This window comes from Mustela nivalis (assembly GCF_964662115.1).
Source record: "Mustela nivalis genome assembly, chromosome: 3".
Taxonomy (NCBI): Eukaryota; Metazoa; Chordata; class Mammalia; order Carnivora; family Mustelidae; genus Mustela; species Mustela nivalis.
This window is the reverse complement of record NC_139022.1, coordinates 167,748,337-167,892,515: the sequence shown is the minus strand read 5'-3', so window position 1 is coordinate 167,892,515 and position 144,179 is coordinate 167,748,337. Positions and strand designations below refer to the sequence as shown.

Below are 144,179 nucleotides of genomic sequence, written 5' to 3'. Positions count from 1 at the left end.
CAAAGGCTATGGTGGTAGAAGTTTAGAGTTTTATTGAGGAATACCCATATAGTATTTCTTTCTAAAACAAAACGAAACCATTATCACAAAGGTTTGCTTCTGCAGGCAGCCACAGCTGTATACAATATGTAAGTTTGGCTCTTGGGCTCAAAAACCACATTAAAATAAAGTTAAGGGCCTGGCTTACATCCATCAAAGTTTGGGTAATTTCAAGGTTATGCCAAGTCTTCCAGCCACAGAACACACTGTGTAACGCCAAGGCTCCTCCACTCATCTGGTTCTTTATATTGGGCTGTTTGATCGCTAGTCATTTTGAATCCCTCCAAGGAGAAGTTCTGGAAAGCAGAGAGTAGGGTTGAAAATTCCACTAGGGTTTCATTTTCTTGTCCCTTGCACTAAGTGGTAAGTCCAGGAATGGGCCACCCTGCTTTCCAGGTCTTCATCTTGAAAGGAATTGTCCTTCTAATGAGTTTGGAGGGTGAAAAATCTGAATGAACCATGATGGTATTCACCGCTGCACCTTGGTGGGAACTAAGAGGGAGATAAGATCAGAACAAAGAAAATCCAGAGTATAACATGATGGGATCCCTGTCCTCGGGCTGTGGATTTGGAACGAAGGGAAGCCTTCAGTTACATCTAAGCAAATTCTGTCTTTGAAAGGGACTTAGAGGTTTTCCTCTAATAAAGAGTGAGAAACATTTTGCTATGGAATTGTGTGTGAATAGCGCGGCTGATGGAGACTTCAAATTTGAACTAAGAAAATAACAATTACACACTGATTATGTAAATACTCTCCAGCTGAGTTTATCATGTGCCTTTCCACATATATGAGGTATGTGCAAGTGGCAGGAAACATCGTCTGTGCTGACAGATCTTTTAACTGAAGGAACGTGACTGCATAATGAATTGAGACATCACAGCTTAAATCCCCCATGGTGATAAATATTTAATACGTATCCACATACTTTACTGTGTTGGGTGTCAGCCGTACCTCTGCTTCACACCTGCATTGTGACCTTGGGGAAGTAATACTTTTCCTTCCTGTACTTCTTTCTGCCAGTTGCATAAAAATAATTACTAGAAAAAGTTATACAATTATGTTTTAGTTCTTCAAGCTCTTTGGGAGCCATTGGTATCCATATGCCAATCAATGTGTTCTATAATAAGAAAGAAAAAGAAACATCTCCTTATAGTCACTAAACTTTCAAAAATACATATTGATCAGTTTCCATATCCTGATAACTCATGTGATACCTCTCATCACTGACTAAACTGCCATCTGGTTAATCCTGCCACTCTAACCTCTTCTAGAAGTTTCTATATTCTACTTCTGACTTCAAAAAACTTGAAGTCCAATTATGAACTATGGAGCATATCAAAAATATAAGGCTGTGAATACAATAAGGAATCCTGATACAGGCCCATGTAAGGATACTTGTTAAAGTTTAAAAGGGTAATTGTTAAAGTTGACACACAAGTACAAGATAATTGTTTTTATACTAGCCAATATAATAAAGCTTATTTATAGCACTCTTCAAAGAATGAAGAAATGAATCTTTATCAAATGGAATAACTGCATGTGTATATTCTTGGGGTCTTGGGTACATTCTTCCTTTCCTTGGACCTCTCTTTCCTTACCTGTAAAATGGGGGCAATAATAGTACCTAATTCATAGTTTTGCTGTGAGGATTGGGTGAGATAGTGGGCATCAAGAATTTAGGAGACCCTAAACCATGAGTGCTATTATGAGCTCAACAGTATGGAAGCCCTAGTACCCCAGAATGTGACAATATTTAGGAATAGGGACTTTTAAAGAGGTAATGAAGTTAAAATGAGGCTGTTAGTGTGGACCCTAGTTTAATATGACTGATGTCCTTATAAGAAGAGATTAGGACACACAGAGACACCAGGGGTGCGTGTGCAAGAGGGATGGCCACCTGTCAGCCACGAAGGGGATTTGGAACAGATCCTTCCCTCATGACCTTCAGAGGAAACAACCCAGTTGGCAGCCCAGTTTTAAACTCTTAGCCTCTAGAACTTCAAGAAAATTAAATTTTGGTGTCTAAGCTGCCCAGTCTGTAGTATTTTGTTATAGCAGCCTGCGCGGACTAATAAAAGGGCTCAGTATGTAGTTGCTCTACAGAGAGGAGAAGGGCAGAGGGCGGGAATGAATGGGTGCAGGGGGCACTGTGGAAGAACGGATGTGATTACTTTCCACTTCTGCCTTGTGTTGAACCCCGAATGACCTCAAGGAGCCCTGTCTTTCCGGCACCGGAGCAGTCTCATTGGATTGTGTTCTCCAGTCAGTGAGGAAGTTCTGGGAAGAATTGCAGCTGCTTGCAGACAGAGAAAAAGCAGAGCCTCCTCATCAATATCACTTTATAGATTCATTTGGAAGGAGACTAGGCTTCAAATCATACCAAAGTAACACACCAAACAAAAGGAGCTCCCATTCCCCCAAGACTATTGACCATTTGCAAGTAGGAACCAACAATGCATTTTTAAAATGCTTTGTTTCTTTTATGGACGTCTTAATTTCTCAAGGCCAGAGACTCTTAGAGTACAAGATAAAATAAAATAAGCCAGGACAATATGCATCAGCGTCTGCTCATAGGGACCTAATCGGTGCAATCATTAAACAATATGTTCTTGGCAAGTCAGTGGGGTAATGTATGCAAATATGTAATTCCTTAGTATAGACCCAGCGTGCTAATATATGTCATTCTGCAGTGAGGTCCAGGAGGCTAGGGGAAATTAGGCTCCGAGCTCTATTTCTTTGCCGTGTCATCTCAACAACAACCCAAATTCCACAGAGATCTAATACTGTGTTGTTGCCAATATCTGGATCTTTTTATTGCTAAGTGTTCTCTTTCTCCTTTGCTTGTGGCATGGTTTTAAAATCATGTAGTGCTGTGAGAGACCAGATGATATCTCTGTATCCTGAGGTCAGACCCCAACAGCCCATCAGTTAGCACTTGACTGCTGTGGGCTAGGCATGGGACGTTTTAAGAACTTCATTAGTCTGGGGCCATGCTCCCTGGGGCGTCCATCTAACAAAGGGTATTATGGGCGCTTTCCAAATATTCAGTTGTTTTCAATCCTTGTTATTAAATGTAGGCAGGCCATGGAAGGAAGAGAAGCCTAGGATTTTACATGGTACCTTAAATTATTCTAGTCCAGGGGTGGTAAATAAATATTATTTCAATTGTGAACTCTTATCAAGTGATTGTGGCTTCCCAGAGGGTGATGTTGAGACTGTGCCAAAGCCACGTATGGGTTCAGCAGGAGGTAATACCAAGGTTGATGCTGATGTCCATTGTAGGCACAAGACTGGGGACTTGTAGAAAGACATACTAAGTATTTTCTGTCTCTCAGTCGAATCCTTTCTTCTTATAGGTAAGGAAACTGAGCTCCAAAAACATTAAATGGTATTCTCAAGATCACGTAATTAGTTAGCAAAAAAGCCAAAGTCAGAATCAATACATCTGGACTCCCTTCTTACCACATCAATAAAAAAAATCCCAATTGCCTGAATATAACTTTATTCTCTCCTTCAGGTGATAATACTGGTATTCATTCTCTAATGAAACCATAATCAAGATAGAAGTATTAAAAACTCCCCCTCCCTCACACACACATATCCCTTCTTCCCTCAAGGACATATTTACTCTGCATTTACTTACACACATTTTTCTTCTGAGCCCCTTTTCACGTTAGAAATAGGAGATAAAGTGGCTCCTGGGTGGTGGCTCAGTTGGTTAAGCAACAGCCTTTGGCTCAGGTCATAATCACAGAGTCCTGGGATCGAGCCCTGCATCCGACTCCCTGCTCCTCCAGAAGCCTGCTTCTCCCTCTTCCTCTGCCTGCCACTCCTCTTGCTTGTGCTCTATCTCTCTGTGTCAAATAAATAAATAAAATCTTTAAAAACTAAAAAAAAAAAAAAAAAAGAAAGAAAGAAATAGGAGATAAAGCTTGTTTCTAGGTACTATTTACTCATCTGTGAATTGGGAAGCGTGATATGCAAAGTCTGAATTCTGCATGTTAAATTTAAGCTAGTAAAGCGCTTTGAGTTCTTTAGAAAAAAAAATTCAAAAACAGAAATTTCTTTTGTTTTCAATATGCCAAACATAGGTAAGAACATACGAATCCGGATATGGAAACACCAAATGTTCTGCATGTGAACTGAGCTAATTACAAGGGGAAAGGAAGTTGTGCAAAGGGTAAATATAAATGCTGGTGAACCTTTTGAAGGAATGAGCCAGGAGTTCAATTCTAATTCTTCGTAGCAATTATTTTTCCCCTTGGGAAAGGACATTAAGAACTTTTGCGCTGCGATGCCATCTATTTTTTATTGCGCCAATGAACAAGTAAGTACATCTTTCCAAACTGCCACTATTCATCACTTTTAAATAAGAATAGATGAGTTTGAAAAGATATGAAGATTCATTAGTCCCAGCTCTAAATATTGCAGGTGAAATTATTTCCATCCGCTGTGGCCTACTGCAGACTCAGAGAAGTATCTCATAATATCCTTGAAAATTATGCTTCTGAACAATATGCCCCTTTTTCGGACAAATGCAAAGGCCACAAGGCTCTGTGTTGGCTACCCCAGCCTATCCTGTAGACCGCTGGTCTAGCATAACATTCCATCTCGTTGGAAGGAGTCCTTTCTATAGATTGAGACCAACCAAAAAGCATGGGGGGGGGGGAGTTTGAAATCGATATGACATTTTAATGAAGTTGGAAAAGTTTTATTAACATCCACTCCCTTCCAACCACATCAACCTCCAGAAGCCAATAACTGAGGCAGTATTTACTCCTGAGGAAAAGCTGAGTTCTCCTGAGCTCTTACCTACCCAGCATTGTGTTTGGAGATTGACGTTCATTCCCATATTCATCATCACAGTGCTCCAAAAAAGTGGATATAATCTGCACATGGAGACAGAGATACGGAGGGCATAAGTGGGTTGAAGTAGGTTAGTGCTCTGGAAGCAGGACTAGAACTGTCCCTTGACTCCTTTCTACTAGGCCAGCCTTAAGGCTGTTCTACACCATACTTGGTGACCCAGCACTATCCCTCTGCATCCTAATCCCTTTGAAGGTCTTCCTTCAAAACAACCAAACCTCAGGGGTGCCTGGTGGCCCAGTTGATTAAGCGTCCGACTCTTAATTTGGGCTCAAGTCATGATCTTAGGGTCATGAGATGGAGCCCTGTGTTGCTCCACGATGGGCGTGGAGCCTGCTTAAGATTCTCTCTCTCTCTCTCCCTCTGCTCCCTCACCCCCCAAAATAAAACTAAACAAAACAACCAAACCTCTACCCTAGCAGTGCCATTTGGTTGACTGCTACATGCCCAGGCCCTAACTGGGAATACCTAACTCTCCCATACATAGGAAGGGCTAGTTCTATATACTTTCTTGTATGTAGTCCTACATACATTTCTTGCAGTGGTGTTTTGAGCTGGCCACAAAGAATAAGACGTGACTGGGGAGGGGTTACCCTACCTCATATATGACCTCTGTTTCATCTTGTACTTCACTGGGCTTTTGTTACTTGGGTGACAGAGGGCAAGAATCTCTCATGCAGCCTGACTCCCCGACGGTACCTACTCCTGTGCCTTTTACACAGCAGGTGTTCGATACTTATGAGAAGACTGACTGACTAATTGAATGAATTAATGGGGGTGATAAAAGCTCATACTGGAGTGTCCTCAGCGGCCAATCTGTTTCTCCCCTTTCACTCACCGTCTATCCCCTGGGCCACTTCACAGACAAAAATGCAACCTCTTTCCCTCTCCTGAGCTCACCCGATGTGCCCTCCACTGTGTCACCTTCCACTGACTTGCCACAATGTAATGAGGGCCTCAGGAGAATGACTCAGCTCAGTGTTGCATCTCGATGTCCCATGATCTTTTCTTCTTCATCGTTTGCTCATTGCCAGTGTGAGGGACTCAGCTGTTTGCTTTAATGGAAGGGGAGATTATCTAATATGGACTACACCATATCTATGTCTATGCCAATAATTTATATACCTATAAATAATATACTTTTATATGCAAATTAAATAAATAATATATATATACACATATATATATACATGTTTTCTAGATTCATACTTAAATTCCTGTACATATAAAAGATTTTTAAAACTCTCCCACAACCACTATCTCATTTGCTTGACCCAGCACCCCGGGGAACCAGCAGGACAGGCCTCGCGAGCCTTATCTTACAAGAAGTAAAGGAGAGGTAAGCCAGGTCATAGGCCTAGTTAAGCCGGAGCTGGCAGATGCTTGTCCCACACTCTTTTCACCATGCCACCCACGTCTTCGGTTGTTGGCTGACTTGTTTCCACTCTCAGGGGAAAGGTCCAACACCCATGACTCAGTTTCAGCCTAGCACAATAGGTGTGATTGAACTTGACAGGAGCATCTACAAGTGTATCCCAGCAGATTTTTAGCTCACTGGCCTTGAACAGGAAAATTACCTGAAATATTTAGCATCTTGGAAAATCCCACCTCGCTGAAGTCTCGTCAGAATTGGACACTCCCCGTTCGTTCATGTGTGAGAACTTGGGGGGATGGAGGTAGCATAAGAAGCAAATGTCATGGAAGATTCCAGAGGTCTTCTGCCCTAGTGAAGGCCACTGTTGAATATGGCCTGAGAACAACCCCACAGCCAACATGGCTGGGGCATGGGTCGAGAGCTGATGGGCCAGGTGCTCTGTTTTGAGAGAGAAGGAAGTTCATCCAGGAGAGGGTGGGGACTGAACGCGTGGTTAGCGGAAGACAGAAAGGACAGGTGTGGCAGAGACCTGGCTGAACCATGTGGCATTGCTAGGTCCAACTGCGATGTGCATCTGGGGACCATTTTGATCCTCAAAACACGCATGTAGGCCTTGTTTTTATTTAATTTAGTTTTCTAACTTTTTTAAAATTATTTTTTTCATGAATCCATTTTCCTGTGTGTTAAAGAGAGACAAACTTACTACTTAACCATGGACACTGAGAAAAAGTTTTAATTTCTCTAAGCCTCCTATTTCCTCTTTTGGGAAATAGAAAGACTAAGCTTCCTGAGCACTGTTGTGGGGACAAAATGAGATGATCTAAGTGAGGCCTCTGGGAACAGTTCTTAACACAGAGCAGTTGCTTTGTTATCTGTTTTCTGGGTGAGTTTTAATGTGCTTCTGTCCTTCATACTCAACAGACACATTCACAACAGTCTTGATTCCCAAAGTCCAGATCTCCTGGAAACACTGATAGTCATCTCTTCAGTCTAGAGACTAGACAGATGATAGGCAGCAAAGGGGAGGTGGGTATAGAGAGGTGGAGAAAGAGACAGATGGAGAAATTATTTTTTCTTTTTTTTTTTATTTCTTTTCAGTGTTCCAGAATTCACTGTTTATGCACCACACCCAGTGCTCCATGCAATACGTGCCCTCCTTAATACCCACCACCAGGCTCACCCAACCCCCATGCCCCTCCCCTCCAAAACCCTCAGTTTGTTTCTCAGAGTCCACAGTCTCTCGTGGTTCATCTCCCCCTCCAGTTTCCCCCAACTCACTTCTCCTCTCCGTCTCCCCATGTCCTCCGTGTTATTTCTTGTGCTCCACAAGTAAGTGAAACCCTATGATAACTGACTTTCTCTGCTTGGCTTATTTCACTCAGCATAATCTCTTCCAGTCCCATCCGTGTTGACACAAAGGTTGGGTATTCATCCTTTCTGAAGGAGGCATAATACTCCATTGTATATATGGACCATATCTTCTTTATCCATTCGTCCGTTGAAGGGCATCTTGGTTCTTTCCATAGTTTGGTGACTATGGCCATTGCTTCTATGAACATCGGGGTACAGATGGCACTTCTTTTCACTGTATCTGTATCTTTGAGGTAAATACCCAGGAGTGCAATTGCAGGGTCATAGGGAAGCTCTGTTTTTAATTTCTTAAGGAATCTTCACACTGTTTTCCAAAGTGGCCACACCAACTTGCATTCCCACCAACAGTGTAAGAGGGTTCCCCTTTCTCCACATCCTCTCCAACACATGTTGTATGCTGTCTTGTTAATTTTGGCCACTCTAGCTGGTGTAAGGTCGTATCTCAATATGGTTTTGATTTGAATCTCCCTGATGGCTAATGATGATGAACATTTTTTCATGTGTCTGTTAGCCATTTGCATGTCTTCTTTGGAGAAGTGTCATGAGAGAATTTCAAACAGTCTCTCTGTTGAGCCCAGAGCTCAAGACGGGGCTTGATCTCATGACCCTGAGATCATGACCTGAGCCAAAATCAAGAACCAGACGTTTACCGGAGTGCACCACCTAGACACACCCCCTCCCGAGCTCGTGAAGAAATTAAAGTGAGAGAGGGGAAGAAGGAGGGAGAGAGATGGGAGGTAGACGGAGATTGACAGATAGGGAATTGAAAAAACGGTTCTTGACTGACCCCCACCTCTAAGACACTACCCTGGAATCCCTCTAAATCCAAAGCCTGGGAAATTGCAAATGTCATTGGGATGTGGGAGACTTTGCTGCAGATCCGGGCGATTTCTATTTCTTTCTTGTTACTGAGTAATGAGATATTGCAGGAAAATGGAGGCCCTAAGTAAGGAAGAAAAAATTTTAAACCTACTCAGATAAAATGGGCCCAAATGAAAACTGGAGAACAAAGAGTTTGTATTTTCCCCAGTCTAACTGTATGTTTTCAATCCTCTATCTCCATTATGACTTTAATAAAGGCCTCCTCCCCTATTCCTGCACCTCCTCTCCCCTGCCCCTTGTGTGTTTATGTGTAGCTGGGAGGTAACTAAAATTCATGTTTATGTTTATGTGGAAACCAGGAGTGCTAAGGTTCACACAGGGGGAGTGGGATAGAGTCTGCTAGTCATAGGTTCTTGGAAGAAAGAGCTGGGTAGAGCAAAGTCCATCGAGACTGGATACCCTGAAATAATTGGCGTCTCCCCTACACCTGGAGAAGGAAAGAGTCTCAGGAAACAGTGTCCTCATTGGCCTTTATCAATGTACAGAGGGAATGTGCAAGAAATGGACATGACAAGTTTGAACCCGACAAGTGACTCAACATGTTGCTGACTTGGGACTGGTGACAACAGTTTATAGAATTTATGCCAAATGATGGCAACTGGCTCCATTTCCCCCAGCCAGTTCCCTGGGGAAAGTTTCATTCCCAAACTTTTCCAGTTATTATAAACCCATTTTTTTTTTAAGATTTTATTTATTTATTTATTTATTTGACAGAGAGAGAGATTACAAGTAAGCAACAATGCAGGCAGAGAGAGGAGGAAGCAGGCTCCCTGCTGAGCAGAGAGCCCGATGCGGGGCTCAATCCCAGGGCTCTGAGATCATGACCTGAGCCAAAGGCAGAGGCTTTACCCACTGAGCCACCCAGGCGCCCTAGAAACTCATTTTTAACCACAAAGTATTTCATGCCCAACTCCATGATTATAACTGTAGCTAACATTTTATCATGTGCCAAGCCTTGCTTATGTGCTTTCTGTGTATTGATTCTGTTAATGTTCATTCCATCCTTATGAGGAAAATAGTATCATGGCATTTTCCAGAGGAGAAAGCCAAGGTAAGGGGAAGTTAAAGAGCTTGCCCAAAGTCATGGCACAGGTAAAGGGGTCCCGAGTTATGGCCCATTTGTACAGTCCCTGCTCTTAATAGCTATGCTACACTTTCTCCTAATTGTAGGTGAACTTTCACTGCAAAGCAGAAGGACAGAAGTCACATGAGGACAAGAAGATTCCATATACATCCAGCAAAGCTTTAAAATTAATCCTATGCTCCTGAAAAGATAATATACTGGAGGTATTATGTATTTGATCCATAAACAACACTTGAAACAGCACATAGCGGTGTAGACTTCTTCTGATATCAGTCCTTGCCCTGTCAAGGCATGGTCCGACTACCACCATGCCCACATGGCCCCAAGGCTTGCTGTTCCAAGACCCTATCATATTCCCTGGGACCTTGGCTATATATTGGTCATATCCTTGGGGTCAGATTGTCTTCTATGTAATTGTAATTTATGAACTCATCACTTCTTGCCCATAATAGGTGCTCAGTAAATATTTTTGGAGTGAATGAATGCATAGTTCTGCGTCTAGCTCCTGCCTCTTCCCACTGAGTGTATTTGCAAGTACAGATGGTTTGCAAACAACTAGCTTACAAGGGGTAACCAATGATCATACTAGATCTTTTAAGAGGGTGAGCTAGAGTGCCTGGCTGGCTCAGTCGTTCTGGCATCCAGCTTTTGATGTTGGCTTAGGTCATGGTCTCAGGGTCATGAGATTGGGCTCCACATCCCACTCTGCACCAAACTTGGAGGCTGCTTGTCTCCCCTCTCCCTCTGCTCCTCCCCCTCCCCCAACTTGTCCTCTCTCTTTCAAATAAGTAAAATCTTTTAAAAAAATTATTTAATAAACGAGTTTACCTTAAATAGAGAGAGTACCTGGGAGTGTGCAGCAGCGCCCCCTAGAGGGACCAGTATAAAAAGCATGGCACAAGGTGGGTCCCTGGAGCCCTTTTCCTGGGCCTCTAGTAAGGCAGCTTTTTGGGGATGGTAATGGACATTATGGTCTCTGAGTGGTCAATGTCAGCAAATACCTTCAGTGAAGATGGCAAGTTCTTTGGCCAGGCCCGGTCCGAGGGTGCTGAGGTCATGAGTTTCATGTGCAACCTAGGACAGAGTAGGAAACACCTTCCTCAAACCATGAGAATCACGTTGGCTATTCTAGAAGGATGACTTGAGGGGCGCCTGGGTGGCTCAGTGGATTAAGCCGCTGCCTTCGGCTCAGGTCATGATCTCAGTGTCCTGGGATCGAGCCCCACATCGGGCTCTCTGCTCAGCGGGGAGCCTGCTTCCCCCTCTGTCTCTGCCTGCCTCTCTGCCTACTTGTGATCTCTCTCTCTGTCAAATAAAATAAATAAAATCTTTAAAAAAAAAAAAAAGAAGGCTGACTTGAGGTGGTCAAGTTGCCTAGGCGTCTGATCTGACTGGCTGTGTAATAGAGTTTTCAGCTTCAGGTCAAATTCTGGCCAACCCAGAGGGAATCTTTCCCTCCCGGTCTTCTTCCGAGGGCATAATGCCAGGTGGGTTTTACCCATCACTAATTACAATAAATAACACTGGGAGATTTCATCTTGTATTACGGGTGTGACACCAGACACTGTGGGGTCATGGGAGCCTTGGGGGACGCACTGGAGAGACCAGTGCATGTCTGTGTTCACAGCTCTTGGGTCTGCCCCCTGGGAGGGTGTTTGGGGCTTTGAAGTTGCCTCCTCTTACTCTAAGAAACAGCTAAGAAGCCCCAGGGAGCCCAGCCTGAGCCCAGGATGGGATAAATAAGAGTTCTCCAAAGAGAGCAGGGTCTGGGTTATATTATTATTATTTTTTAATTTTTTAAAAAGATTTTATTTATTTATTTGACAGACGGAGATCACAAGCAGGCAGAGAGAGAGGAAGGGAAGCAGGCTCCCCACTGAGCAGAAAGCCCAATGCTGGGCTCGTTCCCAGGACTCTGAGATCATGATCTGAGCTGAAGGCAGAGGCTTTAACCCACTGAGCCACCCGGGTGTCCCTGGGTTATATTATTAAAAATGATCCAGTGGGTTACGCCTCTGTCTCCAGCTCAGATCGTGATCTCAGGGTCCTAGGATCGAGCCCCACATCTGGGCTCTCCACTCAGTGGAGAGACTGCCATCCCCCCTCTCTCTCTGCCTGCTGCTCTGCCTACCTGTGATCTCTCTCTCTCTCTCTCTGTCAAATAAATAAACAAAAATCTTTTTAAAAATCCATGAAAATTGGATAGCAAATCACTGATGTTTTTTGATCTGGAATTTGATTACATGGTCAGACCCCATTTATTGTTCTTCACATCCTAGTATGAGTGTCCCAGCTACAGAGGGCCAATGCAACACAGAGAAAGGGATACAGAGAACGTGCCCAAGAAGTATCCCATTATAGCAGCCTTATATCAGAAAGGACTGAGCTTAAATCCTTGCTCAGAAAGCCCATTCTCAGCTGGCAATGTCCTTGTCCTTCTCTGTGATCTGACATTCCACTCACCTTTACGCCACCACTTGTGACCTTGGGATAGCTTTACCTTACCAAACGAGTTCCAGTGACCAGCCTGTGCACTCAGCAGAGCAGCACCAATTAGTCATTGCCTATTAAAACTTTAAACTTCTCAAAAATGAGAAGCAGAGAAAACCAGCATTGTTGTCGTGTGTCGGATATACACACAGAATCAACTGTTTGATTTCTAGTAGAAATAAATCAAAAGCAGACAATTCCCTTGACCAGAGATGAGGCGGTGTCTGGAGCCAGAGAGCGGCAGGTTGCTGAGTCTAAAGTGCACATAAAATCCAATTGTGAGTTGGCTGACCACAGAACAGGACTGGATTCACTTACTGCTAATTAGGATGAATAAAAAGAGACACTAGGCGATGTGAAGCTTGGGATTATGGGTAGTGAAAGCCACTTGATGGGAGGAAACCAATTTTTCCTGGTGTTTTGGAAAATCACTTCGTACAGAGTCTGGTCCGTTATTTATGTCCTGAAATGTGCACGCAAGAAGGACAAAACGTATTCTGATAAAACTACACCCCAGGAAGCCCAATCTGAAGGAGTCTTAAGGGTCCAAGCTGGGAAGGGTGAGTGGGTTTGGCTTTCTATTAAAGAATGGATCTTCTGTTCCTGGCCTGTCTAGAAAGACATTTTTCCTTCTGCCCCAAGCGATAAAATGCATGCCATGGAACAACACTCTGGATATCGTCAGTGGAGACGGCAGTGATGGCCAGATGGCCCACTTGGTTATTGATCATTTTATTTGTACCTCCTGGTGCTAAGTTCTCTTTCTTAGGGTGATTTCACTATCCCTCTACTCTCTTTAGAAAGGAAATGAACTGCCAGGCTCATGTAAGCTAGGAGTGGCGGTCGGGAGGTGTGAGGCCAGAAGAAAGCAGCTAGACGGACTGCTGGTTAATACCATACAGGAATCTTTACGTGGGAATCCTTACTCCATTATGTTGGCACATCCCTTTCCCCCACTTTCTGGCCAGCAGTGATATGGGAGAGTTATTTTAATCTTAACTCTATTTGGAGGATTGGAGTGTTCCAAAGAGAAGGAGAGTTTTGCCGAGTATTTTAAACAATTGATTCCAGATGGATCCTCTTTGTATCATTTTTAGAATTATCTTCTCTAAATGAGTTCTAAAGATAGAAGGTACATATTCACCAAAGATTGAAGGATGCTGACATATTCAGCAACGAGGGTGGTAAATGTTGCTGTATTCAGGTGTCACTTTAGGTAAATTTTTTCAGTTCTCATTTTTGTTTTGTTTTGTTTTTCCTGGTGCTTCTATGACATGTTTTTCCTGGGACTTCCATGACACATCAGAGACAGCAATCCTCACAGGGTAGGGATTACAGGATAAATTTGCAGGATGACTTATCCACATCACTGCCCAAGTACATACTTGGAAAATATTGTGCAATGATAATAAATGATTTTTATTTCAAATTAGTTTTAGGAGTAATTTTTTAATTTGAATTCAATTAGCCAACATATAGTACATCATTACTTTCAGCTGTAGTGTTCAGTGATTCATTTGTTGTGTATAACACCCAGTGCCCATCACATCACGTGCCCTCCTCAATGCCCATCACCCAGTTACCCCATCGCCCCACCGCCTCCCCTTCTACAACTCTCACTTTGTTTCCCAGAGATAAGAGTCTCTCATGGTTTGTCTCCCTCTCTGATTTCTTCCCATTCCTTTTCCCCTCCCTTCCCCTATGGTCCTCTGTGCTGTTTCTTATATTCCTCATATGAGAGAAACCATATGAAATTGTCTTTCTCTAATTGATTTATTTCACTTAGCATAATACCCTCCAGTTCCATCAATTTTAATGAGAAATGTGTGTGTGTGTGTGTGTGTGTGTCTGTTTGTGTGTGAGGAAGAGAAAAAGAGAAAGAGAAATAGAGACAGAGAGAGAAGAAAGACCCACAGAGATTGTGAGCAGAGAGAGATTCTAGTGAAGAAGCCAAGATTTAAAACCAAGGTCTGGCAACCATAAAAAACCCTAAATCTTGCCATTTGCAACAACATGAATGGAACTGAGGGTATTATGCTAAGCGAAATAAGTCATTCAAAGAAAGACAATTACCATGTGATTGCTCTGTTATGAGGAAGGGCAGGGGTTCATGGAAGGAGGGGAGGCAAAAATGAAACAAGATGGGACCCGGGAGGGAGACAAACCATAAGAGACTCATAATCTCGGAAAACAAACTGAGGGCTGCTGCAGGGGTTAGGGAGGGATAGAGTGGGTGGCTGATGGACATTGGGGAGCTTATGTGCTATGTGAATTGTTTAAGACTGAGGATTCACAGACCTGTACCCCAAAACAAATAACACATTATATGTTAATAAAACAAATAAATAAATAAAACTAAACCCAAGGTCTGATTCCCACTCATGTTCTTCTGCACAGCGCCCCTTTCTTTTAAATGGTTATCATCAAATAATCACCTGCAAAGGTGGGAGTCAAAACAAAGGGAAGAGCACCAACCTGCTCAAATAGAATGAACGCCAGTCATAAACTTCCGGCATGGCTGTAACTGCAGAGGGAGGACCACCAGTCATCAGTTGAAGCTCCTGAAACTCTGCATCCTTGCTCTGCCTGTGGTCAGAGTGGAATTGAATGTGTTGTCCTGCTTTGTGCCATCAGACATGGATATCTTGGCCACGATGGATTGAACCAGAGATTGGCTCCTCAACTAAAACCCACATGACATAGGTGATAGCCCAGTAGCTCACAAGATGGTCAAGGACCAGATGAATGTGTTTCTGTTTGGGTGAAGATTAGTGAACCCAATGAGGGACCCTCTTTCTGGAAGAACTGAATGAGTAATACAAGAACTAAAAGGGGCGCCTGTGTGGCTCAGTGGGTTAGGGTCTACCTTTGGCTCAGATCATGATGCCAGGGGGATTACCTCAGGAGGTAGTCTGTTTCTCCTTCTCCCCCATCCCTGCTCGTGCTCTGTCTTGCTATCTCTAATAAAATCTTAAAAAGAAATACAAGAGATAGGAGGAAGAAATAGAGACAGGGCAGCAATGGAGGAAACCCAAGAGTAGAGAGAGAAGCAGCGAGAGTACTTCAGCGTTGAGAATGGAGAACTCACAGGAGTAGGTCTCAGTGCTGTTGACAGAAAGGGCAAGAGGATACCGGAGCTCCTGAGGATCAGGAATCATGCTTCCATTCCTTGTAGCATCTACTGTGGGAGAGCAAAGGTAGTTTTCTGACCCTTCCTCACCTCCCTCAAGTGTTCCCTGCTAATTTTCCATTCACTTGGGGTTTTTCGAGGCTGTCTGTCCTCCTTGTGACCTAAAAGAATTCAATGGTAATAACTGTAATAATTAAATACTTACTATACATTAAATAATTAAGCAGATTGTATTAGTTAATCATTTCAAAAACACTATGAGGGGTGCCTGGTGGCTTAGTCAGTTAAGTTGCCAACTCTTGGTTTTAGCTCAGATCATATCTCATGACCTTGGCTCAGGTCCTGGGATCCAGCCCCGTGATGGGTTCTGTGCTCAGCAAGGAGTCTGCTTGAGGATTCTCTCTCTCCCTCTGCCCCTCTCCCTGCTTGTGCTCTCTCTCTCTCTCCCTCACTCTCTCAAATAAATAAATAAATTAGTCTTTAAAAAAAACACTATGAAATAAATAAGTATCATGATGATGACACTCATTTTGTAGATGAGTAAGCTGGGGCAAACGGGGGTCAAGTCAACTGCAGCTTTATACTGAATTCAGTAAGTCCCAGGAATTAATCAGTTAACTGGAAATTGAAACAGAGAATTGTTAAAAACAGGTACGTGCATACCTTAAACATTTTATTTTTTTAAATGCGTAATGTACGTCAATCTGACAAAGGCTTTTCTTTTGGTAGAAGTTGCTAATGGAATTCAGGGCTGTTTTTCTGGCAGAAACCACACATATAATATATGCTTAACAATTTCTGGTTTCAGTTTCTCGATGCAAAATAAACCTAGAGACATGTGAAATAATTCGACACAGAATCTTTCTCGATTTCTTTTCTGCTTTCTATAATCTTCTACAGATATTTTTCCAACATCCAACTTGCATGGCTCACTCTTGTCTGGTCCTTCCAAAGCATTCGGCCTAATGTTCACCAAGAGAAAAAAGGCACCCACCTTTTTTCATACTCCATTTCACCATTAGTTACATTTGTTTAAATTATGTGATGATATTGGTATTAAGAGATGTAAGAACTGGGGCGCCTGGGTGGCTCAGTGGATTAAAGCCTCTACCTTCAGCTCAGGTCATGATCCCACGGTCCTGGGATTGAGCCCTGCATCGGGCTTCCTGCTCAGTGGGGAGCCTGCTTCCTCCTCTCTCTCTGCCTGCCTCTCTGCCTACTTGTGATCTCTCTCTCTCTCTCAAATAAATAAATTAAATCTTTAAAAAGAGAGAGAGAGAGAGAGAGATGTAAAAACTAATTCTTAGAAACTCATCTGGTAAAAGCAGAAAAAACAGAGGATTCTATTTCCAATATGGCGGCAACTAGATGTACCACCTTGGTTGCTCCTGTAGAATCTATGGCCCCTCCTCATGAACCTGGAGGAGAATTGGTAACTTTCTTGGCAGAGTATTTGCAAAAATGAGGCTTTGTGACTTCCAAACGTAGCTCCTGAAAATGCCATGCACATCTACCTTGTTCTGCACCCTGCAGAGATACAACATGGGAAGGAGCCAAGGCCCTGAGTGAACCTCCAGCTGATGCCAGCACCAGCTTGCCAGCCATGTGAATGAGCTCTACTGAAAGCAGATCTCGCAGGCCCAGACAAGCCGCTCTTCTACCTTACACCATGTGTGGAGAGAGGAGCCCTCTCTGCCGAGTACTTTCCAATTACAGATTAGTGAACTACATAAAAGACCATTATTGGAAGCTGGCCGGTTTAAGTAGTTTGCTGTGCCGCAGTAGATCACTCCAATGAGTGTTTTGGGTATCATTAGTATGTTTTGCAGAGGGAATGGAGGACATAGATCAACTAGTGGGTCTGCTCAGTAAACGTCCTATGTAACTCTTCCATGATTAAGAGCTAAAGCCGAGCTTTGAACCCAGCAGTCTGAATTCAGAATTATATTACTATATTCTCCCCCCCAAAAAGGTAAAAGTCCTTACTAAACCATGTAGCAGTTGATGATTCATAATAATTTGTTTTGATTTTTTAACTCCATGCTTGTAGACAAGCTCTTAATATTTACAGGGTTCAAAGCAGGAATACAAATACCAGAGGTCTAATCTTTAAAAGTTAAAAATGAAGTTAAAAACTCTCAAACAAGTCTTATCCTCTTAACCTGAAATCTAAATTTCTGGTTGAGTTCGTGGATGCCATGGCTATCTATACCCCTTTTCTTTTTACCCCTGGATTCTCTCCTTACCACAAGGGCTTTGGTCACAGGTGGTGACCTCCAGCTCATACACCCTGGCTTCATTCACACATCCTCCTGTTCTCTCAGCCACCTCTTGGCCAAGCCCAGGTCCTAGGGATGGTCCTGCGGGAGGACAGTCAGCCCTAGAAGAATATACCCAGGAAAGAGGTCTAGGCGAGCTCAGGTAGTAGATATGTGCAATTCGGGTAGAAACTTCTGGGATGTTAGTGCTTAGAGTGGATTCTAAATTGAGAAGCGGACTCTGGCTGGACTCTGGGTGGACATGCACCCTTGGCTGAGTCTCCCTGTGCCATGCGAAGGGGTGCAGCTAGAGGGGACTGCTAGTGAGGGACACATGACAGAAATGCCTCTTCGCAGCTCTAAGGACAGGACTAACTCCACCTCCAAACCCTCTCCCCCACCGTCTTTCGTCTTTCACCATGTCTGGCTCCTGATTGAGGATCAATAAATATTTACCAGATAGAAGTAACCTTGTTCCCAAAGGCAAATTTTACCTTTCTAGTCTTGGATGCTGCTGGGATTTAAGACTGTCAGCCCTGAGTGAGGTCATAAAGCTGGGACAGGAGCCAGACTCCCATTCATCTCTGAGCACAGCTAAAATTGATTCTAAGTGACTCCAAGAGCAGGCATGGTGGGTGAGAATTAGATTGGGCTCCATGAATGGTGACACAAACAAGCACCAGACACCTGGGAATGAAACCCTGAGCACTGACTGTCCCAACCTCTTGTCCTGATGGTGAATTTTCCACTGACACTGACAAATGGCCCTCGTCTCCCCCACACCCATGCCCACCTCCCTCCCCAAGCAGACATACTCTTCTGGTAATGACAACCAAGTAGCAAGGAAATGACTGGAGCTAAGGATGTAAAATGTAGCACTTAAGCATTTAGGATATTTATTTAAATAGGTCTACTGGGCCTATTTCTTCAGAGTAGCCTCTGTAGAACAGTCTTCCAGGACGCCACCCACCCCCCGGCCTTAGTAATGGCAATGGTGCACAGTCACCTCCCAGACCTTCTAAACGTGTTTATGTCATAGACATAAACCCTCCTACTCTGTCTGAGAGCCATTTCAAAGTGCATTCTCCACTACGTCCAGAAAAATCACCACTCATGGACATAGTTGCTTTAATTCATTGGAGCTAGGGTTTTTAATACCATTTTAGTCCAAATACAAAGGACTCGAGTCATAAAGTCTTATAAAAAAAAAAATAGTTTGCCTGCCTTTTTGATGAAATCTCATTCTACAAGCCTCAGGAAAAAAAAAAAAAAAGACCAAAGTAAGTTTTACCCTAGGGTATTTTAAGTAAAAGTGGGGAAAAGAAATAAAAGAACATTTTCAGTCCAAAGTTCTGTCAATAAATTTATTTGGCTTTTATTTGGAAAGGTGTTAATGCAAATTCTTCATAAATATGGCTAGGTAAAGGTTTCTAATGGAATAGAACTTGCTCCGGCATAATTCCCAAAGGCTGTAATTCAAACTGTGCTCTCTGAATTCTGTTTCCTGTAAGGCTATCTGGTCTGAGGCAAACAGCAAAGATTAAATCTGTGAGAAATAAATGTCACACTCTCTTCCTGAATAGTCTTCTGACATTTAAGATGTCCATCCACTTCAGGAAACCCGTCTCTGCCTGGTGCTTTGGGCATAGATGTCAACAAAGAATTATATAAATTGATGTTTTATTTATTTTCTTTTTAAAGATTTTATATATTCATTTACTTGAGAGAGAGAGAGAGAGAGAGAGAGAGAGAGAGAGAATAAAGGGCAGAGGGGGAGAGGGAAAGGGAGGGTAAAGAATCTCAAGCGGACTCCTCACTGACCACAGACCAATGCAGGGTTCAGTCCCTGAGCCAAAACCAGGAGTCAGAGGCTTAACTGACTAAACCACCCAGGTGCCCCTAGAAATTGATGTTCTAAAAGGTACTTTCCTCTTCAGAGATTTTGAGAGAGTTTCATGAATTCCAGGAAAAGCATAAGCCATAGAGAGGTAATTTATTAATTATTAACTATTAGTTAATTGTTCTCTGCCATATGTCCATACAAAGCTAAAATGTAAGAGAATGATTCTTATTCCCTCATTCCCAACGTTATGTTTGCCACTTTTTCCTGCTGTGAACAGTTTTTTTGTTTTATTTTAATTTTTTTCTTCCATTATTATTATTATTATTTAATTATAACTCTTCTAAAGGAGAACAATACTTGGTCCTGGAAGTGAAGGGAGGTGAGAGATACAGGAAAAGAAAGAATGGTCCTCCAAACGTGTCCAAATTTGAATCCTTGCAACAGGGGACTGTGTCGCTTTATATGGCAAAGGAGATAAACATAAACATTTTCAGCTATATCCTGTTTTCAAGAGATGAAATCTGAGTATAGATACACAAATAATTTATTTTTAAAGATTTTATTTTTTATTTGACCGACAGAGAGAAAGCACAAGCAGGGCGAGGGGCAGAGGGAGAGGGAGAAGCAGGCTCTCTATTGAACAGAGAGCCCGATGTGGGCTCCATCCCAGCACCCTGGGATCATGACCTGAGCTGAAGATAGATGCTTAATGACTGAGCCACCCAGGTGCCTCAAAACACAAATAATTTAAAAGTAAAAGGAGGAGGGGCACCTGGGTGACTCAGTCAGTTAAGTGTCTGACTCTTGGTTTTGGTTCAGGCCATGATCTCAGGGTGCTGATATCAAGCCCCATGCCGGGCCCTGTGCTCAGCAGGGAGTCTGCTTCTCTCCCTTTGCCTCTGCCCCCACCCCCACTCATGTTCTCTTGTACTTTCTCTCTCTCTCTACCTCTCCAATAAATAAATAAATAAATAGAGGAGAAAATGTGTACCATTGTAAATAAAAAAACTATAAGAAAACTGGTTTGGCAAAATTAACATTGACCAGGTTAACTCCCATACCAGAGATAAAGAGCATTTCATGTTGAAGAAAAGGTCAAGACACAATAAACATATATATATATATATATATACACACACACACACACACACACACACAGAAGCAGAGCTTTAAAACACATGAAACAAAAACTTACAAGCTAAGCAGCGAAATAGAGAAATCCACAATCATAAGGAAGTAATTGATAATAACATGTAAATTTTTGAAAAATATGTAAGGATATAGATTTGAAAACTATTGACCAGTTTGTCATAATGGAAATCTATAGGATATCATGCCCAGCAATTGTAAGATCATGTATTTTTTCAAGAGTTCATGGAAACTTCATGAAATGCAATACATTAAATGCAACCACAAATGAATTGTCCCTCCTCTCATTAAAAGGTAGAACTCATTTTCCCACTTTTTAAATCTGAACCAGTCTTACTATCTGCTTTGACCAATGAAGTATGGCCGAACTGATGTTACACTACTTAGGAGTCAAGGCCTCAGAGGCCTTGACCCTTTGTCCCCACACTTTTGCAATGCTGCTACAAGGGAGCCAGGGCTAACTTCTGAAGTTGAAAGAGAAGCCCAACCCCACCAGGGTCCCAACTGTGCCCAGCCCTAGCGAACTCTCCAACTGAATGCAGTCTCAGAGTGAGATCAAAAGAAATTAGCATGAGGCTCACCCAGCCAACTAACAGAATCATGAAATAATAAATTACTGTTTTTATACCAGTAAGTTTTGAGGTAGCTTGTTTTTTGGGGTAGCTTGTTATAAAGCAATAGATCTGTGATACTCTTAAGAAAGACCATATACTTGACCATAAAAGCATCTCAATAAATTTCAGTGGATTTAAATTATACAAAGTATTTTCTTGACCTCAGTGAGTTAAATTATAAATATTATATATTAAGAATGAAAAGATAGCTAGGATATTTACAGATTTTTTAAGTTAAGCACATCATTCTAAGTAATTTATGGATCAAAGAAGAAAGCACTAGGGAAATTATGAAGTATTTTAAACCGGATGATAGGGAAAACAGTAGTCAAGATGTATAGAATGCAATTAAAACAGCACGTAGAGGGAAATTCATATTTTCATGGGCTTATATTAGCCAAGAAGAAAGCTTTTAATTCCATTGATCTAAAACCACACCTTAAAAAGCTAGACAAAGAAGAAAAAAATGAAACCCAAATCTCAAAGAATGAAGGAAAAATACAGTCATAATTGACAGATATGGATCTGACTGTGTATGTAGAGAACACCAGGACTATAACAACAACAAAAACCTTGGAGAATAATGAGAGAACTTAGTGAAGTCTCAGGATACAAGGTCTACATAGAAAGATCAATATATTTCCACCTACTAGCAATAGACAGATAAAATTAAAACATCATTCACAAAAACATAAAAATATGAAATACTTAGAATAGCTTTAACAAGAAAAGTGAAGGAACTCCACCCTTTAAACTGTAAGATGAGATTGAGATAAATCAATGAAATCCTAAATAAATGTCTAAATAAATGTCTATGCATTGAAAGATTCAATCTTGTTACACATATTTGCCCCTAATTTCACATTTACCTCTGGTAGAATTTTAAGCAAGAGACCAGCATGCTGTCCAAAGCAGTCTATCTTGGTCTGTGTGGGGCTGGGGGGTGCTTCAGCCTCATCCCATATTCTAGGATTCTCTCAGGGGTGTCTTCTTCTTCAATAGTTGTTAGTTGTTCTTCTTGTAAGGAGAGCAAAGTTGGGAGAAACCTCTGTCGCCATCTTGGTTATCTTCTTTAGGAAACTCTCTCTGAACACTCAGTTTGGGTCGTCTGTTCCTTTCTATGCAGTCTTTTAATGGCATCAAAGTGCTTAAACCACTTCATTGAACTGCCAATTTACTTGACATCATCCTCCCCAAGATCATAAACTTTGTGAAATCAACCGCTTATCCCCTGTACCCAGGCAGCCTTCCTTCATTATCACCTCTCAAGCAACCCCTTGGGTTTGCTGCCACTGTGCCACACTTTTTCTTGTCCCTCCATTATGACTGCCTCTTCTGAATTCTTCCTTATCTCATTATGGGTGGCAGCCTCCCCAGCCCATCTGGGGAGCTGGTGCTTCTTGATATACCCAACTGCAGCAGCCAGGGACCTCATTGCATGTCTGGGTCACAGGACTTTAAAAAATGGCATAAGGGTGATCATGCCCCTTTGTGGTCTTAAACCAAGAATAATGAATAAGGAGGGAGAGGAAGAGAAGTAAGTTTCTTGGGAACTGCAGCTAACAAAACCAATCACATGGTGAAGGGCATCGTTAAATGGAATTACTTTTTCTTCTCCTGGTCTCTGAATCTATGCTTTGGCTCTTTCTTCTTAATAAATCTTGACAGTCCCAAGAGTATCATGGAAAGTGTGCCCTGTAGAGAATTCCCAGCTTCCCTCCACATAGTTCTTGTCATCATAGCAGCTTCTGGGCAGATGTCTTGTGTTCCCAAAGCCCTTGTACAGCTGTGATGAGGCTCTAGAATTACCTCTTATACAGACGTTTCTCCCTATGGTTCTACTCACCCACAGCTGATGCCCCTCCCGTGGTTCAACAGCTCAGTTAAAAATTCCTGCCTCATAGCTCCATAGGGCAGGATTTGAAAACATCCAGGTCACCATGATCTACCTACAAGCATTAGGCTCCATTCCCTATGCATCTTGGAGCAAACCTCTTTTTTCTACTTGCAGCTCTAGAAAAAGATAATTTTCCCCTGAAAGGCCATGTTGCATATAGAAAAACTTCTCGGAAACTTGAAAAAGTTACAAGAAAATTAAGTGACCACTAACTTGTTTTGGAAAATCAGTAAAAATGCTTTGAGGTATAGTTTGTGATGGTTTTAAAAAAATCACCAAAATTTTACAGGAAATCAAGCATAACTTTCATTCTCCCACTGCCTCCCAGAGTCTCTACTTCCTAAGGGGAACATCCCTTGAAATAACTTTGAAGTCTTTGACTAATTTACTAGATAAATCCACTGTGTGTAAAATGGCATCTTTACGAGATAATGAATTAATATCTACGTTCCACTGGGGCCTAGAACTTTGAGCTTTGCTGTAAATTATGACACCAGCTGCAATTCTGTATCACACACACACGCGCGCGATGGGAACATTTTTTCTGAAGTGATTAACTGGGTCTGAACTAACTGCCTCAAGTATCAACTTAAGGTTTTAAACCAATTATTTCTTAATATGCTAAGTATCAAATTATGTTTATGTTAGGTCATTTATACAAATATAAATTGAAAATTAAAAAAAAGAAACTTTGCCACTGAATTTGGATAAAGGATGAACTTGGAAAGAAAAATTTTATGGATCAGATATTGGTAACCTACTATCATTAAAATGTGCAAGTCAAAAAAAAAATTAAGCTACAAAGAAAAATACAAATTATGACCTCTGTTTAAAATGACACATCAGTTGTTAGATGATGGCTGATCTGATCTAATTCTGGATTAGTAAAGATGCATTCATTTTGCTATTTCACTCCATCGATAAGGGAGGGTTGATTAGCACATCATCAAAAATATTAGGCTATGCTAACAGTGTGGGGAAAAAACAAGAAGAATAGCAGTCCCAGTCCAAAACAGAAGCAACACAGAGAGCTTGCTTAATTTTGGCATATATTTAGTTAATGAGACATATAGAATAAAAAAATAATTAATCATGTTTAAGAGCAATCGGATGATAATCTTTATCCTGGGAAGCGTTTAGGAGTATTTTCAGTAATGGAGATGCTGTCTTCTACCTCACAAGATTTACAATGTGCTTTCCTCTTCAGAATTACGCATTTTGCTCTCTTCTGGGAGAGGGAGGAAAGGCCATTCCCTGCCCCCATATTTCTACTGCGTTATCTAACTTAGAGCAGTAGATTTCTGTCTGGTCTCTGCCTACTACTTCATTTCGTAGGATTTCTCCAAACTCTTTTGAGGGTATGACCACAATCCATCATATTTTAGTTCCATCTTGAGAAGTGAGTGCTGCCCTTAGGTATGGGCCTAAAGGACATTTATTCTCCCAAAAATGACTTTGCCAGTGTTACCAGTTGCATGGTTCCCTGTGGAGTTTAGTCCCAGCTACCTAGTCAACCCCGTAGAAATGGATTGTGTCTTCACATGTATCCTCTGCTCCACAACGTGAAATCTCTCATCATTACTGAAACCTGCCTATCTTCTACCCACAAGGAGCTATTCCCAGAATGTTCTTCTCTATTTGTTCCATTGGCAAACTTCTACTCATGCTTCAACACCCAAGTAATGCCAGCTCCTCTGTGATGCCTTCCCCAGCTACCCCAGGGAAATCTGCTTCTCTGGCCTGCCACTGCCTTTTGCTCACCTCTGTCCCAACACATACGCTGCAGTGCAGCATGGCCCCACAGTCTCCCTGAGAACCTGAGCTATCCTGTGGCCCACTGCTCACAGCCTCTGGCACACAGGAAGTACTCTGTAAATGTCTGTCCCTCAGATGAGTGATTGAAAAGAGACAGAGGGCCTATGGGTCTACATTTTTACAATATTGATAAATATTTTTAAAATAATGAAAATATTTCCAACTCTTTCCTTAACATAAATATTTTTGGATATTTAAGGCTGCTCAAGCTTGAATTACAGCATTTATAGCTGAAAGTTAATTGTTTATATAACTCATATTGTCTATTAAAATTTTAATTGTTAAGCAGTGAATTCAGTTCTTTAACTGCATGTCCCCTCCCCATCTGGAGCACGTCTTTGAGTGTAATTATTTCACTGATGGTACATTTCATTGAGTGGTAGTTCTACCAGATCCTATTTGAACCTTGACTCGGTCCCATGTGGGCACGTGACTCTGTGTGGGTGTGTTAGGAGGTGGGGTTTGTGAAGGTGAAGAGGAGAAATGGCAGGTGTAGACAAAACGTACATCCAAAGGGCAAGGTGCTGGAAAGCAGGAGAGCCTAGGGGTGCATACTCCTTCCAGGTTGACAAACCCACTCTGCACTCTCGAAGTGACCTCTCCACTTCCTGCACCTACCTGATGCTACAGCGAGGGGTTTCTCATCCATTCCCCTTTTTGTTTCTAGTGAGTTGATGTGAATACAAAAGTGCACGCTAATTAGGAAGGCAGACTTGCTAAATACAGAGCAGTGATCGTCTAGTCTGTGTCTAAGTCTCCTTGTCTAGTATTTTTAATGAGAGGCTCTGAGCAGTGCCTACAATGATTCTCCATTAAACGTGGTGTTGTCGAAGACTCCTCTTGGTGATTGAACAGTCCAGGACAAACACGAACACGTGTGGGGTCCAAATAATGGACTGCTTCTTTGAAAACAGATTCGCATTCCTGGTGTCTCTATTCCATGATCTGCTCTGATCGCAGGTGGCCACATTCTGAAAGACAGGGACCAAATTTATACCCAGTGACTCACCCAGGGTTGTGGTCATTAATATCGGTTAAAACAAATGACACAGAGGGGCGCCTGGGTGGCTCAGTAGGTTAAGCCTCTGGCTCCTGGTTTCCACTGAGGTCATGATCTCATGGGTCGTGGGATAGAGCCCCGTCTTGGGCTCTGCCCAAGACTGGTGGGGAGTCTGCTTGAAGATTCTTTCCTTCTATCCCTCCCCCACTCATGCATTGTCTCTCTCTAAAATAAATAAATCTTAAAAAGAAAAACCACAAACAACATAAAGAATGAGCATGTGTAACACTCTTCCTACGTCTGCCCCTAAACAGTAGTTGTTTTCTTTCTTCTGTGACTTCTGGATTCCTTCCCATTTCTGCAAAATGATCACATCCTTAACTCCTTTGTGACAGTTTAACTGGGAAAATATTATTTCAAGTACTGGTGGGATTTGTTATGTTGGAATCACAGTGCTACCTATTCACATTAACTGTTCTATCATTAATCATTCAGAGGTCATTTTTAGAGAATAGGATGTAAAGCATTTTATTTCGTATGCTTTAAAATCTAATCATCAATTACTTCAAATGACTTACGTGTTCCACTCCTGTTTCTAAGGAAAGCATGACTGCCTGCCTCTTCATTTATCCTGTCATTGCTCATTAAACTGTGCCATTTCCCTCCATTAGGAGGATTAAAAGGTGGAAAATCTCCAGGTGCCACTAGTTAGCAAACTGTTCCTGGCAAATCAATAGCCTCATTTTTCTTTTCCTCTTTTCATTTAAAAATACTTATCTAGCGAAAGAGAAACATTTCTCGCTGCTGGTGAATATATTTCCAGGGACTTCATTAAACCAAGTAATAGAATCAGTGTTTAAATGATTAAGTAGGTATATAAGCTTTTACAAAAAGAAAATCTAATTAAGATAGGGCTCACAGAAATCAAGACACCAATAATTAACCCAAGTGACTATGATCGGTCTGTAAGAGGTTATGTAAATGTGAGGCAGTGTTACTATTATGCATGAGCAATGATGCAATGTGTTGGTGGGTTTTAGGGCTCGGAGTATCCAAAGTGCCTGCCTCCTTGTATGTAACACAGTACGTCATACATACAGGAGTAAAACTATTTTTTTTCCATTCATCTTTAACTTTTTATAAGCTCTCTGGGCTGTTTCAGAAGCTAGAAAACAGGCCAACATTCCTAGAACTTGTATTTCTGGTGACAGATTATTTCAACCCAGCAAAAAAGTCCCGCTCACAGAGGGCCAGTACACAGCATCACGTCGCCTGTTGGCGCTTTCGCACCTGCCCACAGAGTTCCAAACTCTTTCCCGTCAGTAGCATGCCTGAAAAACTACACAGGGAGCAAAAAGTTTGACAAAAATATATTTAAAACAAGCAAGAAAAAATAGTTTCAGCCTTAAGGATAACTTTCATCATTCTTTTAACCAAGTAGAGTTAAATTATACGTAAAATGATTTCAAGTACCAACTTATAAAAGATGGGATAAGTCAGAAAACAAAGAACCAGAGTACTCTTTTTTTTTTTTTTCAGAAAAATGTATTTGCAATTCAAATGTTCATATAAAAAGCATAAATTTTAAAAAGTTCATAGATGTGTGTTTTTAGAAGTGCTATGGTTTTGCCATTCATTGCAATTACATTCCAAAATGTGCAGGGTGGTCTGCGCCACGCCGTCTTACACTGTGTCACACAGAAGTCACTCTCATCACAACCTCCCCTGAGCTATTGTCCTCTGACAAATCTTCATGGGGCCTCATCCGATTGAACAGATGCAGCAACACGTAGCCACACTGGAACCTCGGGGAGGTTAACTGCGTTGGGTGGACCAAGTTCCTGTTCCGCAGAGCCGTCAACGGCAGCCATAAAGTCCTGCTTGTGGAAGACTCTCCCCGGCTACTTTCTTCGATGTCTGTGGCTTTATCGTAATTTAATACATCCCAGTGTAAGTTAACAGCTCTCCAGCGCTTAAATACTCTGTAAACTGCAGCTCCTTCATGGACAATGAGACCTGAAATTCATGGAAAAATAAAAAAGGCCCGTCATGATCAAAAAAGTTAAGAATGTTGTTTTATACACAGGTAAGGGATTGAAAAAAAATAGTCAATTCTCTGTTACTCGTCATCGTCAAAAAACACAGTATCCTAACTTCTCAAATATTATGGCTAATGGTAAGCTACTTTCCAGATTACACAGGAATAATCAGTCTCCAAAGAATAAGGACACTAACAAGCACAGAGCAAAGTTCTCATGAATATAATTAACTTGCCTCATTACGGCTGAGAACATACCTTGGGCACGTACATTGCCGTAAGAGAATCATTAGGATTACTGATTCATTCATCATCTCTGACTGCCCACTGTGGGCCAAGAAACGTACTGGGGACTTTAGAAAGAAATACATATTCAAGTCATTACCATCTTCCCAGTTCCTAAAACAATGTCTGACACACAGGAGGTATGACACACGTTTTTTTTATTTTTATTGTCTTCAGTAATTCAACAAAAATGTATGTAGCACCGACTTGAGAGTTTCCGGTATATTACACTTCAGTGAGTTTTCACCATGAGCCCACCCCCCATTTTACAAACAAGGAAGGAGCTCCAGAGCAGACAACGAGTAGCCGTGGACGAGGGTTTCAAACCCAGCCAGGCTCGCTCTAGAGTCCTTGCTCTTTGTTGCCATACAGTAAACGGGATGATTACACATTTCTGAGACAGACTCTCGGGAAAATAAACAAGGTCAGGGATCGTAAACTGGCAGCCTGTAACTGGGACACCAGGCTCCATCTCTACCATCCTGCCTAGATGCCACCACACCCTGCATTTTTCAGTTACATTCAGCCTGGTCCAAGAGCTTTTGAACTGGTGACCCCTCACAAAAAGAAATTCCTCGGGGAGGTCCCTTCATTTGAGAGGCGAGAAGGAACTCTACTTTATGAGACTCAAATTCCACTGAAAGTCAGTGGAGAGATCAGTAAGCGTCTTTTCTTAGATGGAAGATGGCACGTAAATACGGCACATCAGGAGCGCCCGAGTGGCTCAGTGGGTTAAGCCTCTGCCTTCGGCTCAGGTCATGATCTCAGGGTCATGATCTCAGGATCCTGGGATCGAGCCCCACGGCGGGATCTCTGCTCAGCAGGGAGCCTGCTTCCCTCTCTCCCTCTGCCTGCTTCTCTGCCTGCTTGTGATCTCTGTCTATCAAATAAATAAATAAACTCTTAAAAAAAAAATACAGCTCTTCAGTTGGCTACAGGCACTGTTTAATTGAAAGTGAGCAGATCTACCTCCCAGTATTTAGATCTTCGAGTGCAGAGCCTAGAGAAACGCTCACAAATGAGAACAAGGAAGTGTGCTAAAAATGTTTACTATGTAGGGGCGCCTGGGTGGCTCAGTCGGTTAAGTGACTGATTCTTCGTTTCAGCTCAAGTCCTGATCTCAGGGTCATGAGATTGAGCCCTGCATCAGGCTCTGTGCTCGGACAGGGCACTGGGGCGGGGGGTGGCGGGGAAGAGTGGGAGTGGATCCGCTTGAGATTCTCTCTTGCCTCTCCCTCTGCCCCTACCCCCTTCTTTTTCTCTCTCTCTCAAAAAATTAAATCTTTTAAAAAATGCTTATTCCATAATCATTCGCATTTGAGGGGGAAAATCCCAAACAATCTCAAAGTGCCTTCTAAGAAGAGTGGATCAACTGTGTTGTGTGGCTCATTGGATCACAGCCACACAAGTGAAGGGAACAAGGTCACAGGCACGAAGATGGAGAAATCTTAAAACACTGAGCAGAAATCTCAAAGTCACATTAACAAAAACAAAAACTGAAAGTTTCAGAAAGAAATGATGGGGTTAGTAAATCATTGTTAATTAAAAAGCCAATAGTGAATCTAAAGTATACTTGAGATTTAGTATACTTTATACTTTTATAAAGCATACTTTGGTATGCTTTATAAAAGTATAAAAACATGTATAAAAATAATAACCATGAAAGACATGATGGTGGGGAGCTAAGAAAAGAAATAAGGTCCAGGAGAGGCTTCAAATAGGCTTTCTAGTCTCTAATGTCACTTTTTTTTAAATTTTGGGGATGGAGATGTGGTTGCTCAACATATTCTGTATACTTTTCTCTGCCTGAATAATTCATAGGTTAAAAAATTCAGAGAACTTATTAGGAAAATTTACCCAAGATGTACTGAGGGACAGACAACTACAGTAGTGGCGACAAATAGGGAGGTTAGCACATTGCACAGGGAGAGCAGAGTGGAAACAGTAAGGAAAATCTAGAGGGACAAAGTAATACACTTGCCAGATTTTTAAAAAATTGATAGAAATAGTAATGTGAGAAGCAGGAAGAACCAGAGGCTCACATTTTTAAGGCTGCAAAAATGGGCGATTAAAAGGATGATAGTTATCTTCCCATAGCTACAATAAGTAAGGGTTTTGAACATGGGTTTTTTTGAGAGGATTACTTCATTTTTTTGTCAGTTGAAACAATGACAGGTAAGTGATGGAGATACCCAGTTTTTGTTTTTGTTTTTAAATCACAACTGTCTAATGCCAGAATTTAAGTTTTATATCACTCCCTTCCCAGGAGATAAGCTTCTGACACATGTGGCTTTAAAGTATTCTAAGGATGTGAACATAGGCCACTAAAACAAGCATGTGGTCCAATAAATAAAAATAGATAATTGCAGAATATCACCAAAATAATGAGAAGGAATGGAAACTTCTGTTAATCATACCAATTGCAAAAATTGTGCTTTGGTCAGCTTCATTTCCTAAGGAATGATTGACAAAACTGATCAGATATTTTTTGGGAAACAGCCAGAATTAGAAGAAAGACTACCAGATATTAATTGATGATTCTATTATTAGCCTTCTGAAATCTCTGTGGGCCATGATTTAACGTTTCTGGCTCCATGTTTCCTCATTAAAACACAATCAGAGTACCTAATCTATACTTTCAGCAGGATAGTATGAATATAAATTGAAATTCATCAATTATAAAGCACTCAAATTTCCTCGAGATGGTGGCTCTATAAACACAAGACATTATTATTAACTAAAAAGTCAATAGTGAATCTATGTGGTGAGAAACATTCAGTCACACGAATCACAAAACCATTACAGCTTGCAACAGGTCCATTCTGGGGGATGGCTTCACCCCAGGAAACCACTCATTTCACAGGACCCTATTCTTCTTTTATCGATTTCCTTTAAGGGGCCACAAATCAGATCATTTACTAGAGCGTACAGTCATTTTCTGGGAATACATTCCTGGTAGCCCTTTCCTAAATACATAAATGTACCCAATGTGCACAAATAAATGCCACAGGTCTTTATAGGACATTTTGAACGGAACTGAGAGAGTTACTTGAAGTTTTCACGAAGCCATAGGACTCTTGAATTTCCATAGGACTCTTGAAATGCTGCTTCTTAATTGCATTTCAAGTTATGAATGATGCTTAGATTTTGTTTTATTCCCCCATGAGCGTTTGGAATTATTCCTTGCCCTTTAGGAGCTTAAAGTTTCCTGAAACAGGAGAATGCACTCCACCCCCAAGTTGTCTTCTGGAAGGTACATTTCCCCCTTTCTTCTCTGAATCTTCTAGAATCACAGCAAATGCCTTTTGTACTTGTAATGAGAACATATGGCTACTCCCATCACTGAAATTCAAGAGTAAGGATTCATTTGACTTTAGCTCACAGGCTGAAAATCCAACAATTAAAAATCATGCTGCCATACTTCCTTACCGACGATCTTATCTCCTCTTGTTTCACAACTCACTTCTTCTAGTTGCTTCACTATCTGAGCAACACCTCAAATTAAGTTTTAAATGAACTTGTCACCTTGATATTTCAGGTCATATAAGAATAGGCTTAGATTTATTCTTAGATTTATATTTTTCATCTGAGCCACCAGACGTGAAAGGAAAAGCAATGATAATTTCTGTAAAATGTAAATATTAAATATTTTAGGATGCTTGCTACAGTATTAATAGCATGGATGTCCACAAGGTAGGATTCATAGGAATTTGGGGTTTTGAGAGTTCAGTAATTGTGTGTGTGTGTGTGTGTGTGTGTGTGTGTGTGGTTATCATTTCCCTGCCAGTAACATTTAACTAGAGCACCATTTTATTGATGTGCAAAAGAAACACTTTTGTTAGGGAATAATCTTCTTTAAAAAGAGCAAGTTTAAATGTTTCTGGTTTCACTGAAATTAAAGCACAGTAGTCGTGTATAGGTAAAATATCTCCCCAATTTGTAAGTGGTGTGTTGGTTGAAATTCTTATATAGTAGTAGAAAATGAATTACCCAAAGAAATGATGGGGGAGACTATCCAGGCACAGATATGCTCATACACGTGCGCACACACACACACACACCACTTGTTCGTGTCTATTTCAATACAAACAAGTGATGTGTTATAATGAACAGAGACTTGCCAAATTTATAGTCAAAAACAAATTTTGATATTAACAACCAAACTACCGATCAAAACATTTCATTTCTTGTGTTACCTGTATCAGCTTTTGTTCAAATAAGTTTGGTTGTTCTTCAAGACTTTAATTTTCATCAAGGATCTGTTTTGTGCCAAGCACTGTTCTAAGTGCTTTATTTGCATGATTTTCACTTAATCTTGACATCGACTCTACAAATAGACCGTGATTGAACAATTTCATGGTTGAGGAAATTGAGACATGGAGAGATTTAATAACTGTTGAAGCCCTAATCCTTCATGTGATGGTATTTCGAGGTGGGACCTTTGGGAGACTTATTAGAGCTATTTTAAGTCATGAGGGGAGGCTTTCATGATAGGATTAATGCCTTTCTGTAACATGAAAGAGAACCAAGAAAAGGCCATGTGAGGACACATGAGTATGACAACCATCCTCAAACCAAAATGAGAGACCCGACTGAACACTGAACATGCTGCCATCCTGACCTTGGACTTCCCAGCCTTCAGAACTGTAAAAAAATAAAAGTCCTCTGTTTCAGCCATCCAGTCTGTGGTATTTTGCTATAAAGGCTTGAACAGACAAAGACAGACCATGTAGAGCTACATCACCCTCATTTAAAATATGAATAAATTAAGCCTTGGAGACTGTGATTTGGGCGAAGTTATATAATTAGCTGCCATTTTTAATATCCTTGTGTGTCACTGACACTGTTATATCTCTAAGAGGCCCAATGAAATAGCCCTTTTCTCCTCTCCCTACCCACGGGAAGAAAGTTGTTGAGGGCAACACTACGTTGGTGAGAGCCTCATCTGGGAAGCTGCATCCACCCTGAGCTTTCCCAAGAAGTACAAGGTCCACAAAGGGATATAAAGGCTAAAGCCCTGTGTGCTGTTCTGTCAAAACGACCTTTGCGAGAGCTGAAGAATTTGCAACACACAGCAGATATTTGGCCAGAAAAGGCTCTTGACTGTGAAAATTCCAAGATTTCTAGATTAAATTTCACCACTGTCCACTGCCAAGATTTCTTTCAGTCTCTCTCCCTCTCTCCCCACCTCCCACAGTGAAATTTACACATACTCTACAAAATACAATCGGTGTCATCCTGAGAAGTCAGTGTGCACCAGAAGCAGACCAGGGACTTTGGGTCCCATTTAATCCCACTTAAGAACAATTTAGAGTCAATCTCATAAAGTAGACCCATGTTTGACCCCTTAATTTCCATTACTCGAAGACCAGAGCATGGTTGTTCAAAGAGTATTAACTAAATAATACTGTGGTCAAAGATACCCTTTGTTGCATGATCTTTGCTAGAGTGTCATAAAATACATTGATCTTCCTGGTGTATTTTCCCAACCTACCCCAAATTTAAATGCTCAACAGTTATGGAGACTTAGATGTGACTATAGAGGCAAACACTTTAAAAGTCACTCCCCCATGGGGCACCTAAGTGGCTCAGTTGGTTAAGTGTCTATCTTAGGCTCAGGTCATGATCTCAGGGTCCTGGGATCAAGCCTCAAGTTGGTGGGAGGTGGTGTGGGGGGGTGGTCTCCCTGCTCAGCGGGGAATCTGCTTCTCCCTCTGCTACTTCCCCACTTGTTCTGGCTCTCTTTCAAATAAATAAAATCTTTAAAAAAAAAAGTCATTCTGCCATTGTTAAATCTTGTTAATATGAACTTTGAAGAAATAATCATGAGTGATTCTTTCTTTGTACACTGAATGCTTTTTTTTTTAAACTGAACTATATGCACAGCTTAAAGAAAAAAACAGAAGTGCAAAAATATAAAACTTACAGAGATGAAGACTGAAAGACGATATAATAGATACCGTCCCTGAAGTCCCTAGATTCACAACACAAGGCCATCATAAACTGATATCTTAAAAGTCAAGTCTCTGGGACCTACAATGTCCTGATTATATATGGGGATTTTTGTGAAAATGTATTTCCGGTGCTGCCCATATCAGAACAAATAATGTTAAGAAATAGCCCACATAAAATGCACTTACAACTAAAAAAGATGAGTTGATTTTTCCATTGTTGAATATAAATTTTATATGTATATGTCATTCTGAGAATATGTTAATTCATAGATTTAAATTGAGAATGCCAGGCTCATCATGAGAGCATAAAGTCCAGGGACTTAAGCACTCAAACTATTGGTAAAATCTTCTGTGCAAGAAATGTAATAAGAATAAGAATTATTCACAAACTTCCCACAGCACAAAAACTCTTGCAACTAGAGGCTGGCTAATTTCCAAATACTGATGACCTGACCCACCCAGCCCCAAAGCAGAGTACGCAAGAGTATCCATGGGGAAAAGATTATTACAATAGTGAAGACCCTGAGTGATTGCTCCTCTCGGAGTTCACAAAAGAAAACTGATGGTGTCTGTCCTATGACCCTGTCACTCTCCCTGTCCTCCTGTCTGCTCAGTGAAGTCCAGTCCTCAGGCTGGATGCAAAGAGCACACGGGCACTAGATCTTCCGTGTTGATGATGTCACCGCCTGGCGACTGAACCAGATGGCAAAGCCAAATTTTAATAAGGAAGATAATAGTTTACTAACTGGCAGGGAATGAAGTACACTCTTTTCCAAGAGGTCCCGACAAGGGTTGAATTTGTTTCCTTTTTGTTGTTGTTGTTTATTTATTTATTTATTGTTTCTTGACCTGCTATTCCTATTTCAGTTACTGACCATCCCCCAAGTCAGTTAGGCTAAAACCCTGGAATCACTTAGGCTCCTCAATCCTCTTGCACTAAATTCTGTTCATTCTATCTTCTGAGCAAATCTGTGATAAAGCTGTAAGAGACTTCCCTGGAATGATCCACTCTCCTACATTTTCACCATGAATTATTATTAAACATCTTCAAGGTCCAAATTCTCTCATAATTTCTTCTCTGGCCCACTCAAAATTAATCCTTCTCTCCTACCTTCTACCTCACCACAAAGGAAATACCTGCACTGTTTTCCTTATTACCTGCACTGGAATAATTTTTTTCTATGCCCATGACCTCAATCAGCCAGGTGCTCCCTGAGGACAGGAGCCCAACTCCCACTTCAATGTTTGAAACACAGCAGAAACTCAAAAATCTTCACTGAATGAGAAGGAATGAGAAAGAGAAGAGTAGCCATCACTGGGATTTAAGGGGTGACAAGGGTCAACTTCAGTCTAGTCATGATGGTGCCATGAACACAAAATTAAAGTATTGTTCTTTAAAATTGTGAAGTACTACCTTAAGATATCAAACTAAGACACTGGGATATGCGACATGCACTCCAAGACTAGAGATGAAAAAGGCTTAGGAATCGAGGCCCATGTTTCATACATAGATAAGTGCATGTATGCCTACACGCACACACACACACACACACACACAAACACACACACACGCGGCCTGGCAGGGGCTAGAAGAGCTCAAATCCTTTGCAAGGACTTATTTTCAGTCCCAGTAAACTGTAGCCAACCCCTCCATGGTGTTGTTCCCTTGTCATCAAATGTCTCCCCACATCCAGCAGTCACAAACCCAGCTAGTCACAAAAGGACTACACTCGGGCCTAAGGCATAAGAGGTCAATGTGGATTCTTCTCTGCTATGTCCATGCAAAACAGGGAGCATAAGAGATTGTCCATTCATTTGACTATCTGCTGTTCTAAGAAGCCAATCCGTCAATCAATCATTTTAATTATTTCTTTTCTTAGTAGATGGGAGATTCCCGATCTTTCAATGGCTAGTCCTGCCTCTCAAATCTACCTCTGGCACAGTCACAGAACATTCCTCAAAAGCTGCAGATTTTGTTACATGTTACAAAACACATGATATGTTCATTTTCTAAAGGATTAAGAGAATTCACAGGAGAGAAGAATTGTTATATCATCTAAGTTTCTACCCAAAAGTGTCTGTGAAAAAAAGTCACCTATGGACATGATTGTTTCAATAAAAGAAATGAAGGAATAAGCCCATTGCCCTAAGAGATGACAAAGATATCCTAGAGTCCTCCTATATCTGGGAGCATGGAATAGAACTAGTTTAATTTCTGCTGAATACAACTTCAAATCTGTCCTTCAAGTCATGAGCAGATGAAACACCTTGCAGCAACAGGATGATGTCATCTATCACAGCAATCAGCAGTGGACGTAGTCACTGAATTTCAAAATTAGAAAATACTGGGTATGATTTCATCTAATCCCTTTGTTTGGGGGCATGAGGACTCTGAGGCCCAGAGAAGTGACATGGCTTGCCCAAGGGTCCATAGTTAGTGCTAGAGCCCAGGATCAGAGCCAGACCTTTGATGCCTAGTCCAGTGTGCTTTATACTCTGCAAGGTCTCAGACCTCAAGAGCCATCCTTGGCCAAAGTCAGTCCACATTAGTGTCTCCTTGGCCCAGGAGATATTATATCATGAAGGAGATAGAATCACAGTCTCTTCAGGAACACCCAAAGCTGGGATGAATGGTAAGTTCTGCTCTGGTCTTTATCTTAAAGAGTATACTGTAGCACTGGGAAGGATTACAGTGACCCTCACAATTTATAGAAGTAACTCTGCAAACCTCAGCAGAGCAGTATGGGGTTAAAACCCTATCAATGTCCATTTTATGTTTTAATTAAAGGTTTTAGAATTGGGGATCTACTTTGGTAGATTTCCAGTTCTTTCCCCCACATTCTAGTATATGGACTGAACACAGATCTTTTGTTTTTCTTAAGTAGGCTCCAAACTGAGATCGAGAGACAGAGCCTGAAAGGACTGAGCCACACAGGTGCCCCCGAGCAAACACAATTCTTAGGAGACTGTTAGTGGGCTTTTCCTAGTAGCACGTAGAAACCCAGCTAATTTAATTTGCCTTCTTCTCCAATGGACAAACCGTCTACTGCAAACTCAAAAAACATGATTTTATTCATCTCTAGAGCAAAGCATGTATGTATTAGCTGTTCTATTTTTCAGGACTAGAACAATACTTAAAAAGATCTAAACTAAAATATCCAGAGCCTGTTTATCTTTAGGACTGTAATGGGCTACTTCATCTTTGTTGGCTTTGTTTTTCATTTCTTTTAAATCGTACAGGCGGTGGGTAAAAATTCCGAACAGAAACAACCACCTAAACATAAATAAAATTTCTAACGCTTTGATTTCATTCATGCAACCTCAGTAAGGTTTTTTTAATCAAAAGTATTAGTGGATTTTTTAACCTGAATATTAAAGTGCTCAGACCTCAGCTTTCCCTAATATTCTATTCTGTGACCTAGCAACAAAATTCAAGGTTTCGATGTGATTCTTTACATATGTAATTCTTATTTGGAAATTGTCTCACTCAGATCAGTGGAAAGTGATTGCTCTTGGAATGCTGTATTAAGTCTTTCTTATTCTCTACTAGTATTTCTGTATGTTCTGTATGGCTCTACTGATTTAGAATACACGAGTAAAGGTTTCACAAAATGGCTACATTACTTTGGGTTTGGGAGGAAATTTTTTTCCCCATTCCTGATCGAAATTCAGCTCCCCCCTCCCTCAAAAAGGTATTTATTCCCACTGTTAGCCTCAGGTGTTTGAGACACCAACTGATGGTGGTTTCACTTCCTGAATAAACAATATCATCTTGCAAATGAACCATTCAAGCTCAGCATACATGAAGGGGTATTTACTAAATAATAAATAGAATTAACTGAATCACATAAATATTTTGACACAGGCTCTGGAGGACAAGGTCTGGATTCCAGTCTCAGAGCCCTCTTCCACTCTGTGTGACCTTGGGTGGGGGTGGTGAGGGTGTCCTCCTTAATGGTGCCTCGAGTGCTTTCATCTCGGGAGACAGGAACAGCAACAGCACTTACACCTGGCAGGAGAGTGTCGTGAAGATGAAATGGGAAATCTAAGGAAAATCCTTTTGTATAGTACTCGGGTTAGAAAATAAAATCTGAGCCATTATTACAGTGTGGTCTTTAAAACCTTGTTCCTGCATACTGGCCCCAGGCCCCCAGCCTCTGCGCTGCGCAGGGACGCAGCATCAGAGGAGGGATCATATTCACATTTTCTTTGGTGAATAAAGCTCTTGGCTGCAGAACAGCCTGGGGCCAGGAGATCCAGAGAGAGGCAGGTTCGGAAGACCCATCTCCAGGATTTTAGGCTCAGGAGCTGCCTCTTCATATCATGGTCCCCTCTGCCACACAATGGACTCTGATCTCTCCTCCCAGGAGAACTTCTGGTTCTGAGCCGGGGGCCTCAATACCAACCCTGTCTCCCACAGGCCTAGGGACATGCTTGGATCCCTCAAAGGTTGTTTGGCTGTGCAGGAGCCTCACGCATTTAAATTCCCACAGCTCTTCTTCCAGAAAGCAGTAAAGCCACGCAAAAGAAGGGGTAAAGTTGCACAAAACACGTGTGACCACGTGAGCACACAGGGTAGCCACGAAGGCAGCCCCTCCTGGCCCCTTGACCACTCTCAACCATCCCCGGTGCTCTGTCCCCTGGTTCCCGGGCCCCTCGGCCCTCTTGACACACACGACTTGGTGTTTCAGGCTGTTGTGGATGACCCGACCACGACCTGAGGTGCAGGACCTTCGCCCTCCGCTGTGCACCTTTCACTCCAGCCTGGGCCCTTCCCTTCCAGAAACCGCTCCAGCTGCAAGCTTCGGGACTCTCCCACTGGGTGCCAACAGCCACTGCCTCCCGGGCTTCTTAACCACTTTCTTAATCTCTGCGCGCCCTCCTCCACCTTCTGAAGGCCAGGCCCCTGGACAGCACATTCCTTCCCCATCGGCCACTTCTTTCTGGCTTTGGTTCCTTCCCCAGCACCAAGAAGACACCGCCTCCCCCAGACCCCGACCCCCGAATCACTCTCCCAGCCCTGGAGATGAAAGTCAAGACTGCCAGCAATACTCGGCTCTCTGCAACTCTACACAAACCCCATCTCAGCCCAGCCTCCAAGTTCACCTCTCTCCACTTACTCCTTGTCCCCAGTGAGTGAAAAATAGAGCCACTAGGCCTTGCAAGTCACGGCCACCCTCATTCCAGCCTCCAGGGGGCGCTCTATCTTGCCCAGGGCAGGGACCAAACCCCTCACCCAGCATTGATTTTCATTTCTAATGTTCCCCTCAGATGCTTTCCCACACTGTGCCTTGACCCTACTACCAACTTGACTGAGAACGGGGGTCTTCTGCCAGGAAGCCCTTCAACTTGTTCTCCAGGAGCAGTACAGTCAGCCACGCCCCGCCATGCCACCTCTCTGCCTTCTAGCCCTTCTCAGGGGCACCACGCCCCTCCTGAGCAAGGTCAACCCCTCCCCTGAGGGCTGGGGGCCAGTTCTGCGTTCACATAGGCATCAAGCTGTTCATTCTTCAATCTTTCTCTGGTTTCTTCTGGATCTTTCTTCTCAGCATTTGTCCCCGCCTGGCTCTACCATTAAAACAAATAAACAGGAACTTCTCTCAATTCCACACCCAACTCCAGGTTCTGCCCTCATTTGACTGTGTCCTTGTTCAGCCAAGATTTGTGAACCTACATTCTGAGCCCCCTTCTGCCCGTCCCAGCCACTCTCGGCCACCATAACCTTTGTGTCCAGTCATCCAACACCCGCACTGCCAAATACAGTGAGTACATTTTGGCTTCATTCACCGATTCTCCTGGAACCCAACACTGCTGGCGTGATGCTCCCCTTCCTCAAAGTTCCCTCCTTCCTCCCCACCTTGTCTGACCCACTTTTTTCTCCCCTAGTCATGCCCACTGCCTGTTCTTTGAGTCTCTGTGTTCCTGAAACTGCTGTTCATCTTGCCGAGACCACTTTTCCCTGCAGACTGAGGTTTCGACTACCACATGTCCATCTCCAGCTCAGATTTCTACCCTGTGCTCCAGACTCCTATATCCAGCCACTTCCTGGCCATTTCCACTTGATTCTTCAGAACTTCTGCAAAAAGAAAATGCTCAAACAGAACTTATCATCTTTTCCTCCCATCTGCCAATCAGACTCTTTGAATTACACCTGATGGCCCGTCTCCTGTACCCTCGCATTTCCGCCCAGCCTCCACGGATTTCATCGCTGTTATCTTGTGATCAACCTCTCTGAATTCCAGCGGCTGTCTATCTACGTTAATGATGGGCCTAAACCTTGCCTGGCTTATTATCTTCTTGCTTTCCTAGCATGTCCTCTGAGCCGGCCACCCCCTTCGACCCCACCCCCACCTCCAGAGCTCTTTCTTTAACATCACGCTGCCCAAGCATGTGCAGCCACCACCCTCCAGGGCTTCTCTGAGCTTTCTGGGTTGGGTCCCACACCCACGCCCCACCCACAGGATCCCTCTGGACAATCAGACCTCATTTCCTCTGCTACTCCCCCAGCAAGCATCTTTTGCGCTTGTCACACCCCATTCTCTAGGAGTCCTCCAAAATACACGTTTTCATGTGTCAACAGGCTCAGGCAGCTGCCTCTCTCTGGCCCCTTTCACGCTCTTCTTTAAAGCGTAGCTCAAATAAACTAAAGTGTAGCTCAAGATTGCTTCCTCCCCATAGATTCTGCTGCCCCGTGAGGATGTCTAACCAAACTCCTCACACCTGCCTCACACGTATTTGTCTCCTGGCACCTTCCATTTCCCATTTCAATTGCTTATTTCCCTGTCTCTCGCCAGCAGCTGGAGAGCAGAGAACATGTTACATTCCAGGCTCCACAAACCCTTTCTGGAAAGGGCCAGACAGTAAATATTTAAGGCTATGTGAACATTATGGTCTCTCACTGTCGAGATTGGAACTACTCATCGACAGCACATAAATGAATGGGTAGGTCTGTGTTCCAATAAAACGTTATTTATGGGCACTGAAATTTATATTTTATGTAATTTTCATATGTCACGAAATAATATTCTTCTCTCAATATTTTTTAAACCATTTCAAAATGTAACAACCATGCTTAGATCATGGGCTGTTCAAAAATGGGCAGTGGCCCCTGTTCTATTAATACCTCTACCCTGCAGTCCAGGCGATGAACACAGTCAACACCCAGGAAATGTTGGCTTCATACATGACTGGTGCCTCTTCGGCTCCGCTGTCCCCAGTCGAGAGAGACAGCTGAAAGGGTCACCTTTTCTCGGGAGGAAATAGAAGTCAACAATATGAGCATGTTTGGTCTGTTGCTCTGCTAACTATTCAACATTTCTCCAAAAGAGCTTAAACTTTACAAGGTCAAAGGAGAGAAGGCAATGGCTTGTGTTTTCTCCCCCATGAGGAGGCCTAAAGAGTTAATTTGCTTTGAGGGTCCATTTCAGGTGCTATACTGAAGGACAAGTAGCAAAAACAAGTCCTTCTATTCTATTTCCTGGGGTTTAAAGGCAGCAATGTCTCTAATAATCAGCCATGATCATGACCTTTAGAGAAATTCGTAAACGTCAGTATCATTAAGGCATAGAAAAGCCTTTAATTTGTACCTCCAGAGTGAAGTGATAATAATGGAGTACTTCTCAAAACATAGAAAAGGTGAAGGTTTGTTTTTCTTCCGACAGTTGTGAGTTACAAAGCTCCACTCTGCTCCTCCCCTGACGGGCCTGACCGCAATGTGCTGAGAAGCGAGAAATGTAGGGACCAGAGGACGGACTCCTGCTTCGGACTCTGTCTAAAGGAAGCCGTGGCATTTCCTGGGGCATGGTGCCTGCTCAGACACGCTCAAGTCAGGAAGGAATGATCGATGCTTGCCAAGGAGTTCTACTCTATTTAAGAAATGATTCCATATTGAACCAACCTTGCAACCCTGGAATAAATCCCACTTGGTCGTGGTGAATAATCCTTTTAATGTACTGTTAAATCCTATTGGCTAGTATTTTGGTGAGAATTTTCGCATCTGTGTTCATCAAGGATATCGGTCTATAGCTCTCTTTTTTGATGGGATTCTTGTCTGGTTTTGGGATCAAGGTGATGCTGGCCTCATAAAATGAGTTTGGAAGTTTTCCTTCCATTTCTATTTTTTGGAACAGTTTCAGGAGAATAGGAATTAGTTCTTCTTTAAATGTTTGGTAGAATTCCCCCGGGAAGCCGTCTGGCCCTGGGCTTTTATTTGTTTGGAGATTTTTAATGACTGTTTCAATCTCCTTACTGGTTGTGGGTCTGTGGACATTGGGGAGGGTATGTGCTTTGGTGAGTGCTGTGAAGTGTGTAAACCTGGTGATTCACAGACCTGTACCCCTGGGGATAAAAATATATATTTAAAAAAAAAATTAAAAATTAAAAAAAAAAAAGATGTATTGTATGGTGACTAACATAACACAATAAAAAATAAATAAATTATTTAAAAATTAAAAAAAAAAGAAATGATTCCAAATGAGCTAGCAGAGCACACAAGTCTGGTAGCAGTTATGGACATGGTGGTACTAGACCCAGCAGAGCGGCCGCCCTCCCAGACGGACCAGCCTCAGCCTGGGACGATGGTTGAAGGGAATCCCAGAAAGGCTCTGGGCAAGAGTAGAAGGAGGCTTTTGTCCTCCCTGCATTAGCGGCTGGACCACGTTCTCCTCAGTAGCCAAACTGTGGCACTGCAGGGATATGGATGCCTCGTCGAGCCACCGCTCAGGAAATGGAAGCGTTTCTTGGAGCAGAAGGGGCTGATCGTCTTTTACATCAGGAGGGAAAACTGTGATAGGAAGACTCAAAAAGGAATTACGGGGCTAGTCAAGTTCCCTAGTTAGTCTGCCAACCGCTGTTTAAGCAGAGCGGCCTTTTCCAAATGCCTTAGGAGTCAGGCAGATGCTTCCACATCAGCCTTTCCTAGGACACTGGACAGCCTCCAGCAATGCCATCTCCTATGATTGTAGGGGGGCTTTCCTTCTGGGGCAGCCCGAAGTGCTGTCCACAGAAGGCTTTCCACAGCTCAGATCCCAGACTTGGGGGTGCTGGTGCTGGTGTGACTGGGGTGGGGGAATATGAAAGGCTGGATCTGGGCTCCCAGTGTTCTATGATTTCAAAAAAAAAAAAAAAGAAGAAGAAGAAGAAGCTACATCTATTTGGAGTCTTGCCATAAAACTTGCTGACAGTTTTGAACGGGGTGGGGCTCTGAGAAGAGGCTGCAGGGGTATGGGTGGCGGACATCTGTCCTCCCCACTTCCATAGAGGAAGCCCACCCAGTCATTCAGGATTCTAGGGTCATGGCTCTCCTGTTCCACCAGACATCCTCAAGCCCTCTGTGCAGAACAGCGTCTACACGGGCCCCGAAGAACGTGAGGAATGGGACTGTTCCCGTGGTAACTACGTTTTTCACTCAGAAACTTTTGCTAGACTTTATATGTATCCATAGATAGTTTGTCTCTCTGCAATAACCCAAGGGTTATTTTTTTTTAACGTTTTATGAACTTTGCCTAAAGTTCTCTTTAAACACACTTATCCATATGGTTGATGGTCCTGCCTGACAACGCGAGAACCAAAGGCTCTACTGGGGTCTCCGGCAAACCCATTTTCTTTCTGCCCTATATTATGGCACTTTCCAACTTCCAATGCTAATTTCTTTCAAACTCCTTAAGTAAATATGTTGTTTTTCACTGAAACTCCTTCAGGAAATATTGTCAACTTCTGAATCATACTGAGAAGTGCCAGAGAGCATGGAAAATTTTAAACAAGAGAGATTCCAAAAGTCATTTATATTTTGCTTGGAATGCATTAGAATTCTTTTTCCCGAGTTGATTTACTTTCTTAATCATGCTTTGCTTATGCTAATTGGTTTATATTTGTGGAGAGCGAGCCACAGGAAGGAAGACAATCTAAAAGCATCATTTTAGGAACAAAACAACCCGGGCATGACCACTGGCCCTCTGCAGTGAGAAGAACTCATCTGTGGTCACCAAGAGTTGAATTATCCTGAAATTCTTGGACAAAATTCTTCACTTTTCCTCATACAATATCACAGAATCAGAAAAGCTGCATTTTAAGCTCCGTGTCAGTAAAAGGTTCGATCACGTGTAACTTTAAGCTGCTTAGCCTAGTGGGAAGAAAATAGCACAGTGAAGCAATATTGAAAGCAAGAGAAAAATATTACCTTGGTTTTTAACATGTAAACATACGTCTCATATAATCAAAGACTGCAGGAATATGCAGCATTTATTTATCTGAAGTTCTATAATGAAATGTGAATATATTACCAATGGGTAACTCTACCTGGTTTATTTGAGTGTGCCCAAGAACCTTGAGCTAGACAGATCATCAAGTTATGAAAAACAGATTTTTCAAAACTAAGAGCTATAAAAATTCACATGAATTTTTTAAATTAATTAGATGGAGACTGGAGGAAAATAAAACCTGACATTGGAGGTATGAAATTTCTGCAGAAGGAGAGTTGGTTTTTTCCCCTACTACTGACTATAATTGGCACATGAAGGAAAAGTTATTTTGATCTGATCTTCATTCAAGTGTATATATCAGGTTATTTTTTAAAATTCCCCTAATCTCTGCAGTTTTCAAAGGCAGGGCGACATAAGCAATCTTAGTATAGTTTATTGCATTATTTAAATGGAGCCCCAAGAGGGACTTCTGGTTCCCAGTGGGTCTGTGTGCGTGTCTCCTCCATCCAGTGCGCCTCTGTTTTAATCTGAGAAACAGAATAAGAGGGAGAACAGGCAATAGTAGTCTCAGTGCTTTAGCCACAGACCCAAGTGACAGAGGGAGGCAATTTTCTTAAAAGCAATTTCTGGGAGCCCTTTGTACATGAAAAAAGAGACAGAGAAGTGAACTCCTGGAGTGTTTCATGGTATCAGAGCTAGGAGAAACTGGTCCTGAGCGCACATGTCGGGGAATGTGGGGTGTCTGAGAGGCAGTCATCTCTGACCTTGATCCTATCTTCTGAATTCATGTTCAGGAAGAAGAAGTGGAGTACTTACAGGACAGAGCTAGTCTGGGCCCCTGCCCACCACACCCCAAGAGACACCAGGCAGGACCAGCTGCCCTAAGAGCAGGGGCCCTAGCGTGGATGTTCTTATTTTCTTAAGGCAAAATTGCCCCACAAACCTAAATAGTTGCAAGACAGACTTTAAGGAAAGCACTTAAATATAGCTCAAACTACCAATGAAAATGTCAAAAGAAAATGGATATCCATTTTGGTCAAGGCGTGGGGGAATGGGAATTGTCATACAATGCGTGGAGGGCAAACTGGCAAAGCCTTTTTTAGAGAGCAAAAAATGGGGCAGGTACTTGTTCGTCAGCCCAGACTTTGTACTTCTTGGAACCTTGCCTACGGAAAGACTCATTGGCAACATTGTTTCTAATGGCGAAGACTGGTAACAACCAGGATATCCATCAGTAGAAGAAAAGTAAACAGTTGTACATAACACAGGGGAAAATCTCCAGATCATGTCGTTGAATGAAAATGCTGATTTTTTAAACAATGACTAATATGATCCCGCTTATATTGAATTACCTATGTGTCTGTATCCCCACATGGATGTCAACCCAATAAAAAAGATCGGGCAGATACCAAAACACTGGGGAGCGGGAACCTTGCCGTAATGAGGAGGACAGAACAGAAAGAGCAGAATGAGTGAAGTGGTCTTCTTTTAGACTTTATATACTCATAAAATGGGCTTATTTCAATACGTAGATGTCTATACTACGTGGACAATTAAGAAATTTTTTTTAAAGAACAAAAGTGATCCAAGTTTTTAAATTTTATAAGCATATCTGGTCCCTTTCCTTGGTGTCTCAGGGAGGATCCAAACACTTTCCAGATACGTAGTTGGCACGAGTTTATAGTGTTAGTGAGATTAGACATAAGTACTGCTATTCCTATTTCAGGAATCCCACTGACCTAATGGGGTTTCAGTCTTATTTTGTTGCTTCAACAAGAAACAGGACTCACCTCATCAAGTTCTACCAGACACTGAAAAGACGTGGTAACCTTTTAGAAGCAAGTTAATCACATGAATCCCTGTCCTCGTGGCTGACTCCAGTCATTTTAGTCATCACTAAATGCCGTCTTCTTTGGAACAAGCTTCATCTGAATCTTACAACCAGTGAGAGTGACAGCCTTCTCTTTTCTCAGTGTGTGGAGTGTGGAGGTAAGAACCAAATCCAGAGCCCACAGCCTCCTGCCACGCATTTGCTCTTCATTTCCCGCCGGGTTTGCTAATCTTCCTTTGTCCACTGTGCAAATCTCAGGACGGAGCCAACATTCGGTGATTCGCCCTAAATGACTGCCCCGGGCTAACACAACTCAGGGATTTAAATCCTTTATATTAGTTCCCCTGGTACACAATCATAGTTGGAATGCCAACTGTTTAAATATTTAAAAGAGCCCCCCCAAGTGTAATATAAAGTTATCTCTTAGCACTTTGAGTTCCTGCAGACCCGGCCCCCTTTCGTGGCTCTCTGTCTACCTCTTGGCCTCCTCCCACACCTTTAACACATTTCTCTTAATCCTCTTCAATTCATTCTTACTTTCTTCATCTGTCTTGGTACAAAGCTTGTTATTTAGGAAATACAACCTATTTATACAGGTGAGGGGAACTGCGCTAATCAAACCCTTACACATTTAATTTGAATCATCATCTAGGATCTGTGCTGTCCAAGACGATAGCCACTAGCCACAGGTGGCTATTTATTGAAATTTAAGCTAATTTAAAGAAAATTGACTTTAAAACTCAGTTTCTCTTTCTCACAAACCACTTTCAAGTGCTCAGTAGCCAAATAGAGCCCATGGCTAGTGTCTGTGGTACTGGACACCAGACGGACATCTTTATGACTGTAGTAAGTTCTACTAGACAGCCAAAGTCCAGGCATCTCAACCCTAAGAGTACCTCGGCCCCTGGGAGAATTCAAAACTTGAATGCAAGAAAAAACTGAATCTTGGCTTGACTTATTTCACTCAGCATAATCTCTTCCAGTCCCATCCATGTTGCTACAAAAGTTGGATATTCATCCTTTCTGATGGAGGCATAATACTCCATGAGAGACTATGGACTCTGAAAAACAATCTGAGGGGTTTGAAGGGGGGAGGGTTGGGGTACCAGGTGGTGGGTATTAGAGAGGGCACGGATTGCATGGAGCCCTGGGTGTGGTGCAAAAATAATGAATACTGTTATGCAGAAAATAAATAAAAAATAAAATTAAAAAAACCTGAATCTTGGAAAAGCAGAAAGGGTATTAACTAATAATAATGAATAAAAGCAGAAGACAAATTCACTATGTGTACAAAGGAGTAAACAGATTTCCCCAGGTAAATACCTTTTCTACAAAACTTTGTATTTAACATTCCACCAATAATTTCTTCCTCAGCAGTACAATCCCTGGCTGGATTGTAACATTTTTTTCATTCAGGTATAAGCTTCTGTGGATTTTCAGAATTATTTTTTAAACAACATTTATGAAGCTGTCAGTCTGCTCCTTCTCATTTAGGTGTAAACCAGTTTGAAAAATTTACCTTAAGGCCCTCTGAATGGGGAGCCAACTTGACATTGTCCAATGGTGACAAGGGGGCCACTTCCCCATTTGCTAAGCTGACTCATCTGTGAGCCTGCTTGACTATCCCTCCCCCTTGAAATCTACCTGGAACCACCCCCAGCTCGCATACAACACCCCAGTACTCATGTCTCGCCGCTTTGTCCAACTACCATTCCTGTTCCTCCTTCCAGAACCAAGTACATCCCACCATCTTCTCATTACCTAGCCGCCCGCCTGTCCTCCTCTGTGGCTGGGAGCTCCTCCGGGGCAGGAAAGGGACTTACCCTGATTTGTATACCCAGCACCTACCTGGCACTAAGTGTGACACAAAGAAAGTTCTCAATAAATATTTATTGATCTGAGCTCAGCAAACTGGACGTGCTTTCCACCCTAACTCAGACTCTTAAATCCTGTGGTGAGGGATAATCTGAGGCATAATCAGTATAATCTATCTTGTTACTGTCTACGATTAATTCAACAGACATTTGAATTAATTTGAAACATCAGCAGGAGCTATTACTGGCTATGATCCAAATGGTTACTGATAGCCTATGTGTATTTGCTAACTTGACTGTAGTAGTTTCCCAACTTCTCGAGGAAAAAAATGTGATTTTCTCTGGGCCCGAACAGACCAATTAATGTGATTATGAAGTGACAGGAACAATGCCATTCCATCTGAATTCTTTAACATTTTTCAAAATACTAGTAAATGCTTACATGAGGAGATTTGGATTTAATGAGTCAAAATGTAATGAAAGGTACTGTCAGTATTTGAAACTTCAGTAAAAACTCATGGTCCAAAGTGTAAGCCAGGAAAATATCAACTGGCTTTCATTCCTAAGAAACTTATCTTTATAAAATGGGCAAATACCCAAATTTCAAAAGGAAGCCTGAATATGTCATATTCTGCCAAAAAATCATTAGCTCATATGTATGTGCTTTTAAAACCAAAGTTGAATAATTCTGATTAAAAGACTGGCATTAGCAATCAAAATTTAAGACCTAGTAACTCAGTACTAAATGTAACCTGTAAAAACCAGGAAAGTGAGTTCCCAACCAGAATGTGTGTGTGTGTGTGTGTGTGTGTGTGTGTGTGTGTGCGTGTGTGTGTGTATTCCTCATTAGTGCTGTTATGATATCATGGTTCAAAGTCAACTGGACTCTTACCCTCCAGGTTGGACTGGAAACCTAATGGTTCCTTTGTTTTTCATCTCTCCTTTTCGTATCAGTGAAATACCACATTTCATAACATTGATGCTGGAGGACCGAATGAACACAGTCTATCTCTGAACTTACTGAGGAGTCTGTAGAACAATTCTGTGACTCTCCTTTATTTAAAGCGGTGTCCTGGAGACTGTATTCGTATAGAGATGTGGCATTTCCAAATGCTTCCAAGTGCATTATCATATTTAATGCAAACTGTTTGTATACATGATTAGCTCAATCACTCAGGCAACATCTGCTCAGTTTACATATTATTCTTGACAGTTCCCCCTCCCCCCATTCTTTTTCCTTCCTGGCCTGAAATGTGATCGTTTTCTTTCCTATTAGTCTTGTACTGGTGGCAAGGGAGAAAGAAAGGAGAGGAAATTCAGGCTAATCCTATTTTAAAATTTATAGAGTTCTTTTAGAAAAAAAGTCACTGAGAATATTAAAACTTTCAGTTAAATTAAGGCTCTGGTTAGTAGAGGCATGTATTTAAGTGATTTGAACTATTTTAGTATTTGTGACTTATTCAAATGCCTTTCATTTATAATTTCCAATTAATAACATCATTGTTTAGAATCATTATTTCTTTTACTTAGGCCTGTCTGCTAGGGAGTATTATTTCCGTTTTCATGGGCGAGGAAAGAGGACACGGAGAAACAGAGTTGACCTGTCCCAGCAGAGGCCCAGATTGGAAACCAAGTCACTGGATCCCAAATCGCACCCTTCCCTGAAACCAGTGGTTCCCAAGCTTGAGTGTTTGTGCGCATCTCAGCGGGCTTGTGATGCACAGATGGCCGGGGCGGGGGGGGGGGGTGATGGTGGGGTGGGTGGTGATGGTATTTGTCCTAACCCTGAAATTTCTGATTTGGCAGATGGGGTGGGGCCTGAGAACATGCATTTCCCAGCGGGACCACACTTTGAGAACCACTGCTGTCAACTATGGCTGCCTCTTTCAGCTTTCTTCTACAGCCTACTGAGCTGCATCAGGGCAGAGAAAGCCTCTTTGAGACCCTGTGGCCCTCTACGTCCCCACCCCCCACAGCCAACCAGACACCGTTCACAGCGCCAGGGCCAGGCACCTCATACATGTATGAACCGGCTTCTGCTTTCTCATGGTACTAGGGAAATAGCGGATCGGCCAAGAGAAACGTGTAAGTCACCTTTTCTGGTAGGATCTGTTTAAGCTGAAATGTTTCATCCTTTTTCTCTTCTAAGCCACTGAATTGATTAAGCAAAACAAAGAAGCCCAAGACAGAAAGGAAAACTGACCCCTGGTCCCCAACCCTGCAAGGAGCACTTATGTTCTCGAGGAATCTGTGTCACCTCGCCACGAGGTAAGCCCTCCCAGGGACTGTCGGTCCTCCCCTCAAACACTCAGACCACCACCGGCATCCGTCAATGCTTCCCCGGTTTGCTGAAGAGGGGGCTGAGGTGCTCTCATTCCCTGGAAGTAAATGACAGTCCTTCTCCTGCCCACCCCAATCATTTCCTCCACTCCTCCTTCCTTTCCGTTGCAAAATAAGCCCCTTTAAATGGGCATTTTCCTGTTCATTTTTTAGACTGCATGGGAAGCTAGATACTATGCTTTTTGAAGGAAGTGTCCAGATTGTGACACCCCCGACAGTCAAGTAGCTGGAAAACTGAGATCATGTGAACCACAACAGTCTATACGAGATCCCACTGGTGGAAACGTAGTAGCTGCAAGAAATGGATTACCGACAAGTTAATGTTCAACATCATGTTCTTACCTATGCACACTAGATCCATAAAACCATACATTCCATAGCAGATTTGAAAAAGGATGTCCTTCCTCTGCCACACTGCATAGGGGCTGAAGGCTGACCAGAGGAGCCAGGTCACACTCGCTATTAAGAACAGGGATCCTAGGATTACAGCAATCATCTGAACTTTCTCAACCAGTGTTATAGATATGCTTTGCCACTAAAAGAAAAACAGAGGCATGTGAGAAAAAGGTGCTGTGTTTAACTTAAAAAGAAAAAAAAAAAACACATTTTCAGCCCCATGTTTCTCTCCATCAAGTTAGACCCTTTTCAATCTGATCAGCCCCCAAATGAATTTTTCCATTTCATCAGGCTATAAAAAATAGACAAGCAGATAAAGATTAATGAATTGCCTTGGCGTCATTATTTTCCATAATTCACCATTCTGCAAATTTAATCTAGTTTTATTCCAGATAACAGTTCTGAGAGCGAATGGCTGAAGAATATTTAGTACCTGTGATTACATTATTACCTTTCATGCATGCACAAAATTACATAGACTTTGAAGATACGTCTTGAAGACTCCTCTATTTGGAAACTTATTTTGCTCTTTAATACATTTGGCTACTGCAAAAAGAGTCTCTTGTTTGTACACCAAAAAAATGCATAAGAAACAAATAAGTAACTTAAGAACATCAGTGAAAAGTCATTAAAGTAACACACTAGAATTATAAGGGAACTGTACGGTTGTACAATCTGTTATTGGTACATTTCATGTACTCAGATATTACTGAACCTTAATTATCTAAAGGGTGATCTGTGAAGCCATTTTTGTCAAGATTTAGAATTTGTAAACAAATGGAGTATCTTTGAAATTTTCAAACTGCGTAAGTACCGCACTAGTCAACGGGGAGGGTAATTTGGTGCCCGAAGTATCCGAATGTGGGAGGATTTTACAGTACAAATGATCAAAAGTCTTTCAAGGGTGTTATCAACGTAAAAAAATTAATTAGTCATGTTCTCCCTTTTGCATCATTGAGAAGAAACAAAACTAGAATCGCTATTAGGGTTTGTCAGTAAACAATGAAACTCCAAACAACCTGCACAATTTCATTCTGTGTGAAAGAGCTCTGGCTGTTGCAACATATGGCTTGTCAAAAGAATTCCAAAGCAGTTTAAATAAGCTTTAAAAGCAAATGAGCTTGAACAATCAGTATCCATTGGGTGAATGTGATATTTCCTTAAACTCTTTACTTACCTTTCAGTCTGAATACGAGCATCCCAAATGGCAAGTCTGTCACTACTTCCCTTTCTCCCTCACTGCTTCCGTCTCTCATCATAAATACTTCGCGTACCATATTTAAATGTGCCCTTTTCCTTGCATATTCATGGATATTGTCAAATTCTACATTTGTTAAAAATTAAGTATCAAAATGCATTCGAAACATTGAATTCTCTAAAGTCATTTATTTTTCCTTTAAAAACTTCAGAACCAAAGGACAGCTTGGTGGAATTCTACAAGAAGGGTATTTCTAACGATTTTAATATGCAGATTCATTTACTGAAAAATGACTTCTGCTTTTACAATTCTAGATAAGTAATAATTAAATTTGTCAATATTATCTTATTATACAACTGAATCAATTTATTTCAAACGTGTATATGAATTTGATGTCTTTTTTTTTTTTAGCTAGTTTCCTGACATAATTTTAAACACATTCATTTTGAACAGCCAGGCATTGGAATTTAAAGCCATTTTAAATCTGGTGTCACCAAACAGGTGTGAAGTGTCACTATTTGTTGGTTTTGTTTTGTCTCAGTGCTCACTGAAATCCGCATTAAACACAACAACATGGTAAACATCACAGGAAACCACTTCCAGCTAACATCCACACCAAATGGGTGCTATCATGTCTACATGCATTATGTTACCCTTTATCAATTTATTAACCACATCAGATAGATGAAACAAAGCATACTTTTAAATTCATGGGGCAAAGGTACACAAGTTGTGTGTGTGTATGTGTGTGAGAGAGAGAGATTTTCACATGGTGAACCATTTGTTTCAAAACTCATAAGCCTGAATCACAGAAGTCTTGGGTAAGCCCCAGTGAGTAAGGATTTATCCAGAACGGTACAGGGCGCCTGGGAGGCTCAGTGGGTTAAGTGGCTGACTTTGGCTCAGGTCATGAGCTCAGGGTCCTGGGATCGAGCCCCATCTAGGGCTCTCTCTGCTCAGCAAGGGCCTGTTTCTCTCTCGTGCTCTCTCTCAAGTAAATAAATAAAAATCTTAAGGAAAAGAAAATGGACTTAAGTTTTTCCTTTCCCAGAAATCCCTTACATTCCACGTTGATTCTGTAGTTTTAGTGGAGTTAAATTTGGACAGCTCAATATTGTACAACTAATCATATTTCGCTTCGGTTAGGCTTACTAATTAATTGATCCAAGACTGCCTGCACGTCAATTTAGAAAAACATGGTGGCCAAGGGCATATGTCGCGAGATCCTACCAACCACTCGGGAGTTTGGGGAACTGGACAGGGCGGAGGGATGCAGCTGAGCTATCTCCTGGGACACAGGATATTACAGTGGTTCCCATCGGAGAGTGAACGTGACTGCCAGCCACACTGGACCTGGAAGCTTCTGACACACAAGGCTTAGGCTGTTCCTTGGCAGGGAAGGAGAATGAGTGAAGGGACAGACCTACCAGGAAATAAGAAACACAGATGTTTCACCCTTGTCTGAGGACATCAAATTTAAAATGGTTTAAAATTCAAATACCTGGCAGGTTGAAATTAATGTGTTTTAAAATTATGCCCAGAAAGCTCGGGGAAAAAAAGAGAACAACTCTCAATTTCAATACACTGAGATGCTTATTTATTATTATCAGAGAAATTGTTTTTTGTGGTAGAGATGAGAAATAATTTGAGATTTCTGAAGCTTCTTTCTCAAGAAGGATAAACTGCTCAAAATCTATAATAAGCTCCCTGAAATTTCTGGTTTTATATCACTCCGGTAACAATGCAAATACGCCAGTGTCTGCAAGTGTATCGATGTTCTTTATACACTGATGGACCTTAAAATCAGCACCATTCCACTGAATAGCTAATGAGGCAAATCTTTATTGAAACCAAAATCATTAAACTGATTATGAACACAGGGATTTTCCCTTTGAACGCTGATATCATCTTGGTAATTTCTTTGCCCATTATATAACGCTCTTTCTTACTGTTACCATTATGCAGAAAAAGTGGGATTGCTCACATTCTTCCCCTAGGAGAAATAATGCTGCTTTCCACCACTAGGAAACACCCACCTGGCATCTTTGCCCTGGGAGGTACACATTATCGAGCGGGCTCAGACTCAAGAAGCTGTGTTAATGGACCATTAGCTTAGACAATAAAAATAGAAGATGAGTCTCTTGAGGCTTCTCTCCCCATCCCAATGGTATCCAAGGCCTAGATTTCAGTCTGTAAGATATTTCTGAATCTTGAACAGAATTTGTCAACTGCCGAACATACCTTTCACCTCTAAAACTTAGTATGTATGGATGGATACATGTATGGGGCGTATGTATTTCTTTAAATTTCTTTCCAAGTCTGTTAATGTAAGTACCATACCAATAAGCAGAATGACTCTGAATAATTGTTACTGGGCACCTGGGTGGCTCAGTCGTTAAGCGTCTGCCTTCAGCTCACATCATGATCCCGGGGTCCTGGGGTCAAGCCCCGCAGCAAGCTCCCTGCTCAGCGGGAAGCCTGCTTCTCTCCCTCTCCCACTCCCCCTGCTTCGGTTCCCTCTCTTGCTGTCTCTTTCTCTCTCTCTCTCTGTCAAATACATAAATAAATCTTTTAAAAAATAAATAAATCATTATTATATCTTTCCATAATATTTTAATATGTTTGACTTTTATATTCCTGAAAAGACGTTCACATCTATACAATCTATTGGCTGTATTGTTAGAAAAAACGGGACCAAGTAGTTCCTCTTCTGAAAATTCATCCTCATCTGCTGTAGAGAAGCAATTTAATAATTACAGTCCATATTTATAGAGGGCTGACATGTCCCCGGCACTTTTCTAGGAGTTTTTTTAAATTCATTTAATCCATTTAATCCCCACAACAACTCTGTGAGGAAGGTACTCTTATTATCCCCACTTTAAAGATAAGTAACCTGAGGCAGAGAGAGGTCAAACAATTTTCCCAAGGTTACACACCTAGTAAGGGACAAAGGCTGACATTGAACCCAAGTAGTCTGGCTCCTAGGTTCACACTTTTATATTATATTTATATTATATACTTCTATGTCCTTGAACAACACAGAGATTAGAGATGCCAACCCCCCCCACACACACAACCAAAAAACCCATGTATAACTTCTGAATCCCCCAAAATGTAACTACTAATAGCCTACTGTTGACTAGAAACCTTAGCAATGACAAGGGCACCTGGGTGGCTCAGTCAGTTCAGCATCTGGCTCTTGATTAAGGCTCGGGTCATGATCTCAGGGTTGTGACCTGCATCGGGCTTGGGCTCAACAGGGAGTCTGCTTGGAGAGACTTGCCCTCGGCAACCCCCACCACCGCGTGTGTCTGCACGGTCACTCAGATAAATAAATAAATCTTAAGAAGAAAAGAAACCTTAGCAGTGACATAAACAGTAAACGGACTCATATTTTGTAAGTTTATATATTAGATGCTGTATTCTTATAGTAAAGTAAGCTAGAGGGGGGAAATGTGAAGAAAATCCTAAGAAGAGAAAATACATTTACAGTACTGTACTGGATTTATCCGAAAACATCCATGTATAAGCGGGTTCACGCTGTTGAAACCTGTCGTCCAAAGGTCGTCTGTACTATACAGTAATTCTGAGCTCTGATGACAATTAACTACATAGATCCCATTCTGATGACAACTACATATATCCCATCTTTGCAGTGACACTACAGTTTTCCTGGGAACAGCTTCAAGTCTCCATCCTTTGGTCCTGAAATAGCTTTCCAGCTGGACTGCTGGCTATGAGCCATTCCCTGATCCCGAGTGGCACCCCCAAGTCTACATTCCTAATGAAAAGAGCCCCGTGACGGAGGGCTACATGTGTGGCACTGTGCCCGTGCCTGGCATATAACTCTCGCAGGAAGGATGAAAGGAAGGGACAGAGGCATATGATGAGGAAGAGAGGGGAGGAAGGGAATGGGGGGAGGGGAGAGGAGGAGCGGGAGGGTGGGTACACTCCCCACTTTTGCTTAATCTGTCTCCCCATAGTACCCGAAATGTCACGTACTTTTCATTCTGGTCCCTCTCTGTCTTTGAGCATGTTCCTTTCTCAGCATGCTCTGCCCTTCTCCCTTTTCTCACGGGCAGAAATCTCTCACCCATCCGTAACTGGTTCACATGTCAAGTCTTCTCAACAGGATTCTCCCCTTGTGCAGAATCCCTCTGTCTGGACCCCATAATCCACTGTATATTTCTGTTTAATGCAGATTTCTCTCTCGCATCCCAGATGATTATCTCCCTATCACTGACAGCCTGTAAGTTTCATGAAGGCAGAAGGTGAGTCTCACCCAGAAAATGCTTGACTCCTTGGTATTCTGACTTCAGTTCCCATCATCTTTCTGAGGTCCACAATCTCATTCTCTGCACATCCATTCTGTCCTTCCTATGGGATCAAGTCCCAGGTCTGGCCAAACCACCAGTGAGTAGAGAAGCGAGAATTTAAACTCCAATTTATTTCCAAAGCCCAAGTTCTTTCCAAAATGCCCTTCTCCCTGCCTACTACATAAACTGACACATCCTACATCTGAAAACAAAAACAAACTGAGCATAATCATACCTCTTGAAAAGGTGGTTGTACAGCTAAGGAAAAGTCAACATCCGCAAAAGGCTGTTGAGCAGAGCAGAGTGCCAACAAAATGGGACCAATTGTTTTCTAAATGGCGTTCTCGAATACTTCTTCAGTCTGAAAGCTGCAGTTTGTTATATGAATATTAACACAAAGAAGATAAACTCAAGGAGCTAGAGCTCTTTTATTTTACTGAAATTTAAAACCAATGAAATAAATTCACATTGGAAATTATTTAAAATTCTCACTATACACAGCTGTTTAGAGATGTACCAAGTACAGTCCACCGGTCATAAAAAGACACAGACAAGGTACATGGCCCAGAATCGGGTATCACTGTATGTGAGGGTTTATGTCAGTGTGGCATTCTTCATGAGAAATTAGATAATTACCCCAATAATTACCACAGACTTCTTTCAAGTCATGGCAAAACAGCTGCCTTTCCCAAAGAAATCCAACTAATTGATACAGATTTATAAGTTCCTTCAGAGAAAAAAGGATGAAAGAATAAGCTGGGAATTTTCTTTAAAGAAATGATGGGAGCCCGATCCAAGGTAAGACCAAGTCATCTCCTCATATAAATCACTTCCAGCCCGTAAGATAAGAACGGGAGAAAGGCATCCACTCCATCGGGTCTCCAGGAAGCTATTTAGAAAGATGTATCTGTCATTCTATTGTCTGAAACAGTTAATGCACCTTCTCAATTTAGAACTTAATTTTCTCCCTGAAAATCACACATGCTCAGAGGGAACGAAATTGAACTCAAAGAAAGTGATTCGTTCGGTGTGCATTAAATCCTTCATTCTCGAGTACTGTTTCACCTTTGTTTTTAAAAGGCAGGTCAGATATGAATCATGAGCTAATAGATTTGTAGTGGGATGATTTGTATGGGCACGTATGACAGCGGGATTACTTACCAGTGTCACAGAAGAGAACACCTGCTCTTAAGAAATGTCCTCTTCAGAAAAATGAATTTAGCTAAAACCTATTTTCAATCATCTCAGATGGTGTTTAAATTGAACCACTGTAAGCTGGGATTTGAAATGCTGGCAGAAAACATCTCTGTGTGTAATCAATGTGACATGAGGATACAACATTCAGTTAATTATATGCCCATTCTTTGTAGAGTTGTATTTATAGGCTGCATAGTAAACAGGATTTCTTGCTTTGGTATGGGTCCTCTCTGCTAGAAAAACTTCTTCAGAAACTTATCAGAGCTGAAATTAAAATCAGACAAAACACATTTGCTTTGCCTGAGAAAGGTGAAATCTTTTTTTTTTTTTTTTTTGGGAGAAAGGTGAAATTTAAATAACTCAGAGAAAATAAATAGGATAAAAAGAAATACTTCTTTAAAATAATTAAGAAAAACTGATAAAACTCTACTACAGGTAATGAGGGAAAAAAAGAGAAGATATAAAATGACTGTTTCTACAGGTAAAAAGAGTAATAAAGGAATATAATAAACAACTTTATGCCAGTTAATTCAATAACATAGATGAAATAAATTATTTGAAAAACATAAGTTATCAAAACTGACTCAAGAAGAAATAGAATGTATGACTAATTCTTCGAAAAATGGTTGAACTTATAATTAAAAGCCTTCAACAAATAAATGAACAAATGCCTCAAGGACCAGATGGTTTTACTGTAGAATTTCGTAAAACATTAAAGAAAAAAAAAATCAAAGTTACATATACTCTACCAAAAATAAAAGACAGAATATTTCCCAACTTATGTTATGAGGTCATGCAAAACCCTGATACCAAACCCTGAAAAAGAAAAGAACATTTTAAGAAAAATTTCAGACTGATATTCCCTACGAGCATAAATGAAAAAGTAATCATCTACAAAATATTAACAAATCAAGTCCGGCAGTAAATAAAAAGACTAATGCATCCTGAGTGAGTGGGACTTATCCTAGAGTTGAAATGTTAATACAACAAAATGTTAATCAATGTAGTTAATGATATTAAGAAACTAAAAAATAAAAGAGAAAGAGAAAGATCCTCTTAAAAGATGCGGTAAAATCGGGGCACCTGGATGGCTCAGTGGGTTAAGCCTCTGCCTTCAGCGCAGGTCATGATCTCAGGGTCCTGAGATCGAGCCCCACATCGGGCTCTCTGCTCAGCAGGGAGCCTGCTTCTCCCTCTCTCTCTGCCTGCCTCTCTGTCTACTTGTGATCTCTGTCAAATAAATAAATAAAATATTTTTTTAAAAAGATGCCGTAAAATTATATGACAAACACTCATTCAGGATAAAAACTAGGAACAGAAAGAAAAGTTCTTAACCTGAAAAGGGCATCTGCAAAAGACTGAAAGCTGGGATCACACTTAATGGCGTGAGGAAAGAAACAATGTTTTCTCCCTACGATCAGGAAGTGGGCAGAGATGTTCACCCTTATTACGCCTATTCACTAGGGAACTAGAATTCCTAGTCAATGGAATAAGTCAAGGGGAAAAAAAGGTATAAAAATTGTAAAGGAAGAACTATAAAATTATTTCTATTTGCAGATGACATGATTATCTATGGAGAAAATCCTAGGGAATCTACAAGAAAACCTAACAGAATTAGGAAGTTAATTCAGCAAAGCCTCAAAAAATTTTCAATAAACAAACATCAATTGTATAAAATACCACAGCAAGAAGTTGGGAAATGAAATTACAAAAATAATACCACATAAAAAATACCATAAAACATTAATTACTTAGGACTAAAATTTTTGAAAGATAATCTGCAAATCACTCTAAAAGAAATTAAAGAAGACCTAAACAAATGGCACTTATGAAGACTTACTACTGTTCAGATAATTATTCTCCCCAAATTTAGGTTCTACAGTTAAAGCAGAAGAAATTAGTATCAGAAAAACAATGGTTTCTTGTTACTGTTTACAGTTTCAAATCAGAGGCCACTGGTTTAGAATGATCGCTAATCAGCTGACATCATCAATCTAATTTTAACTCACAATGATTAAAAGAAAAACAAATCTCCAAATCGTTGGTAGCAATCTCCACAGAAGTTCAGCAGAAAACCCTATGGACCTACTTTCTTGTAGGGAATCAACTTTCCCACAGTTCCCTTGACAGGTCCTTAACACATATCCTGCGAGGCACCTGAGTCTTGGCTACAGACCATCATTTTGTTTAATTAAAATGCCTGGAACTAGATCGCATGACCACCAAAAAAGCAGAAAAGTGGAGGGCACCTCCCTGTGTGTACTAGGGGATGTTGTGAGGGCTTCATATTATTGTGCAGTACTCACAGCACCAATGAAATTTTATTCTTTCTTCCAGAAACCTGGAAGTTCAAGAGGTTTGACAAGTCATGTCTCCTAACTACAGAGATTGTAGTCAATATGGTTTGCAGCTCAATGAGAAGAAACTGAGAACCTCAAGGTGAGGTTCACCATGGGGGATCCTGAGATGAGTGTCAAGGACTATGTGTCTGGGACCTAGGATTAAGTAAAGTAGGAGATTTTCTTTCCCCAGAATAAAGCCCCTTAGAAGATGGGGGTGGGGTGTGGGGCAGGGTTAGGGTGGCAGGTTATAGACATCGGGGAGGGTATGTGCTATGGTGAGTGCTGTGAATTGTGTAAGACTGAGACCTGTACCCCTGAAACAAGTAATGCATTATACGTTAATTTAAAAAAAAAAAAAAGTTAAAAAAGAAAAGAAGAAGAAGAAGACGGCCTATAAGACTTCACTCTGGTAAGGAGGTTCTTCCCGGTTTTCCTCATGACAATTAGGCTTGATTGCGCTAGATGTAGGAATAGGCAAGGCTGCCCTTTGACTTCAGGGTCAGGAGAATAAAGTCCTGTATGAATAGGGACAAAGACAAAACTGATCCAAGGCCACGGAGAGCACCAAAGGGACCACAGATCCAGAGCTAGGTAGGCCACTGTGACCAGAGAGTCTGCAAAGTGTGAAAATTTAGTTCTGGTGGCGGGGGGGGGGGGGGGGGGGAGTGGGAGGGAAGGGAAGGGAAGGAAAAGAATCTAAAATCAAATCAAGGTTTGGTTACTGAGAAGTAAAACTAGGGGAGCCCAGAGATGTGCCACGGGAAGGGACGCTACACGGGAGGGGCATCGGTGAACGGCTGGGGGCCACGACACCACTGCGCATGTGAGAGGAGCCTTGTACAGCACCCCATGTCCAGAAAAAACCCTGGAATAAAAGCTGTCTCTTATCTCGATGCCAAATTTTTGGAATAGGAGACTAAGTCCTCGAGAAAATCCTCTCTCGCTGCCTCCAGATTGGCCGGATGATGGTACACCAAAGAAGCTGAAGGTGTGAAAAGTTTTCTTCTAAGAGATGAGGATCATTAATTGGAAGGTTTCGTCTGAGAAAAATCTCTCAAATGACTATGTCTATCCCCGACAGACCTCACTGCGAGTTCTCTACAGGCAGGGATGGACCTTACAGATGTCTGAGTCTTCGTCTCTTGGCACTGTAGGGACAGGCCAGCAGAAACAACAACTTTTGAACTAACAAGCATCACTTTAGCAACTATAGGACACATAGTCCGCATGAGAAATACCAAAGATTCTGGATTTCCCTTAAGATAAAGCATATTGATTCTCCCCTTCTTTTTTTCTTTTCATTCTTCCAGAATTATTCCCCACCTCATCTCTCAATGTTCTCTCTTATTCAATTGTTTCGATTGTTACCGATTTTCATAATTGTTAAAGGTGTATTAAACCACATTTGTCCAAAAGTTAGGATAAAAATACACTTTAGTTCTTCAGTGTTCCAGTGAACACTGCCTTTTCTTTCTGTGTTAACTCTTTCTGTAACACAAGCAGGTGCTATCCATTATTTCAAATCAGGGAAATCTGCTCCAAGTGCCAACTGTCCCATAGAGCTAGTCTTAGTAACTAGATTTTGCCCCATATGAATCCAAAGTGTGTCTGTATATAATCCATTTTTAGTTCATTACCCTTCTCAATATTTGATATTAATTATGTTTAAACACAGATTCCCCTGGAGATTTCTATCTAAGTAATTAGTCGGTGGCCATAAACCTATTTACATGTTTTCTCCACCAAGAGCTGAAAGCTACCTTTGCTAAAGCTTATTTAAACTCTCAGTGGACTGCTGCTGTTTTCAATCTTGATCTTGGAGCAAAATTTTCATGGAAAGCAACTATCTTCCCATTTGAAATACTTGAGCTCATGTCACCCAAACACTGTATATTCTCGTAGTCAGAACAGTACATTCTTGTAGTCTTTTTCTTGGGTAATTACAAACCAGACCATGAGGAGCATTAGCTCTTCTGTGGAATTTATTCAGAGTCTTAACAAAGTGACTTTTTCTTAGCAGTGGCGAGGCAGCATAACGTGCTGGTACAAACACACAGCTGTGAACTGACTCTGATAACAAGTGAATTATTCTTATAAGGATCTCCAGTGTTCTCTATAAAATGACAGTTGACATTGTATCTCAGAATTATTGTGTACTGACACTCCATGCTTTGCTCCCCTTCCTTAATTGGGTTCTGGGGACTGAACAAATGGCCATAAGACCATGAAGTCAGGAACAGGGAAGACACAGCCCATCACACTGAGTACTGAATGCACAGTGTCCACTACACGGAACTGGGCTTCGCCTCACTTCTTGGCCAGGGAAGACTCACCATGAGAGGACACCACCAGCAGAAAGGTGGACATAGAACAGCACCTGCTTTAAATTTCTGATGTGTATAAATGTATCCCCCCTTCAGCATATACTTACCAGATGCCTGGTACCTGTCAGGCACTACAGCAGTTACTAGGCTGGGGAAAAATCCCATTCTTACGGGAATCACTATCTAAGTATTAAAAAGAAACCAAAAAGGCTTTTAGGACAAGGCAATGGGGGGAGCAGAGTTTGAAAGGATGGGTAAGAATGTTGACTCAGTGGAGAGTATGCTGCAGACACGGGGAGTGATGGGAAAGGCAGACACGAGCTGCGAGGTCTGGAAAACAGTGAGATTTTTTACTGTTGCTGGAGAGTAGGGTCGACGTGGACAAGCCGTGAGAGCCAACTCCTGAGGCGATCCCAGCACTGGTTATGGAGTTTGAGCTTTATTCTCTCAGGCAATGACTATTAGAAAAATCACAAGGAAGAACCAGGTCTGAAGATGACAGGATGTCTCCGAGGGGTTTATCTGCCTGGCGCTGCTCTTGCTTCTGGTGTTTTCCAAAGAAGGACACAATGTACCCCTTCCCACATGCTCTTCTGCTATCTGGCCTTGCCCATTCCTGTCAAGAAGGAGCACTGATTTCTCCACTGCCTTGAGTAACGGATGCTTTAACCAGCAGAATATGGCAGAAGTGACCCTGTATCAGTTCCAAGCACAGACCTTAACTGTCATGGCAGCATTTCTTCTAAGAAGTGTGACCACCTCAAGACCGCCATCGTGTAAATATCTCAAGCCATGAGAAGCCCTGGGTAGGGACAGCATCATGTGAAGAGGGAGCCGAAAGAGCACTGAGGCACTAGACATGTGAATGAGAAGCAATCTTGGAAGTGGCTCCTCCAATCCCAGACCCCCAGCAGATACCACAGTGATCACAGAAGAATCACCCAACTGAACACTTTCTGACCACAAAATCATGAGCAAAAGAAAATGGTGGTTTCAAATCACTAAGTATTGGGATGGCTTTTTCCACAGCAAGAGAGGAGTGCGATCCCTCCCTTCACTGATCATTCTTTGCATCATGGTAATTGCAGGAGCAACAGGCTGAGAATCAGAAAACCCGACTCTTGGTGGGTCACCAACTCATTCCATTTCCTCAACTTCTCGACCCTTCTCTTCCTCACTTAAAATGAAGATGTCAGTGAAATCACCTGGAAAGCTTCCTTTCTGCTCTATAATTCCCTCAAATACCCCTTTCTATTATGTAACCTTACCTTCCCACTCTCATCTCCCTCTGTCTCCTTCTCCCCGTATCACCTCGGGGTCCTAAGACAAATTGTCTTTAAAAGCACAAGGATTTCTTGGGGGAAATGGAAATGATGTAAAATTGGAATGTGCTGATGGTTGCATAAGCCAATGTATTTACTAAAAATCACTGAATTGTGCATTAAAAAATAGGTGATTTTAATTATATATAAGCTATACCTCAATAAAACTTATTTAAAGATATATTCATTTGTTTTAGAGAGAGAGAGAGCACTAGCAGGAGGGACAGAGGGAGATGGAGAGAATCTTAAGCAGAATTCCCACTGAGCGCAGAGTCTGACACGGGGCTTGATCCCAGGACCCCAACATCAGGTCCTGAGCCAAAATCAAGAGTCAGATGCTCAACCGACTGAGCCACCCAGATGCCCTTCAATAAAACTGTTTTTTAAGACCTCAAAAAGTCCTTAAAATAGCAAAATGAGTGAAATCTTTTCAGCAATTACTTGCTTGGTTAGTGTGTGCTATCTTTTATTATAAAATACTAGAAATGGGTTTAATTTTTTAATTCCATAGAATTCCCCATGCAACCCAACAGAGAGGGGGCCCCTCAGAAGGCCATTTACCCAAAATCACTCTGCTCTATCCACTATCCTCTGCTTGGAATCTGGGTGAGATTTGAATACAGGGTCTGATATTTCCAGCTGGTTGCTCTATGACTTTGGACAAGACCACAGGGACTCCTCAGCAATCACATCTGTGCGTGCAATGCTATCAAAGCAGATACACTGTATAATCAGAAGCCACAGAAAGCCTAGAGGCGAAGGTAACATGTGCTCTGGGGTCTTGGAGCATCAGCAGAAGTTCATTAGGCAGGAAAGAAGGTGCCAGATGGGAGACCCAAGGACCTGCAGTTCTTTAGCTTCAGGTCTGATTCACCTTCATCTTTCAGTCACTGTTCCTCCTAGTTTTGAGTTCTCCCCTGACACGGAGTTTGCAAGCCAACGACAGTCAAAGAGTGGCTCGCTTAGCCATTAATGTGAATAATCCAGTGTAATATCTGGTTTCCACCTTCAGGTAGCCCAGAGTCTCTTGAGTGATTAGACCCACGGATGGTAAGCAGGGGGCAACAGGCTGTACAAACAATACAGTATGTCATGAAGCCACAAGCTGAGCAAAAGGGATTGTGAGTTTCATGGGGGGAGTTTGCTGGATAGACACCGACACAAGCTAACGCAATACACAACAGCTTCCTGGAAGAGACGGGCTGGCCAGGGACTGGCAGGGAGAATTCAGAGGTGTGAAAATCTAAGCTAAAACCTTCCAGGCAGGAGCAACTCAGCAAGGCTCCAAGGCGGGAGAATGAGCAAAAGATGTTTCTGCCGAGCACAGTTTTTTAAAAGGGACTGATAATGCAGGATGCTGGAAGAAAGAATTTGAGAAGTAAAAAGTGTCATCTGTGGGATCAGGCTGGAACATCCAGCAGTAGGACTAATTTCCTCCCTGTAAGTCCTATTGTCCGTGACTATCTGTTCACACATCTGTCCTCGGCAGACCTCACTGCGAGTTCTCTACAGGCAGGGCTGGACCTTATAGATGTCTGAGTCTTTGTCTCTTGGCGCCTTAGGGACACGCCGGCAGAACTCAAGAAACTGGGGGTCAACAAAAGGACAGATTTTGCTTTATCTCTTTACCTGCGGGACTTCCCAAAAGTAACTTTCACTTTCTCATTCTAATGCAGCTCTCAACCAAGCATGACTTTGCCCTGCCCACGCCCCAGGGGTCATCTGACAATATCTGGAGGCATTTTCACTTGTCCTTCCTGGAGATGGTGCTGTTGGCATCTAGGGGTCAGGGGTCACAGATGCTGTCCAACATCCTACAACTTGTAAGTCAGCCCCCACAACACAAAATTGGCCCAAAAGTTGGCTAGTGCCAAGGTCATGGAACACTCTCCTGGTCTACCACACTTAAGACTAAAATAGATGCTGTGTTTCGACCGTTGGTGTTTTAGTTGTTTCCCTTCTGAACACAAAGCAAAAGAAACAAGAAGGAATAAGGCTGACTCTTCAAGATAACTGCACTTAGTTTCCTGGGAAACTGAACAGCAGAGACACCCAAGGTGTGCCACGGGTCAGCATACCAGCCAGCAAACCACATTACATGGTCACTGAGTCTGGAAAATGTGTGAGAAATGGTGCAGAGAGGATGTCAGGTGCTGACTGACGCGCCCGTCTGTTCGCAGCGCTGGCTAAACGCAAGTGCACACTCTCCGTGATGCTGTAGGCAATCAGCTACGTGTATATATTAGCACAACATGCTAATTTTTAAAATATATGACAGAGGATTCAATAAAGCGTTGATGAAGGAGGGAAAGGCATGTTGCTTAAGGAAAGATTTCTGTATAGCATGGGAGAGATAGATAGCAATGGATAGAGAGAAAAAAGGGAGGGAGGAAGGAGAGAGTGAGGGAAGAAGTAAGGGAAGGTGGGTGATGGATGGACGAATGGATGGACAGAGAGACAGACGGAACTACCCTCATCCAAGGCCAAGGCCTTGGTCACTATAACATCCGTAATACTGTATGGCCTTCCCACACTGTCTCCATACACAGTGATCACCCAGATTACTGGAAACTCTCGGCCTTCTCTAGTTTGGACTAGGAATTGGAAGAAAGCTATGCAAAAAGATTAGGATGCTGCTAATCCTCTGGTACCCACCTGGACCAGGCCACTTTTAAGCCTTGGAGAGAGGAGCCTGTCCTACAGACTAAACTCCTGGGTTGTAGAAGGAACAGCCCTTTAGACAGGAGAGAAAGGCAAAACACTCTGGTTCTGAGATGGTGAGCACAGAAGAAAAATGTGTGCTCTGGGGACCAAATTCAGCCTAGTCCAGCTCTGAACACACACAATTTAGAACTTGTCCTCGTAAAAGCACATTTGGAAGGAGACAGAACTCTCCTCAGAGGCCCTTCATTTTAAGGAGGAGAAGAGAGGAGCAGAGCTCTACGGCAAGGCCACCGAGCTGGCCGACGGGACGGGCACACGAGCATCACGCATGGGTCCTCAGCTACGGGGACTCCAGCCGGACCCCGACGCCTCGCCCTTCCTAGCTGGCTCCTCTCCTTCCCGCGGGCTGCTACGATTCACTCGTAACCCTTCCCGCTCCAGGAGAGCCAGCCGGCTCCTTACGATGGACGCAGAAATCTCCTGCCCCATGACCATCGACCGCGGCTGGTTCCCTGGGCAGCATGCGACTGTTTTCACAGAACTTCACCCCTACTTCTTATGAGAAAGTTCTATCTGGAAAACATCCTAAAAAATGAGCATCGTTGAAGGAATGAGTATGAAATTATCCTCCTGACAGCCCAACTGGCTCCGAAGCCACTTTACTGATGAACAAGATTTGTCTGCTAGAAGATGTGAGAGCAAATTTCCTAGAGTTTTCCCTCCCGGGAAAGGTATGTAGAGTGAAAAAACAAAAATAAAAACAAAAAAACAACTAAGTGATTTGAAGATAAGGAGAGGGCTTGAGGGAAACACTATTGCTATTTTTGGAAATCCTATTACCATATTGTTGCCTTTTAGGAGGTTATGTCCCTGGTGAAGGATAATTTATTCCTCAACAAACGTCTCTGACAAGTTTTACAACCCAAAGCAGGAGCACACGACCAGAACTAAGCATGTTTTGCAAATAACAAAAAAAGGCAACTTGCAATTCCACAAAATTAATAAATTATGAAGTAGCTGTGATAACATTAAACGAGTTCCTCGCTAAAAGAAATAAAGCCTGTATCTGGGCATTTTAAGGCAAAGACCAGGAGAGGGAGGGCGAGCATCAGGTTGTGGTAGTGGGTCCAGAACTTGGAAAGTCCTGTCCGGACATGAACCACGGAAGAGAAAGGGGACCTGCAGGGGTGCGGAAGGGTTCCCAGGGAAGGACAAGTTCCAGGTGGAGAAAGGGAGGAGCCCGGAAGCTCACATCCATTCACTTGCAGAAGCCCCAGCGGTCTGGGACAGGGAAGGCGGGCTGAGAAGGAGGCGCAAAGCGAGAGAAGGCAGCAGGGAGGGCCGCTAGCACAGTGGTCCACAGTGGTCCACGCTGTGAGCTCTATAAGCTGCTCCCACTGACGTTACAACTCCAGGAAGGTGAGAGAGTGGGCACGGAATGAGGCCAGTGTATTTCCAGGTAGCTGGGACCTGGGAACAAAGCGTCTCTCCTGCAGCCACAGAAACGGAGCTCTATGTGAACAGCTTGATAGAGACAGCATCTGCGTAGTGTGTGCACGTGGGTGTGCGTGCGCGTGTGCAGTCACGGCCACGTGCTGTGTCCTCCAGCCTGATGATGGTCACCATCAGAAGTCCCAGCGGAGCTGGACCTCAGTGAGAGTGCTCACTGCCATTTTCTGTATAACCTGGGAAATGTGCTGGACATTTCAGAGCCTCATTTTGCAAAACAGGGATAATAATACCAATCTGCAGAAATGCTGTGAGCATCACAAGAGATCATTTTTATAAAATGTTTATTAGCAGCATCCCTGGCACGTAAGTGCCCAATGAGCAACATCTAGCTATTAACCGCGAAGAGGATGGACTTCCCAGAATCGCCCCAGCTGAGCTCTGCGATGGTTTATCAAATGCACAAGTAACAGCAATGACCCTTTTTTTCCCAGGACCATCAGTGTAACTTATCAGTGAAGTCCCATTTGGGGAATATGTTTTCTTTCTGGTTCTCTAGAAAAACTGGGCAGATTATATTCATCTATTTTGGTACTAATTTAGAAAATTTTAGAATATATGCAATTTTTAAAGGCCCCCTCTGAAAGACAAAAATGATAATGCAAAGAATACTAAGGGAGGCCACGTTCCCATAATTCAGTTTGTAAGATCATTTTTTAAGGGGGGGCAGGGGTGAGGGAGAGAAAGAGAGAATCCCAAGCAAGCTCCACGCCCAGCCCAATGCAGTGCTCAGACTCACAATCCTGAGATCATCACCTGAACCAAAATCAAGAGTAGGACCCTCAACTGACTGAGCCACCCCGGGGCCCCAGTAAGATCGTTTTCCACAAATGAATCACTAAAGCATGTCACTGAAGCAGAGGGGATCAGATATAATGACGAAGACCACTCATCCCACAGACTTCTGCATTTTTCCACCAGTGACATAGGGGCTAATAGTTGTAGGTAAAGAGCAGCAGCATCATATGTGAAGCACACTATAATACAATATAATCAAACAACAGAGTAGAAAATGGATATTTATTTAGACTAGAGAATATCAGAGGTTTTAAAAAGTACTTAGAAACAATCTAGTCCAAATTCCCATTTTACATAAACTGAGAACAAATGTAAAGTAACTTACCCAAGATCACACAGCTAGTTAACGGCCCACAGAACAGAAGTTACAGATCTTTTTTGTTTTTATTACAGATCTAATTTAGCACTATAATTAATAACAGCAGACTCAGAAAATGGTGTGATTTTATATTATGAACCCCCAGCCTATGAAGTAATAGTTATTATACTCCTTCAGGTCCAACAAGAAGATAATTCATTCCATATCAAAAGCTGAGGAATTGATGACACAACCAGAAAACATGAGTGTTACAGTAACCATAATAGGAAACTGCTCACACCGTGGCCAACATCCCCAGTAAACTAAAGCCTTGGCAATATGTGATATATTTAATATAGATTTATCTTTGGCAGATATATTCTTTTTCCTTAAAATTATTAGTAGTTTAACATAATTTATAGAAAGCTCTGGATTGGCAATATTCAAGGTATCTCGTGCTTTCTTTTTCTTTGGGTGGTGGGGAGTTGAGACTTTCATTCCAAAGGAGCTCATCTGCATCTAACATACCATTAACCATTTCAATGCAACAACCATAATTAATGTTATCTAGTGATCAAATGAAAAGCATGACTAAAATTTGGAATATTCCTAAGCATACTGAAGAAATTCACTATGTTAATATTGCTCCATTTTTTAAAAGACTGAATTTTATTTATTTTTTAAAAGCTTTATTTTTAAGTTATCTCTACACTCCATGTGGGGTTTAAACTCACAACCCTGAAATCAAGAGTTGTAGGCTCTATGGACTGAGCCAGCCAGGCACCCTCAAAAGATAGAATTTTAGAAAGATAGTTTTTAAATCAGAGTCTATCTTCTCCAGTTTAAAAAAAAAAAAGTACACATATTTCAGTGAGGATAAAAAAGGGCATAATTAAAGAATGACATGTATTAAAATCTCAACACCGCACTGTCTTTGAGAAATTGTTAACAATATAATCCACCCACCTAATTCCGATATTTTGTATCAAGGGAGTATTTTTATTTTCCAAGGATGGTCATTATCTTACTTTTTCACAGAGCCACAGAGACTTTGGTTTTTAAGATGAAAGCCAAGATTATACAACTAAAGATAATATAGAAAGATAATATAGAAAGAACCTAAAATCTGAAAAAGATTTGTTGGTGTTGCATTTTTGTACTAATTATGTTTGCACATCATTTCCAATGTGCCCTTTTTTTCTTGCTTCCAGCTTGTTTATCCCCCAGAAAGCAACCTTACTCTTGGTAGAGTGATCACATCTCCTTCATGTCTGGAATTGCTGTATTGCACGACCGGGAGATACGGAGGTCCGACTGGCGTGAGTACTGGGACTAACTCTCTAGGAAGTCTCTCTCTCACAAGCAAGAAGAAATGGCTGCCTTCATTATTAATACGAAAATGAAATACAACATGATTTCTCATATTTTTCCCAAGATTCAATTTACTTTGATTATTTGGATTATTGTTTTTAAGAATAAAACGTCTGTGTGGTGGAGTGAGAACCAAGCTCAGCTTGTTGACAAGACTCATCTGCAGCATTTAATTGCACACCATGGTTCACACCGTGGTGATTCTTTTACCCTTTTGCAGTGAATACATTCCTGTCACCAGTGAAGTCCACGAATAGGATTATTAGTCTCGACTTGGCAGTAACATTTTTAACGAAGACTGAGGTAGAACTTTGCAAAGCGCATTTTGCAAGAAGAATAGCGTCAAATGAAATATTTAGCCAATCTACTTATTGAGATAAAATTTGTGAGTCTAATTTAAGCCATTATTTTCTAACGCATGCCCTCTCCTTCCCTAATTCATCCATTTCTGTCATAACACTCGCACTTAGATTCTCTTTCTGTGCGTCCCTGAACGGCGTGTTGTGTGCGGCTGGCTTTCTCCTCAGCTCTGGAACACTGTCAAGTCCTGCTTGATGTCACAGTCTTGTCAGTTTATGAGAAAAGAATGAGCTCATCATTCTGAATCAAGAGCGGATTGTAGAAAACAGGACAGAAGCAATAGCGTGAAAGGAGAACACTTTTTCTTAAGGAAGTATTTTCAGAAAGCACGTATGTTACCAGTGATCTAGTATTTTCATTCACTGGGTGAACAGCAAAGGAATAAAAAGGTTTATATAAAAATTTTATAGCACTTATATTGAAACTTGGGACTTATTTACATTTCTAGATTATTTTTTCTAGGAAAATGTTAATATAAGCAATTTTGCTGAGACTGCTTTTGCATGGGCATCTCTGAGAACTAAATGCTCTTGTAAGCTCAGGTTGATTCACATTTTGCGAGGTTGAGAATTACTAGGGGCAAGAAGGGAAAAGTTGTGTGTGGCATGACTCTAACCTTTGGAACATGCACGTACTTAGTCATGACCGTCAGAAGAGAACCAGCAGGCAACAAAGGAAATCATCCCCTTTAAGTAGATCAAGCCAATGAATGGGATTCTTGAAGTTAGTGTCCTGAAATGAAGCATTTTGATCACAGGATGCTTTCTGACGACAACCACAAAATTGAATCTATCCCTGGGAAGTCAAACTGACTGCACTACAGTGCTCAGGGCTGGGATTCTCCCTCACTAGGGATATCCTGCACCCACAGTGCTACCTAAATGACAGGTGCCCCTAGATATCTAACAGGCAACTGGGGTTGCCTGCTTTTCCCTGCTTATGCTTTCCTCAAACAACTCTGAATAGCTCAGATGGCTTAGTTCAGCGTAACTCCTACCTCCTGAATTGCAAAGAACTGTCATTATAGGGATACAGAAAAGTTTCTGTCACCATATGAACTTCGGGGGGGGGGCGGGGAACAGTGCTGAGCTACTGATTACACTTTGTCTACCTTGATAGAGTAAAGAGATCCTATGACAATATTAGAGAAATTAATCTTTTATAAAAGATTTTAGTTATTTATTTGTTTGTTTGTTTGTTTATTTATTTATTTCGGGGAGAAAGAGAGCATGAGCATGCATGAGCTGGGGGAAGGAAATAAGGAGAGGGAGAAGCAGACTCCTGGCTGGACGGGGAGCCTGATGTAGGGCATGATGTAGGTATCATGACCTGAGCCCAAAGCAGATGTTTAGCTGACTGAGTCCCCCAGGTGCCCCTCAAAGTACACCTTTATAACAGAAGTTGTTTTCTCAGAAACAGTGCTACCCCCTCATGCAGGGGCAGCACAGGGACAAAAGCCCTGGAGTGCTGAGGTTGTCCTACCAGGACATCTGAGTTCGACAGAGACCATGGAAGAGAACCAAACCCCAACTCAAAGTCATTCCGGCAATTGGAAGCCCAGAGCATTACAAACTCCAAGTCGGAGGGGCGCCTGGGGGGCTAAGTCCGTGAAGCCTCTGATTCTCGATTTCAGCTCAGGTCATGATCTCAAGGGTCATGATATCAAGCTGTGGAGCCTGCTTAAGCTGCTCTCTTTCTCCGCCTCTGTTTCCCCCCACCCCCGGCGAATGTGCAAGCACGTGCTCTCTCTCTTCCATAAATAAACACAAACAAGTAAATAAAACAAGTTAGAAACATGCTAAAAAGGACAGATGTGTAAGTCCTGCAGTGGTAACTGCGGTGGGGATCTTACCAGAAGTAATAAGAGCAAGAGAAAGCATGAGTTTTGCAGCTGTTCTGTCTGCAAAGAATCACCCAAGTTTACACATGGAGGAGTGGGGGTTGGGGGAGCGGAGGGGATCAGCTAAGCACAGGACTGTTCTGGAAATTTTCTCAAATTGATTTTCTTCAATATAGAGATAAATAAAATATGACTGGATTGGCTGTGCTATAATATGGCTCATTTGGGATGCTGTGAATTATTTATTCCTGACTGTACCCACTCGGCATGTTTATTCACTAACCTTTTAAAGCCATCTGATAAAATGGGGAAAACTTTTCTTAAGCTGATTTATTTGGGGAGGCATGCCTCAGGACTAGCTTCCTTCTTTGCTCTCCTGAAGAATTTTCGTGTTAAGCATCCAGAAAAAACATCATGCATCTTGGAAGAGCTCTACACGAAGCAACAGGGCACAGTCTGGTCCCCACTTGCATGGTCCCTGGGGAAGGCCCACAGAAACTGATGACTGGCTTCTTCAAACACGGTTGTCTTCCATAACAAAGTCGGATATAAAATTCACGTGTTCACCCAGCAACAGTGCTCACTATGTACCTGATGCTGGGCATGTGCTGGTGGAAAGTCAGGCAAGTTCCTGCTCATGCGGTGCCTGCGAAGAGTGGAAGGCACAGACCCTGGACCAACATGGCACAGAGTAAGTCAGCACGGAACTACGAACTGTGACGAGGGCGCTGAGAGCCAACACAGGCTGCTCTGGAGGAGGAAAGCAGGAAGCGCTCTTTTGGGTTTGGGTGTTTAAGATCAAAAGGCACTTTCTCCTGAGACTGAGGAACGGGTAAGAAGAAGTCATTGGGAGGAGAGCAGGGGAAGAGGCGTGCCTGGCAGAGGGCAGAGCCCCAAGCACCTGTGGCGTTTGGAGGCACATGCATGTGCACAGATGAGATGTGAGAAGAGCTCCCAGCCTCAGGCACCGCGAAGGTCAGGCAGAGCCTGTGAGTCCTTTCAAAGGCTGAGGTTTTCTCCCAACGTCACTGGGGAACCAACCACCGAAGAGTTTTAAGGCAGAAGGTGAATGCTTCCTTCATCGCCATGTAGAGAATGAATCTGAGCAAGATAGAAACAAAAAAATCCATTTAGAAGGTCAATCAACGGGTCCAAATAGGAGGTGGCTGTGATTTGGGCCACATGGTGTCTTCAGAAAGCAGGTGAATGGAGAAGCCACACGTCGAGATGGGGGGCCTGGGGAGGGCAAGCTTTGATGGGAAAGCCCAAGAGTCCGGCTACAGACATTTAGATCGAAATTCCCATAAGCATTCTAGTGACAGCATTAAGTGGGTAGTTGGATTTATGAGAATGAAAGAATTTACCATATCTGAAGGGGAAAGAAGAACCAAGATAAAAACTAAAAGGAAACAGAGCAGTAAGCGAGATAAGGGGAAGGAAGAGAGAGGCATGAGAGCAAGACAAGAAAGGGGGGCATCTCTCACGGCGCCGTGCTCCTCAGACATGTCTCAAGACCCACCTCTCTTCCAGGTCTGACTGGCATCAGCAAGGACAGTTTCAGGGAAGTAACAAAGAAGCAGTTTAGAGTGGGCTGAAGAAGGACAGGGAAGGAAAGAGGCAGAAACAGTGAGGGGCTCCATATTTTTAAGTGGAACATCCGGGGAAGAAAATCAAAGGAAGGTGGATTTGTAACCATCTTTCTTCTTCCGTTCTTTTGCTTAGAACGGGGCTGGGGGACATCAGAATTCTACATAACTACTCCTGGGGATAGTCTAATGGATAAGAGAGTCAGGCAAAGAAGAAAAACAACCGAGGAACAAAAGCCTTGAGCCATCGAGGGGCTGAGCTCTGGAGCAGGAGTAGAAGGATGGGTCCTGAAGAGCCTGATACGTTTTCTCTGGTATGAGGAGCAGAGACAACCTGCAGGAATATCATCCTCACATGCTTTCTATGAGGGATTTGAAAATAAATTGATTTTCATTGTTCCAAGTTCCTGGAGCCATGAAGGTTGGAGGCCTTGGGATTTTTAAAACGTTAAAGGATGCCTATTCATGAACACAATATGTTTTGGAGATGCTGAAGTCCTTATCAGTCAACAAAACAACTATGTTTACTGACTTGCTAACAGCACTATTTAAGAACGCTTAAATTCTGAGTTTATCCCACCGATTATTCCTCCAAGGCAAAAAACCCAAGGCTCTGTGTTTTATTACTTCTATTTATAGTAATAAAAACTCAACCCACAGATTCAAATAAACATGCAGAACGCAATGAAGCAAAATGAACTAGCTTAAAATGCACTACTAAATAACCCTTCACAAATGGATTCCCCTAGGCTTTATGTCCCTACATATGCCACTAAGTGCTCAACTCAAGGACACTCCCACCCCAGCAGCCCAGTCCAAGGACAACAAGCAGAGGCCTTCAGCAGCAAAGCATGCCATGAGCAGCCACGGGCTGCCCAGGGCCACTGGGGTCCCAGGGAGTTTCTGAGAATGGGGTTCTATTTCTTTCCATAAGTTGACCTTGGAAATCACAAGTCCAGCAGACCCATTTACTCACCCGTTCATTCAACAAGTATCTATTGAACACCTACTATGTGCCAGCCATGGTCCTAGGTGTTGAAAACACAGTGAAAAATAAAACATTCCTCACCCACAAAGAGCTTTCAATCAAGGTGACAAAAAGAAGGAACAAGCAGGGGAAAGCACCCGAATATGGTCGTTTCTCACCCCCTTCACCACTACCCTCCAGTTCAAGCTGCTGCCAACACTGAAAGGATGATTCCACCAGCCTCCTAGCTGCTCATTCAGCTTCCGGGCGGCTCTTTGGCTTCTTTTCCAGACGAGCCAGAGATCGAGTTTTCAATTACGAAGTCAGATCATGTTAAAGCTCTGCTCTAGACTCTCCGGTGGCTTTCCAACTTACATTATGAATGAAATTGAAACTTACACGTACAACTCACGAGGCTGCGCCACTCCCTGGCCTCATGTGGCGCCACTCCCCTTACGGGAGATTGCAAAAATGACTCCGGCGCTTCCCCGCAGTTCTTCCCATTGGGAGGTGGCGTTCCCCACCCTTTGAGTCTGGGATTGGCTGTGAGACTTGCTTTAGCCAATAGAATGTGGCAGAAGGGACTTGGCCACGTGGAGAGGCATCTAATGTGGACCAGACACAAGCCAACCTGCCTGAAGGCCCCAGTCAGATGTCACCTTCCTGGCGGCTGCCAGAGATGTGTAGGCGAGTCTAGTCAAGACCAACTGAAAAACTGCCCACCTGAGCCCAGCCAAACTGCCCACAAATGAGCCACTGATTTTATGAGCTTCTGAGCATAGAATGACCTGGGATGACGAGCCTGGGCCTAAGGAACGGGATTAATCATACACTATGAGGAGAAGGAGGAGGGAAAGAAAATGAGGACCTGGTACACAGGACCCGGGGCTCGGCACACAGCAGCCCAGGAGAAGCCAGCAAGGGCAGGGATGGAGAGGAAGGATGGAGGGCCTTGGTTCATGGAGGCATTTCTGGAACTTAATTTCTCTTACAGAAAAGGAAGGCTAGTTCACACAAAGCTCTGGAAGGATGGCTCAAGGGGCTCGCCTACTAGAATGTGGCAGAGATGATGGACTTACACAAAGGCAGGTCTCAGTAACCTAATTAATCTTCATTAATCCAGGAGAAGGCAGAACCATGAGTCTGGGGGCAAACAGTTGCCCAAGAAGTCAGATGAGAGATGGAGCGTTGAATCTGGAGCCCACATAATGGATGACAGGGGACATGCAGGAAGGACAAGAGTATGTTTTCTAGAAGTAGAACCAAACCAGAGTCATGGCCTGTGACCTTATACGCTCTACTAGTAAAGCTTTCTACTCCTGTTGGGAACAGTGAAATGTGCTACATCAAGGAGCCTCACAATAGTCACTTGAGTGCTAACTAAAGGTGCTTGGGTACTTGGGGCATCTCATCTTAGCTGCCTAATCCAATTAAAGTCCAAGACAGCCATGATTCTTGGAAATGCAGTCATTCAGGGCAATGAGAACTGAGATCAGCCTAATGCAAATCTGTAGGCACAGAAATAAATATCAGCTTCTGCAAGGGTTTCTTTCTTTTTTTTTTTTTTTAAGATTTTATTTATTTATTTGACAGATGGAGATCACAAGTAGGCAGAGAGGCAGGCAGAGAGAGATGAGGAAGCAGGCTCCCTGCTGAGCAGAGAGCCCGATTCGACTCCAGGACCCTGGGATCATGACCTGAGCCGAAGGCAGAGGCTTTAACCCGCTGAGCCACCCAGGCGCCCCTTCTGCAAGACTTTCAAAAAGCTTCCAAGCGCATGAATAAAACTGGTCTGCCCTGTTCAAATATGATCTGAAACTATCTTTGCAGGAACAACATAAGAGACTTGTCTCCCTGTCTTGCATATTACACTTTGAAAGAGTCTTGGTAATTATCTTGGGTTTAGAGCTTAAGGTCCCAGATTTTCTAGGTTCACGGAACCTTTGGTATGATGGTCAATTTTCTCACGATGCTCCTAGTCTAAGGGAAATAGCTTATAGTTCTGTTTGTTGAGTAGTTGGAGCCAGACAACTTAATAAGTATTTATTCCCTAACTTAGTAGCTGTTTGGAAAAAATAATTTAGTTAAGGGGACATGTGACCCTGCGCAACTTTCCAGACCTGGGACTGAAATAAGACACTGCCATTTCCATTCCCAGTTCCACCTGAATTGTCGAGGGGCACGTGCATTATATCATAGCACACGCTGAAAATCCAGCTTCACAAATGTATGACATCATCAAACAGAATGTGCAAGACCTATGCTGAAATCCGAAATCCTGAGCTACCTCATGCTAGTAATTCACCCAGTGCCCGGAAGGTGGCGCTGTATTTTCCTTTACATTTTACAGTCTCTTGGTGCCCTTGGGAAGTCTTTTCAGACGCAGGGATTTATACAATCATTAGTTTTATCTAGTACACGACAATGCACTTAGGGGAAAGATTTGTAATTAATAATAGAAGATGCAAATCCACATTCCTAAACACCTCTTATTCATTTCTAGGTTTTTAGCTTTTTGTCAGATAGGATTAAATTTGTAATTTTTTTTCCCTAGAACTATGACTACACTAGGACTAGAAATGCCAGCTTGAAAATGTTTTTATTGTTTGATTAGGTTTGCAGTCTTATAATTTCCATCAACCAAAAGTTTCTTTGCAGGAATGTTTCTTAGCCTCTTGCCAGTTATGTGAGGATCAAGGAGTTTTGTTTGTTTGTTTGTTTAAGATTTTATGTATTTATTTGACAGAGAGAGAGAGAAAGAGAGAGACACAGAACACAAGCAGGGGGAATGGGAGATGGAGAAGCAGGTTTCCCGCCAAGCAGGGAGCCCAATGCGGGGCCCAATCCCAGGACCCCAGGCCCATGACCTGAGCCGAAGGCAGACGCTTAATGACTGAGCCACCCAGGCGCCCCTCAAGTGGTGTTGAAAGCATGTACTGTAATCCGCACTATCGGCTTCACCGGGCCCTGATGGCCGGGATAGGTCTCTTCAGCCCGGAGTGTAGTATGCATGTGGTGGAAGAGGGCGCCAACAGCTCCTTCTCTGGGGCAGAGCAGACGGCACACTCAGGACTGTCCCAGGTTTGGACTGAGCACTGGCACAGATGCCCACTGTAGACTGAAAACTGGAAAAGCTTTTGTGTGCATTGGGGATAATACATGCAACAACTTAGAACCAGGACGGCATGTGGTTCCAGTTCAATAAATCCTAGTATTATCTATCCTTGAGCCCTTAGTGCTGTACAGAGCCTCCAAAATGGCCCTCTGCCATGTGGCTTTTAAATGTTTGTTTTAAAGATTCATTCATTTGAGAGAGAGAGAGAGAGAGAGCATGCGCACAAGCAGGGGGAGGAGCAGAGGGAGACAGGGAGAACCCCAAGCAGACTCCCCGCCTAGTGCACAGCCTGAGGCAGGGCTGGATCCTACAGCCCTGAGAGCAGGGCTTGAGCCAAGATCAAGAGTTGGTCACTCAACCGACTGAGTCACCTAGGTGCCCCTACCAAGTGGCTTTTAAAGCATGGAAGCGCTGTCCAGCAATGCTTGGGCGACCATGAAGACTCTGGTCCCAAGTTTGGCATCCAGGGATGGGAGCTTGTATCAGTAGCCGGGGCACCCTGGCTGTCTGCAGTTTTTGCACTGACCACTGCTTCACTGCAACACCAAAGGGAACCAAGCCAAGAAACCCAGAATATACGGCCTGATTGTGAGGAGATCTAGCTATACTTGCTCAGTGAGAAAGACAAAAGCTATATAAATAAGTCAGCAGAGATTTAATATAAATTGCTTTCAGGTTCCATTGATAAGCACCAGTAGCCCTGAGGTAACCTGCATTTTTACTTTCCTCAAGAGAAGAAAGTTACAGTGAAGACACGACGCCCATGAAATCTGCAGCCACTGAGCCAACGTGATGAGAACTTCCTCATTCTGATTTGTGGACATAACTTCCCGCTTGCACATCTTTAGAAAATGATCATTCTGAATGTTCCTTGTGAAAGATTCAGATGAATCCCTTAACTTCATACTTGTTAGTTTGGATTTCTTGAATAACATCACTCCAACCAAGAGTTACTGTGCACACTAAGGGTTGCAGCCTGCTGCAGTCGAGGAGAAATCAGAGAAATCGTTAATGAGTGAACAACCTAATGTAAATCAGGGATTGGTTTTAAGTTGGGGTGGTGGATGGAAGGGGCACTCAAGGACACTGACATCTAATAAAAAGAGAATCAGAAAGGAAGAGAAATAATTTTCTCATTTGCACCGTGTTCACCAATTCCATGAATTCACATGCCAAGAATCTACCATATAAATGCCGCTAATTAACAGCTAAAGCATTTACGAGAAAATGTTGGCAGATAGACTAATTTTTAACACATGAATTATTTTGTAATTTATTTCAAATTATAATACTTTGCATCTGGATTTGAAGTTCTTAATTGCAAAGCCTCTATTTGATAGCATTCTTATTGTTACAACAGCTCCTTTTTTTTTTTTTTTTTAGTGCCTTACATAGACATTTTATAAATAAGAACTAGCTGCTTATAAGAATGGAAAAAATAGCATCAGATTGTGGGACTGTATTTCCTACGGCGAGGAAAGCTAAATGATATATTCTTCCTCTGGATTTTTCTTTGGTCCTAAAAATTTGGTTTCAAATGCTTCAAAATTTCTCATGTAGTAGACATGCAGAGTTGAGATTCTAATTGCAGAGTAAGGATTCTGAAAGCACTGACAGTAAATCAATTTGCCATATTAACCGTTCCCCATAATACGATTCACTGTTTGTTCTAATCTTAAGTAATGGCATCTGCAAAAGTTCTGAATCTGGTTAGCCCCTACCTAAAATAGACATGAACATTTTATAAGGAGTCAAATTAATATCTTGATTAAAGCATTAATATTTGCCTTAATTAATATTTGGGGAATATTTTTAAAGGACCATAAATCTTTAATGACATAAATCTACCTTCTTCTATCATCTCAACTCAATCAAAAGGGAAAAAAAGCAACTTCCACAGTTCTTCCAAATAATGAATGGTGGAAATAATTAAAGTTGCCTATAATTTAAAAATTAGATAATTAAGGTAACACGTCTAGAGTAACTGGTCAAACATTTCACAGGACATGCTGATAACTCCTAAGACAGCAGGAATTAACGGGTATATGCGAACAGGGGAGGTGAGGATTCCATTGCCCAGTTCACTCGAGGGTATGTTCCTTGTTGGGACTGTCATACTCTCCAAACAACCTGCCTTTCTTCTCATTCAGTTTAGAGCCGTGTGGCTAAGTGGTCAACAGGAGGTGAGTGACCGGAGGTGAGCCATACCAGGCCTGGCCAGAAAGTCATCTTATATGTCCCTTTCTCTCTCTCTCTTCCTTCTCTTCCTATGCAAAAATTACTGCTCCAACCCAGCTCCTAAGACCATAAACCAGGGTGGCATGGGACAGCGGGAAGGAAAAGAAAGGCTGTGTGCCAAACACTCTACAGTTACCCCTCCAGGCCTCTTTTCTGTTTTTTTCCATGTTCTTCATGAAACCATATTAGCTCCTTTGTCCTCTGGCTCCTGGTTGGATGGGGCCAATGGGCAAGGCCCGCAGGAAGCCAAAGGGAGGAAGTGACGTGAAGTCTGTCTGCGCCCCGGCTCCCTTCCTTCCTGATCAGGAACAGGGCAGTGGCCACGTTCTGCTACTACCCTCCGCTCATGTCCTCTTCCACAGCTATAGCTCCGAAGGCGCTCTGGGAGCTCTCCACCTGCCCTTCACTTCCCAGTGCCTCCCATCGGTTTGGTTCTCTTAACCTGGCTCATCCCACCCACAAAAGCCATTAAGGTATCCATGTGTTTCCCACCAGGGCTGACGCGGGCTACATGCAGTTAAAAAGGCGAATATCTTTATTGAAAAGTAAGCCCCAAAATACAAGGCAGCACTATCTGGCAAAGAATGACCAGAGAAAGTAAGGCTTTCCTCCTACTCTGACTCGGGCACAATGCAGCCTGACTATCTGAAACAGTCAGGCTATCAGTAACACCCCCTTATCCCCGGGCCGCAGAGGCAGTACCCGCGGGCCTGGCGGTGAAGGGATAGCGCCACCTGCAGGCAGTCCAAATATGGGCACAAGAGGCTAGCTGGGTTCTTCTGCACAGCGTCGCAAACAGCTTGAACAGCAAGTTAACAGCCACAGCAGCCTCAAGCCCACTGAGAGAGCCCCCGGGGATACCCAGAAATAGACAGGAAAGAGTAGGCAGCCACTCAGGGTCCCATTATAGGAAGGAGGGATGAGAGCCAGAGAAACAGAATCGAATGTTCTTTGAGGTCAGTCACCACCCATGTAATTCTCAGCTGATGTGGCCCAGAAGATCATCTTTCCAGGAGAAGGTGGTGTGGGAAAAGTCTCTGAGCAAACAATGTGCTCTAACAAAAGAAATAACCTCCTCGGAATGGACTGTAGAGTTCACTGGTCATATGCCAAACTGTGTGTGTGTGTGTGTGTGTGTGTGCGCGCGCGCACGCGCACGCGCATGCACACTTGTGTAAGAACACCACTTTCAAATGTGTGTTTCAGAGCTCATAAAAAAATAACTGATCCAATATTCAAAAATTTAGAGGAAAAAAAATGTGAGCAAGCTTGGCCATCTGTTCATTCAAGTAATTCATAAAACATCAATTCCAGATGGATATTTAAACCTTAGACATTCACTTATTCTACCCTTTCGTGTCCGTTGTTTTCATTTACAAGACAGTCTCTTGTATTTTGTATGTAGAACCACTCCCCTCCCAACATTCATAGTTTACACAGAGAAGTCCCATTAACCCTTGACTAGCAAGGGCTGATCGGAAGATGACCATCACTCCCATCACTCAGTCCTTTCTGGCTAACACGGAACTTACCAACTGTTTGGCACAGTTCATGCACTTGGCATGTGATTGCCGGGAGCTGCTATTCTGCTGGTTATCTTGGTCCACTACTTTGCTTTCATTTCTGAGCAGTCAGACGTCTTACAAATATAAAAGTGTAGATCGGAGGGTTCAAAGACATGTATAGGTATTTAATGGTGTGGAATAGCTAGGAATGTTTTCCATCCTATTTCCACACTATTACTGGTGTTTCTCTGGTTATATTTTCATGGCACTGCTTGGGAAAGCTTGTTCTAGCATATAGTCTGTGCCCTTCATTTTTTTTTTTTTCTATAAAGCAATGTATTACTATAAACCACTTTTAAAGTTGCAGTTTACAAAGGGAAAAATTGAATTTTTAAGCTATTATTGAAATAGCCAAGTCAAATTTAGTGTTTTTTGTTTTTTTAAAGATTTTGCCTATTTATTTGAGAGGGAGAGAGAGAAAGCGTGCACAAGCAAGAGCACAAGAGCAGGGAGAGGGAGAAGCAGGCTCCAGGCTGAGCAGGGAGCGTGATGTGGAGCTCCATCCCAGGACCCTGAGATCATGACCTGAGCCGAAGGCAGCCGCTTAACCAATTGAGCCACCAGGTGCCCCTGAAATTTAATTTTGCTTAATATGAAGATGTTCAAATAAAGACTTTTAAAATATTTATCTTAAGATTATTTCACATTCCCATTACTTTGTAAGTAAATTATTTTTCAAACAACTTGCTAGCTCAGCAATACTTTATTTTTATACTAAGTTACAGCAATTCCAGAAAAGATTTTATAAAAGTTAAATGTAAAATTGAAGAAGATATTTGCAGCACCCTTCTTGAGTTTTTTTTCAATTATTTCAATAGGGAAACAGTGATTTCCAATTGACATTCATTCCAATGAGTTGCATAATTCTTTTGCTTATGGTCCTTTCATGACACCTGTCCCCATCTCCTTCGATCTGTACATGGCGCAGTGGGGATGTTACCCGAGTGAGGAATACTTCTCAGTGAGACAATGACCAAAGAAAAAATAAATCACAACCACAGAGAGTATGCAGTCAGATTTGTGCTATGAAATCCAAAATGGCTTAAATTTCCATGCCTTCTCCTTTTCAGACATATTTTTTGTCAGTTACAGAGAAAATGAGAAGTAATTATCTATTGAGCCTAAGATTTTATCTAACTGCATTATGTAAATACAGGTAAAATCTCATGTTGATAAATTTAATAATTATATTTAATTTAAGAAATTTGGTTTATCTCTCAGCCAACAACTCATATTAACTGTGGTATAGATGAAAATATCATAAATTCTAGGTGAGTAACACCCACATATAATAGGTGTGTTCATATTTTTATTAGGCATTTATTAACCATGATTAGCCCATGTTTCTAATCAATGAAGATCATAAGCTCTTCAGTAAGAATGAGTGTGCACAGACCTTGAACTTGAACACTTCTGCTCTGCTAAATACGCTCACCGATTAGAATACTGCGATACAGGGCACCTGAGTGGCTCAGTGGGTTGGGCCTCTGCCTTCAGCCCAGGTCATGATCTCAGGGTCCTGGAATCGAGATCTGCATCGGGTTCTCTGCTCAGCAGGGAGCCTGCTTCTGCCTCTCTCTCTCTCTCTCTCTCTCTCTCTGCCTGCCTCTCTGCGTGCTTGGGATCTCTCTCTCTCTCTCTCTCTGTCAAATAAATGAATAAAATCTTTAAAAAAAAAAAAAGAAAACTGCGATACAACTTGTTGTGCCTGAGACACTGGGCATTGGAAGTGGTTTTACTGTTTGGCAGGCTTCTGCAGTGCTGTGGACTGTTATGGACTATAATCAGTGCAGGGTGTTCCTAAACAGAGGACAAATCACTCTTTAGAAAATAAAACATCCTTGGTTCTGGTTTAAGAAGGAAAAAAAAATCTCCTGATGATGATATTCAGGAAAGGAGCAGACATAAAAGGGCAAAAGGCAATAACAATTTCATAGATGGAAACAACCAAGAAAGCACTATCAAAGGACGTCAGGGATGCTGAAAATATGCTCCTAGCTTGCAGTTTCTAGCGTCAAAGACAATCGTCATCAGCCACAAATCAACCCAGTCTCACTGCCAGAGTTGGAACCAGAAACTGATGCTATCTCCGAATACGTTTAGGTAGCACCGCATTTTCCTATCTGGCAAAATTTATTTTAATCCATATACCTGAAGGCTCATGTTAATTTACCATGCAAATATGATCTGATGGATCCTTCGTTTTATTTTAAAGATTTTGTTTATTTATTTGACAGAAAGAGAGAGAGACAGTGAGAGAGGGAACACAAGCAGGGGAGTAGGAGAGGGGAAGGGAGAAGCAGGCTTCCCGCGAAGCAGGGAGCCCCTGTGGGGCTCGATCCCAGGGTCCTGGGATCACGACCCAAGCCAAAGGCAGATGCTCAACAACTGAGCCACCCAGATGCCCCTTTACATGTGTCTTTAAATACACAGTTTAAAGCCAGCGGTACTTCCTTGATTGTCCCATTTAACGGAGGATAGCCTAAAGACAGGAGCAAACGAACATGAATCCATAGGTACTACTGAGGAAAGAGCTACAACACCTAAAAGCAATTATTTTTTAAGAAGTTCAAAATACTACGGACACCTGGCTGGCTGTCGGGCGAACATGGGACTCCTGATCTCGAGTTTGTGAGTTTGAGCCCCATGTTGGGTGTAAAGATTACTTAAAAACAAAATCTTAAAAAAAAAAAAAAAAAAGTTTCAAAATTCTAATCCTAATGGTGATAGCCCTAGTTAATTTGTAAGGAAGAAAGTGAACAACCATCATGGAAGACACAGTATGTGGCTCAGAGTAACATAATCCCCACCAGAATGACCTCATATGGAGAAATGGAAACAGAAAATAGTAAATTACAGTTTGTTATTTGTGATATTCTAGACAAGTAGATTCTGAAAATAGTTTCACTTTTGAAATATAATAAATAGGCAAGTGTGTAATTATACTAGGACAAGGGTGGAAAAATGTGTACTGTAGTAGCAGAAAGGGAAGAAAAAATCTAAAAATGTGATGTTATCGGCAAAGCAGTGTGAAGACCTGTTGGGGCGCAGATAAAGAACAAAGGGCAGCAGACTGGGGGGACCTGGATGTAAATCCTGTTTTTCAACTGTCCACTCTGGAATCATGAAAGAGTCAGTCCCAACTTCCTGGGGCTCAGGTTCCCCCGGTTCAACCTGAGGATCTATCAGATCCTTGTCAACTCCCATATTCTGGGAATACTGCCATTTCACCAAGGATGACTTAAATAGAAAGCTCATTTTACTTTGTGCTTAGGAATGGGAATACATGTCCTTTTTTCCCCCTAAAATTCCTAATTTCTTCCAACTTCTGATGGGAGATACTGACTGGTGGCAACGTGCTACCATTTAGGGTAAGCACAGAGGTGAAGCCGCAGATGCCCCCAGGGAGGGCAGAGTTCACAGACAAAGAGAACAGAAAAGGAGAGCAGAGGTGAAGACCACCGATTGAGGTCCTCCAGTGAGTCCAAGCCGGCCCCAGAGGATTCCTTTCACCCCTAAAAGGGAGAGCCCCCCAAAAGAGCTCCAGGCACCCCAACTTTGGTTGGGGAGGTTCCTTGGGGGAAGAGGGAGACTGCAGCAGGCGCAGCTCTTCCTCTTGTCTGCAGAGCAGGTTTGCTGCCGTTCGGAACCGAGTATAACAAGAGTTCTTTAAATGGTCCAAGAGCAAAGATAATGAGAGGAAATAATTAAAGATCTGAAAAGGAGAAGGGATAAAGTGTGAGGAGCAGCCATCGGATGCGTTCCTCTTGGTCTGATATCACCAATCGTCACGCGGGTCCTGTGTCTCCTAGCTATCCCACTTAGGACCTCTCAGGGCTCCATTTCTTGCTTGTCTAGGACCTTTCACTTTGCACCCATCTTTGGCTGCTTCTTCCTTAGAGGAGTCCCTAACCTTCCTCCAGTGTCTGGATTACCAGAACCAAAAGGAGTCAGTGATGGAAAGGTTGTGCACAGAAAGCTGGTTGTACTAGGAAAGTTTTTTACAAGCAAACTACTAGGATATGGAAAAAGTCTGAATAACATGAAAATAATGGGCTGCATTTGGATGTGGGTGATTTTTATTCAAAGTGTCAGATGATACTAATAGCATGATGAGCTAGCCTGGATGGAGACTGAAAGAAACACAGCTAATATCTTATGAAAGGAACCCAAAGAACATTTTAGAAGACTTCTTAGAGGCTTCAGAAATATGAAAGAAGGGGCACCTGGGTGGCTCAGTTGGTTAAGCGTCTGCCTTTGGCTCAGGTCATGACCCCAGGTTCCTGGGATCAAGTTTCAGTTGGGCTCCCTCTCTCTCACTCTCTCAAATAAATATATAATATATTAAAAAAGAAAAAGAAATATGAAAGATGTATGCCCTGCAAACGCTGGAATTAGAAAGTAACAAGGAGAAAAAGTCCTCAGATGAACAGTCAGTGGGAACAGAGAGAAACAACCAGCTACAACAGAGGTAAAAATAAAAAACTGCAAGGAAATAAGACATAAAAAGACAAATCAAAACTCACATTGCAGTAAGAAATTGACCTGATCAAGAATAATAGGAATAGATGTGATAATCAAACACATGCTGAAAAAAAAGCCTTCCTGGACAGAAAAAAAAAAAAAAAAGCAAAATTATTTTTTAAATGTCTCTTAAATACATCCTTTTGAAACAAAAGGATGAAGAAATATCCTAAAAAGAGACAGTGAAAAATAAATAAAAATGAAAACCACCACCAACAAAAAAAACCATTCACCTACTGTGGAAAACTAAAATGGCCACAATTAACCACTCCTCCCATTGTCTTTCGCAGCGTATTTTGCAGCTTCTCTCATGAAAAGGTAAGAGTCCATATCACCATCCTTTGAATCAGTCTGGTTCTGTGCCTTACTTTTGCCATTAAGAATGTCAGAAAAAAAAGGAAAAAAAGAAGGAGGAGGAGGAGAAGGAAGAGGAGGAGGAGGAGGATGCCTGAAGTGTCAGACATAGCTGGGTACCAGTTCCAAGGCTTTCTTGGAAGCCGGCCATTTAAACAAACCATGCTAGTCTGGAGACAGAGAGAATGCCCAACTGGCTTAGTTCAGGTCATCAGAGTCCGGACAGCTTGCCAAAGCCTTAAATGCCTAAATGTGAGAGATCGTGTGTAAAATCAGCAGAAGCAGGTCTACCTACAGGGGACCACAGAGGTATGAGAGAATCCAACCAAGACCAGAAGAATACATAGACTACCCCAAAACAAATAAACAATAAGAAAGGATTATTAATGTGAGCCACCAAGTTTTGGGGAAGGGGATGTTTGTTACACAGCGCTAGCTAGCTGATTTACCTAAAGAGAAACAAAAAATGTAATGTGAAATTTGGCAAAGATCTCTTTAAATAATTCACAGAAAAAAATACATATGGTTAACAAACAACAATCTACTCAATTCCATTGATTAAAATAAGCAAATTAAAGCCAAGTAATGCCATTTTTACTGTATGAAATTGACAACAAAATTTCAGACTCACATAAATGCTGAGGTTGGCATAGGCAAGCGACCACACAAGCACGTTCTCCTGGTGAGAACATAAAACGGCACAACCATTCTCATCAGTCTCACATTACATCTTGAGACTAAAAATGTTCACACTCCTGTCCTATTTCTGTATGTGCAGTTTTTCAAAATTAAACACTTAGAAAACAAACCAAAAAACTTGGCACCAAAAAAGTCTTCATGCTCACCCATTAACTTTACTTCTTGGACCTTAGCTCAATGAAATATTTATAAATATGGACATTTGGTAACACAAAAATTTCAACAATGAGGGAGTGACTAAGTAAATTCAGGTATAGCCTTATAATAGCCTTATCATTTAAAAATTATGTAGTCATTACAAAAACCACATGTAAAGAATATGTACCAAAATGATTTAATGTGGCAATAGAAAAAGAAAAACTTGATACCAAATTTTAGGGGTACAGAGCAGGACTATAATTTAATAAAATTAAATGTGTATATACATATTTAAGATTAAAAGGAAATATAAAATCATGCTAAATAATCTGTATGCCCTCAGGATTAGGGGTAATATCTCTCTCTCTCTCTCTCTTTCACAAACACACACACACAGAGTTTTCAAATTCCCTATAGTAAGCATGCATGAATTTTATTATGAACAATAAATTCTCTTTTTTAATGACTGGTTACGATTTGGGGTGAACTTAGAAGTCATTCCTGGCTGGGGGCATTTTATAATCTTGTCATCAGTGACTACACTTTGGACAATGCATTAACTTAACAGCTTTGGATCTTTTACCAAACCTGGAGACTTTATGAATTCAGAATGACGTGGGTAAATGCTGAGGTAATCAGAAGCAAAAAGGATGAGGTACAAAAGGGACCGCTGCTGGGTCATTCACAGAGGATAAGTTAATTACACAATGTAATAGACAATGAATGCAGGTGTGCCTGAAATGGATCTAGGAGTTAGTAGACCAGAAATTGAACATGAATTAAAAAGCTGTGTGTAAAATCAAGTGCATTACTGAAACATATTGACAAGTAAAACATGAGATTAATTCCTCCCCACCTTACTGGTGGTCATGTATAGTCTTTTATGAATATCACCTATAGTTTTTGGATTCACAATTTAAGCAGATTCAAAGGAAAACATAAATAATAGTATTCTTTGGAAATAAGATCATGCTGCCCCCTCCAAAAAAAAAATGTTGAAAATATTTAAATCTTGGGATAGATGAAAAGCAATTATTACATAGCTGGCAATGGCCAGGTGGTCTACTGAAAAAATGTCCCCCAGATAGCATGAGTCAATCATGTGATAATCACATCATCTCCCTACCTCTCACCATGACCACCTCTGCCCCCAAACAGCCGTTTTTATATTGAACATAGTTCCCCGGTGCAAAGATGTGGGAAAACATATCAACAGTAAGAAAGAATGAAGGAACAGAGGAAGAGAAACCAGAGTGACAGGAAGAGAGAGAGGGGCCAGGGGGCGAGTGAGGGAGGAAGGAAAGAAGGAACGTGGGACACACTAGGAAGGATCTGAAGTAGGAAGAAAGGTGCTCATGGGAAAAGACAGATAAAGGAGGCACACATGGTTTTTAATGCCAGCCAGTCCTGTCACTTACCATGCCTCCGTTTCTCATCTGTAAATTAAGCAATATGCTCTTTAAAATTTCAAGGAGAAAGTGGTAGCAGTTTGACAGAAAGAAACTGTATCTGTACAAAATTTGGCCCAGAGTAAGAAAAGGGAGCAATCAGGACAGAGAAAGAAAGTAGGGAGAAAGGGAGATAGGGAAGAAGGACAGGTGGGAGCGAGTGAAGATGATGTAATACAAGAAAATGTTTAAGAAATGAAGAAACAGATTGAAAGTATACCTTGGATGCCAGAAATAAATCTGATATATAACAACAAACATGAAGTTTATAGACTTCAGTGATAAAGAACAATCCTTTGGGCATCCAGCTAAGCGAAAGAGGTAAATTTATCTCGAAGAGGAAGACATCAGCTAACCTTGGACTGCTCCCCAGCAACATTCAATATTGAGACATGGCAGAAGGTGTCCAAAGTCCTCAGACAAAGAAACTCAAGAGGCAACTAAAAACCCTTAGCAGAATGACTAGTGGTGATCCTTCGCTGCATTTAAATAAGGAATGAGAGTTAAAGCACTATGAGAACTCTAGAACAGAATGCAAATGTTCTGTACTGTGAGAAGGCAGAAAGAGAGGGGGCAAACACCAATTATTTCATCCCTTACAAACAGAGCAAAACTATAACATTTAAATCTGGTAAAGGAAAAGAAAAAAAATAAGTATATGAAAAATATAAAGGTAAATAGAGAATAGCTAAAAAAAATAGAATCATCTAAAATTAGGTGGTAGAAAGAAGGAATGGAAAACAGAAACAAGTGGAATGACACTTATTTCTTCATGAGTCTTGGGGGCATAAATAGATACTGTCTAAAGAAATATTAACTAAATCTATCTAAGAAGCTATAGTTATAAAGGTTGTTACCAAAAGAATTATGCCATAACAGATAGGAACTTTCTAAATAAGAGGAAAAAACATACAATGAAACCAAGACCATATGTAAAAAGTCAAGAAATAAAAGAATAACATAAAATAGGATTACAGAGTTAAGACTAAACGTGTCTATTTTATAAACAAACATTTACACTATATTAAGAAATAAAAACAAAAAGACCCTCAGGCTGGCTCTCAGAGAGAAAAAAAACAGATGCCATGATCTATTTGATAAACACCTAAAATAAAGTGACTCAGAAAAGCTGAAAATAAAAGTTCTGGGCAAAGACATGCCAGATGAGTACCACCCAAACCTTGGAATACTGATCTAAATTTCAGACACATTGAATTCAAAGCAATTTGCATCTAATAAGAAAAAGCTACTTTAAAACTGTAGAGACTATAATCCACAATGAACATCTAACAGTTATAAATATGGCATCACTGTTTATATAGCAAAACCTATATGAAGAAAAAAGTATGAAATACAGAAGTATTGAAATTTATCTCTTTCTGCAGAAGAATGATCACATGAACAAAAAATAAGAATAAAATCACAGGGCTATTCTGATTTATAAATGGAATTCCATATCTTAAAAGAAAGAATGTGACTTCTTTCCAAATTAATGGAATATTTTGATCATTAATTGAATCAAAAATAAAGCTTCAGTCAGAAATGGAGTGAAAAATAGCTTCTGCTCACAATGCAATAAAAATTGAAATCTGTAACAAAACCAGAAAATCAAAGGACCCTACCATGTGAAAATTTTAAGCCTCCAAAATAAACTTTGTGTCAAAAATAAAATTAAAACCCAGAATTATGGACTATGCAGAAAATAGCAAAGATGGAATGCTCTAGATCAGAAACTCTGGGATATAGCTGTGATGTGCTCAGAAGAAATTAAACAGATTACACTGCTCGTATTAATAAATAAGAGACAAAGAGTCTTTTTCTCAAGTCAAGAGACCTCGGGCCAATATATGAGATTAAACTTTTAGCTCACCAAAATAAAGAGGAAAAAAATTGAGAATATAGAAACAACCATAAATTTTTTATGGAATATATGAATCATAAAAAGTACTGGGCTCCAAAATATTATAATAAATGTAAAAACCTAAACGAATGGATGATGTCGTACATTACCAATTACCACAAATGAAACTGAAATACGTTTTCAAAGAATAACTCCTCCCAAAATGCACCCGATTTAATCAATTTCACACTTGAGAATTCTACAAATCCTTAAAGGAACAGATAATTTCAATGCTATTTACCATGTACATAGAAAATGAAGGGCAGCTTTTGATTTCTCCTAAAAATACAGCATAACATCCACACCAACATCTGAAAGAGACAACACACCCACACGAGAAGAAACTACAGGCGAATTTTACTTATGTTCTCAACGCAAAAAATCTCAAAGTAAATATGCACAAGCTGAATTATGCAGCACAATGGTGCTCAGAACAGGTGTGCAAGGAATGTTCAACATTAGAAAATATGTCCACGTAATTCTTCATATTAGTAAGTAAAAAGAAACTGTGTTCTCTATTAACACTGGGAAATAATGGGACAAAATTTAGTAAAATTTAACGTTTATCCCTTTTTTATTTTTTAAGACACTTAATAAGATAGAAAAATGTGGAGACATCACTAATATCATAATAACGAGTAATGTAATATTATGAGCATTTATAAAGTGCATATTACATGCCTGGTGTTGCTGTAAGTGGATGTGTACCTATTCAAAATTGTTCTCTTTCCTTTTTCTAAAGCCATGGTTAGATAAGGCAAGGGCAGTGGGAATGAAGGGGCAGTGGCCAGAGCCAGCACTCCAGGACTCTTGATTTATTCTGAAAGGAAGGAATCATCTAGTTGCCAAACCAATGGAAGTAGAAACATCCAAAGTCCACCTCACAGAATTCTTTCAGTGCTCTTGACAGGACACCTTAGAGACTGTATAAAACACCCCGCTTCCTCTAATTACGGGTGTGTAACACATCAGATGGCAGACACATTCATTCAGCATGCAAATATTTATTGAGTGTCTGCTGGGTGCCAGGCACTGCTCGAGGTGTTAAAGTGGTACAGATAAACTGTCCTCATCCAGCTCTCTTTCTGGTCCTAAATCTAAAAGCAGAGAGAATACAGCTGCATAAACCCTCTTTATTGGTAGCAAACACTCCCAAACAGATCTCAAGCACTCAGTGCAGTAAAAACAAAAACATGGCCGTTCTCTGAGGAGCCCACAGTGTCCACAAGGACATGAAGGCCGTCTGGAAACGAGCAAACTGCAAATCCCTCAGCCATGTTCTACTGGCAGAATCAAAGGATATCCTTGGAAAGTCATCAAACAGAAATGTGAGAGAAAACACATCCTTTAAAGGAGAAAGAGCTTGGGATACACTCATCTACACGGCGTGTTCACTTTAACATTTTGGAGAAAAAATGATATCTTTTTAAAAAACCATAAACTTGGGGCGCCTGGGTGGCTCAGTGGGTTAAAGCCTCTGCCTTCGGCTCGGGTCATCATCTCAGGGTCCTGGGATCTAGCCCCACATGGGGCTCTCTGCTCAGCAGGAAGCCTGCTTTCTCCTCTCTCTCTGCCTGCCTCTCTGCCTACTTGTGATCTCTGTCTGTCCAATAAATAAATAAATAAAATCTTTTAAAAAAAAAACAAAACCATAAACTTGAATTTCCATTCACCTTGAAAATGTGAGTTGAAACTCAAGAGCCAAGAAAGTCATGAGAACGATATATTCTGACCTTGAGCACAAAAAGTAGCCTGACCTCCAAAACACGATGCTGTGGCAAGTACTTTCCAGTGCCCAAGTTCACGTTCATTACCTCATGGCACAAGGACCCCCTCAAGGCATTCAGCAACCAGGATGTTGCCTAATTTTTGGAGGGATCTCTTTTCCATCTTTCTGGAAAATCACTTTAATACAAAAATTTTAAAAGGTGAAACAAGCCACCCTATGGTTCCCACATGACTCACTGCCAGAAAGTTAGAAGACAGCCTTGTGATCATTTTTAAGAGGAAAAACAGCAAATTCTATCTTAGTCTCACAGTATCAACTCAGGCCAATATGACTAAAAACCTCACCAGAAGGAGTTGGCATCCCGATTTCCGAAACCAAAATGATTATCAACAAGTAGTTAAATTTGGGGGGAAATTATTAAATTGTACTCTATCTTAAAAAGGTAAGTCATTTCTAAGGTGAGATTTTTAAGGGGCAAAGGCATCCAAGAACATCCAATCAATCCTGGTTTTCTGCATAATCTAGTGTGTACCCATGCCATCATCTCTTCCACTCAAGCTCACTTTCCTTGTTACAATATCGACATTAAAAGCAATTCTACACTAGGACAATTGGGACAGATTTCAAAAATTCCTCCTCTGAACTCAACAGTGCCTTCAACCAAGTAGATGGTTCAAAAGGTGACCGGAAGACAAAAATATACCATGGAGTACAACAGTGCAGCCTGACTGTGCCCTAAGGCTTCAGACAGCCTACAAGCCGTGGACGCCAGGGCTTCCGTGGAGTGTGGTGTGCTGGGTCATCTGCTGGACCTGGGGAAGTTCCCGTTATTGCTTCCAGGACCCTTTCCTCTTCTTTGTTAGCACCATTCAGAAGGACAGTACTGCTTACTCTCTGTGCAAGCTACCAGGTACTGTATACAGGCAACCAACATCAGACCTTAAAAGTGGGGAAGCAGGGACACCTGTTGGTTAAACATCCAGTTCTTGGTTGCCGCTCGTGTCATAATCTCACTGTTGCGAGCTCGAGCCCCGAGTTGGGCTCTACGTGGGGCATAGAACCTCTTTGAGATGTTCTCTCTCCTCCCCCTCTGTGTTCTCCTCCCCCCTCCCCCCAGCTCACGCATGCTCTCTCTCCAAAAAAAAAAAAAAAAAAGCATGTGGGGACATCCTATGCCTCTCTCTTCCTTTCTGTGTTCCTCCGGTCTCTTATCCACCCTTGAACATTCATTCTATTCACAGCTCCTCTAGCTTCTCCCTTTGTTCTGTCGCCAACTGACTCCTATTTTAGCAGAGACAGGCAAAAACTGACAGGACACCATGCAGGTGGAGGCAGCTGATGGGGACACATGTCTTGACCTACCCTCTTTGCTTCTATTTCCCAGCTATTCCCTGTCCCTCGAACAACCCAAATCTGACCCACTGGGCCAAGGCAATGTGGCTATACCATCCCCCCCTCTTCCAGGAGTGGGCTTACAGCACCCCTGAACATTGACAACCCTTCCTTGGCTGATCTTGAGAGATGCAGCAGGTCTACAGAACTATGAAGTCTTAGTAGATACTGGAGTAGATACTTAGTAGATACTCAGAAAACAACTGTCCTACCCAAGAGCTGGGCTCTAGTTAGTATTCCAAGGAACACAGGCATTTTTCCTTAACTATAACCTAATCCTTTTAACTAAACCAGAGAGACTAATTATACAACAGAGCAAGGTCAAAGAGAGAGATGCAGGCATTTGGGAGAATTTTGTTCAGATCTAGGGGAATGAGAGCAAGGAGTGGGAAGTGCAGTCAGAATCCTCAGGCCTTGGTTTGGGTAAGCAACCTCTTCACCAAGAAAGTTTAAGCATCCTGATAGCAAAATCTCTTCAAAATACTGGTGGGCTTCAGGAGACAGTTGTAAGTGGACTGTAGTAGATTCCCCTGTGCATGGCTCCCCCAGGCTCAGCTGGGAAGGCTGCTCCCTTCCCTTTGCTGACACAATGGACTTGAATTGGAAGAGTGAAATTCCTAGTTCTTTATCCCTGAACAAGTGAGACCTCCGTAAGTCTCAATGAACTCATCTGCAAAATGGGCCTGATGATGAATTAACACCTCGGATTCTTTCTAAGAGATTAATGCGCCAATGCAGGCAAAAGTACTTCACATGTGAAAAAACAAGAAGTAGATGTTTGTTACTACTTCTCAAAGAAACTCAGAACGAACACCGTAAAGTGAGTTTAGTGAAAACAAAAGTGGATAATGTATTCTTGAATACTCTCTAAATATGCATTAAAATGGTTGTGCTCTTTGAAACAGAATTTAGCAAATTGCTCCTTAATGCCCAGAGCATATGTTCTCTACCAGTGTCCTATCTGCCTCCGCATACAATCAACAGCGGGTCTCCACGGCCCTCCCCACAACAGTGCGTCTCGACAGCATCGCCCCGCATCGCCCCGCATCGCCCCGTCCTCTCCTTCGCTCTCTACCATTAACTGTGAAACATGTGCTCCCTGACCTTCTCTCCTCTTTATCCTATAATCCTACCTCTTGTTTTTCCATCAGCCTGTTTGATTGATCTGGGGGTTTTAGCTCTTAGTTAAAGAATGCATTTTGATTCCTAATCAAAGCAACATATTGCAATCTGTTTATCAAGCGCACAGAGGAATGCTCAGATGAGTCACACGGCTCCACATCCAGTGGAATGATATCCTAGTTTCATAGCAGAGTGAGGCATTCACTGTGCCAGAGGAAGTGTCTCACTTAGCAATGCCAAACACTGTGATTAAGAAACGCTTTTCAGTTCGCTATTTGAATTTTTAGGCTATTAGGCAAACGTTTACATTAAGTGGGAACAAGGGGATAGCCGACTAACTTTTTCAGTGTTACTCTAGATTTTAAATGCCATGTGCACACAGCGGAAAACCTGCAAAATTAAGAGTGACAGCTGCCAGAAATGAAAAAATAAGATGGTATATAGAGCTTGTGAGACAAAACCTTCCCGTTAGAGTTAGAATTGAGATGTGCTTAAATGTTGCAGATTAACAGAAGACCGAAGAATATGTTCAATTTTAAAAGTTCAAGATCTTCCACCCTTTGAGTGTGTGCTGTATCTATGGACTGGTTTTCCAAGAGTCTGTTATGGAGAGGGAGAGAGGAGAGGGTAAATTTATGGTGGAGAAACCTTACAATCATGACCTCAAGCCAAGTGGTCAAGGTCACCATCAACAGTGCTAAGTCGTGTTGACAGCATGTATCCCTTGATAGGATGTGACGTGGCACGTCATCTAGGCGGGTCATTCCCCAAAATCCCACAATCTTGGTCTACCTAAAAGAAGAACAGTATGCAAATCCAAATTGAGAGACATACTAGAAGACTCCTGACCAATAATCCACAATCTGTCAAGGTCACCAGCAACAGAGGATGTCTGGAAACTGTCACAGCCACAAGGAGCCTAAGGAAACACAAACCACTACACCTCATGTGGTACCCTGAAGAAGATCCTGGAACAGAAAAAGAATATTATGGGAGAACTAGTGGAATTTTAGTAAAATGTGAAGCTTGGTGTCAATAATAACACACCAATGTTTCTTTCTTCATTAAGACAGGTACACCATAGTAATACAAGATGTTAACAAGGAAAGTTGGATGTGGTGGTGTACAAGAACTCTCTGTACCATCTCTGCAACTCTTCTGTAGACATAAAACTGTTTTAAAATTAAAAATTGATCAACATGTTAAAGATCACTAACAACTGGAAAAACTAAACTGCTTTCTTTTTCTTTAAGCTTTATTTTTAAGCAACCTCTACACCCAACGTGGGGCTCAAACTTACAACCCCAAGATTGAGAGTCACATGCTCTACTGATTGACCCAAACACTAAACTAACTGCTTTCATTGCAAATGTTTTGTAGGGCTGGAATAAAAAACAGGTTAAGCTATGTCCTGCTGTTCATTTTCTATATCCTCAAATTCCAGACCGAGCTTCACTTTCACCTTCTTGTCCTCCATGCCTATCTAACCAGCTGTCCCTCACAGGACCCTAAATTCAGTCTCTTTCCTGATCCCCACCTTGAACTCCCCCTCTCTTTTCTGTGGGAAGAGCTAACCCATTTGTTGATGTTAATGTATCAACAGCTCTGAAGTAATCTATGATGCCACCTGGAATAATTTAAGGGGGAAAGGTCAATAAACGGGGCGGGGGGGGGGGTGCGCAAAGCAAGATTTTCCGGATTTTTTTCCTCATGCCCAGGGAATGTGAGGGAGCTCATTCTTCACCAAGACATCTGGATGGAATTTATAAATTCAGTTTATAATTTATAAATCTCAGCATCCTCGCCAGACTTCCAATGAAACTGATAACTAAACAGCTTGGGTTTTGTAGGTGCTCACTTTCAGTCCAACGTAAGTTCTCATTGCAGACAGAACTGCGTCCCCCACAAAATTCACTGTTCAAACTCTAATCAGCAATGAGGCCACACTTGGAAATAAGATCTTATAAGGTAATAAGATTAAAGGTCATGAAGATAGGGCCCTAATCTGAGAGAATTGTGACCTTTTAAGAAGATAGCCCTCCATGGAGAACACAGTAAAAGAAGGTGGCATTCTGCAAGCCAGGAAGAGAGCCAGGCCAGGAATGGAATCAGCCAGCACCTATCTTGCACTTCGTGGCTTCCACAACTATAAGGAATACATTTCTTAAACCCCCCAGTCTGTGTGTTGGTTACAGCAGCCTAAGCGGACTAATAGAGTTCTTTTTGAAAGAAAAGGTGGCTTTAGAATACAGGACCAAACATAATTACAACATAAAATGATACGTATGTTGAGAAGATCAGTTTGTCAATATTGACAGAAGTATATTTGGGGAAAACTATAAATCCTGTCCATTTCTTCCCCTTCTAAAACATGCCATTTACCAAATAAATGCAGGAAGATATATTCTTCTTCATGAAGAATTGTGAAAAGTGCTACTTTTCACAGAATCACTATCTGTAAATTTCAATATTCACAGTATATGACCCCAGATGGGTGTCCTAGTAATGAATGGCCTTCCATTTTTAGATAAGTTTTATCCATATTTGCCCAGGGGGAAAAAATTATATATAAACTTTACCTTTTTTTAGGCCTTGGATCTTTAAGAGGGTTCTGCGTGGAAGAATTTTGAGTTTCTTCTACCTAAATTCAATGAGCATTCTCCCCAATTTCATAAATGTGGCCATCTTTCAAGAACAGCAGAAAATTGCTTGAGTTCGTCAATAATCAAAAGAATCGGAACATAAGGTCAACCTCCTCAATCATGAGCAGGCGATGATGTTAATTTCACTGTCTAAATGTCAAGACTCAGTTTGTTTCTATCTTGTCAAAATAAAGGACCAGGCAGTATTCCTTACAGCCTCTCTCAGTGACTGTCTTTATATTTACCACCGAATCATTCCAACTCATGGAAGTTAATGCCTGCTACACATCAGTTAAGATCACAAATGGAAAAACAACAACAACAACAACACAAAAAAAAAACAAGGTACACTTAAGCAAAACCTTTAATTTGCAAACCTTTTCTCTTTAGCTCTGTTTGTTGAAATAGTCTCACAACAAGTATTCACGCGGAGAGAAAGATGTCAACTCAGAACTGGAGAACCCTCACTGGTTCGCCACCACTAGGAGAAGGAAAAGGCCCCTGGATCCCAGAAGCCAGGATTTTAGGGCTCACTCTACCAGCTTCATGACCCTGGGGGGTTTGGAGTATGTGAGGACTAAGATACCCTAACTACTAAAAACCTTAAATTAATCCCAAGTCCTAATTTCAAAGACTGTGAGAAGAAGAAGAAACGCTTCTGGGTGGGCTGTTCCCAAGTTTTGAAGTTTGTGGCACAAGAGCCCAACTGGAGGGTAACCAATAACTTCCATGTAGGCTTGGAACATGTCTGCTGGAACAGTTTATAGCAGTCTGGCTCGTGCAGAAACACAGGCTGAGCACTCATACGTTGTCAGCAACACAACTCTTGCCTTCCATTACATGGTTCTCTGGAGGAGGCGAGGTAACTGGAAATCCTAGATTAGCTCTTCTTAAATAACACTGAGAGACAGACAGACACAGAAACAGAAAGAGAAACGATGCTGACTGTGTTGAAGTATACCAGGGTGCCAATCATGAAATATCTCAGTAGTCCTTCCATCAGTGTTCTCAAAGGAAGGAACAGTTCAAAGAACTCTCCTGCACTTGACACCGTGGTAAAGGCACATGTTTGAGGGGACTGCGTTTAAAGTAGGGCAATGCCACAAAAGAGCAGTTTTTCACTGGGCAGTCTAGAGGGACTTTCAAGAACACCTTGAATCAGTACTTGGTCTTTCTCTGCCTTCCACCACTCTGCTAAGTGCATTACATGCATATTCTCATTTAATCCTCCAAAACGCTATGGCCCAGTTACTACTATTATTACTAACCCCCTCTGACAATTGAGAAAACTGGGGCACCAAGAGGTTAAAAAGCAGGACCAAAGTTACAGAGCCAATAAATGCGGAGACTCGAAACCTGACCCATGGGTTTATTAAATCATGCTCTTGTCTCTAACACTTCCTGGAAGAAATAGCAGATCCTGGTTCTAGACACGGCTTAGCCACTAATTATCGTGGGGAGCTTGGCTCCCTCATCTCTTCTTTCAGTAAAGAGGGCTGGTCTAGAAGATCTTTAACGTGGGTGTCGAACGACCATAAATCAGCAGCCCCCACTCCCGTTAACTCAAAGGAGCCCGTCCTAGACAGTGGAGTCTACTGTACTGGATCTATTTTTGCTACCTAAATATTGTGTGGCACACACAGCAATTCCAAACACTCTGCACATGGGTTTGCTGTGATTTGGGTTCGTTGTCTATGTCTTGAATATGATACCCATTCAATGAGCACACGTGAATGGAGGGAATAAGCCACAGAACCCAAGGAGGAACAGCTTGTTCGTGGTTTACAAGACTGTAAATTCCAGAAAAATCTCTGCCCCCCACAAGGCCACGCAGTACACCCTTGGCCATAAGCAAAGTCTATAAAGGGAGTTTTTCTTCGTTGTCTGCCCCTGTTTTATACTTCACACTTTAGGAAATATTAAGGAAAAACTGGGGGAGGGGCAATCAACAGCAGATTTAATAAATAATCAGAGTATGAAGCAAGTGCACTGTTAGGAAAGAGAAGGCATTAATTTAGTTGAGAGAAAACCAACATGTAGGATTAAAAGATACATATATATGAATATATATATTGAGTAAAACTACAAACATCATAAATGTACCACTATTTTTTAATCTCAGGTATGATTTCCATAGACCTGACAAAAGAATGGCTACCAGAAATCAACCAAATTCAGGGACTACATGGGATTTTCCTCTCCTCTTTCCTTCTTTCCTCACAGGTCCACACAAGCTCACTAACATTTGGCCACCTTTCCCTACCCCTGGTACCAACTTCCAACTATAATCAGTATTGACCCTCATCCAAAAATATGCGCACAATGGCGAGTCTGGGGAAGAGAGAGCAAGCGTCCTATCCTTCCATGACGTGTTCTCCACGCCCCTACTGAGTCTTTCCCGCCATCACCAAGGCACCTTGCTAGCAGGCCCCTCCCATCTCCTCACCCAGTGTCCTGCTTACCCCAGCCCAGAGCTGGTCCATACCTCCCCCAAGCCCTGGCTCGCCTCAACTTCCAGGGCTTTCTTTTGAAATATAAGTGGAGTTTTTCCAGAAAGTCACTTGCATTTCTTGTTTTAAAGACCTAGGATTCAAGTGAAATGAGGAGAAAAAGCCATGGAAAACGGAGATGAGGGAAGAGCCCTTTTACCTTACAGATGCTTCTTGATGAGGATGTGGAAATGATCTCTTATATTCCCGGTGGGAGTATCAATTGTACAAGCACTTGGAAAACTTCTTGATAGTCTCTACTGAAGCTGTCTATACAATATGCCCCGTGACTCAGTGCCTCCTAGAGCGTATGGCCCCAATTCTTCACCCTGCCCTGTGTCCATGGCAGTCACAAAGCTGGAGAGAATGGAGATGAAGAAAAATATGTCTCCCACCTCCCCAGACCCAGAAAACAATTCACCTAAGCAACTTGATATGTGGTGTTAAGCCTACAAACTAAATGGCCTCTGTGGGCAAGCCGGAGAAGACCGCATGGACTCCATGAGTGGAAAAGTAATGCTATTTCCAAACAGGTTCAACACACTACCTGTCAGTGAGCTGGAGATGGTATTTTCCACCCATGTAACAGTCAAGTCTGAAGTAAGCGTTCATGCTTGCTTCTAGTATTCTTTACTCTCCACATAGATAACTCATCCTGAGTTTTATCTCATGTTCATCTCTTCTAGAAAGTTCCCTCATGCTGCACCTCACTGTCTACCCCTGTTCACCCTGGTCACACTCAAGGCTTAGGCAGGTACCCATTTTTAGCACCCCCACAGTGCCTTTAGAGATGTGTTTTCCACATTGGACTGTAATTTCTCTGCTTTCCTTCTCCAGTGGGCTGTAGGCTCCTCCAGGCCGGGAGCTCTAAGTTACACATGATTCCTGGCATCTGCTTCATCGCTTCACACAAACGTTGCAGGACGAACACTGTTACCCTTCTCTATGATGCTGCTCCTGCCTCTCCAGCCAGTCAAACCCGGACTCTGGTAAATGAATTAACTCAAGTGCTTCCTACTGTGCAAGCCCCTCTTTGATCTATCTCTCTTGCTACACTGATCTTTCCCGGCTCTGAAACCCTGTGACCTTGAGTTATTGCAAATATCTTCCATTATTCTCCAACGGCCTCTTTTTGGCAGGTGTCTTCCCAGCTGGATTTTAATTACCAATGTCCTTATTTTAGCATTTTTTCTATACATTCACAGATATGCTTAGATATATAGCTCTGGGTCTACCTATCTATTCAACTACTAAGTGGAATTAGTACACACACAGGTTCTGTAACCTGCTCTTGTCCTCAACAAGAGGTTGCGAAAATTTCTCCAAGTCAACACATTTCATTGGCTTCACAGTACTCCACAGTACTCCACCACATAACCATTCACCAGTCCTTACAAATGAGCATTTAGATCTTTTTCAATATTTCTCTGTCACAAACAAGACTGAAACCAATATCTTCATGCATACATCATTTCAGACTTGTATAATTATATCCTTAGAGTAAACCTCTTGATGTATGATTGCCAAGACAAAGAGCTGAACATATTTTATTTTATATTCAGATAAACATTTCTAGACCACTCTCTAAAAACACAGTATCAGTTTATAGGCCCCAAATCCTTTTCCCAGAATCACTCCTCCACCATACCCCACTCTTTGAGTCTGATTCATTATTTTGTCTTCTAGAAGGACAAAAGCCTGGCCAATTACAGTCTTGCATCTTTGCCTTTAGAGCCTGTGTTTGTGTGTGTGTATGTGTGTGTGTGAGAGAGAGACATGGAAGCTATTGAAGGCCAGTGTCAATTAGAATTCTTCCTCCCATGTCTCCAGTTATTGCCACAAGTAAACATTTCCTATCTCACTCTTAACATTGCCAATAAAACATGAAAAGATATCTAATCTCCCCACTAACAAAGGAATGCAAATAAAATAAAGGGGCTTTTGGAGGGTTTTGTTGTTGTTATTTTGGGGGTGAAAGCAAAGAGCGATATTCTTTGTTGATGTTGACTGTGAAGAAGGTGCCCATGCCCATTTTTTGGTTCTCTTTCTTAACTGCATTAGTTTGCACTTTTAGAATTACCTCAGATAAGAGTGTGCTGGCTGTGTTTCCACTATCTCACTCACTAAGCATGAAGAGGTTTTTAGTTGAGCTTTATATTTTAGTCACAGCTCTATTATAAACAAATGACTTTTACCAAATGCATTTTGTATTTGTTAAGATAAAGACACGGTAACTAATATGCATATGATGGGTGTGAGGCAAGTCAGACAGTTTCTACCTGCATACCTGTCTAACAGAGAATGTTTGTTCAAACTTGGGACTTGTTCCAAGTTTTCAACCAACATGGGAAAACATAGTTAAAACTCACATTCTGAGTTTATATATGGCCTAAGAACACTAACAGCGTTATCAAGAGCCATGTCCCAAACCATATCAAGCTCTGTTTACTAATTCATCTTAAAGAAACTAAGCCAAATTCTGGCCAGATCCAGTCACATACCAAGAAATCCCAATTGAAAAGAGAAAGGTTTAAGAACACAAGATTAGATCACCTACAAACAGTTCTCACAGCAAAATCAGGGATCCGTTTCTTATCCTCAGTCAGAGACACAAATGGAGCCCAAGAAGTTTCATCACTCCCTCCCAGTGTTGATGGAATAAAGTGTCCCCTGATGAAGCCAATGGCAGGAACTGGCATTGTTTCTAAATTCTGCTTCCTCTATTTGGCTAAGAACAAGTCTATTAAAATATTAAGATGTGCCAGTAAGTGGTATCCTGCTCTCTCCTGCCGCCGGCAGCCACTAGGGCTATCCTTGAACTAAATGCACTTTTTAGCTTATTACAATGATCAAGTAGCAACCATGTCATTTGGATCACAAAGAACATAAGTTATATTAATGTGATATGGTAATTGACACTGTATAAAATAAGCATTGTGACACTAAATGCACACACTTACCGGCAGTCAATCATTCACTTAATTTCCTGTCTTGACGGTTTGTCCAATGTTATACACACGGTAGGACACCATGGAGGACAAAACACTAATTTGGGTACCAGTCCTGCCCTCAAGTGCCAAGATAAAAATGTGTGCCCCATCACAGAAGCACAGAAAATATAAAGTGCCATGGCAGGGCAGAGAAGATTACACACATGGTGGAGTTTTCAAAGATGTCTTGATAGACAAGTGGCTTTTAGTTTAGATTTGGAAAGCAAGAGGGAGCTTTTCCATGTAGAGAAGGGGCAATTCTAGATGAGAAAGGAGTGTCTTCAGCTCAGGAACTAAGATGGGCCTGGTTTGTACTGGAGAAACAAGGATAACTCTTTGGCAGGATCACAGGTTATCAGAAGCATGGAAGTGGGTATACATTTGGTAGCCAAGATGTGGCTAGCTCCTTAAGACCTGCTGCCATGTTAGGAACACCAGCGTCACTCTGCAGGCAACCAGGCACTGCCAGAGAGGCTCCTAAGAAGTTGTGTTTTAAGATGTAGCAGAGGTGAAAGTCTAAGCATTTTAACAAAGATTGCACAAGAAATGAAGTGTGGTATTCTTTACACTTCAAGACACTTGTATTCGATAAATTCGGTATTAACTGATGGATGTACCACTGACAGAATTGGTTATGGCAAAGTCTGCTAGCTGTTGCTCAGTACCTATCCATTCCTTTCTTGTTCAGTAATATTCCCAAAATTCGGTTGGTCACAGGCTGACCAGAATGAACCCCACACATTCCCCCCAGCTTGCCTTGAAGCTAAATGTGATCATCGTTAGTCAAGTGGCCCATATGTCCATTGCCCATGGATATAGTCTGATGTGCTGTGCACACCTTCTGGGAAATGGCCTCTAGATATGAGTAGACTTTTCTAGAGAGATGTGCTTTTCTCTCTTTTTCCTTCTTCCCAGCTGGCATGTGGATATGAGGTGAAGCAGCGATTCTGGACAATAAGATGAACTTGGGAATGGAAGTCTCATGTTATCAGGACACTAAGACAGGAAGAGCCTAGGCTCTGACACATGGAGCACCTTCAGAGCCCAGGGGCATTTTATCTGACACTTCTTTGAAAAGAAGAAAATCCTATCTCTTCTGAGTTTCTGGCAGTCTGAATATCCACCACTGACGTCTAAAGCAGATCTTACCTGAAATGGTTAGGAAGTAATGCAAGGAGTTTTCTATAGCTTCATGTCCAGCAAATGTTAGTTCCTCCCTAGGTAGGAACTCAAAAGAAGTCTGTAAGGGGTGGAGCACGTCCTACTGGAAAATCCAATCAAACCTGAGAAACTACATCCAATGACTAGAGAAAAAAACATTATTTTCCAGCACACGTGAAACATAAATGTAAATATTAACCACATACTTGGCCAAAATTCAAGTCTCAGCAAATATTGAAAGAATGAATTCATAGCATCTATGTTTTCTAGACACAAGGCAATTAAGCTGGAAAGCAGAAACACAAGGATAATCCTAATATAGAGTTTAAAAATTAATGGCATGATGATTTGTTAATGCCTATCTCCCAATTAGATTGTAAGTTACATAACAGAAATTGAAAGATCAAGCTGGCCAAAAAGAGGGGGAGAAATCTTAATGATGTAAATATAAATTTTTTAAATGACTAAGCTTGATCTCAATAAAAACAAAGGATATGAACATATAATTCACAAGCACAGAGAAATACCAATGGACAGTAAACATGGAAAGCAATGTTCAACCTCATTAGTAATCAGAGAAATGCAAATCAAAATAACAAGAGATCACTTTTATGTAACATTACTAATTAATAACTGGTAATGCCCATGTTGTTCAGAACAGGGGAAATGGCCACTGTCCTACAATGCTGATGGAAAGTCATATTCATAGAGTGCTGATAGTGGGCAATTTGGAAGTATTTCTCAAAAATCTAATGGTACAACACTCCATAACCCAACATTACTCCATCTGACCCTACTCTACAGTAATAGACACAATGTGTGTATAGAGTTCACTGCAGCATTTTTACTACAATGAAAATTTATAAACCACCTAAATGTTCCTCAACAGGAAAACTGTTAAATAACTTGTTAGATTCATTGTGAAGAAGATATTCATTGTTTTAAAAAATAATATGTACTGATACACTGTCAAGTGAAAGAAATTACAGAACAAGGCAGGTAGCAGGGAAAGAGAAATACTATACATACACAGACCTTGAATATACATGTGTAAATGCATTCTTCAGGAAGTCTTAGAAGGTGAGAGAAAGTCTTAACAGGGATCACCAGGATTGTCATAAATCAGGGGTGGGGCCCGGGAGGTAAATCACAGGAGGGATTATCTATTTTTATTCTGCTGGTTTCTTTCCTGTCTGAATAATTTAAATTTTAACATATATTTTAACTGGGATTCCTGGGTGGCTCATTGGTTAAGTGTCTGCCTTTGGCTCGGGTCATGATCCCAGAGTCCTGGGAACACCTGCATCAGGCTCCCTGCTTGGTGGAGAGACAGCTTCTCCCTCTCCCTCTGCCTGCCACTCTGCCTACTTGTCCTCTATCTCTCTGTCAAGTAAATAAATAAAGAAATAAAAATCTTAAAAAAAAAAAAAAACATTTTAACAATATCACATTTTCCTGAACTATTTGTGCAGTTTAAATCTGTTTAGTCCATCATTAGACTTACTCCACATCCCACAGTGGCTCAGGAACTAGTATTCAGCCTTCCTCACTGATCACTGACAGGGAAGCGTTCTTCCCCTTTTCCCAAACTGATTTCAGTGTGATCGTGTAAATTTTGACACAACTTAAAATGAAGCATCTGAGTAAGATACATTTTTCTAGACTGCTCATTTTTACAGCAGTCTGGGAAGGACAAAGGCCAATGCCTCTTAAGCACTTTGCAAAGTGACTGGTGCACAAGTGCTTGAGAAAATGGCGGCTCCTATTATCAGGAATTATCTCTAAAAATAGCCATTGACACAGACTTTGTAACAAATGTGCTTGTTTCCCAGGCTCATCCAAGGTTCAGGGGTGGTCAGTCTGAGAAAGTGTGCCCACGGGGAGGTGCCCAAACAGATTTTTAACCTCCCACTCCAAATCACTCTCGACCATCCTTAAGAAATACTTTCAGTCCTGGAAATGACTTGTTGAGTTTCACTTCAAGTAAATATGTGTCTAATCTACATCACTTTCCATAGCTGTTTGCTATGCAATCAAGTCATCTTTAATCCTTAAATAGCTGCAAGTCAATAAAGCAATATAGTCATGGCACTAAGTTCTGAATGGATTGACTATACAAAAGTTAAAAGAGATTAACTGTATCATTTCATTATGGTATAGTCTCTTTGCCATCACGGTTTGGTTTTGATCAGACATCTAGAAGCAATTCTATCATCAGACTCTGATAACACACGAGCAGTGAGCTCGCTCACGTCTGAAGAGCTAGAAGAACTCAGACTCATACTTGATAAGGAATTCCGTATACTTTTCATAGCATACAACTGTACCATGTAGATTTAGCCCCTTATCTGCATAAAGGACCTTGTCTTCAAGTTACAAACTAAAATTACCTCCAACAATAGCCAATATTCTCTTAGTCCTTCATTGGAATAGTGACCTGTGAGCAGGGAGCTACTAGGAAATGGTGTTAATACAGAATGTGCATTGTGGAGACATTATCAATATAAGCGTTTCTCTCCTTACTTTCAGTGAAACTTCATGCTATTTTATTGAAAACCATCCCAACTCTGTACCAACCCTTTGCTGTAATATTACCACAAAAATTCACATGCTCAGCATTTGCTCAAGGCTTAGCTGCTGAAAACGTGTTGTTGACCATGCAAAACTATTTTAATTTACTGTGTGTGTCATTTAGTACCCCATGGTTTGCAGCTGAAAGAAAAAAGACACTTAATAAGCAATACAAATCATTTTTCTTAGTGTATCAAAATCTGGTGAAGAATATTTTTCTGACCATCCAAACTAAAATATACACACTAGCTACCAAGATATTGAGCTGCAAATTAACCATGCTAATGTATGCAATTATTATCATGTTTGGCTTTATTAAGTATTCTCTAAAATTCGTTTTGGCCTAGAAATACATTTCAATTTTTGATAAGACAGAAGTACCATATGTACATTTTTATGTAAAAGATACTGTTTTTATTTTATCTATTTATTTATTCACTTATAATCCCCTATACTTTAACCCTATTTAATATACATTTAATGAACATTATGGCCACATCACTGTCTAACAGAAGTTTAACATTCCTACAGTCCCCAGTCCCACCAAAGACCCTTGAAACTACAGTTGAAATGGTCTTCCCTGACCAAATATAACATTCTTTATACCTTTTGCCATGCTCTCCTGGACTATTTGATAAAAGAGTTACTCAGTCAAGGAGTCAGAGACAGTGTTACAAACCAAGTTCTTTGAGTATTTATGCATTGTTAATTTTTAGTAACTAATATGTCTTATTTTCTATGCATCAAAACAAGAGTAATTGTAGCCTCCTTGATATGGAAAGGGCATGCAGGTGAGTCCAGACAAAGAGTATTTGTCTAATGTTCACTGTTAGTGGTCTTAAAACACCCATATCTCCCATTTAGAAAAAGAAAACTCTACGTATCTCTTTTTCCTTCCTCCATTTCTTGGTTGTTTCCAGTTATTTACAGAGCAACGGAGACCTTCCTGAGGATTCACAACCAGAGATTCATTCTTCACATCCTCTCCCACCAGGGATGAACCCCAGGAGATGGCCAGTGAGTGCCTAGTTACTGCTTAATTACAGTTCCTCTGGTTGTTAACTAAGAACTCAAGCTGCTTGGAAAATTTTCTCCCTCAAGCAAGATGACTTGCCATTAGTAAAACAATCAGTAGTAATTAAAAACCTCATTTTCAAATATAGTTCATAAGTTTTACATCAAGAAAACTGCTTCTCTTCTAACTCTCTTTTAAAATGTTACCGTAAACAAAATAAAAAAGACCCTCTTAAAAAAAAACTAAAGCCAACACCCCCCCCCAAAAAAAAGCCAAAATGCAGTTCACTGTTTTTCAAGTAAAAAACCTGCTTCATGGGGCACGTAGGTGGCTCAGTGCATTAAAGCCTCTGCCTTTGGCTCAGGTTATGATCCCAGGGTCCTGGGATCGAGCCCTGCATCGGGCTCTGCTTGGCGGGGAGCCTGCTTCTTCCTCTCTCTGCCTGCCTCTCTGCCTACTTATGATCTCTGTGTGTCAAATAAATAAAATCTTTTTTTAAAAAACTGCTTCATTATTTATGAACCCGAATAAAGGATTTTTGTATCTTGCTGACAAAAGTATCTATGAAATATTTAATCATCAATATATTGCAAATATTTTGGCAGAGACGAATAGGTGCTATAATTATCTTCAGTTTAAACTTGTGCCCAGATAGTCAATGGGCAATCAAAATGTGAATGCATTCCCAAAAATCACTTTAAATGGATTTAACATTCTGCTTGAGTTCACATACTTTACACTTTTAAGCCATTTATAAAAAGTGGCTATTCCAAAATCTCTGAACAGAGTAAAATCTAACTCCCTCAAATTGCAAAGTGTAAAAAAAGAAAACAAATACTTGATTTAATCAAATAGAAAAAGACACCTTTTTTTGAAACAAATCAGGTGAACCAATAACAGATGTCAATTAAGTAAATGGAACCTGGGCCAAATGTATTTTCAAACAAGATGCAAAAAGTAGAGAAACGTCTGTAAGATGACGGAATTCTGTACACCTCAAGACACATTTCAGGAATGTAACTGGAGTTAACAGGAAACACTAGAGGGCGGAGTTGCATAGTGAAGTTCTTCTGACATCTCACTGGGGATACCTACACTCAGATGCCTGCTCAGACAAATCGACAAGACCCGCCAATAACTGACTTATTTTGAAAGACTTTAAACTTTGAACAGATGACCTGAACTCATCTACTACAAAGGCAATCAAGCAAATTCAGGGAGACCCAGAGAAGGACTCCATGGACAATACATATCCGCAGGATGACCTATCTCACCTCTTGCTTGTGTTGAGAAATACAAATCTTACTGACCATGAAATGACCATCACTTTTCTCCTGAATAAAGGATTTGTAATAACCCACTTCGTTCATGGCCTTTGAAAGCTAAGGGTTATACGTTATAGATGGCACTTCCCATCAAATTTGCAGAACTGATTATTCCATTTTCGTTGACTAAGTACCACAAGCTCAAACAAAATGTCTCCATATTATGGAGTGTTCACCCTTCAAAACTCCTTTATATTCATATTCTCTGACAATGGCAGAGATTTTAAAAAGATGGGCTGCCCAGCATCCTGTTGCACTGATGAATGGAAGCCATTTATTTCAAATGGATTTTGGGAGCCCAGTTTCCGTAGCTCCAGAAGCGACATAAAAAGCCATTTCCCCTCTTTAAGTCAATACGAGACTTTCATAGTGGCCAACTTATGTTCAGTTATCTCCCAATTATATTATCTTGAAAATCACAGCCTCAAACATTCATTCTCCAAATAGCTAAGTTTCCTACATGACATTCAATGAGATAATGGAGCTTCTCTTTAAAATGATCCATCTCAAAAATTGTATGTTTTTCAACACCAGGAGAAAATTGGCCCAATACTCATTTTTTACTTATTTTATTATCGCTATACTTATAAAATCATTATTAAAAACAATTATAATCCAGGGGTGCCTGGTTGGCTCAGCTGGTGAAGTGTACGACTCTTGACTGCGAAGCCTTGAGTTCAAGCCCCACATTGGGCATAGAGATTACTTTAAAAAATAATTATAATCCAAAATAACTGAATTTCTCAAATATCATAGTTTTTATTTTAAAATCCTAACCTCTTGATAATTCTGTAGATGGAACAGAGAATAACTCAAGAAGAATCTTCACTATCCTCCTTCTCTTAATATCTGATTGTACTCTTTTTCCTTGCTCCTAAAACCAATATATTGAATCTGTACCATGATATCCTGGATAGTACAATGGATTAGGAGATTGGTCACTACTGAGGCTTTTAATATTGATACAAATCATAAAATTATAGGCAATAAATATTGACCTTGCCAGTTCATAGAAAACTGAAACCCAGAATAAAATGTGTTTCAGTGGGAAAATTAGTCATGGTGAGTATTCATTTGCATACCCTATCTCTAGAAAGCCATAAATTAAAATATTCTGAGAATCAAAGTCAAAGATCATGGATTGGTAAGCCTTCCCTGACCAACCTAAAAATTTAACCATCCTTTCCCAAGATTTCATGTCTCTCGTTCTTTCCCCAATATTTTTTTCCTTAACACTTACCACTAACTAATTTTATTTAGAGCTTATTTATTTATCCCTCTCTGGATTATATGCCCTCTGAAGGCAGGGTTTTTATTTCTTTTGTTTACTCTCTTGTTCATCTGTAGTCCTGGAACAGTGCCTACCAATTAGTAATTAAAAATTTGTTGTAATACTTAAATAATGAATAAACAACAAATACAAAATCTGGCAGAATTGCATGTGTTACAACTCTTGTTCTAACAAGGTTAGAAGTCTGGAATTAATAAAGAACTATCACATGCCAAGAACTCTGAAACTGTTACTTGATTTAACCTTTCTAAAACATGATGAAATTAAGATCTATGGCATTGCTGTTGATCACAGAGCTTGGTAAGTGACTGGGCTAAAATGTGGACCCTGGTCTGCCTATTGCTAAAGGCTACACTTTTGTCTATTATATCACACTGACCCTCATATAATCTCAATCCCTCTAGAAGATGTGTAACAATATTTTTAAAGGATGGGCTTAAGTTACAAAAGCTAATTTGTCCACATACTCATATTTGGAAGGCTCTGGAGACCTTAGAAGGAGCACTTGAATATTTATGAATGGTAGTAAGTATCTCCCACTTACTTGAAAAGCATAGAGTCCCACAATTCCTCAATTACTCACACCAAGTCTCAGGTGATTGGGGAAAGAGAAGATAATGAAAAATCACACAGTTCCTTCACGATTGTGGGAAAGGACAACTGCACAAATACATGGGTTAACAGAAGAATTTGATTAGGGATTTGAAACACATAATCTCATTTAGCACATAATCACCATGATTGCAGAATCACAGACTCTCTCTAAATTGATAACTTCACAATGAAGCTAGCTCAACAATATTTATTGATTTTCAGAAGGCTCCATTCCAGGAATAACCATATACAGGTCTAAGCTCCCTTAGCCGCCAACAATCCAACTATATGTTTTTTGCAAGGATATACTTTAGATTCAAAGACCAACTAGGGTGAAAGTACAAGGGTGAAAAAGGGTATATACCCAAACAGTAACCAAAAGAGAACTGGAGTGGCTATACCATCCCTGTGGTTGGTACAACAATATCAGACAAAACAGACTTTAATATAAAAATTGCTACTAGAGACAATGGACATTTTGTCATGATAAAACAGCCAAAGTCTCAAGAAGGTAGAACACTCATAAATATATTTGCTTCTAATAACAGAGCCCATGAAATACAAAAAGCAAAAACTGACAGAACTGAGAGAAATAGACATTTCAATAATAGTTGGAAATGTAAGGACCCCACTTTCAATTGACAGAAGATCAAAAGAAAACAGAATCTTCAAACAACACTATCAATCAACTATACCAAGCACACATTTATAGAATACACCATTCAACAACAGCAGAGTACACATTCTTCTTAGAAATACATGCAACATTCTCTAGGATAGACCGTGTATTAGGCCCAAATCCCTTACCCCAAATACTTTGGACCACATATGTTTCAGAATTTGAAATTGTCCATGTTTTTAAAATATGATATGGTGCATTTCAACACAAATGGCATATTCCCACATCATCAGCAAGGTCTAGGTCAACATCCTATTAACTAAACACAATATTTCTATGACAAAACACATGAATATTGATCTTAACTGATAGCTAAAGACCACCGATAGCCTCAAGTCAATTCAAATATTTTGTCTTCGAATAAATTACAAAAAAAAAAACAAAAACAAAAACAAAAAAAATTAAAACACACCTGTTGCTTCAACTTTCAAACATTTTCCAAACGGATCCACTTTCCCTTGTTTCTACCATCATCGTGACCTACTATTATGTCCTTCCTATCCACCCACCAAGGAAGCCTTCTAACAGCATTCCTGCCTCAGCCCAGCATCTCTCCAACCCAGTTTCCACAAACAATCAAAGACAACTATTATTACTAGTATATTACTCCTCTACCTCAGACTTTCCAATGTCTTCTCCTTGCTCTTAGAATGAAACGTGAATTCCTCATGACAGCCTACATGGTGAGCTACACTCCTGCTTCCCCAATGACATCACTTGCTCCTCCTCCATCATGGTCCTCTTTTTATTCCCTCCAATTCACCAAGCTCTTTCCTACTTAAGAGTTTTTGGTTCAGCAGCTCTCCCTCTCAGCACACTCTTCAAAGGGTTTTTCAAAGGTGGGATTATCATCAACCTTTAGGTCTAAGCTCAGACGTTGCCTCCTGAAAGACTTTCCCTGCCCCTTCTACCTAGATAGACTTAGACTTCCCCATAACTTTTTCCTAAAAAAAGGGACCTGGGAATATTTTTAGGTTTACATAAAAGTTACAAAACTAGTATAAAGAGTTCCTATGTACTCTACACACCATTTTCCTCATTAACATCTTAAATAACTAGGATACATTTGTCACAACCAATACGGTAACAGTGGTGCATCAGTATAATTAAGCTCCACACTTTACTAGGATTTCTCTAGTTCTTCTCCAGTGTCCTTTTTTTTTTTTTTTTCTGTTCTAGATTGCATCCAAGACACCACAACAGGACATTCAGTCATTATATCCCTTGAGATATCTTCTATCTCTGTCTGTGACAGTTTCTCGGACTTTCATATTTTTCCTTTGCAGTGTGGAAGAGCCCTGGTCAGGTACTTGTAGTCTCTCTCCTAATTTGGTTGGGGCTGATGTTTTTCTCATTATTAGACTAGGTTATAGGTTCTGAAGAGGATGACCACAAAGGTAAAGTAGTCTCATTCACATCATAACAACAGCATACGTTATAAATAGGACTCATCACAAGTAATGTTAAACTTGACCACCTGGCTAACATCGTTATTTGCCAGGCTTCTCTACTGGAAGGTCACTCCCCTGCCCCCTTATACCTTGTAACCAATCTACTCTTGGGAAGCAGGTCACTTAGTATATCCCATACGCAGGAAGGTACAGCTGGAACACAACTCCATCATGCGATATGCAAATATATATATATATATATATATATTTGGAGTTCTTCAGTTAAGGAGTTTTGTCTCTTCTCTTCCATTCACTCATTCAATCATTTATTTATATCAATATGCACTCATGGATGTTTATATGATAGTATGAGTTATCATCCAATACTACATTATTTAGTTCATTGCTCAAAGTATTCCAGATTTAGCCATTTCAGGTTGGCCTTTATGTTGCATTGCTATTCCTCATCCTTTTGTTTTTTGAGCATTTCTTTACCTTCTAGTATGAAGTACTCCAGCCTCATCTTGTGTAAGAACACCATTTTGTATGTGACCGGTTCCCTTGATTGGAAAATGGAAACCAAGACCTAGTGCTAGGTGAGTTTATTATTACTGGAGTGTCACAACCATTAGGCCCTCTCAGCAGACAGAGCTAGGAAATGGAGGTATGTATACTAACCCATGCATAAGCACATATCTATAAATATTTACATCTATCTTGAGCAAACCATGAATTTATACAGATGTCTCCAACTCTAATCTAGGGCCAAGCGGCTCACTCTAGCATGCCCTGTTTTAACTACTAATAGAAATAATAACATAATCTATAATTACCTACTTTTTAAAATTTGCTTACTTTTTTATGGTCTATCTCTCACCATCAAGGATTTAAAATAAGAAGCAAAGGTTCACCTAACTCTGTAGCTCTAGGGCCTAAAACTGTCTGCTATGTACTGGTGATCAATTTGTTGGATGTGTGAAAAAATAATCAACAGAAAAGTATTGATTATATAATTCTAAGTAGGAAATAACAAAGATGGAATATTTTGAAATTAACCCTGACATGAGTAAAATCATCATTTAGACCAAAAATAAACACATATTAATCCATTGCTATGCCCTGTTATATTAATAGCCTCTACATATTCATCATCACTTAGCACTGAAATTTTCCCTACAAGCAATTCAAGGAATGGTTGGTGTTTTCCCCCTAAAGTTTACTGTAGCAGAGCTTAATCATGTCCAAAATGAAGGTAGTATCTTCTTCTTTTTTTTTTTTAAGATTTTATTTATTTATTTGACAGACAGAGATCACAAGTTTGCAGAGAGGCAGGCAGAGAGAGAGGGGAAAGCAGGCTCCCCCGCAGAACAGAAAGCCCGATGCAGGGCTCGATCCCAGGACTCTAGGATCATGACCTGAGCTGAAGACAGAGGCTTTAACCCACTGAGCCACCAGGTGCCCCCAAAGTAGCATCTTCTATCTCAAATTTCCTTTTCTGTAACAGTAGAGTTCAGGTCAGAGAGAAGAACCAGGCAGGAAGCAGGGAGATGAGATGAGTCACCCACTGCTACTTGTTTCACCAAATTACTCAAAAAGTTCTCAATATCCAATAGTCTTTCCCTTCATAGTCTAAGAACCATTATGTCATCCAAAGCTACCCAACAAATTTGGCACCATTACTTAAAATCTTGTTGGCTTAGCATTTTTTCACTTTTTACTCCTTCTCAAATCACTGAGAAGTCTTGTCTAGATCTGAAAATGACTTTAATAGAAGTTAGAGCAGTAGAACTGAGAGTCTACCATCAAAGTAAAAAAAGAAACAGTTTCAATGAACTATTGGGATTTCATCAAGATCAATCAAAGATCAAAAGCTTTTGCACAACAAAGGAAACAGTTAACAAAACCAAAAGACAACTGACAGAATGGGAGAAGGTATTTGCAAACAACATATCAGATAAAGGGCTAGTGTCCAAAATCTATAAAGAGCTTAGCAAACTCAACACCCGGAGAACAAATAATCCAATCAAGAAATGGGCAGAGGGCATGAACAGACATTTCTGCAAAGACATCCAGATGGCCAACAGACACATGAAAAATGCTCCACATCACTTGGCATCAGGGAAATACAAATCAAAACCACAATGAGATACCACCTCACACCAGTCACAATGGCTAAAATCAACAAGTCAGGAAATGACAGATGCTGGCGAGGATACGGAGAAAGGGGAACCCTCCTACACTGTTGGTGGGAATGCAAGCTGGTGCAACCACCCTGGAAAACAGCATGAAGGTTCCTCAAAAAGTTGAAAATAGACCTGCCCTATGACCCAGCAATTGCACTACTGGGTATTTACCCTAAAGATACAAATGTAGTGATCCGAAGGGGCACATGCACCCAAATGTTTATAGTAGCAATGTCCACAATAGCCAAACTATGGAAAGAACCTAGATGTTCCTCAACAGATGAATGGATAAAGAAGATGTGGCATAAATACACAATGGAATACTATGCAGCCATCAAAAGAAATGAAATCTTCCCATTTGCAATGACGTGGATGGAACTAGAGGGTCTTATACTGAGCGAAATAAGTCAATCAGAGAAAGACAACTATCATATGATCTCCCTGATATGAGGGAGTGGAGATGCAACATGGGGGTTTGGGGGGTAGGAAAAGAATAAACAAAACAAGATGGAATTGGGAGGGAGACAAACCATAAGTGACTCTTAATCTCACAAAACAAACTGAGGGTTGCAGGGGGGAGGGGGGTTGAGAGAAGGGGGGTGGGGCTGTGGACATTGGGGATGGTATGTGCTATAGTGAGTGCTGTGAAGTGTGTAAACCTGGCGATTCACAGACCTATACCCCTGGGGATAAAAATATATTATATGTTTACAAAAAATTTTTAAAATTTTAATAAAAAAAAAAAGAAAGAATAACAGTTTCAGAAGGGATGAAAAGGTGATTTTATACTCAAAATTTTCTTTCAGCTTCCAGGTTTGAGCTTGGTCCTAGAGGATACAATGTGGGTAAAGATCAATAACCTTTCCTCTCTAAAAGGACGAGAGCTTCCCCTGGCAATCTCCCATCTACTTGCTCCCAGTAAAACAATAAGGGAAGATGTCAAGAAAAGGAAGAGAAAGATGGAATGAGTGTGAAACAAATATTTATTGAATGCCACATATATTCCTAGTAAACTCTATGCTCTTGTCTATCAACTTTTTAAGTTATTTTTTTCTTTATACTAATAGAGAGATGCCTCTTACATGCATATTTATGTAAAAAGTTGCAAATGTAACATTGAAAAGAAGTTAATATTGGGGGGAGAGAAAAGAGCACAAGAACAAAAGTATTTCCGGGAATAATCTGGAGTATTCTTTCAGAAGAGAGTAAGTAAAATTCCCTGATATTTGTGAGAAATGTTATTATGCTTAAAAATTTTTTGAACAGGCTGAACAAACCAAGGCGGTCCTGTATACATTTCTTGAAATAGCTCCTTGTTTATTTGAACTAGATTGTAACTCAGAGTCATGACACAAATGAGCTTTGTGGCACAAGTGCATGCCCATATATAACAAAGGAGTGCCCAGAAGGTTCCTGTAATTAGAGCTAGATGCATATGGGAGGGCCCCCTGTGCCCAAATTAAGCTTTGGCCACTTGCACAGAATTAGCATACCAAAATGAGAAACAAAACCGAAAGGCATATTAAGGCAAGGGCACTTTTTACTATGATAAGGATACACTGCCCAACTGTGATCACAGTGAATTGTCTTGAAGAGATTAAAAACTGGAGAGAGCATGGTTTTTATACAGTAGTTTCCAGAGCATACCACACGCAAAAGGAAGGATGGAGTAAGAAGTGTCTCCTCAGTAAATTCTCTTACTTTGTCTATAGAGAAACGCTGCCAGGTTTGTGGCATGTCTTCCCACGTGACTGCTTCCTGCGGAGGCCATTCACCTCTACTTACATGGGACTTCCGTTTCCATAAATCTTGTTGAACAGCTGTTGAATTATAAGTTACGCTCGCAGGGGAGATGCTGTCAAATATCCAAGGATACAGAAAGCTCAAGCCACAGTACAGTTTTTCCTGGAGAGATCTCTGAGTCTGCCATCCATTTACTCGTAATTGTAGGTGACCCTCTCCTGTTGGTCCCCTCCATAGAAGCACACTCCCCTGGCCTGCAGGCATACCACGTTCTACGCTTACACAGTCCAAAGACAGAAGGAAGCCAAGTTTATCAGTCACATCACAACAAAGCCACACACCAAGCAGGAAATGAGCAAGGAAGAAACAGTCCATTCTCTTACCACATTTCCTTGTGTTGGAGTATTGTTATCACCAGTGGGAAAGCACCTTTGAAGTTATCTTACAACTGTACAGACCTTTTGTCAAAGAAAAAAAAAGTCACCTTGTTTTCAGCCAGGTGAAAAGATTCCACACCAAAAAAATTCTACCAAGAACACGTTCTTAGCAGCTGATCTATACCCATGATCATACAGCAAAATTTCTGACTAATTATTCAAATTCTCAGGACAGACCTTCGATTAAATCCTTCAACCAATGACAACCTCAAGAATTTCGCAAGCGTGTTCCACATGGATAATTCCACATTCACAGGGACTCTTTTCATGACATTTTATTCTGTGAAAAGAGCAAACATGTCTCTCTGGAAACTTTTTTTTTTTTTAATTTTAGGTTTTAAAAATAGATCCCTCTATTACCCTTCAGGTTTTTTCCCTGTGGTCTGAAGAACTGAACATACTTTGCCCTAGCACGTTGAGAACAGAATTCTTAGAAGAGCAATTTAAGAACGAGTTAAGAACTAACAACCAGTAGATGGCTAACGTGTGAGCAAAGAAGGTAATTCGCTTTCCTTACGACACATTCTCACTGCAGGAATAGGAATAGGAATGGTTCAGTTCCCCTTTCAAGACGTTCGCTTAAGCATGCATGCATTCATTCATTCATTCTACAAGTATTCATTGAATGACCACAGAGTGACCAAGAAAGAGAAGTTTTCCCAAGCTATGTTGAGCTGTGTTACATTTGTTCTGAAACCCTTCCCACTCACTGATAAGCTTGCACTCCTAGAAGGCAAGCTTGGAAACCCCAATCAAACTAAATATTACTTTAAGGCATTCAAAAGGTGGTATTCTAAGCATATCTGTTGGGTTGCAGATAGTCTGGAAGGACTCGTTTTAGGAATGGATCTGTGAACACTCTCTAAAATGCATTCTACAACTCAAGGTGATGAGAAGGTGGCCTATTCCAGGGATGCTGAGGGCTTACTCTGGGACGTCTCTGCCTTCTGCTTCTAACTTAACTAAAGCTCCTCCTGGAAATGGAGGGTTGAGTCTGACACAACCGAAAAATGGTTTAGAAGAAACAATGGTTTTAATATTTAATATTAAAAAGTTAATAGCATTTTGTTTTTGGAGCTACAGTGCCACCATTTTCTGAATGACAGAGGTTTATGACGATTTCACTCAAAATTACAAAGAAACACACATTTTTGGAACACTTCACCCATTTCATTTCCTAAGAGGTCAGAAAAAAACACCTTTGTCCATACTGATACTCAATTTGTTTAAATCAGGGGTTGGCAAACCATTGCCAAATCTATGTGGGCCCAATCCAGTTCACCACCTCTTTGTGTTGTCCACAAGTTTTTAAATTTATTTTTTTTAAGATTTTATTTATTTATGTGACAGAGAGAGAGAACAGGAACACAAGCAGGGGTGGTAGGAGAGGGAGAAGCAGGCTCCCCGCTGAGCAGGGAGCCCGATATGGGGTTTAGTCCCAGGACCCCAGGATCATGACCTGAGCTGAAGACAGACACCCAACAACTGAGGCACCCGGGCACCCAGTTTTTAAATTTTTAAATGGTTGGGGTTGAGGAGAGACAAAAGGAGGGTCTGATTTCCTGACACATTACGGTTACATAAAATTCAGATTTCAGGACCTACAAGTGAAGACTTCCTGGAACACAGACACACCCATCCCTTTATACAATGTTTATGACTGCTTTCATGTTAGGACAGTAACTATAATATTTTAGGCCCTCAAATCTTAAACTATTTATTCTCAGGCCCTTTATAGATTTTCTAAACTCTGGTTTATATAATAAGATAAATGTCATCAAGCGAAGACATTTTAGAGCAACAGCAAGGTTCCTCGACCTCACTACTCCCAAATTTTCTCGCCACCATAACTTGCTTTGACCAAAAACATCTGCCCAAGCTCGATCCAAGCGGGGGTTGTGGGCAGGGGTTCTTTCTTCTACAGGCAACTCGGTAGAGGGGCCAAGAGAGTAGAGAAGAGGAAGATATCAAAATGGAAATACACTTAAAAAGAGGTAGGAAATGAAGAAAAGCAAATGTGTGTAGCAGAGAGTTCTGGAGAGTTTCACCCATCTGGGCGACACCATCCCCAATCCTCTTTCAACAAAGGGTAGAGGCCCAGGCTGACACACAATGCCTAAATGGACTCCATCTCTTTTTACTATCAACTCAGAACAATCTGGCTTTGAGACAAATTGTAAAATCCCAGTTACATGTGGCCTATACAATAAGGTAGATGGCTTATAAGTAGTACACAAAGGGTAATTTACATATTTTATTCAGCAGAGAATCATTAATCTGTTCTAGTGAGTAAAATGAAGATTCATGTGTTTTGAGAATTAGTAAGCAAATGAAACAAAAATAATTTCAAAGGCGAGCAAATTGCCTCATGATGTGTTCTTTGTTTATTTTGACATTTTTAATTACCTATAAAATATGCCAACATATGCATTTAAATATTACATTTTAATGTTGCTTCTCGGTTGTTCAGGCATGGTAATGAAAAGCTTCTCAACTTGCCATTCGCTAGCAACCCTTCAGAGAATGTTAGTAATAGCAACAGTTAGAAAAAGAAAAAAAGAAAAGGGGACGCTCACCACGCCAACATTTTTAAGCCATAAAATGCAAATGCTCTGAAGCGCTTCAAATGACAGCACGCAATAGTGCTAAAGTTCATGCTCTGATGTTTTCTTATTACATTTTCAAAACCACAGTCATTTTTCTAGAGTAACTTGCCAACTTCTCCTAGTGCATCAGCTACACCGTGAGAATGATTACATCACTTCTGAAGGCAGACCACCCCTTTCGGGACACAGCCCTGGTCCTTGAGAAGTTAAAGTTCTATAAACATTTTACAAATATGCCCCAGAACATGAGCCCTGAGGAACCTACCTGGTGCCAGCTTCCTCTGTAATTCAAAACTGTCATGATGAGACAAAATGAAAAGAATATGGATAAAAATGAAAAACACTCCCAAGTCGTTCTCCCTCCCAAGAGACTTTCCCGTCATTCTTACTGCTCTGAGCCGACCTGTTGCAGACAGCACGCTGTAAGTGTTGAAAGGAGAAGCCATAAGGGGAATGCAGATAAAAATGTTACAGGCTAGTAAAAACGTCCAGGGGCCTAATATTCACAAAGGTATTTGTGCCCCATGCAACTTTCAGTGCTGTCCAAGGCAAGATCCTTCTTAGGCCTTTCCTACAGTACTCTAAGTAAGGCGGGAAGAAGGAAAGCTGATGGACACCACACTTCACCCTGACTGATGCTCTGCCCACTGTCTGTGCCTCTTCGGGATGCTCCCCAGGGACCTCTGGGGGCTTCTCCAACCTCTTCTTATGCACACACACATCCCACCCAGCACGGAGATTTCCCAGTGTAAACAAGTGACACCTGAGAAGCTGAGCAGCGCTGTGTGCTTGGCTACCTGTGGAGGCATCTCGTAACTCCACTTATGAGTAGACTTCAATAAGGACCCCTGGGGAGGGGTATCTGAAAAGTACAGATGCTCCTGTGTGCTGAGAACATTATACTGCATTACAGCCCTGAGTTTTTTAAATGCTGATTCATTCATTATTTACAAAAACAATTTTTTTCAGACACTGAGATGGGCTCTCCCAGAAAAAGCGGAGAGGTAAACATCTAGTGAAAAAGAATGATATGGAAAGAGAAGTCCTTAAATTCATGTTGGTGACAAGAGACTGAAGGACACGGCAGGGACCCATAAATGACTGAAGGTCCCCATCTGTTAGCTGAATAAACAGGTAATAATAATCAGAGCCAATATTAAAATGGCACCTACTCTGTGCTGGGCACTACTCTAACCAGTTTACAGATATTATGTATTTAGTCCTCAAAACATACATTATATTATATATTATATATGTACATATATAATATATATGTTATAATAAATACATATATATTTAGTCCTCAAAATAGTAGATAAAATAGTTGCCCTTATGATCTTTTAAAGATGAGTTAACTGGCTGGCCCAGTCGGTAGAGCCTGAGACTTTTGAATCCAGTGTTTCAGCCTGAGGTTGAGTTTAGAGATCACTTTTAAAAAATGAGCTAATGAGGCACAAAGAGTTCAGTAAATTGTACAAGGTAATACCAGGAGTACCTCCCATTTACAGTGTATTTTTCTGTTTAAGCAATGCGCTTAGTCTTTTATAACAAGTCTTGAGTTTCCCATACAATAGGTTACCAAATAAACGCTATCTCTTCAAACATCCGTATTTCTTGAAAAAGTTCTGAAAGCTTCCATAAACTTGAATATAGCTTAATTAATGTCACCAATATCGCAAGATAAATTTGATCTGATATATTCTTAGATTCCACTAATTTTATACCGTGCTATGAGATTCAAAGCAGAATTAGCTTTTACTCTTAAAATATTACCAGTGCACCATCTTGAATATGTTAACCAATGAAATAGATTCTACAAGTAGGTAGGAGGGTAAATGCATGTTAATTACTTGGATTGTCTTAATTAACTGCTACTGCTAATGACACAGCAATTAAGGTTTAAATATGCTTAGAGGATACATCAGGTTTTCTACTGGGTCATGCTGCTGAACACCACTAACATCCAAAGGAATGGGGAGTTTTACACCCAAGTTCTCAAAGAACTCTAATCTCAATGGGAAAAACAAGTAAAACTTAAGTTTTAGACTGTGCAGCACAAGGTGCGTGTGCACGCACGCACACACACACACACACACACACACACACACTTTTGGTTAGCTGCCCTTCTCTGTCCCCATATCCCTCTGAGCACCAGGAGACACTCCACGGTAGTAATCATTTCTGAAAGTGCTTCAGGGTATGCATCAAGCTTCACTGATGGAGTCAACCTCCCATACATTTTTTTTTTTTAAGTTTCCTTATTTCTGAGCACTAGGAGGTACATCATGGTTCCTGTTGACCTATCTGGGCTTAACAAGTACTTGAAGCAGAGAGACCAGGGTAGGTAGATAGAGCTATTTTTAGAAGCTATCTCCTGTTGTGAATTAAAGATAGTGATTCTCTTTAAAAGAAGGACAGACTCCAAAGGTGAAGTCTATTTTCCCTTCTCTTGAATGTGGGCTGGTCCTGTGACTTGCTTTAATCAAGAGAAGGCAGCATACATGAAACTGTGTCACTTCCAGGATTGGACCTTAAGAAATCTGTATGCTGTGTACAGTATACTGTGAAAACATGGAAAGAGAACTGAGGCACCAGGTGACAGCCCCAGCTGGGCTTCCAGCTGACACCCAGCACCAAGAACAAGTCCTACGAGTGAGCCATCTTGGATACTCCAATCTAGTCAAACCTCTGGATGACCATGGCTCCCAGCTGACACCAAATATGGAGAAGAACCTTCCAGCTGACCTCAATCAGCCCGGGCTTTGGAGAGATCATGACAGATTGTTGTTCAGACTACTAAGTATTTGAGGTGATTTGTTATACAACAATAAACGGTCAAAGCCTTTCTAGACCATCTTAGAGACCCAGGGTAAAACCGGTTCCTGACTCACCTTTGCACAGGACAAGCCATGATGGAATTGAGATCACCTTCTAATATGGGGCATGGAGACTAAGACCATGGACCTCAGAACCAGACTGACTAAATTTGGAATCCTGGCTTTGCCTTTGACTAGATATGTACCCGTAGAAGTTATGTAACTTTTCTGTGTCTGTCTCAGTTTGCATCTGTGTAAAATAATGATTATACTATTCCCTACCTCATAGGTTTGTTATGAAGATGAAACATCAGTATCAGCATATGTAAAGCACTTAGAACAGTGCCTCGCACAGAGTATGTATTCAGCAAGTGTTCTCTGTTAATATTATTATTGATTCTCTCTTCTGTTCTACATCCAAGGAACCACCCACTCGCAGCCATGGAGGGCTCTATACTTAGGACAGAGGGATAAGGAAAGTGAAGGGCGGGTGCCAAAACATACTTCCTGTTTGATCCTACACCATGAAGAAATGGATTTCTGCCAGGTCATAAAAGTGTGCATGTGATAAATGCTAAATCTGATAGGCCTCACACCAGCAAGGGAGAAAGCCAAAAATCAGAGTAAATGCTCACTCTGTAGGTGATCCATAAGAGAAGCGTCAGACAATTAATAAAACTTCCTCTGAAAATAAATTGCTCCTACGTAGAAGAATCCACACTCTAGGAACCTTATAACTGATTTCCGTTCATTAAATGTACTGAGTTTTTAGGCATATAACAAGTTATTTTCTTGGGTATGATCTAAGCGATCATCATCACACTCATATCAACTTTGTTTCTGAATATTATTTTGTAATTCACTCTAACAAACAGGTCACCTTACAGATCAGGGTAGTATTTGCATATGTCATAATAAAATTAATTCTAGTGTATTAGTAACACTGGGTTAGTTTGGGGGTTTGGGTCATTTTTAAAATTTTTTGGTCATATTATACATGCACTTTGGGGAAATGTTTTTTGTTAAAATGATATTGAATGATTTCGTTTTATGAATGAAGAAAACATAATAGCAAATCAATTCATTTTGCTATAGAATTACCAAACAGTACTTTTTGCTCCAGCCCGTTGTCTCTTCTCTATTTTAAAATTATATCAAGGACCTATTTCTGTTGACTTCAAAATTGATCATCCCACATGAGTTAATATATGATAGCCATACGTTTCTGAAATACTTAGCATTCTATTTGAGCTCTTGAACTTCTGGCCATAACGCTTCTTATGGGCTTTTCACTAGAGTTCCAAACTCCCCCCTTCTCATCTCCCCATGTTTCTAGTCATAGAATTATTGGAGATTCCGTGATACCACTCTTATCCTTATATCCAGACATGATTCCATGTGTTTTTCCGGACAACTTTGATAGATCTATAAATTGATACCCAGGGAGTTCAGTCAATTGGAGGTTCTGGGAACAAGTGTCAGGTTTGTGCCTATTTTCAGCATGATAGTATCACTTTTCCACATGAGTTATTCTTCTCTCCAAACTATTTATAAGCCTTTGGTCAACTTGAAAAAAATCCACATTTTCATCTCATGCCTGCTAATCATGCTTTAAATGATGACTATCAGAGATGCAAATTAATTGCAGACCATATGAAGGATGTGCAAATTAAAATCTATGAAATTTAAATTATTAATGCAGTAGTAATTCAGCTTCCAGTTTCCTTCTGCAGTCACTAACAGTTTCACCTATTTTATAGTGCTCAATTTAAACTACATTTGTTAAACAGAAACAAGGGACACTAGATTCTATGACTTTCTTCCCTTCCTAACTTTTCAGTTCCCTTCCCCCTCTTCCTGCTACTGCAGCCTTGGTCTCTGTTTTGAACTTAATCTTTTATGTCTGCTTAACTTCAGCCCCATGTTACTACCAGATCTCATCAATTACACACTATTCTGCTTTAATTTAATATGTCATTCTTAATATTTTGAATTTTACATCCCACCGGTCTTTTCAAAGAATCTGAATCAATTCCACCGTGAAAAAACCAAAGCCTGTTTTTCCAAGGGCATTTGTAGGGTTATGGGTATTTTGTTTTATGTGATTATACACAAAAAGTTTAAGAATATACGCAATTTCAGTGGTATTATTGAGAGTAACTGTTGGAAATATTTCTGCATCCACTATGCAGTTGAACACAGCAAATGAAAGTAGCCAAAGTTTCCAAATGCAGCATCATATGAAAAGAGCCCAGTTAAGTGAAAAGAGTTTTCAGATTAAAGCTAATAGATTCCACTGAAGTTTCCAGACTCGTAAAGTTCTGCTTTACTTGCGTGTGTTTCCTGTAAATGGAGCCCATTCTGAGCTTCAATGCTTAAATTAACAAAAATATTATTAAAATAAATTATGTAATCTTTCGAATTAATAATAACTGATTTAATTGAACATAAGACAGTTTACCAACTTGCCCTTTTAGAAACAAAGATGGGCATAACTTTACCAAAAAGCAACAAATTAATAAAGGAAACCACTTGAATAAACTGTCTCTTGAGTTTCTCAGACAAAAATGTCACAAATTTCTCAAAGCACAACTCAACAAATTCTAAATCTTGGCTTATTTTGATTTGCATAAATGTTTGTAAGTAGCATATATAAATAAATATCCTTAGTAGTCACTAAACTCAAATGCACACATATTTAGCAAAAGCATTTCAGGAAAAAAAAAAAAAAGTTATGGATGTTTACCTGGCAAGGCTGTTTCATTTTAATGGCTATGACATGGTATCTGTAACAGCAGAGCTCACAGGTCCAGGAACCCCTCTCACTGATCCACTTTAGCAGGCACAGCTGATGTGTATATCGAACTGACCCATCACAGCGGCAGGGGTTTAACAACTCCCCCTGAAAAGAAAACAGCTCATGAGAATATTTACACTTGTGTGTCAATTTTAAAAACAAAACAACATAACACAACACAACACTTGCTTTCTTTTCTTTCAAAGCCATTTACCCGGAAGGATATCAGCATCAAACTATCCTAGAAAATAAAATTAAATTTTTATACCTCTGGTGGGAATGAAACTAAAGTCTTAAAACTATTTCAAAGATATTGCTTAGACTTATGACATAAATGTTCTACCAACATTCAAAATGTCTGCAAGATATAGCTCCCAATACCCTTGGGGGAAAGCTGTACTATTAAATCTCTTTAATAACTTTTAAGTGGATGGTCAGATGCATTTCCTCTGCAGTTATTCTTAATCATCGCTAAAGAAGAAATGCGTGGCATCCCAGAAAGTAGCTTGCAATAGCATTATGCTTTTATTTTTTTCTAAATGTAGCATCATAAATATTGACTTAGGGCACTATATTCCTGAAAGCCTGCATATTCTTATGCAATTTCCTTACTTTTAAAAATATTAAACCTAATGTATTCTCAGATCGCGTAAAGACAAATTATCCTCTTGTCTCTATGATTACTCTCATATAAGTTTGCATGCACCTCTAATGGAGTTTTTAATTTTAGTTTTTAATTTATGTTTCTAACAAAATACAAAATACATTGTTAGCTAAATAGGCTTTCTTTCACAAGGTCAAAGTACATTCCTATTTCTCTTGTAAAAACTGTACCATGTTCTTCACATCAGTGAGATTAAGTCAACATTATTTGCAATATATAAGAGCTCTGTCCTTTTTTGGTTCTGGCATGCCTCACCCCCAGTTTGTATTCTAAGACTATCTGCCTCAGGACACATTTGTAGAAAAAAGGATATAGGTTTGTTTTTCTCTATAAACCAAAATCCATTTAGCAATTTACAAAAGATACTTAGGACCTGATCCTTAAAGCACCTGAGGAATGCGTAACTGCAAACCAGGTGGGGGAAAAAATAAGTATAGATCAAATTAAACCTTGCATTCGCCCCCGGGACATTTTCATCTGCCTTCGCAGAAAGGGAAAAGGGAATACAAGTAGCAGCCGCTCAGTTGGCCGGACTAGATAAGCCCGACTGGCGAGGAGGGAGCGCTGTCCGCGGTGCTGAAAGGTCGACCGTCCGGGGCAGGAGCCGGTCCAGTCCAGACCCGAGCCCACTGCCAGCTGCTCTGAGGTCCCCCAGGGCCTTACCTGCTCCGCGCCCTGGAAGCAGATCTTGCAGATGGGCTGGTGGTGCTGGTGCTGGTGCCCGGAGCGCTGGTCGCCACCGCCGCTGCTGCTGCTGCGGCTGCTACACACCGAGCGCGTCTCGGGCTGGTCGCCGGCGCCCCGCCGCTCGCCCTCCCCGCCCGCGCCGGCCTCAGGCTCCCCGGGGACGCCCTTCACCGCCGCCGCCGCCTCAGGGATCGCCGCCTCTGGAAGGCGCCTCGGACCTTCCCCCGAGTCGCCAGCCGCGGACACCTCCTGGCCGGCCGGCGTCAGGGGCGGCGGCGGCAGCTCGTCCGCGCCCCGGCGCCGCGGGACCAGCTCCGTCGGCGGCTCGTCTGGTCCCGCGGCGCGCTCGGGGGACGCGGGCGGCGCGGGCAGCGGTGGCAGGTAGCGTGGGAGCGCGGGGACCGAGGCCGGCTCTCCCGGCGGCGGCGGCGGCGGCGGCGGGGGAGGCGACGGGGGAGGCGACGGGGGCGGCTCGGTGTCCCCGCTCTCCGCCCCGCGGCGCAGACTGCCGCTGAGGCCGCCCTCAAAGCTCATGGTGGTGCCGCCGCCGCCCTCCTGCCAGCCCAGCCGGCGAGCCGGGCTCGGGCAGCAGCCGAAGGGAGAACGGAGGGGGCGGGAGGACGGAGGGAGGAGTGGAGGGAGGGAGGAGGGTGGGGAGGGGGACCGGGGCGCCGGGGCTGGGGGGCGGGACGGGGAGGGGAAGCGGAGGGCCCGGCGGCGGCGGCGGCGGCGGCAGAAGCTCCTGCTCCGCGGAGCCGCCGGCTCGGCTCTGATGGAGGCGGCGCCGAATTCGGCTGCGCGTGAGAGCCGCGCCGCGGGGGGGGCGGGGGGTCGGAAGGGGGAGGGGGAGGGGGGGACTGGAGCCGCGCCGCGGGGGGTGGTGGGCGGGGGAAGGAGGCGGAGGGAGCGGGCGCGGGGCGGACGGGGAGGAGCGGAGGGGGCGTTCCGGGGGAGTGCGGGGGGATGTGGAGGCTGCGGGTGCGAACCCCGGCTGGGGTGCGGAGACCTCCGGCCGGAATTCAGGGAGGGGAGATCCCCGAGCCGCCTCCGCGGACCCCGCCCCGGGGCAGCTCACGTCGGTTCCGGGGCGGATTACCCCTCTCCAAACGGCGCGGCACTGCGGCTCTCGGGAGCCTGGAATGGGGGGAGGGGTCGGAGGCCACGGGTCCAGAAACCGTTACTGGGAAGGCAAGTGGGATGCGGCTGCGCCGGGCTGGGTGGAGCCGGGATGGTCGAACCCGAGACCCGCGTGGGAGTTGGGGGGCGCAGGCTGATGCCCTGGGCTCACCTGCGATTGCTCCCAGCCCTCTCAAAACCTTGTCCCTCAAGGGCACTCTCACGGATCCACTAGAGCCCTAAAAACCGAAGCCTCTGGAACCTATATCCTCCCTCTGCCCGTCTCGCCCCTGAATCTTCCCCGCGTCCTCCTCGCCCCCTCCTACCTGCAGTGAGTATCCTGGCTTATTTGTAAATATCTTGGTGACATTGTCACAATCTTGGGTCATTGCCTGGGATGGTTCCTCCTAGTGAACCCTGGTGCCACGTTGTGCGGCGGTGGTCACTTTCATCCTTGCCCTTTTTTAAAGGATTCTCCTCTTGGAGAAGTGGCTGTGTCCTCCGGTCGGGATTTTAAGCATCCCAAAGCTTCCGTATCTCCACTCCGCAAAATCTCTTTGGGACTGCTCTATGGGCAGGGCAACTTTCCCCTCAGTTCTTTTCTGAAAAAAAAAAAACTGCCATACCTGCATGAAACTGAACGGAAAAGCGTGCACATGCAGTAGTTTCCAAATCCGTTCAGAGTAAACTCATGAAGTACTGGATTTATATAGTGCAATGTGCCCATCCAAATCAATGGTGATTTTCAGTGTCCTAACAATTTAACGTCTTTGGCACAATCTGCTCTCTCTGGGCAGGCATTTTGGGCTGCATTTCATAGCTGAAGACCCAGGATCAGATAGGCAAAGTAACTTGTTCAAGGTCACCTGACTATTAACAAAGAACCTCTGAGCTCCTTGACCTCAGATTTTCTGGCTCAAAACACCTAATGATTTCCCCCCCATCCTCTATTGTCTCCTAAAACAGTATTATAGTACATGGTATGTTTGATGGCGCTGACTCCCATTAATAGATGCTCTGAAACGATTGAGACAAACTACCAGCTTAAATTAATTTGTCCATTACACATTTTGGCAGTAAAAAAAAAAAAAATCTGTTTGTTAAAATATGAACAGCAGCAGCGGCAACAGCAAAAAGAACAGTCCTAGCTCTTTTGACGTAAACTGGTTTGGCTGCAAAGTAGAGAAAGAAAGTAGTAAAAAAGAGTTCAGAAATGCTTTGTCACAAATGGTCCTGAATGAAATAGTTCCCAGGAATGTCCTCTAACACTTAGCCCCCCTCAGACTAGCTTATTTTTGGTAGCAGAGTGGCAGGCAGCAAGCATATTTTTAAAATAATAATCCCTGGGTGCATTCAGAACTTACCACATTGAAGAAATGTTGGTTGTAGATAAGCTTTCATTTTCAATCTGCACCTGTCAAAATGACATTGCCACATTTGTATGCTGCTACAGTCTTATGATAGAAGCCTTGATCCTAAGTTATTGAATTAAAACTATCTAAATTGTCTTTGAAAAAAAAACCCTGAATAATTCAATTTATATCCAGTAAATTTCTACCCAATGTGATACAGTCCATTATTATTTGAAGGACAGCCGAGAAGCTGCGAATTCTGTATAAAAACAACATGGAACGATTCAGACAGCAGAGTAGCATGGAAAAAGGAGGAAAGAACCACAGTGCTGGGTGTGTCCTCTTGCTTGATTGTTTCTGAAAAATAATTCCAGTAAAAGAAAATTAATTTTCATTGATACACTGAGAAGCCACATAAGAACATTATTTTTTCCAGCTATGACCTCCAAAGCTGACCCTTTCCTGAAAAAGGGAAATTTATTTGTTCGTGTGATCCTTCTTCAGTTAACTCAGTGAATCTTAAATGGATCAAGGAAAAGTACCTTTGTAACTTTGAAAGCATTCTCTGCTGTAGAAATATAGAGCATTGGGGAGCACAGAAAGGATGAACCACTCTAGCTGCTGGCATCCAAGGGAAAGAGATGATAGAGACAACAGACATCTGGTAACATCAGGGAACCAGCAGCCACTGACAGGCATCCAGTAGCCAAAATGCATCTACCAACTAAAAGGCAATTCTATCAATTTGTGGAAGGGACATCCAACCTGCATCAACTTATATGGAGAAGAAAGCTATAAATAACATAACAAATGCTTGGCATCTCCCGTATTATGTCTCCCTCCCTCATGCACACACAGAGTGAAATGTACCCTTCACCAGAACAGGTCTCTCATTATGAAGTTGCAAACCCCTTAGATACCCAGAGTTTCTTGTGCTGAATCCAAGTATGAAGGAGAGAGGAAAGGGCCCAGGCAAGTATGTCCCCAAAAAGTGACTTGGTGATATTAGTGGATATCTTTAGGAATTGTCCTTGAACTTCCCTTGTTACCACATCCTGAATCTGTCCTCTGGGGTCATGTTAGGGATTTTAGATAGAAAGCAATTCAGGCTACACTAGGTCAGAATGGTTTCAGAATGACCTTGAAGCCACATTATTTGTGATCTTGAAATGCCCTTCAATAGGAGGGTTAGCAATTGGAGAATTAGTCTGGAGAGCACTTCAGAATTGCTTTACAATTCTTTTAAGTTAAGCTCTTCAAGGTGTTCCAGAATTGTACACTTGGCAACTTTGGGGTGCACTGATTTGTTTTGGGGGGTTTAGCTTCTTTATTTTTTATTTATGCCATAAATCCTGCCATTTAATTTAAGATAGTCTAGCATTTACACAAAATTTTTTAATGGTAACATTTTTCTCTTTTCCAAACTGATGACAAATGTTCTTTAAGCTATAGACTATGCCATATTTGTAAATATAAATTCATGGCAAATATTCATAATACATATTGAATAATTTAGTGATTAAAAGATGAATAAATATATGCAGGGACACATGGTAGTGGTTACATATATTTGAAAAATGTTTTAGAGAATATTTGGTTGGATAGGGTGCACTAATTTGTCTTTGTGGTCGCTGAGTACAACACATAGAATTCTCAAGTGCCTTCAAATGTCTGAGAAAAAAGAACTCTATTTTATAGAGCAATCAGGTTAAGCTGTATCGGTGGGAGGGTGATTTTTTTAAAGAGGATAGTGAAGTGCATTCTGTGTATTGTGAGTATTCAATGCAGAATGTCGCTTTGTTGTACATCAGTACTAAAACTTGGTCAGTATCCTACAACACAGTGCTGTGTGCCGACCAGTCCACAACTTATATCTCCTATTTTAACCTCTCCACTGAACCTCAGACTCATGTATCACAGTGTCTTCTTGACTCCTCTCCTGAGATGTCACAGTCATTTCAAACTAACCCTGTCCAAAAGCAAACAACATTCCAAGCCTGTTTCCCAATCTACCTTGTGCCAGTAAGCTAGTCGTTTCTTCATCCAGTTACTTAAGCCAAAATCCCTGGAGTCATCATTGACTTGAATTTTTCACGTCATATATCAGGGTATCAAAAAATTCTTTCAGATGTACTTTCAAAGTATAATCCAAATTCTACTACTATTTTTCCCCACCCCAACATCCCAATTCAAACTACGATCATGGTGCTTCAGGAAGATCAAAGGAGCCTCTCATCACTCTGCTTCTTACTCTTGAATCCATCCCCTGTGGCAGCCAGGATGATCCTATTCAAACGTAAGCCCAATCACGCACACCGCCCACCAATGGCTTCCCCATCACTTGGCAACATCAAGAATCTTAGCCTGCCCTACAACTCTTCAAATCTAGCCTCTGGCTATATCTCCAAGACATATCCATACCTTCCCTACCACCCTGTCCCACTCCCTGTTATTCAGTGCTACTCCTCTGAGCTCCCAAGCTTACAATTTCCCAAGTATACTCCCTCTTCGCTCTTCCCAGTCATGACGGCTCTCTCCCTCACTTTGTTCAGAGAGCCGCTCAGAGGCACGTCGTCAAAAAGACCTTCCTTAACCTTCCTATGGGAAATAGGGTCTTCCACTACTCAATATTCACTTTACTTCATTGAAGTGAATACACACAGATCTTCTGTGTTTTACAGACTGAAGGATTGTGGCAAACCTGCACTGAGCAAGTTTGTTGGCACCTTTTTCCAGATAGCATAGTGTTTTTCTCACATTTTGGTAATTCTCATGGTATTTTGAACTTTTTTTTTTTAAAGCTTTATTTATTTGACAGAGAGAGATCACATTAGGCAGAGAGGCAGGCAGAGAGAGAGGAGGAAGCAGGCTCCCTGCTGAGCAGAGAGCCCGATGCAGGACTTGATCCCAGGACCGTGAGATCATGACCTGAGCCGAAGGCAGCGGCTTAACCCACTGAGCCACCCAGGCGCCCCTTGAACTTTTTTTTTAATCATTATTATATTTGTTATGGTGATCAGTGATTACAACTCACTAAAAACTCAGATGATGGCTTGCACTTTTGAGCAATAAAGTTTTTTAATTATGTATTTTTTTAGACATAATGCTATTGCATGCTTAATAGACCACAGTATAGCATGAACATAACTATTATATGCACTGGGACACTGAAAACCTCATTAGGCTCACTGTATTGTGATATTTGCTTTATTCTGGTGAGCTGGAACCAAACCCATGATATCTCTGAGCTATGCCTGCATTTACATATTGTGTGTATTTTGTTTGCTTATTTTCTTATCTAACATCTTCCACTGAAACACTTGATTCATTGGAGACTTTTGTTCACTGTTCTTTTCCCAATGCCTAGAACAGTGCCTGGTCAGAGCAATGTTCAGCCAAATTTTATGGAACAGATAGATGAATAGTTCAGTCAATCAGCCAGGTGATCACTAACCAGCCTCTGTCTTTAAGGTGCTGTGCATCTGGTTAAACCCTAGTTCCCAGGTGGGATTGCAATCTGTAGGACACTGAAGGATATACGGTACTATATAGCACATTTTTTTTTCATTGCCTAACCAAATTAACTAAAATTATACTGTTCTCTTAGCAATTTGTAACTAGTTAGTCATTGGCTACAGTGTAGAAGTGAAATCAAAGTCTTGATTGACCTTTGATGGGGAACAGAATATATGACACCAAAATATGCCATTTTGGCATGTGCATTATTTTGGGGTGAAGACAGTGATGACCCAGCAGTTTCGAGAAAAACTTTTACCTCTCCCTTAACTACCTACAGAATTTAGATAAAGGCGCAGAAAGAGAACTATTACCAGAGATAACTTTTTTCTAAAAGTTAGGTGGCAAGGAAAATATCTAATTAGCAAACATCTTCCCCTCATATTGTCCTGTGACTTGCCCTCATCTCTTCTGATACCCCATGCCCCTATTCCATTCCTTAGCCTAGGATGGCCTGTAAGCCACAACTGCTTCTCTTGCCTTTGGGTGTCCTATTTTATGGGCCTCCCATACCTACCTAATTAAATTTGTTTTTCTCCTATATTCTGTCTTATCTTACTTTAATTGGTAGACCAGCCAAAAGCATCTAGAAGGGAAGAAGGGAAAATATCGCCTCCCCTACACCTTGATTTCACATTCAATGAAGACGTCAGAAATTTGAAAATGCATGCCATTGGTCTTAAAGGAAAGTGAAGGAATATGGATGGAGGGGTCTCCATATCTAACCAATCTGATTGATCATTCATGATGCACCCCACATGATGTTACACAAAACTGCATTCTAGCATTCATCAACTCTACTCATGAGTTTAGTACTATACTTTCCTTCAAGTGTCTCTATCTCTGCCTCCTCTTCCATCTCTCCATCGTCCTCTGTTCCTGCTGGCTCATCCATTCCTATAGGCTTCCAAATCTAAGCTGACTGGCTAGTCCTCACTCAACCCTTCGTAGGTGCCTTGATCTTCACCAACCTCCTTTGAACTGTTAGCTTTCCCAGAACCTGGTGTCTTCTCTGGATGCTCAACAGATGCCTAAACTCTGCAGACAGAAGTCTGAAGACAGAAACTCAGAAGACAAAATCTTCAAAGCTGTGAAATAATTAGCTTCCTAAATTCTACCCCAATCCCCTCCTATATCTTCTCCAATACCCTGAGAACTTCAAAACAATAAAATAACATACTAAGGTTATATCTGATTTGTAAAGAATCATATTGCATTTTAAAAATTATAAAACAAAACAAGACATTATTTTCTATCTTGGTTGTGCTACCTTGAAAGTTGGTAATCCAGAAGGGATTTTTACTAGACAAGTTGAAGACATAGAAATATGTTGAGGGGCGCCTGGGTGGTTCAGTGGGTTAAGCCTCTGCCTTCAACTCAGGTCATGATCTCAGGGTCCTGAGATCAAGCCCCACATCGGGCTCGCTGCTCAGCAGGGAGCCTGCTTCTTCTTCTCTCTCTGCCTGCCTCTCTGTCTGCTTGTGATCTGTCTCTCTCTGTGTGTCAAATAAATAAATAAAAATCTTAAAAAAAAAAAAAAAACAGAAAGAAAGAAAGAAAAGAAATACATTGAAATACTACATATGCTGAATATCCTAAACCTGGCTAAGATCTGGAATGCAGTCAAATCAGCATAACCCAATAGGGCCACCCGAGCCTTCCAAGGACCTGGAATAAAGCCAGCCCGGATTCCCCTCAGCTAAAAATCATGTATTTTTATACCAAACTCACATGTTAAATTAGATTTTTTTAATAACCTTTATCACATTATACCTTGCATTGTGGTTAGGTATGCACTTACTGGGATTTTTTTCACTCTTTTGCTAGATTGTAAGCTACCTACATTTCAAGTCCATCTGTTTAAATGGACCTTTTCTCGGGGCACCTGGGTGGCTCAGTTGGTTAAAGCCTCTGCCTTCTGCTCAGGTCATGATCCCAGGGTCTTGGGATTGAGGCCCGCATTGGGCTTTCTGCTCAGCAGGGAGCCTGCTTCCCTCTCTCTCTGTCTCTGCCTGCCTCTCTGCCTACTTATGACCTCTGTCTGTCAAATAAATAAATAAAAAATCTTTAAATGGACATTTTCTCTTAAACATGTGCTATGATGGCCGATACTAGTGGGAACTCAATAAATGTGGATCAAATAAGTAAATATTAACTGAAATCTTATTTCAAAAGAAAGATTATTTACTTTTTTAAAAGTTTTTGATAGAGTTCCATGAATAACTTAAAGATAGCTGTGCTTCCATGATGCTTGAATAGAGAGCAGAAAACTAGTTTGCTAGACAGACAAACTCTTCTACAGATACCTTCATCAGAGTCCCTAAGGATCAATCCAAGATTAATAAGTATAGTGAAGGACAGCTGGCTTGCTCAGTCAGTAAAGCATGTGACTCTTGATCTTGGGGTTGTGAGTTCAAGCCCCACATGGGGTGTAGAGATTACTTAAAAATAAAATCTTCTTAAAAATTAAATGAATGAAGTAAGTACAGTGAAACACCCACATTTCCTTTTTCTTCTCCCTTTCCCTGCCCACTCTCCCTCAGGATACTTCTCTCTCTCTTTTAAGATTCTATCTATCTATCTATCTATTTATTTATTTATTTGACAGACAGAGATCACAAGTAGGCAGAAAGGTAGGGGGGTTGGGTGGGGGAAGCAGGCTCCCTGCTGAGCAGAGAGCCTGATGCGGGGCTCAATCCCAGGACCCTGAGATCATGACCTGAGCTGAAGGCAGAGGTTTAACCCACTGAGCCACCCAGGTGCCCCCAGGATACTTCTCTTAACCACCTGGGTACCTAGTCAGTTTCCCACCATTTTGAGAAGAGTGGAGCCATGAAGCCAGAAACATACAAGGATGCTCTGCTGGAGCTTGGCTTCCACTGGATTCTGACCTGAACCGCGCTTGCCCTACTCATAGAATCCTAAGATCCTAACCTCTCTCTTTCTTCTACAGGGTCTCTGCCAGCATGAGGGGTACTGGTCTGCTCTTATTCCCCTTAAAGGGTCTTCATTTAGATAAAAGGAGGGGACAGCTCCATGTTTATACCAGATCACATGTCCCACCTCCAACCCTACCCAACCCACTCCTTTTCCAGACTTTAGAAGTTTCAGAAAATGACTGTGACTCAGTCTGGATCAAGAGCTGCTGACCAATCACCAAAGTTAAACTTCAACAGATTGACGTGGTTGGTATGGCCAAACAGCAACTCCTCAAAGGAAGAGAAATGTGTTTCCAGGGAAATGACTTTTTGACAGATACAAACAGATGTCAACCCTCCCCGCATCTTGGAATTTGACTTCTAGCCCATTCGATATACAGTACTTGTCAGCTCCTCCCTCCTGTTTAACAGAACTCCCAAATTTACCCTGCCAGCTAAAGCAATAAGATGAAACTTCACTCCAAAACATATTGAAATGCAAAACCAAGAGTTATAAATGGCAGCTCTATACAAGGCTTCTTATATGGAGGAGTTTTGAATAAGTGAACTAAGTTAATACAATTAAAAAATAATTTTTGATGCTATAAGCATGAGTTCAATATGCTGGTGGGGGGGATTAAGATGATGGGGGAATTGAAGGATCCCACAAATGATAGGCATTATCAAAAAAGGATTGAGGGCAAACCACAAAACACCATGTTTATAAAATCAACAACTACCAAGTGACAAGTTTTTGTGTAATGGACTTTGAGAGATGGATGGACCTGACCTCAAAAGAGCCATAGTCCAAATAAAAATATAAGCACATAGACATAAATGTGTTATGCAAATTAAGAGTCACAGTAGAAAGATTAAAAGCCTGATGGAAGTAGAGATATAAACAAATCTGCATGAGAAAGATGACTGTCCTCAGAAAAAGTTTCTCGAAGTGGGTCGTTTGAACTGGGCTTTGAAGGCTAGATAGGAGTGTGCCAGGTTTCCTTCCATCTCAGCAACTAACAAAGTCAAGAATCTAGAGAAACTGTTGTGGCAGACTTAAGTTATGAGGACTGTAGAGACCAGGAAGTGTGATTGAGGATACGATTCAAGTTCATAAGAAATAAAGGCAGTGATAAGCAGGATAAAGGTGAACCTACTCCATACTGAAATCCTGGAAGAGGAGCACTCCTTCTCTCGGAAAAATAATCACTATAGAAGAATTTGGATAATTCTTGGTAATTTAATTACCAAGAAGTCACTATTCCATCAAATGCAACCTAGAACCATGAAATAAACAAATCAGCCTCCAGAAGACCACTGCAGCCCACCCCAGTCACATTCACTAATGCTTTTACTTTCCTATCAAGTGAAACCACTAGATCTGTTATATTGGATTTTAAATATAATCCCAATACCTATGCTTTATTTCCCTATCCACAGCAAACTACAAATAACAAATTTAGAAATGTAAGCAGAGTAGGAGCTTCACCAAACAACAGCTAACATTCCAGTTCTCCTCCCAAAAAAAAAGACCCAATAATTTAAAAATCTTAGCAGGGGGGCGCCTTGCTGGCTCAGTCAGAAGAGCATGTCACTCTTGATTTCAGGGTTGTGAGTTCTAGCCCCACGCTGGATGTAGAGATTATTTTAAAAAATAACAATAATAATAATAATAATAATAAACTATTTTTTAAATAAGGTATTATAAAAATAAATTTAAAAAATCATAGCAGTAAGAGTTCATTTAAGAGCAAACAGCTCTATACACAGTTTATTAAGCTGCTGGAGGTGCGTATACCTTGTAGCCTTGCATAATCACTGGTATTTGTAATGAAGGGCGTGAATCTGCAAGAAAAGTTTACACCTTGGGCAATCTGCAAAGAATGATGAGGCACGTGTTCAGAAGATTCCCTTCCAGTATTGTTAGTTACAAATTTCTACCACTGGGGTACCTGGGTGGCTCTGTAGGTTAAGCCTCTGCCTTCAGCTCAGGTCATGATCTCAGGGTCCTGGAATCAAGTACCATATCAGGCTCTCTGCTCAGCAGATCGTGCTTCTCCCACTCTCTGCCTGCCTCTCTGCCTACTTGTGATCTCTCTCTCTGTCAAATAAATAAATAAAATCTTAATAAAAAAAAAAATTTCTGCCACTTAAAGTAACCAGAGTAAGTAGTTGTTGTTTTAAAGATTTATTTATTTACTTTACTGAGAGGGTGTGGGGAAGAGGGGCAGAGGGAAAGGGGTAGAGAGTCTGAAACTGACTCGGAACCAGATACGGGGCTTGGGCTGAATACCCTGAGATCATGACCTGAGTCCAAACAAGAGTCAGATGCTTAACTGACTGCCACCCAGGCACCCCAAAAAGTTTTCTTAGACTTTTCTTTGTCCCCTTCCCGAGTGGAGTGGGGATCACGCAGGGCCCTTTTGAGCCTAGGCCACAGCGCACTCTCCTCTTAACTCTCCGCTAGTCTCTCTCCACCAGCAGATCACAAGTTACTGAAGCCAGATCATTTATATACATATGAAATTTATGACTTGCTCCCAGTGCTAGGTACAAATGCATTGGTATGTAATGGGTAGCCAAAACAATTTTATATAATGAACAAGAGAAATGAAGTGACTGTAGCACTTTTAAAGAAGATTTATGCCACAAATGAATGAACCTTTATCTACATGAACAATTCTCTTGCACTTACCAATGATAACTGAAATTGATCATTTACTGGGTCAGGCACCATTCCAAGTGCTGAACATGTGTTAATTTATTTAATCTTCACCACAGTGCCGTGGGGCAGGTGTGATTATTCTCATTCTACTAATGGGGAAAGCCAAGCCAGAGAGAGTGTGTGGTGTCCATTCAGGCAGCTAGTAAGCTGCAGAGGCCATCTGACTCCCAAGCCCATCCCTTGAACTACTCTGCTACATGCCTTTCATGCTATCTAATTCATAGCAGACCAAAAAAATTTCTGTTGCTAGAAGTGGCTAAGATCATCCATCCTGCTTCACCACTTTAAAAAAAAAAAAAAAATCCTCTGTGTTTAACCACCCTTGTAACCTCTGCTTCTATGAGTTGGACATTTCTGGATTCCATATACAAGTGAGATCATAAAATATTTGTCTTCCTCTGTCTGATTTATTTCACTTAGCTTAATATCCTCAAGGTCTATCCATGTTGCTGCAAATGGCAGGATTTCTTTCTTTTTTAAGGCTAAGTGATATTCTATTGTGTATATAGATCACATTTTCTCCATCCATTTATAGATCTCCGCTATCGTAAATAATGCTGAAGTGAACATGGGAGTGTAGTGTTAAAAGATACACGGAGGTATATTAAAAATGTTGAGTTTGAGCAAAAATCAATACTAATCTGGTAGCACCCAATCCAGCAGATAGAAAGGAGCTCTGAGAAGCTGTACGAAATGAAAGATTTTGACAGGCAGAGAGAGCAGGAGCAAGAAAGTTGTATTAAGCAAAAGAGCGAGTTGGTTATTGCAAGGTCACTTTCCCTTAGGGGCTGGCAGGGGTCTATCACGCAGAAGACCTGACTCTTGCTGAGCAGGAGATTCCTGAATTGACAGGTTTAGGATTCCATTTCTGGAAGAGCAGAAACCATCATTAAATTTTGGATTGGTGATGCCATGTTAGCATAAGAGACTCCATTTGGGCCCTGATGTGTTTTTTTTTGTTTTTTTTTTTAAGATTTTATTTGACAGAGAAAGACATAGTGAGAGAGGGAACACAAACAGAGGGAGAGGGAGAAGCAGACTTCCCAAGGAGCAGGAAGCCCAATAAGGGACTCTGGGGGACTCTGTTCTGCGGGACTCTGCGGGACTCGATCCCAGGACCCTGGTATCATGACCTAGCTGAAGGCAGACACTTAGTGACTGAGCCACCCAGGCACCCCAGGTGCCTGATGTTTTTAATAGAGGTAAACTTGACTTTCATCCACATTTTCAGAGCTCTGCTCCTGAGTAGCAGGGAGTATTAGGATAGGGCACTGGGGAGGTGGGAGTGTTATATGCCGGAGATGGATAGAGAGATTTTTGAGATTGATAGAATGAAGTACCATGGCCATACTCTTTCAAAATTGTGTTCTGATGCCAGTGGCAGAGAGAAAATAACAGAAATGAAGAGTCATTGAGTTGAGTAAGTATGATACTTCTTAGGCTCTTACCTGTGTACTGCTTGGAAAAAATATCCAGGTGTAAAAGGCTTAGTCACTTTCATGTTTCAGAGAACAATTCATTTATACATCATGATTGAAAAATGGCAACACAAGCCTAAAACTCACCCTCATTCTGTGGTTTTCCACTGGGAGCAACTTTGCCCACTTGTATCTTCCACCCCTATGGAAAATTTGTCCGTTCAGGAGATTGTAGAGGCTGCTTTTAGGCAACTGGCTTGAGCTATGGAAACTTGATCAATGGAAAAGGGCCCACAGTGACCCCTGAGCTGAATACAGACAAGCCCATCAAGCAACCCACCCAAAATATCCATGAGGAACTACTTACAACCAGGCACAGGCACAAAAAAAGGAAGGAAGGAAGGAAGGAAAGAAGGAAGGAAGGAAGAAAAGAAAATTGCATGTGTTCCATACCTCTTCATCTTCCTTCCCCACCATCCCCTAGTGATGGATTCTGTCAGCTTCTAGCTCCTTTGTTCTGCCTTGGGTAAATCCTTTCACCATTGGTGCTGCTGGCCTCCACCCTATTGGGTCACCCCACATTTGGGGACCCCTGTCTGATTGGGAGAGATGCCACAGAGAAGTGCTGGTGTGTCACAGTCAGCGGTGGTGCTTCTGGAAAGGAGTTGGGTAGGGACTGTGGTGTTGCTTTATCACCTACCATACAGAGAATTGCTCCCTCAAAAAAACGTTTCAGACATCAATAATACTGTAAGGACCTATGTAGCAAGAGGCTTTCATTAAAGTTAAACTGTCCCTGCTCCCCTTCCCCCAGGGGATTCCCTTAAAAACAAGCCCCAGAAACCAGCTCCAGGTAACCAAGCCCAGACACAAGGGTGGGTCAGGCCATGTGGAGACATCTGATCAATGGGGGGGTTGCATACTGTCTCCCTGGTTACCAAGGAGTATGGGCCCCCGCCCTTTGGGAGCCTTTTTGGCGCCAATCCCAATCAAGGTATAATAGGCTGGTTCAAATGTCTACTAGGGTAAATTGTAACTCAATTGGTCACCTTGCATCACTGTGGAGTTTCCTGTGTGTGTTACAAACTCATTGGCCACCTGTGCGTGGCCAGGCCTGACCGCATGGCCTTTGCCCTTAAAAGCTACTCTGTGAAACCGAGAAGGGTCGCCCTCTCTTGTAAGAGGTCCGTCTCCGAATGCTGAGTCTGATTCTTGATGCTTGGTGTGAAATAAAGCTTTGCTTGACCTTCACTTTATATCAGTCTCGCTCCTTTAATCACGGACCCATTACTGGGGCACAGCAATACCAAGGTCCCACCCCCCAAAATTACAAAACTCTTATGAAAACACTAGTTTTCAGTAACATAGGAGAAAAAGTTAAAAATTTAAGAGTGATAGGGAAAAACTGTACTCTAAGATGGCCGACCAAACCAGCAAGGGAATTCCAGGCCCTGTCTCAAAGCCCTTCCGGGTTCTTCTTTCCTACCCTGTTTCCGTGCGTGTGCCAAAGGTACCAAGTATGTGGAAGTCGAAGGGTATAAATCCCCCTCCCTGCTTGTGCGCAGGGCTCAGACCTTTGGAGAACAACCTTGTTTGTGCCCACCGGTGTTAAATAAACCTCCGATCCTCCAAAGTCTCCAAGTGCTCCTTGGTTCTTCCATCAGGATCCAGTCCAGGTTCTGCAACAAAAGCAACCCCGAAAAGGAAATTATAAACTACACAAAGAAGGATATTCTGAAAAGTTTCAGAAGAAGTAAAAAAATGAGAAGTTGAATATTATGAGAAGTTATTTTTTTTTTAATTTTGAAAGAAATAGCAACAATTAGGGAAGAAGGACAGGGTTCAAAGACTAATTGGACCAGCAATGCATAATACAAGAACACATACTTAAAGAGCTAATTTAAGATAGATGGAAAGTAATGCCTGTGTGAAAGGTAACCCCTCACAAACAGGTGAGAGTCACTTTGGGCTTATTTTTCATCTTTTCCAGTGCTTAGTGAACAAACCTCCTACTGATTTCAAAGAATATTTTGGTTTTGACATTAGCTTTATGGAAGCTAAAATTCAGACTTAAAGAATTATGAACTCAAAATAATTTAGACTTCAAAACTCTGAAAATGAACATGCTTATCTAATTTCTGCCGAAATTCGTGTACTAAACAACAATAAATATTTTCAGATGAAAGCAATGGCAAGGACACCTGTATTTCCAGGAGAGGCGGTAGTAATGAAAAGAAAAATTCTGCTGGTAGAGAAAAATGTAGCCCTCATGAAGTGGGTTTAAAAACGAAAATACTCAGAAGAAATAACTAATCATCAGATGTCATGTTAATAACTCTTAAGACAAGAAGAAAAAAAATTAATAACATTGATTATACTTTTTCAGATTTTTTATAAGAAGGGGAGTGAAACGTGCCACTCCAAAATACTCGGGTTTTGGCCTAAAGATTATCTTGAGTGGATTGATCGATTTTTATTTATTTATTTATTCTTATTTTTATTTATTTTTAATTTTAATTTTAATTTATTTTTATTTTGTTTATTTATTTATTTTTAAGAAAAATCAGCCACAGCAAAAGCTCTGGAAAATAAAGAGGTTACCCACTCCTAAGGGTCATTTACATTTAGGCAGAAAATCTACATGTGTAAGGGTGTTTCCCTCTGGGGAAAGATGCCTCTAAATCCCATCCAGAGAATCTTGACAATGGAGAGGGCTTCAGTTTAGATCTACATAACAAGTCTCACCTTTTGTTCTGAGCTTTTCCTGGTCACATCCCCCCCCCCAACATTTGGTCTTTACCTTTAAGGTGATGTTTGGGGGGTGCGGACAGGAGGGAGGGTTGTCTCTCCCATGTATATACAGGATTAAACTTCTGTTTGTTTTTCTATTAATCTTTTTTTCGCGGGCGGGGTGGGGGGCGTTCTCAGCCAAGAACCTAGAAGAGTAGAGGGAAATTTATCTTTCCTTCCCTACACGTTATTGGTTGAAATTTTGAAAAATACAGAAAACAAAAATTAAACAGTTGATGAGGGAGCACGAGCTGGAGCCTTGCACCCCCCTCACCCCCTCTCCCTCCGCTCCCCCTCAGTCCTGTGTGTAGCATCCCTCAGGCAGCCCTGACTGCCATGAACAATAAGCAAATAGTTAACTCACAGAGCTCACAATGCTGCTAGACAGGAGTGTCCCTTGGCTTACAAATGTCCTAAATCTCACTAACAAAGATGATGGATAGCAGGATTGTGACATCCCACCAAAAAGTCTCCCAACTATCTTAATGTTAATGGCTGGTCTAAAGACAACACTGATCAAGCCGCAAGGGCAAGGCCTCAGGTAGGCCTCCGACATCCTGGCACCTTGTAGGCCCTCTTTAGCATATGAAAACTCCACTGAACCCTCCCTTCCCCTCACCTTCCCCCAACCGCAGGGTACAGGGTACCTGCCATCCCTCACAGCCCGGGGCAACTGCATCTCCGCCTGCCCACGGGTCCTGTCCCAGTGCTTTAATAAACCACCTTTTTGCACCAGAGACGTCTTAAGAATTCTTTCTTAGCCGTCGCCTCCGAACCTCACCCCACCGAACCTGACTTAGGTTCTGGGACTTCATCACAGTGACCGCGTTTCTATTACCCAGGCATAGCAAAGGTGCCTTTGTAGTGTTGCAACTTTTCTGTCCATTCCAGAAACCCCTTGCTAGGAAGGGTCTTTGGTAAGAACAGGAAAAGAGCCATAATCTTCATTGGAATAACAATGCAGCAATGGGGGAGCCAAAGAGGGGTCTCTGCTAAGAGAGCCAAGTAGTATATGCGAATAAAACCTTTCTTTTTGTTTCAGAAATGCTTCTCCCTGAAGGGCTGGAAGCATCCGAGCCCTTCTCCAACACCCTCAGGAAAGACAGAAGAGGGGTTTCCATGGGGATATGGTATGGGGTGAGCCTAAAGCCAGAGAGAGACTGACTGAGTTCTATAGGAGGGGGCACAGGGACCCAAGAACACCTTTATGGTAATAGGAACACCTTTAAGAGAATATGAAATCTTCTCCACAGCCTACTCTTTAGGAATGCGTACT

General features: G+C 41.6%; 1 protein-coding gene across 2 annotated transcripts; it reads right to left on the bottom strand.

Annotated features, from left to right (window-relative positions):
• Positions 1–27,272: 27,272 nt before the first annotated feature.
• On the bottom strand, positions 27,273–127,860 carry MARCHF11 (membrane associated ring-CH-type finger 11). 2 transcript variants are annotated; one of them, XM_082724062.1, is made up of 4 exons: positions 127,045–127,860; positions 125,667–125,822; positions 50,618–50,810; positions 27,273–27,830 (listed from the first exon to the last, which is right to left on the bottom strand). In XM_082724062.1, exons 1-4 carry the CDS (start codon positions 127,600–127,602, stop codon positions 27,508–27,510), a joined length of 1,230 nt encoding a protein of 409 aa, XP_082580188.1. In that variant the 5' UTR covers positions 127,603–127,860; the 3' UTR covers positions 27,273–27,507. The 2 variants fall into 2 exon arrangements, with proteins under 2 accessions (XP_082580188.1, XP_082580189.1); XM_082724063.1 differs by lacking the exon at positions 50,618–50,810 and having other exon boundaries at positions 27,662–27,830; positions 127,045–127,747.
• Between the last annotated feature and the right edge of the window lie 16,319 nt (positions 127,861–144,179).

Coding starts and splice junctions, on each gene's coding strand:
- MARCHF11 (XM_082724062.1), bottom strand. CDS start 127,602: ATGAGCTTTGAGGGCGGCCTCAGCGGCAGTCTGCGCCGCGGGGCGGAG. Junction 50,811..125,666: donor AAATGAAACAGCCTTGCCAG/GTAAACATCCAT, acceptor TTTTTCTTTTAG/TGGCAAAGCATATCTATAAC. Junction 27,831..50,617: donor TATGGATCTAGTGTGCATAG/GTAAGAACATGA, acceptor CATGAATTTCAG/GTCTCATTGTCCATGAAGGA.